The sequence below is a fragment of the Heptranchias perlo genome, chromosome 13, assembly GCF_035084215.1.
Source record: "Heptranchias perlo isolate sHepPer1 chromosome 13, sHepPer1.hap1, whole genome shotgun sequence".
Classification (NCBI taxonomy): domain Eukaryota; kingdom Metazoa; phylum Chordata; class Chondrichthyes; order Hexanchiformes; family Hexanchidae; genus Heptranchias; species Heptranchias perlo.
In genome coordinates this window covers 46,523,284-46,667,462 of record NC_090337.1, presented here as the reverse complement: position 1 = coordinate 46,667,462, position 144,179 = coordinate 46,523,284, and the positions used below count along the sequence as shown (strand labels likewise).

At 39.7% G+C, this 144,179-nt stretch overlaps 1 protein-coding gene and 1 non-coding gene across 4 annotated transcripts; one reads left to right on the top strand and one right to left on the bottom strand.

Annotated features, from left to right (window-relative positions):
* Nucleotides 1-38,521: 38,521 nt before the first annotated feature.
* On the bottom strand, nt 38,522-113,486 carry pax3b (paired box 3b). 3 transcript variants are annotated; one of them, XM_067994685.1, is made up of 10 exons: nt 113,399-113,486; nt 112,230-112,462; nt 110,483-110,612; nt 109,748-109,882; nt 92,212-92,220; nt 70,630-70,829; nt 66,030-66,195; nt 63,034-63,248; nt 40,406-40,652; nt 38,522-38,556 (listed from the first exon to the last, which is right to left on the bottom strand). In XM_067994685.1, the coding sequence occupies exons 1-10, from the start codon at nt 113,484-113,486 to the stop codon at nt 38,522-38,524; spliced, it is 1,458 nt and encodes a 485-aa protein (XP_067850786.1). The 3 variants fall into 3 exon arrangements, with proteins under 3 accessions (XP_067850786.1, XP_067850787.1, XP_067850785.1); XM_067994686.1 differs by lacking the exon at nt 92,212-92,220; XM_067994684.1 differs by lacking the exons at nt 38,522-38,556; nt 92,212-92,220 and having other exon boundaries at nt 40,299-40,652.
* Nucleotides 83,835-83,938, top strand: LOC137331765 (U6 spliceosomal RNA). Its single transcript, XR_010965538.1, has one exon. It is a non-coding gene; the product is annotated as a U6 spliceosomal RNA (small nuclear RNA).
* Nucleotides 113,487-144,179: the final 30,693 nt, after the last annotated feature.

Below are 144,179 nucleotides of genomic sequence, written 5' to 3'. Positions count from 1 at the left end.
CAACCTCAGGGCAGGGCAAGGGCAGCATTGCCTGTGGCTGTCAAGGTAACCGTGGTGCTTAATTTTTACGGCTCTGGCTCCTTTCAGGCTGCTGCTGGCGATATAAGCAGCTTCTCGCAGTTTGCAGTCTACTGCTGTATAAGGAGGTCACTGAGGCACTGTACACACTCAGAAACAGATTCATCTCATTCCCTCTTGCCAGAGACAAGCAGCAGCCGCGAGCTCGAGGGTTTGCTCGTAGTGCAGGCTTTCCCGTGCTGCAGGGTTTCATTGACTGCACACATATTGCCATGCATGCACCACATCAGAACTCGGCCATATTCATGAACAGAAAGGGATTCCACTCCCTCAGTGTGCAGCTGGTGTATGACCACATGCAGCGCATCATGCAGGCCAATGTCCGCTATCTTGGCAGCAAGTCATGACTCCTTCATTCTGCAGCAGTCCAACATGCCACCTACATTTCAACCAGCAAAACAAGTCAAAGGCTGGCTACTGGGCGACAAGGGTTATCCCCTCATGAAGTGGTTCAAAACTCCAGTCCTCAACGCACGCACACATGCAGAGCAGGTGTAGAACGAAAGCCATGCTGCCACACGGAACATCATAGAGCACACCATAGGCATCCTCAAGCAATGCTTCCACTGCCTGGACCGCTCTGGAGGAGCCCTGCAATACTCAGCTGAGCAGTTATCAGAATTGTTGTATGCTCCGTGCTGCACAACCTTGCTGTTATGAAGCCTTGCTACTGCCTATCCAGCGAGAACCTGAGCTAGAGGCAGAGGAAAAGGAAGAAGAGGCTGAGGAGGAGGAGGAGGAAGAAGAGATGGAAGAGGAAGTGGAGAAGGAGGTGGAGGAAGGGGAGCAGGAAGTGGAGGAAGAGGCAGGGAAGCAACAAGGTAGACAGGCCTTGTCTGCTAGGGCTCTGCCTGATCAGATTATGAATGAGAATTCCCAGTAACCGCAAGAACACCTCCCCATCAGCAACAGTCCCACAATCCTTACCTTTCCACTCCCACAGGACCATCCGATCGTCCTCCTTCTGATTACACATTGCTTCCTCCCTCAGCTCATCGCAGAAATGAAGGCCACACCAAATTCAAATCCAAATCCAAATTTATCAATTAACATATGCAATAAAGCAAACAAAATAAGACTATTCACCCTTGTTCATTCTCTTAGTGCCTGTCGTTCATGTGCCTTTACCTTTCCTAGTGTTCCTACGAGCTGTATCCCCAGTAGCTGGAATATGGGTTGTGGAAGTCTGCTGACCTTCAAGTGAGGAGCATGCAGATGGCCTTGGAGGATGACCTCGAGCAGTTCTGGATTGAGAGGGCCCGGCGTCTGACTGCACCATCTCAGCCTGGGTTGCAGCAGTCTGGGCTAGCTGGCTGATAGGCAACAGCAACTGGCGGAGTGGCAGGGCTGGGAGCAGGAATGCTGTCACCTGAGAGAGGACAGCAGGTTCGACTGCCATGGCACCACTGCCACTCTCCCAGCGTGGCACCTCAGCAATCCTAGTGATCTGCTGGAGAACAGTTTGCTGGATTGCTATGACGCCCTGGAAGCCCTGTTCCACAATGGTACCCAGATCCACGATAGCAGCAATCTGAGCCTTTAACACAGCAGTCTGAGCTTCCAAATGAAGCACGCAAACCTTGGATGACAGCTGTTTGTGCTGCAATGGAAGCCGTTTGTGCTGCCATGGAAGCTGAGACATCGGTCATCAGACACTGCATCATGGTGGGTTCCACAGGTATGCTGATGGAGGTGACCACCCATTCCATGTGGAAAAGGATGGGCTCCAAGCTCCGTACAAAGCCCTGTGGAACTCAAGTTGGTGCTGGACCCCTCCATGCCCCTTGACATTGTGCGCAGGCTTTCTGGCAGGCTTTCCAGTGCACCCAGCATTGGTTGTATACGCCGATTAGCTTTCTTCTGTAGCCTGGGCCATCGAAGTCCTCATTTGACTCCTCTGCAGCAGAACTAGTGAGCGACCTCTCCCTTCAGCGAGCTGGCACCTGTGGTATCCGTTCCCCCACCCCCGCCCCGGTTCCTGTGCACTTGTGCCCTGTGTCTCACCACGTGTAGATCCCTCTTTTATCCTAGCCTCTAAACTATGCATAGTATCAGTATCTGAGCTGGTGGCTACGAGTGTATCGAGTGATGGTGTGTCTGCATCATCACTATCATCTTTCTCTGCCTCCTCTGACGGTGCCGTTTCCAGGTCTTGGGTATCTGCACTGACAAAGGGACGCGGGTTGTGGTGAGGGGAGAGGAGAAAGTAAGATGTGTGTGCTGACACCATCTGCTGCACGTGAGTCAGAAAAGATTGTGGGTTGAGGGCGAAGTGGGAAGCAAGAAGGAGGATTAGGTATGCAGAGACCCTCATCATCAATACCGCCAGCACTGCCAGTGGCCATGGCCGCAGCAATGGACCGTCCAGTGATTGCCAGCACAGTGTCCTCCATGGGGGTGAGGACGTTTAGACTGGCCTGTCCACCCCAGATCTTTCCTGCTGCCTGTTGTAATACTGCACCTTCTCCTGCAAGAAAGAGGGAAGTGTGTCAGTGAGTGTCCTGCAAGATGTTTGGGTGATGTGGCTGTCATGGTTGAATAGCTGCCAGTGAGTGTGAGACCTGTGAGTTGTGGGTGTACAGCTTGCAAGTGTGGTAATGTGTGAGGGTGAGATGCAGCTTCTGATTCGCAAGGTTGCGTACTGTTTGAAAGAGTTTGTTGGTAGGTGGGTGTCGGGGGGGTGGGGGCGGTGTAGTGCATGGAGCAGTGGATGAGGCCAGTGGTGCAGATGGTAGGATATGTCACGTGACAGTTGAAGGCACTCACCTCGACCACTCATGTCAAATCATTGAATTACTTCCTGCACTGCACCCACGTACATGGAGTGATGCTCCTGGCATTGACTTTGTCTGCCAAGCCATCCACTGCCTCTTGAGAATGCGTCTGGAGGGCCTCCTGCCACCCTGCAGATATAGAATGTCCCTCCGTCTGTCCACCTCTTCCAACAAGGCCTCCAGTGCACCATCTGAGAGCCTTGGTACACGCTCTCTCACAGGTGCAACCATTCCTCCAACTATCACAGCCCAGGAATCACTTCTCACACCACTTCCTGCAGCCACAGTGCACCTCCCCTACAAGAGATGCAGGCTTCCTTTAAGTAGTGCAAGCTACTCCCAATATCGGGCCCCCCCCCCCCCCCCCGCTGGTGCGTACAGCCACTCACAGCGCAGGTAGCGCTGGCTGCACGTAGCAATCATGTAGATTAGCAGGCAGCACAAATGTTATCTGCTGCCTGCATCTCAACGCACATCGCAATCCCCCTGCCCGTTTTCGGGGGATAATCAATTTAACCCTTAGTATGTTTAAAAAATATTAATGTAGTAACTTAATTTTTTTTTATTGTTTTTGTCCTGCTGGTTATTTGAGGTGCTCTTGTGAACTCTGAAATATTAAGGAACAGCCTAGATTGTTTCTACAGTAAATCTGTCTTTATAACATCACTTACAGAACTGACAATGTCAGTCCCAGCCAGCAGTCTGGTCAGGTTTTAATGTCTGTGAAACAACATGGTGACCTGGTTTAATTGAGCAATAACCCAGTTAACATGCCAAGTGTACAAGGTAATAAAACCCTCCTGCGGTGGGATCTTTCCATTTCTACATTGTCATAGCAGCTTTCGCACTATACCTCAGGGTTAAGGGTAAGAATCAAACAGAGTTAACAGGGATAAATAATTGTATAGTAAAGATGCTGCAGTGAGTTTTACTCTCTAATTATCCCACCATTTGTTGAGTCACTATCACAGTCATTGCTATTTTTAAGAACTTAGTACTGTACGACTACACCAGTGTCTCTCTTTATATCCTTTTATAAATGTAAATAAGCCTGATAAAAACTATAAAATGTCACTCATTTTTGACCACAAAAATGCTAATAAATATGCATTTATTTCAGGTTTCCAGCATTTATAGTTGTTAACTTTTATTTTGCTGATAAGTATACATTGCTTTCACATCAAGAATATTGAAATCAGTTTTGAAACTCCACCACTGGAAGTATTACTATACTGAGGACAGAGAGGTCTGAGGTATAGACATACTTTATCAATGGGCAACACATGTACAGCCTGAGTGCTCAGAATCCTGAGGTCTGGAGGCTATGGTATCTTTCTTGGGCCTTATTACTTTCTGTCACTAATCCATTTTGCTCTTTTTTCCCCTCTAACTTTAAATTATTGCTGCATTGTAGAATCATAGAATGTTGCAGCACAGAAACAGACCATTCAGACCATCAAGTCACATTTGTGCAACTCACCAACCAGTAGAAACAATCTATCATTAATTACCTTATTGCAACCCTTTATAACCTTGAAGTCCTCTAGCAGGTCACCCCTTAACCTTCTCAGTTCTATTGAACAAAAACACAATTTCTGAAGTCTCTCTTTGTATAACTGTAACCCCTCATCCCTGGTAACATTCCAATGAATTTTTATTATATATCCTTCCTATGGGGTGCCCAAAACTACACACAATATTCCAACTGTGGCCAAAGAGAACTTGTATGGTACCTTATCAGCTGTTGGCAGAGGTAGTGTATGGCGCCCTGCTATTAGACTTTATGACGTCTCAACAGAGTTTTGCATGCAGAAATTGATGGAGGAAATTTTCTGCTTCTGCATTCATGAAGCACACCGGAAGAGCACATTAGGAAACTGTGCATGGGGAGCCACAATTTTGTGCCCATTAAAACTAGGAAGGGAAAATCATGCGCTACTGGCATCGAAGTGGCAAATCTTAGTTGAGTCTGGTACTGGAATGTGAATCAGAAGAAGTGTCATTTTTCCTCACTTGCCTCAACTCTGTCTTTAGTTGAGGCTCAGGTTCTGGCTCCGATGCAAAGTGGGGCTTTTGCTTTTGTATCTATAACAATCACTACCTTGCAAACAGAATCAAGATATAAGTGGAAATGCACAGCTGGAATGTACACAGGCTAGAGTGTTAATCTGATTGAGATGTTCTTACATTAATTAAAATTATACTTATAATGGTGATTGATGGTACAAGGTTTTGCTCATACCAGCACCAGGTGAATGGTGGCATTAACGTTGGAAAGATTATTGAGGATGCTGGGGTAGGTCAGACTGCACCAGAGAATCTCTATGCCCACTTTCCATGAGCTTTCACACCCACAACTGTCAACAGAGGTGGCCAGAGCTCATTTTGGGAGACAATTTGTGCTCACAGAGTTCATCTTCCCAAAGGGATCTGGGACATCAGATCATTGGCACAGAGTCTCAGAACATTGGGTGCAAACTTCCATTTGAATCTGTCTAAAAACTACACCAATAGAAGAAAATCTAGGCTTAAAAATCTGCTCCTTTTTTTAATAATTAAAAAAAACTAACACCAGAGTAGCAAATTAAGCAAATAGCAAATGGCCTTATCTCTGGTGATTCTTCCCTGTTTGTGAAAAGAGAAACAGTGGGCAGGATTTCCCCCTGGAGCTATGCTGATTCCCTGGCATAACTTGAGCAGGAAATCAGTGTGGGAGCCATTTGGCCAGCTCCCCATTATCTCCCACCACTTCCCAGAATTGTCGTCAGATTGCATTAGTGCGCCTATGACTCAAGGCTGGAAAAACTGGACACAATACTGTAGGTTCTCCTATGCAGAAACCACTCTATAGTAAATCAATTTTGTCTTTACTAAGGAGGTTGAGTAACAGACCACGCTAGATTTAATTGTAACAATTGATTTGTATCTTGAAAGAAATGCAAGAACTTGCATTTATATAGTACCTTTCACATCCTCAGGATTTCCCAAAGTGCTTCACAGCCAATGACTTATTTTTGAAGAGTGGTCACTATTTTTTTTGTCAACAAACTCATCAGCCAATTTGCATACATGAGATAAATGACCCAGATAATCGGTTTTCATGGTGTTGGTTGAGGGATAAATTTTGGCTAGGACATTCGGAGAACACTGCTGCTCTTCAAATAATGCCACAGGATCTTCTGCATCTACCTGAACAGGCAAACTGGGCCTTGGTTTAACATCAGAACCTTTGAACATCCAATAATGCAACACTCCCTCATTTAAGTGTCTGCCTGAATTGCACAGGCTGGGAGTGGAGCTTGAATCCATGACCATCCTGACTGAGAATGCTATCACTGAGACAAGCTAAAAGAAGACAAAATAAAATCTTAAAATGACCTTTTATATAATAAATATAAAGTACAATAATGACTTCAGTGGAGATTTTAAGTCTCCTGTTCTGCAGAAATGGGGCGGTATCCCCCAAAAACCATGGCAACAGCTTACTGCCCTCTGTCATTGTGGCTGTCACCATTTTGGTATAAAAAGTAATTTGGTGGGGTCCTTGGAATAGGTGGCCTGAAACAAGGGCGCAACTAATTTAGGTATTTAAATTGGCAGTCCAGCCAAAGAGGAGCTCAAAAGTAAGTACTTATTTATTTTTGTGGGGCCAGGAGAAGCAGGAATTACTCCTCTGGACTCCACAAAGATAACCTGCACCACTGCCACACCGGGACACCCTCCAGAGAATGTACGCCTCCCCTTAACCAACCTTTGTCAGGGCCTGAAGGCCAACCAAGCCGTCCAATAACATCTGACTGATGACATTCACTATCTAGACTCATAGATATAGAGAGACCGCTTGGCTGAGATACCAGTGGGTGGCCAGCACCTATACCCCAATATGGGTTTGTATTTTGGGGGGAGGGGTAGGATTTAATAAGTAGCTGCATTTTTGCATGGCTGACAACATTATTATATTCCGTAAATTGAAAGAGCGCACCAAATTATCTTGTATGTCAATTTAAAGAGATGAAAAATAATTTTCATAATTATTTTCGGAGTAGCTTTATCATTTTTAAATCGTTTAACACTTTTCTCATGAACACAATACTCCATCAAGGTTCTGAATCAGTTGCATTGCAGAGAAAACCAACACTGTTCACAACCAACAGGCTTACCATTGCTTCTCCTTTATGCATTGAGTGCCTGGCTTGTATCCTGCAGTTGTACTGTAAAACACTGAGTGTGTTTATAAGAGTTCTACAGTATTTTGACCTCCCCCCCCAAAGAAAAATCAAATATTTATTTTGTTTGTAAGCTAAATTTCTTTGAAAAGTTTTATCTTGTACCTACAGAACATAAGCTCAGTGAACATATTCAGTGTCACACACCACAACAGCACATGACAGAAAATTGTGCTTATGAGAAAACTATTGAATTTAAGTTTCCCTTTAGGATATACCACTGTTTAATTATACTGTTTCCAGATAGGTTATCCTTTTGTTGCTTCCATCCATAATCACTTCATGTTTAAGGTACACCTTTTATACTATACATACTGAGCATAAAGCAAATTTTGTCCTCTTAACTTTTTATTCATTTTATTTTTATTTAGTAGAAAATAATATAATAAACACTCTGGTGTCTTTCCTTTCCAGGTCTGTACGACACCCTTGGTGATTGATGCACTATTTTGCACAAAGGCAATCTCCCACTTAGTCCTTTTTACTGGTTAAATAGATTTTTCTTATACATTTTTCCTCTAATCTTTATTCTATGAAACATAAAAATATTGCTATGAAAAGTTTTTAAATAATTTGGTTATCATCATGTGTGTTTTTTACATTTTGATGATGTACTGTAGACAGAGGTGGCAATCTCACATGCACCTGAAAGAAGTGCGGAGAATTCAACCTCGGGACACTTAACAAAATCAGGAGATTTCAAAAGGTTATCTGAATTGTAAGGCTGCCACTTTTTCAGTAAAAATCAGTGAAAACCCATTGGGAACAATTTCAAAATTTAACTTACCTAGCATAGAAAATCAGTTTTAAAAAACCCTCAAGTAACCTAATTTAATGTTTATGTTAGAAGGGAGCAGACCCACTTCACAAATCACCCAATTCCCAGTTTGGGGTCTAATCTCTTCCTGTCGATAAATTTAACCAAAGTGTCCACATGAATACATAACAGGAAATCCCATTTAGTATTCATGCTGACTTTTACAATAAAACTATTGACAGAAATAGTTGTTAATGACACACTTGTGCTTTTGTGTGATTACTCAATAATATTAGCAATACAACTACTGACCACATAGTGGCATGATTTGGCAACATGACACAAAGATACTGGGACACCGCCAACAAAATAAAAGAACACATGAGCAACAGTGTGAATCCACAATATTTTGTACAGTATAGATCACTGCATAGTTTCCATTTACCATTAAAACATTATTACAATATCTGACAATATACCGAGCAGCAAAGATTTTAACTTATACCTGATTAATCAATGTAACTGCAGCAGCAGAACATAACAGCTTGGATACATTTGGGTACTTAAACTATTGCAACCATCTTTCTTGGCAGTTTCCCCTGATGATATCTTTGTGCATTATTAACCCTTCTTCACATAATCAGGGATAGTAAAGCACATTTGAACCTTGTTTGTTTTCTTAATCCTAATAGTGATTAGAAATATGACTTGTATTCAATTTACCATGTTTTGTGACCTTGTGACGATCATTTTAAAATTATTTTTTTCTTGTTCTGAGCATGAGCTTCTAAACTATACTACAATTGTTGGTCAGTCTGGAACGTATAAACTCTTGGATGGGATAGCCTGTGTCTCGTGGGGAAGCCTGCAAGAGACGTAAGCTGCTTTGTGTAAATCAGATGTGCTGTGTGTGTGCTCCAAAACGACCTCGTGGTCAATTTATGCAGTTAGACGCTGCAGCTGTGATCAGTTGTAGCCTGAAACATTGTCCGTGTTATAATTCTCGTTGTATTTTGTGCCCTGATGACACAGACGCTTAAGCTGTTCCTGAATACTCCATTTGAGCAATTTTCTTTTACTTCCACATTTCTCCCCACTTGAAGATATTAACTCTACTTGAGGTACAGTTCCACGGACACAGGTTGCTCTCCAGTAACTCACCCAAACAGCTATTCCTCATGCCTGAATCTAGCAGGTATACATCAGCAGGCTATTTGACGTAGGAAGGAGACATTACAGCCAAAGCCAATGCTACTCGCACCCAACATTCACACATGCACACTTTCCAAGATTCAAGAGTGGGACCAATGGCCTGGATGGCCTTTACCCACTTAGGGGACTTACTTGTACAGTTTAATGGAATAACAAATTAATATCTTGAAGTTTTTTTCCTGTGTTTCCTTTTTTAACTAAAAATGTCATTTTTATTGTGCAGTTATAGTGGGCGTGGTAATCTGACAGAGCTGACCACCTCGTTATAGAACCCACCCGATTTTTGTTCCACTGATATCAATGGGATAAAAATCAGGTGGGTTCTACAAGGAGCGGGCGATCCACTCCACCAGGTTACCATCCATCAGAGAAGTTAAATGTTACCCCCAGTGTTTCTGATATTTAAAAATCCTTCACACTTGCAAATGACATTGTAAATCTTTGTTATATTTGGGAACAAACATTATTAATCATCTTGTCTATTAATGCCCTGTATACTGTAAAAATTAAGTATAAATATGCCATAGTAATCTCACTATTTCCTGGATATAGCCCATAATGACTGCTTCATTAATAAAGTAACTAACCATATTAAATCTTTCTGTAACAGCACTTGCTGCTAAAATATACTTTTTGTGTGGCTGCTGTAGGGAGAATCACAGAAAGGGTTTATCATATTGTCACAAAGATTTAAGAAATTAACATATTTTTATTTCATTATTTAAAGAGATTATCCTGATCTGAGTGACCTGCCTTTAGGTTTGGGGATGTGGATGTGGTATTTTGTTTGCAATGCTGTATTTCTGTGAGTCTACATTTTTCCTGCAGTATAATAATACAATAATACTGGAAATGCTTTCCATTTAGTTTTTTTTAATATGAAGGGTTGATGAACTCTTATCCCAAATTAGTTCTAAAACACCCCGTGGCAAATATATACATGGCAACTTTGAAGTGCTGGAACTATGAAAACACAACATGAATTTCCTCACATTCTGTAGTTCTAGGCCCTAAAGCACTGTGCTGTGAATTATTTTGCTGATAACATTTCAGAGCCTGTATTAATTATCTGAGATTGATTCAGTGGATTTTTTTTTTACTTGCAGTAATCTGTGTTGGGCAAGCCTCAGGCAACTGTAACATATACTGAGGAGTAGCAGATATCAGTGAGAGATCCTCACTGGCTTACACTTAATTGAAAGGATGTGGATTATCATTGATTGAAGAAAATGAAGGCGATTGCAAACCAAATAAGAGGCATCTAATGTCCCAAGAGGAACATTTGGTCAACTGTAAGTATAGGTTTATACCAACCCACTTTCTCCCTGTTGTTACAATCAGCCCTGTGATATATTAATACCTATATTATAGCATGTTAACAAAATAAAATCATCTAAAATCATTCATCTCAAAACACTTATCATTTATTCATTTTTCATTAATTTTCTTCATAATTGACTCAATTGACAATTATTCATTTTTAACAATATCTTCTTCATTTTCCTTGAGGTGGCACTTTTGAAAGGGATTGAACTTTACAAATCATAATTACTGAGTCCTGAGTGTACTAAAAGTGTGGCTGGATATATTCATAGGTGAAGGAAGGAGACAGAGTTGTTTTTAAAAAATGCTGTTCACTAATGTGCATACAAAATCAGACTTATAAGTATAGTCAGAAGGAAGCTTATCCCTTTAAGAGACTTTTCAGTTGGAACTCAAATGATCTCCCTTCAATGTGTCTTTGTTTGGTTACTACTGGATAATAATCTCTTGACTTTGGAATCAGTCACAAGCATGTACTGTTTGCTCTATCACATGATAAATTAAATGAGAAAGGCCCTTCTGCCCATCCTAACGCATCTATCTGAAACAATCTGACTTTTCCTGCATTATAGCATCTAATTACTTCTTAAATGATTCCAGTGTTTTTCCTCCATTATTCTGTCTGGGAGTCTATCTCATGCATTGGTCACTTTTAGGGACAGATCTTGACTTTGGCAATAGTGTAAAATGGATGATAACGATTTAGCAGCCCATTTTACATCTCTCCCGATTTTTATTCAATGAATCAGGAGAGATGTAAAACGAGCTCCCGATTTGTTATCACCCATTTTACATTATGGCACAAAATCAAAGTTACCCCTTTGTGGCGAGGCAAAATTTCCTGATATCAGTCAAATTTGTAATTTTGTCATTTTGAAGTTGTCACCTTGTCCGACTGTTATAGTTTAACTCGAAGTCATTTACTTTCTGTACTAATGGAACCCTGATACAGCAGTAAAATGTTAATGGGGCTGTGGGGGAGCGAAGGGGGGTGGGTGGTGTTGGGGGTGAGAATGGAGATGGAGAGAGGTATAGTTCTACATTTCCTTTAGCCATGCCCAACAATCAAGCTCTACTGGGAGGTTGTGCTGTACAAAATTAAAAGAACGATGTCATCGACCCAGATCTATCATAGTGCCTTATTGATCTTCTCACGGAAACTGTTCTGAAGTCAAATGTAAGTGAGCTTTTGGCTTTTTTCACGGCAGCTAAGTGGAGGTACACGTGCCTCATTCAATCAGTGTGGGTAGAAACACGATCGAAAATTGAACAGTTTGATTTAACCAAGAAAAAACACCCAAAATCATGTTCCCATTTCTAGACGTCTAGCCAGTAACAGATGGGTGTGCCAACAACACTCCTCCCATGGGACAAATATTATGTTGGAAAGCAACACATTATCCCACCCAACTAATCAAGGAGAACTTTGAACAAGAAGCTCATGACAGTTCATATCTGGCAGAATGCCACTGTGCATGTTGCCTACCAGAGCCACCAACCTGCTACCTGTCATGTTGTACAATATATACAGTTCATCATGGAAGCAATATATGGCAGTGCATTGTAACTGAGCAATTACATGAACAAAAAATATTTTTAAATATATATTGAGCTCCACCAGTATTCAAAAATTTATGACCGGTATCCCCTTTGATGGAAAAAGGCACATTGAGAATAAAGCAAAGAAGGCACTTCATAAATACTAGGAAAACTAGTCAGTCATTAATACGCCCAGTCTGAGTCCAAAGACATGCTACCATAAACCTTAAGGTTGTACAGGCTGAAAGCCAAGAATGCAGCCCTTTTGCAGTGGAAGACTCAAACAAAGTCATGTTCAAGAAAGAATAACCTACCCTCATTCTTATCAATTCAGTCATTACACAACCGTTATACATAAGCCTCCATCATGATCAGTGGGAATATAGGCATTACTGATGTTGCAACCAAAATGAAGCCAAGTGAAGAAGGGGTAAGTTGCTCTTTTTAAAAATGATTACTGCACCCATTTGTTCAAATGGCCCTTCTAGAATCATATATCCTGCCAGACAGCCCCTCCTCCTCCATCACCATCATCAAGGCTGCATTCACCTGAGGAAGGAGGAAGCCTCCGAAAGCTTGTGGATTTTAAAATAAAATTGTTGGACTATAACTTGGTGTTGTAAAATTGTTTACCATCATCAAGTAGAGGTTGCTTACAAGGGAATAAAAATGTAAGGAAAAGAAAGTAATGTTAAAAAAATAAAACTCTCATGCCCTCACTATTCAGGATTAGTCTCTGTGGTAAACCAGTTATTCAAACCATATCTGAAGCTCCTTAAAGGCATTGAGTGCATGAATCTTTTTTACAATTGGTTGGTGATTCCTCAGCTCTGAATCAAATTGTAGGCCTGTTTCCAATTAAATCATCATCTAAAGTAAAAAAAAAGGCAACAAACTTAGCTAAGCTGAAACAGAACCTAAAGGAGCCATGGGAAGCCATTCCTGAGTTCTTCACATAGAGCTGGTGAGACCTATGAAGAAACAGCTGCAGAAGGTTATCTGAAACAGAAGTTGTACCACCAAGTATTGATTTGTGAAGGATATTTGGTCCAAATGCTTAACTGTAGGAAAAGGTATTTTGCTAATAAGGCAGAGTAATTTCCATACTTTTTTCCTAAAATCTCTTTGACAAATAACCTTCCAATCATTAAAAGGGAAATAATTATAGATCTATAAATATAATGATAACCACGGTATTTTGCACATGTAAACAAGATCCGCATGGTTTGTTAGTGATATGCAAAAAGTATATTTCATTTAACATACAGAACTGAAAATATCTTGTTGTATAATGTATTGGAGTATTTAATTTACTTAAATTGGGTCAATGTAGGAATATGTCTTTACATTTACTTTCCAAGTTTCCCAAAATGAGAAATTGAGTTTATAAGTTGCAAAAGAATGACAATTCTTGATGAGCCTAGTTTTGCATGTAAATTACATTTATGTCCTTAGTACAATGTCTTTGATGGCATGATGGTTATACTTGGCCAGGCTTCATAAAAATGTGACATTTATGCTGATCACAAGATAAATACAGAAGAGGAAGACTATTCAATCCATTTGGTGTCACCCAGTTTGGTCCTGTGCCACCTTGTCCTACTAACGCAGTTTAACTTGAAGTGACATTGCCATTTATCATCTTATGAGTTTCTCTCGTGGTTGCCTCCTTCTAAGTCCGACCAGCCCAAGTTTCTCTAATTGTCCCTCGTAACTCAGTCTTCGGATACTAGGGTTCAGCCTCAAGACTCTTCTCTACATTGCTTCCAGGGCTTGGCTGTCCCCTTATTTCTCGGCGACCAAAAATAGATGAGTATTAGCCTTGACCCTTCTTGGGCAAAATCAAATGAGGTTTCTATCCAGTGGCCCCTGAAGGAAAGTGTGCACATGTGGACATGGGGCAAGGAAAGATCAGGCTCTGATTTGATGCCACCACAGTTCCTGCTGAATCCTCACTGGATTACCATATGAAGAATTTTTATTTGAATGAGGAACTGGAGGGCAGCCAGCACCTATGGAACTGTACCCTAGCAACAGTCAGCATCTCTGGGCAAGGTGAAAATGGAAAAATAGAAGACAGATTATCTGAGAGAATCTGAGAGAAATTAGGGACATTTCTGGATGCAGAGAAACCAGAGGAAATTGTATCTCATAGTAAGGGATTTGTGAAAGAATTTAACAAAATTTATCTTGAAGCTGAGACTATTAAAAGGAAAATTTAAAGAGTGGAAAAATATTACATGTAATCTAGGGTGCCACAGTGGCCCTCCAGATATAAGCAACGTAACCACTATATCGAGCCAAGTTCAATCAGGATGTGAATAATCATGACAAATATACAGACACAATGATGGATGGTTAAGATCCGATTTTAACCCCCCTGTCTGACGAGAATGGGGCATACGGTGACTTCGCATCGCTCACCGCTTTAACAGGACCTCACCCCAGGCAGGCAAAAGCCTAATTGTAATGCAAAAGTTGGGGTCTGATGATGTCATTTAGGCCCCAATGCCATTTTAACAGGTTTCCATCGAGGTAAGCGCCTGGTGTAACTACGGTCCTCAAGACTGAGAAGGCCAAGGTTAGACCAGGAGACGAGCATTTGGGCTGTCTTCAGCTACAATCAAGGATGGCGGTAAGATTTTTAAAGGAACCTTTGAGCCATTTAGTGACTCCGTTTGCATTCTGGCAATAGAAAAGGGGATCTTATAATTCAGTGTCTAACATAGGATTTTAAATCTATATAGAATTAAAAGACACCGTGGATTTTTAAATTATGCAACTTCACTAATTTACCAATTGTTCTAGTATGAACGTTGCAGGATTTGACCTCATGTTAATATTGTATATTTTCTACAGATGATTCTGTTATTTGAGTTGTGATTGGAACTCTTTCCTCTGTGCTGTGATTTTCATAAAGTGACAATTAAGGTCCTGGCTACTGATTCTCCACAGTATTATACACAAGATTTAGTGTTTCTGTAAAGCAATATCTATCATAGTAACCATCTTTCTCTGGAACCTTCAACATCTTAAGCCTCTTGTCTGTAACAGCCATCCTGACTGTTCATTCAATGGGATAGATCCATTCATCCAACAAGAGCTGTAAAAGAATGATGGTTGTTCACAGCTGCGTTCTAAGTCAATGGCAGGGTCATCTACAGAGCCATGATATTCATCACCAGAGTGCCCAGTGGACCATGGCTGGAAGGTGACCCTGTGCACAGTCAAGAATGAGTATTCACTAGGTACACGCTTGGTCCAAATATCAGTTATAAAGTTCATAAATTCCCTTCTACTACTTTTATCAGTGAAAGCAATTTATTTTCTACAATTGGATCCATATTTGAAAAAATTGGAAGTGAACAGCCATAAATTTAATTCCCATCACAAGAATTGCCATCTATTTATTTCTCATCCAATTATCAACCCACATTGCTTTTCTTTGAAGGCTTCCTTACTCTAACTTGTTCTAGGTGCAGCCCTAGTGCACTTAGCAAAGCTGGTGGAAGGCTGATGTTTCTCAATTTGGGGCCCTTCAGATGTTCATAGTCGATAAGATCTGGGTGCTCAAACTGTGAAGGTTTGGCTGCAGACTGCTGCACCTCGGCGGCTGCCTAGGCAGTCTGGCCCAGCTGACTTGCTGGCACCATGACAGGTATTGGTTGAGGGGGTGATGAAGGAGTAGATGTGCTTACATATTGAGAGGCCAACACGCACCACTCCCACAGCACCACTGGGACTGGGACTCATCACTTCCGCTAATTTGCGGGAGAGCTGACTGCAGAACGTGAGTTGCTCCTTCAAAACCTCCTAACTATACAGTCCATTAATCTGTCCAAAGTGGGTACCACTCTGTCTAAGGTGGACACCTGTCTCTCCAAGGTGGAGCACAGAGCCTGCATGGGAGCCATTTGAGCTTCAGCCAAAGCTGCAAAGCGTGTGTATGTAGACTCCTGCTGTGAGGGTCTGGCTGTAGTGACCTCAAGCTAGCCACACTCTAAATGGTAGAATGCAGAGTGCTGATGCCATGCGAGATGACACCACACAGGCTAAAGGTGGACATCCTCCATACTATCAGCTATGGTGCTGAAACCCGTTGGCAGGCTAACCAATACATTATATAACTCCTTGTGTGACGTTTGATGTTTTCTTTGCATGGCTGTGCTCCTGAACTCCACATCTGTGTACTCCTCAGCAGAAATGGGAGGGGGCTTCGCCCTCCGGTGAACTTTCTCCTGAGCTGTCCCTTCCACCAGTACCTGCTGCTGCCCATTCATGCCCAGTATCTCCCCAAATGCAGACCCCTCTGTCTGACTGTCTAACCCACCCATATCTAAGCTGATACCTGGGAAGGATTGGGTGCTTGACGGGATGTACACTTTCGAGGTTTACAGTGGAGGAAGATCTTGCCACTCTGAAGGACCTGGAGGAAAAAGTGCAAGAGTGCAACGGGCTGCCCGATTCACACCTGGATGAGGGTAGCCCACCATGCATATTTAAATGAGACCCGGAAGTTAAAATGGCCCGGGCCTCACATTGGTGATCTGGGTCGAGTAATGCCAGCCCCTCGCCTCGACTGAAAATCAAGGCTTTTATTTACACAGTTTATCAATTCCCTGCTTCCCTGAATAGAGTCTCACACTTGCAGTGTGTAATATTAATGTACACTTACTTCCAGGCCTGATACACCTAAACTTGCAAACAAATTCTAACCCAGACAAGTCATAGAGCAAGGGGTAGCTACAATATGGAGCAGCTGTTGAAATCCAGCTCTTCTGCTAAAAGCTCCTTTTTTTTCTTCTCTGATATATCTTCGCTGTGCTCGGTTGGCCTGCAATTATCTCTCCTGCTGTCTTTGTACAATGGGGTGATTGCTGGACTGAGGGAGCAAGCTGATATATAATGCTACTTTAAGTCTTCCTAATACGCTTGGAAGAGCAGCTCTGTTACTATGGTGACTATATGGGGTCAGAAGTTTCCATTTTTTCCAGCTTTGGAAGACCACCATATCTGATTCATATTGGGGTATAGAATATTCCCCAAGAAGAAAGGGTAAACTGAGGAGCTCTGACTCTTATTGGTAACAATCATTCAGCTATCCAGATAACAGGGCATGTTTTACAGATTTATCTTTTCAGATGAAGAATGAAAAATGTTGTTTGGTGGCTGTGATTAGATGACATGTCATCAGCTCCCATCCACCTCCAAGTTATAATATTGGTCTAAGTACTGCTTAATTCAAATAGGAACATAGGAATATAGGAATGGGAGTAGGCCATTTAGCCCTTCAAGCCTATTCCACCATTCAATGAGATCATGGCTGATCTGTGACCTAACTCCATATGCCCGCCTTAGCCCCATATCCCTTAACACCTTTGGTTAACAAAAATCTATCAATGTCAGATTTAAAATTAACAATTGAGCTAGCATCAACTTCCATTTGCAGAAGAGAGTTCCAAACTTCTACCACCCTTTGCATGTAAAATGTTTCCTAACTTCACTCCTGACTCTAATTTTTAGGCTATGTCCCCTAGTCCTAGTCTCCCCAACCAGCGGAAATAGTTTCTCTCTATCTACCCTATCAGGTCCCCTTAATATTTTGAAAACTTCGATCAAACCACCCCTTAATCTTTTAAATTCCAGGGAATACAACCCTAGTTTGTGTAATCTCTCCTCATAATTTAACCCTTGGAGTCCACGTATTATTCTAGTAAAACTATGCTGCGCTCCCTCCAAGGCCAATATATTCTTCCTAAGGTGCGGTGCCCAGAACTGAACACAGTATTCCAGGTGTGGTCTAAGCAGGGCTTTGTAGAGCTGCAGTATAACTTCTACCCCCTTGCATTCTAGTCCTCTAGATAAAAAGGCCAGCATTCCATTAGCCTTTTTGATTATTTTCTGTACCTGTCCAAGACATTTTAATGATCCATATACACGGACACCTAAGTCTCTTTGGACCTCCGCTGTTTCGAGGTTTTCACCATTTAGAAAGTACTCTGATCTATCCTTTTTAGGTCCAAAGTGGATGACCTCACACTTGCCTACCTTGAAATTAATTTGCCACAGTTTTGCCCATTCACTTAACCTATTAATATCTCTCTGTAATTTTATGCTTCCAACTACACTGTTACAATGCTACCTATCTTTGTGTCATCGCAAATTTGGATATGTGGCTCTATACCCCGTCATCTAAGTCGTTAATAAATACAGTGAATAGTTGAGGTCCCTGTGGGACACCATTAGTCACATCCTGCCAATTTGAATACTTGCCCATTATCCCTACTCTGTCTCCTACTGCTCCGCCAATTTCCTAACCATGTCAATAATTTGCCCTCAATTTCATGAGCTTCAACTTTAGCTAGGTCTCTTAGGAGGGACTTTATCGAATGCATTCTGAAAGTCCATATAAACAACGTCCATGGACACTCCCCTGTCCACTACTTTAGTCACCTCTTCAACAAATTCAATTAGGTTCGTCAGGCATGACCTACCCATCACAAATCCATGCAGGCTCTCTCTGATCAGCTGAAAATTTTCAAGGTGTTCAGTCACTCTATCCTTAATTATAGACTCTAGTAATTTCCAGACAGCTGATGTTAGGTTAATTGGTCTATAATTCCCTGGTTTCCCACTTTCACCTTTCTTATAGCAGAATGACATGTGCAATTTTCCAATCTAAAGGAATGGTTCCTGAATCAAGAGAACTTTAGAAAATTATAGTTAGGGCTTCATAGGGAGTTGCACAAATAGAGTGGACACAGGATTATAGGAATTTAGCATCTAATTTTAAGGCACTAACACAAACGCTCTGGGTTGCTCCCATAGGAAGAGAATTTAGAACGATCTACCCAGTTAGACTGCTAAATGGAATGGATGTAGAATATAATTTATTCATAAGAAGAAGAAAAAAGTAGGCATGAGATCTGAGCATGACTGAAGAGTGTTTATAAAGCCAGAACAAAATACAGAACCTTAATTTTTATAGAACATATATTGGTGGAGGTAGAAAAGTTGTTTAAAGTCCATTGGTCATGCAGGTTCAGGAGGAAGCATGAGAACTATGGTAGATATGATCTAAGTAGGAAAAGGGTAGCTGCAATGGATAACTGTCATGAGGGATTAGGATAAGAAGAGGCAGCAATGGCCGATTAAACTGAGTATTGAACGAGTGTTTTCAGAACCTAGTAATGTGTTAGAATGAATGATAAGGCAGTATGGGATACCAGGCAGGGTTTGTCATGTCAATACAAGATAAGTAATACCAGCCATATTGTCATACAAGAAAGTAAGTTTCATTTGTTAGGTACCCCATCAAATGAAAAAGTTGCTAAATGAACCAAAATGTGGCATTAATCTATTGCAATTCGTGTATGTTTGTGAAAAGGGTGCGTGTTGTGTGATAAAGAAGCTTTTGCCTGAGATTCTTCCTCAATAGGAGAAGTATGATGATACTGATGCAAAAACATCTCCGGGGTTAAGTTGGGCCATGCAGCACCCATTTTTTAGGTGCTACACAGACACCTAAGACTGGAAAATGGGGTCCAAGATGCATGCGCACACTTCCGACGGGACGTGCACAGGACGTCATCTTGGTAAAGGCGTTTGCGCGCTCATGCATGACAACCGCTGGCAGCATGCAGAATAGGGAGATTATGACGTGAATCAGCATGCAACGCTGATTTGAAGCCACCGCTGCCATTTTGCGACTCTACACTCCACCCAACGCCCTGTCTTAACCTCGCAGAGCTGAACACGACATTAAATAGCATGAAGGACCCTCCTCCCACCACCAGCTCAATTTAAACGGATCATGAAGTACTTACAGGTTAGTTGCTGAGTTATTTCTTCTGGCTGCTGATGCAATTGTACGTGTTTTGGAGGTTTCCTATACTTGGATAAAGTTTAAGTGAGTGGTCTGGCTGGTCTTGCAGTACTTTTAGTGGCTTTTAAAATATAGTGCTGAAAAAAGTTGCTTCCAAACATGGGTGGTGTGGGAATTGAACATGACAAGGAGAACGAAGAGAGGCCACGCAGAGCAGGATAAGCTGCCAGAAGAAAGAGGAGGAGGAGGAGCTGGGGACTCAGCAGGAGGCCATATCCACGGAGGGCCTTCAGGAAGCAATTCTCTTGTCTCAAATTCAGCGACAACCAGTGCATCAGACGTCTTCGGTTCACAAAAGAGATTGTGACTGAAATTTGATGACAACCTCAAAGCAGGACAAGGACAGCGTTGCTTGTGGCTGTCAAGGTGACTGTGGGGCCTAATTTTTATGCCTCTGGCTCCTTTCAGGCTGGTGCTGGAGATATAAGCAACATTTCGCAGTTTGCAGTGCACTGCAGTATAAGAGAGGTCACTGAGGCTCTGTACACACTCAGAAACAGATTTATCTCATTCCCTCTTGCCAGAGACAAGCAGGAGGAGTAAGCACGAGGTTTTGCTCAGATTGCAGGCTTCCCCATGGTGCAGGGCGTCATTGACTGCACGCACATTGCCTTGCGTGCTCCTCATCTGAACTCAGACTTATTCATGAACAGAAAGGGATTCCATTCCCTCATTGAGCAGCTCGTGTGTGACCACAGGCAGCGCATCATGTAAGTGAATGCCCGCTGTCCTGGCAGCAGTCATGATTCATTCCACCTGTATCTGTTCCACCTGTATTTGAACCAGCACAGCAAGTGAAAGGCTGGCCACTGGGCAACAAGGGTTACCCCCTCATGACATGGCTCATGACTCCAGTCAGGAATCCATGCACATGTACACAACCCGGTCTGCAATGAGAGCCATGCTGCCACAAGGAACATAGAGCACACCATAGGCATTCTGAAGCAATGCTTCCGCTGCCTGAACCACTCTGGAGGAGACCTGCAGTACTCAGCTGAGCAGATATCACAATTTGTCATATGCTGCATGCTACATGTCCTGGCCATTATGAGGGTACAGCCCCTGCCAGCGTCTATCAGGCGAAAACCTGAGGAGCATGAGCAAGAGGAGGAGGAAGTGGAGAAGTGGAGGAAGAGGAAGGGAGGCTACAACATAGACAGGCCGTGTCTGCCAGGGCTCTACGTGATCAGGTTATTCATGAGCGATACCAGTGACCTCAACTGCACTCCCCATTCACCAACAGTCCAACACTCCTTACCTTTCATCTTTCACTGACCATTGCATTGTCCTCTATATGATCACACATTAGTTCCTCCCTCAGCTCACCACAGAAATAAAAACCATCACCAAATTCAAATCCACATTTATAAATTCACTCATTAAATAATGCATACAAAATGAAACTATTCATCCTTGTGCATTCCCTTAGTGCCTGTCTTTTTTGTGCCTTTACCTTTTCTAGTGCTCCTATGAGGTGCTTCCCCAGTGGCTGGAGCATGGGAGATGGAAGGCTGTTGACCTTCAACTGAGGAGCGTGCAGATGGCCTTGGAGGACGACCTCGAGCAGCTCTGGGTCTAGAGGACCCGGCTTCAGACTGCATCATTTGGGCCTGGGCTGCAGCAGTCTGGCCTGGCTGGCTGACAGGCAACAGCGAGGGCACTGGCGGAGTGGGAGGGGTGGGAACAGGAATGCTGTCATCCTGAGAGAGGACAGCAGGTTCCATGGTGCCACTGCCACTTTCCCAGGACAGCTCCTCAGCAACCCTGGTGATCTGTTGGAGAACAGATTGCTGGCCTGTTATGATGCCGTGGAAACCCCTTTCAACAGTGATACCCAGAGCCACGATGGCAGCAGTCTGAGCTTCCAAGGCAGCAGTCAGACCTTTGATGGAAGCTATTTGTGCCGCAATGGAAACTGTGACATCGGTCATCAGACACTGCATCATAATGGGTTCCACAGGTGTGCTGATGGAGGTGACCACCCGTTCCATGTGAAAAAGGATGGGCTACAAGCTCTGCGCAAAGTTCTGTGCCAAGTTGAAGCTGGACTTCTCCATGCTCCTTATCATTGTGTGTAGGCTTTCCAGTGCACCAAGCATTTGGTTGTGTACGCCCATCAGCCTTCTTCTGCAGCCTGGCCCATCAAAGTCCTCATCTGAATCCTCTGCAGCAGAATTATTGAGCGACCTTGCCCTCCGGCGAGCTGGCACCTGCGGTATCCGTTCTCCCCGCCCTGGCTCCTGCGCACTTGTGCCAGGTAACTCACCACGTGCATAGGTTTAAAGTGATTGGTGGAAGGATTAGAGGGGAGCTAAGGAAAAATGTTTTCACCCAGAGGGTGGTGGGGGTCTGAAACTCACTGATTGAGAGGGTGGTAGCAGGAGAAACACTCAACTCATTTAAAAAGTACCTGGATGTGCACCTGAAGTGCCGTGACCCCTACAAGACTGCGGACCAAGTGCTGGAAAGTGGGATTAGGCTGGGTGGCTCATTTTCGGCCGGCACGGATGCAATGGACCGAATGGCCTCCTTCTGTGCCGTAAATTTTCTATGAGTCTAAATCCCTCCTCTATCTTAGCCTCTAAAGTACGTACAGTGTCAGTCTCTGAGCTGGTGGCTGTGAGTGTAAGATCAAGTGACGGTGTCCCTTCCTCATCACTGTCCTCTTCCTCTGCCTCCTCTAACCGGGCAGGTTCCAGTTCTTGGGTATCTGAAATGAAAAAGGGACAAGGGTTGGGTTGTGGTGAGGGGAGAGGAGAAGGTAAGAAGTGAGTGTTGACACCATCTGCAGCTTGTGAGTCAGAAAAGATTGTGGATGAGGAAGAAGTGGGAAGAGAGAAGGAGGATTAGGTATGCAGAGACCCTCATCATCGATCCCTCCAGCACCGCCAGTGGCCACGTCCTCCGCGATGCCCCTTCCCATGATGGTCAACATTGTCTCTTCCATGGAAGTTAAAACATGTAGGCGTGCTTGTCCTCCTCCAGTTGTTTATTGTTGCCTCCTGTTATGTGCCACCTTCTCCTGCAAGAAAGGGGGAAGTGTCTCAGTGAGTGTCCTGTAAGATGTTTGGGTGATGTGGCTGTCATGGTTGAATAGCTGCCGATGTGTGTCAGCTGTGAGTTATGGGTGTGAGACTTGCAACAGCGCTAAATGTGTGAGGGTAAAGTAAATCATATGAATTGAAGCATTGAGCACTGATTGTTGGTAGGTGGGTGATGGGGGTGTAGTGAATTGGTGCAGTTGGCAGGGTATGCCATTTGAAGATTGAACTCACTCACCTTGACAACTCATGTCAGATCATTGAACTTCTTCCTGCATTACATCCATGTTCTTGGAGCTATGCTCCCGGCATTGACCTCCTCCACTACTTCCTCCTGAGCATATGTGTGGAGGGGCTCCAGCCCCCCTGGGGATACAGGGTGTCCCTCCTTCTCTCTACCTCTTGTACCAAGGCCTCCAATGCATTATCAAATAACCTTGGGGCACGCCCTCTCGAATGGTCAGCCATTCTTCAATATATTACAACACAGATTGACTTCCACCACTTCTTGCAGCCACAATGCACTTCCCCTTTAAGAGATGCGGGCTGTCTTTAAGTAGCGCTAGCCACTTGAGCTATCGGGACCCCTGCTGATGCGTGCAGCCAATGAACAGCACAGGTAGTGCTGGCTGTCCACGGCAATCATTTAAATCAGCAGACAGCACAAATTTAATGTGCTGCCTGTATCGCTATGAACATGCGCGAGTTAATCACTTACCATGATCCCCCACGCCCGTTTTCAGGGAACTGCTACAGTATCAGCATTGGTTTATGAGCGTGGTACCCCTAGTGTAGTCTGGGGATTGCTGTGCCCCACCTCCCTCACACATATACCTCCCCCAACAGATCTTCTACTCTCTGTCGCTGAGCCTTCATTTGCATCCCACAAGCACAGGGATGGAAAGAAAATGACCCTCTATGTAAAATAAGTGAGTAATCTTGTTTTATCTTCACAACAGAAATTAAATTTGCTTTGGATTCTAATTTGAAAACATGGTACGTGAGAGGTGAGGAGAATAAGTTTCAATCAAAACAATAATAATGTGCTGAACACATTGACCACACTTTGTGGGAAGAACTTCCTCATATCAATCTTCAATTTATCTTTTACAAGTTTGAACCTGTGTCTTCTTGTCCTCCACTTGCAGTTTAATTTAAAGTAATTTTCTGGATTTGCCTTCCCTATCTTATTTAGTTCTATAAGTTCACCTCTTGGGCACCTTCTTTCAAGGCTGAAAAGCCCTTTTTTCTCCAATCTTTCCTTGTAACGCAAATCTTTGACACTGGGGATCAGCCTTGTGGCTCTTCTCTTCGCTGCCTCCAACGCTGAACTGTTTCCTTTGTTTCTCGGTGACCAGAGGTAAACACAATACAAAAGGTGCAGTCTGACCAGAGCAATATAGAGTTTGATCATGATCTCCTCTAACTTATATTGTACTCCTTTAGTTCAATTGACTTTGTTAATTGCTGCTGTGCATTAGTAGGACATGTCGAGCATCGAGTCTCAAGTCTCCTTCAACTTCATCCTTTAGCATACATTACACAGTGACTGCACTTTAAAAGTACTCCATTGGCTGTAAAGCACTTTGAGAAGTCCTGAGGTTGAGAAAGGCACAACATAAATACGTCTTTTTTTCTTTATTTCAATATTCCAATACAGGGTACGTGTCTTGCCCTTTTTCTCTTTTTGTGTGCAGTACTTTATATTTGCCTGTATTAAATTTCTGCTGCCATTTTTGTGCCAGATACACATTGGGCTCGATATTCGGAGAGCTGCGGGTTCACGGCGGAGGGGCGACTGGGCGCATGGGTAACGCGCCCGGTGAAATCAGTCTGCCCCGCGCGCGATCGCAGCCAAATTGGATCCACTTACCTGGTCTTCCGGGTTCCCCGCTGCTGAGCAGTAAGGTCTGTCAGCTGGAGGAGCTCTATTTAAAGGGGCAGTCCTCCACTGACAGATGCTGCAACAAATAGGAAAAATTACAGCATGGAGCAGCCCAGGGGGAAGGCTGCTCCCAGGTTAATGATGCCTCACTCCAGGTATCATTGGATGGGGTGAGGAGGAGGGGGAGGACAGAGATCTTCCCCCCGGCGGGCAGGAGGAAACGGCCTGCCTCTGCCACCAAGGAGGCCTGGCTCGAGGTGGCAGAGGAGGTCACCTGCACCACCAACATATCACCCACCTGCATACAGTGCAGGAGGCGCTGCAATGACCTAAGTAGGTCAGCCAAAGTAAGTACACTTACTCATTCCCCTACACTCCGTCTGCCACATCACCGCCCCCACCCCACATCTCCTTCTGCACTGCCAACACTACTCTATCACATCACTCCTCACACCCACTCAAACCTCATCCTCATCTTACCTGCACTTACTCACCTCGCCAGTACTCATCCCGCCACTACCACTCAACCCAATCCCCATACAATCTCATGGCTCTATCTCATACTCACCCTCTCATGCATCTCTTTCACGGTCAGCCTCACTCAACCTGCCACTACCTGTGCTGCAGCGTAAGGCAAACGTGGGCGTGAGCATGAAGGGGATACACAAGGGTGTTTGAGGGTTTGTCATGGTTTTTACTTATATTTAATTTCTGACCAACTCATCACATATTATATTGGCACCACTACTGCCACGTCTTTGCAAATCTTGTCTGGTTTGTGCAATAATGCCCTTTCCTGAGGATCACTATGAAGACCCACACCTGATGCCACCCATTATGTCACTGCAGAGTGGGTGTAGGTTTATTTGCAGGTCTCTTTTGTGCAGACGACTGAGAGACGTCGTGATGTCCCCGGTGGCACCCTGGAAGGATGCAGAGGAGAAGTTGTTGAGGGCAGTGGTGACTTTGACAGCGACAGGTAAGAAGATGGTGCTCGGGCCAGCCGGGAGCAGCTCGGCATGAAGGAGGCTGCAGAAGTCCACGACTACATGTCGAGTGACTGCTGCTTAGAGAGGTCCAGGAAGCTGAGCCTCGGTCTGTGGACCCTGTGGCGAGGGTAGTGCCCTCTGCGAAGCATCTCTCTCTGCGGTTGCCCTCCCTCCTGCTGTACAGGTGGATGTGTCACAGCACTGTGTTGTGGAGCTCCACGTGTCAGAGGTGGACAGCGTGGCCGGCGAGGCTGGTGATGCTGTTCGCCCTCCGAGGAGGTCATGACTGCAGCTGCGGCGGCCCCCATCCGGAAGATGTACATCTGAGGGGGTCCGCAAGTTAGGTACATGTCTCTGGACCCCGGGGTAAGTGTACAAGTTGGTGAATTTGATTGTTAGGAGGAGGGTGGTGGAGGCCAAACTTTGTCCAAAGTGACAGAGTGGCCTCCTGCAATGAGTGAGGGTCTCCCCCCACCCCCCAATCCTGTCAAATGGACCTTTGCAGCTGCCACAGGCTGATAGCTGAAACACGTCCATTTCAACTGGGAATGTTTCCCCCAGTACGGGAAACAGTCCCAGTTGTTTCTAAAATCCCACCCCTCCTGAAATATTCCCTTAATCAGGTCTGTTAACGACCTGAAATAGCAACATAAATACTGTCAAGTGACACCCCGCCGGCTTTAATTGCCTGTGGGAGTCCCACATGCAGGGGCTGCACGCGCATGTCAGCGCTTCTGTGGGGAACCCGGGAGTGGGCGGGTTGGAGCCGGGCTCCCAACCCGCTCCAGGATTCCCCGATTTTCGGAGCCCCCCGCCAGGAACGCACCCGATAGCGGGTGCTAATATCGGGTAGTCCAATTCATTCTGTAATTTCTCAACTGCCTCTTTTAATTCCACTGCCCCTCCTAGTTCAGTATAATTTGTAAATTTAACTCATTTACATTTAGTTTCTGAATGTAAGTCATTGATATAAATTAGAAACAGTAGTGGTCGCAATACTGAGACATGTGGCACCTCACTCAGTACTTCCCCCCACCACCTTGACCTAACTCCTCTAACAAGTACCTGTTTTTTTCTACCTATCAGTCAATTCCTTATCCATTCCCAGGGTTTACCCTGAATTCCTAACACTGAGTTTAACTAATAGCCTTTCTTGTGGAGCTTTGTCAAATGCCTTTTGGAAATATAGATAAACTATGACGTAGAGTTTTCCAGTCCACTTGGGTTGGCACTTCCTCAAAGATGAAAAGGAGATTGATCATACAGGAGGTCCCCCTCCTGATGTCTTGCTGACTGCTGCTTACTAGATTATTGTTGCACAGATAATCCCCAAGTTTACTACTGATAATTAATTCCATTATTTTACATGGAATTGAAGTAAGACTAATGGATTTTTAGTTGCCTATGTCTGTTTTGTCACCCTGTTTCAATATGGACACCACATTAGCCTGTTTCCAATCTAATACTTCCCCAGTGTCCAGTGACTCCCTCATAATCATTATTAATGTTCCTGCCTTGTCTCTCTCAACACTTGGATAAATACCATCTGTCCCTGGTAATTTATTTGTTTTGTGCCCTTTTAGCCTGTCTAGAACTTCCATTTCATTTATATCAAGGCTATTAATTTTGCATTGGATATCACTTGTTAGGGAAGGCGTGTTTGGGTCTTCCCTAGTGAATACTGGGAGGCAGTAATTATTCAGAATATTTGCTATTTTGTGCTTATCCTCACTTTTGAGCCCATTTGTGTTTTCTATTGTTCACACCTCCAGTTCCGACTGCCCTCTTAGTATCGTGTTACTGAAAGGAATTTTTACCGTTTTTTTTTGCCTCTTCAGTTTTTGTTTCTAGGTTTTCCTTTGCTCCTCTGATCACTCTTTTAATGGAGCCAATTTTGGTTTGTTGTGGTAATCGGTGGGCGGCAGGCGTTGCAATCGTGCCGCCCACCCGATTGCAGCAGCGAGAGGCCCAGAACATCTTGGTGGTCAGGCCTCATTAGCATGCAACCGGTGAGCTGCGAGCGTCAAACGGGTGCTCCGAGTAAGCTCACCGGTCGGGGAGGGCGGGAAATCATCAGGCTCCTATTCTGACAGTACAGACCTGGGGGGGAGACGATCTCATAGTGGGGGCTGGCAGTGGGCCAAAGAATTCTTGTGGGATCAAGAGGGGCACTCCTGCTCCTTCTGACCCCAGAAAAATGAAAGAAAAAGAAATTGCCCATTTTTGGTGTGGCCTGCAGTGGTCCCTTTTAAGGATTGTTGGTTCGGCCATTCCATGCCAGGGAGCAATGGGCAAGGCATGCATGGTGAATTTTGCACCCATTTCGGGGCAGAAGTTAAAGATCAGCCCACCTGCTTCCTTCTACACTGTTGGACAGTGCCTGGTTTGTTGTTGTAATCTCTTGGGTAGTGTCGCAAGTTTTTGTCCCCTTCTTACTCCATTTACCAACCTTAATCCATCTGTTATCACCATTTCCTTGCCTTTTTTAGTACTTCTCTCCATATCTTGATCACCTTGTCCCTGGTTGTACTGATTTCCAGCTGTAATACTGATGGTTAGCTCTCGATCTAATGTTACCAATATTTGGCTTGACTCTGGTAGTTTCCCTTTGTCATCTAATCGTCACAGGTGTTCCCTTTTACTTTAGCTTTTCTTCACCGCTCCCTTTTAACATTAAATGCTCTTCCTTTAAATCTACTTCTGCCTATTCTGCCCTTTTGGAAATATGCAGTGCTGTTGATCCCTTTCTGGTGCCTGAACCCGCACACCATGTTTGACGTTTTGAATTTTTTCGTGGTGAGGTCAAACTGGTGTGAGATGGCCTCCTGGACTCCCAAATCACTTGGCTTTAATGCATTTGGGAGACAGTTTGGAACCTGACTCAAGTTATAGAGCCACTTTTGCATCCAGGATACTTTTTGTATCAACATGAAAGTGACAGATAATTGAGCCCTTTATGGGTATGAGGAGCAGTGCAATGGCACAGCATGTTGAAGCACCAAGTGACATCATAGGGTGGTAGAACCTAGATTGGCACTCATGATTCCCATGGCTTTGAATTACTGATCTCTTTTATGTTGCGTGAGGAAGCCCCAACTGACGGCTTGGTGCTTTCCCACAGAAGGGAGGGAAAATTGGAAGAGAGTCAATTGTTGGCTGTTCAATGCAAATTTTAGCAGTCAGTTTCAAAGCATCAATGATAGAAGGATTACTTTCCTTTGACATCAGTGCCTGCTTGCAGAGATGGAGAGGCAGCAGCACTGAGTTATAGGGGGAAATTTTAACCCAACTCGCCTAGTGTCAAATCAACGGGATCGGGTGGAATTCTGGATTTACACCGCGCCCAATATTACACTCCATTGATTGGGGTGGGGGGGGGCGCAAAGGGATAACGATTGTTAATGATAATCTGCTGATTTTTGAAAAGACAGATCTCTAGTTTTATAAATTTAATTCACTGGTTTAAAAATGTAATTCTGGAAACTGGAAATTACTGGATAATTGTAAGAGAAACTGAAGGCTGAGATAGCAATAGTGATCTGGAAGAAATCCTAATACTATCCTGAGGGAAAGGTGTGCCACAATATTGACTGATGAATTAACTTAGAATGATTTGGTTTGATCTCTGTGAAACTTGAATAGTCTGGTTTGATCTGAGACTTGACCCAGTGTGAGGTTAAAACTCGTTCAATAAAGATAATATAAAGACACTTAACAGTAAAGAGCATCAAGAAACTGAAAAAATCAGCAGACATGCACTGAAGATGTAAATATAGAAAGGAATCATTTGATTCAGATGTGAAACTGTTACATTATATCTCTATATTGGGAAGAAGTTTATGCAACCAGTGCTGTGTAAGATTTTACACGACCTACAACTGGGCCTTAATGGATTATCATGAAAATGTTGTAAATTTATAAAAATGGTCTTGCCAATAACAAAAGATTACTGAATTGATTTTGAGTTAGTAAAACACAATTCCCAGGCCAAAGGCTATTAATTCAAAATACAAGGTACTCGATGGAATTGCGCTGACCACCCTGCAGCTTCCTTAAATGCCAAACAACCAATGGTGGGGGGCTGTAACACTACAAGTAACCAAGTGAATTCAGTGCCAAAATATCACTTGGTGATATAGGTACATCATGATTCTCAAGCAGATAATGAGCCACTTAACCAATACAAATATTGAAAAGTTTGACAATCCAGCTGTGGAATAGGCAATTGTTGGAGAAATTGTCCCAATGCCTGCAACGATAGTCAACTTGTCAATGAGGCCCAGTGAATGCTAGTAAACGCAGTAATGTAATGATAACAGCATAACTGGCTCCACTACCGCAAAAGGGAATTTCCATGTGCGAATGACCATATCTCAATTTCCAGTTTTGTTGTGCTTAAAGGCAAAACTGGTACAGCATGCTAAAAAGTGAAAACAAAGGGCACAGCATGCAACAGGCAGTGGACCCCAGACATTAAAAAAAATCTATATGAGAAATAAATAGTTAATTTGTTCAATAGGAAGCATTTATAGACAGCATTGGGAGGAAGGAGAAAACTAAAGGTATGTAGCAAGTTAATGATACATTATATGATTTGCAAGTTATGGCATATCAATGTTTTATATACACCTTGATTGTGCACAAGCGTAACATAGTGCATGTAATGACAATATAGTACCTGAATGTATGTGTGCTTATGTAGATGTGGCCATATCTCTGACAGTCTACTGCAGTGGATACAGATATGGCCATTCGACAGGTTCCCTCAGGTTATTATTTTTTTCTCTATAAGGTAATTTTTTTTTTAAATCAATATATTTAAAAAGTCACTGTCCTCTTCCCCAGAGAACAAGTCTAGTGATGTTAAAGGAGAAAATAAAAAATCTTTTTTGCAGGGGCTATTTAGGTATAATAAAGCATGAGGCTTTTGCTAAAATTCCCAGTACATGTTCCTTTACTTAGCAGCACAAATTCCTTTACTTAGCAGTCTGCTTAATCCCAGATCACCCTATCTACCCAGAAGTTAACTATCCAGTGATCCCATTTGTGGTTCAACTATAATAAAAGAAATGTTTTGAATTATAGAAACAAGAACACATACTTAAAGAGCAGGTAGTGTATTACTGTGCAATACATTTTAATAAGTCTTACCATTCCATCCTGTGTCCTAAATAACATTTGTTATTTTGGACACACTAAATGCAGATAATCACAAAGTCTACATACAGAGTTTTGTGAATAAATTGGCATTTCTCACTTTGCATTGAGCCATTACAATCTCCACAACTAGATTACCAAACTTTCCATTATTTACATGGTTAAGTATCTCATCAGTTCCTTGAGAAGTGTTAAAAAGATTGGCCTCGAATTTGCACTGAGCAGCACCCGCCACTCATTAGATTTAAACTTGCCCACAAATGATCCATGGACTTTAGTGTGGGAATTTCCTCCAAAGGTGAGCTGTAAAAAGTGCAGCGTCCTCTCCTGGGGATCTGTGAGCTGTGTGAGAGGGGACCATAATAAGAGATAGGAGCAGGAGTAGGCCATTCGGCCCCTCGAGCCTGCTCCACCATTTAGTGAGATCATGGCTGATCTGATTTTTACCTCAACTCCACTTTCCCGCCCTTTCCCCAAAACGTTTGACTCCCTTGCTGATCAAAAATTTGTCTAACTCAGCCTTGAATGTATTCAATGACTCAGCTTCCACAGCTTTTTGGGGTAAAGAATTCCAAAGATTCACGACCCTCTAGGAGAAGAAATTCCTCCTCATTTCCATCTTAAACGGGCGACCCCTTACTCTGAGACTATGTCTCCTAGTTTTAGATTCCCCATGAGGGGTAACATCCTCTCAGCATCTACCCTATCGAGTCCCCTTAGAATCTTATATGTTTCAATAAGATCACCTCTCATTCTTCTAAACTCCAATGAGTATAGACCCAATCTGTTCAATCTTTCTTCATAAGACAACCTTTCCATACCCAGAATCAACCTTGTGAACCTTCTCTGAACTGAAAGGATCTCTCTGTCCCCTCAACCAATCAGATTGAAACATCCTTGACAAGCCATGCAGCATCAGAACCAGGAAGTGAAAGCTACAACAGTTAATTCAATGTAAAATCAGTTAGAGAAAGCTAAATAAAGAGAGGCTAAGAAATATTGAATTAAAAGACAGAGATAAAAGAAGCAGAAATAAAATGAGAAAAAATATTTTTTTTAATCTCCAACAACAATTAAAATCAGAAGGAATGAGACTCCACATTTTTAAAAATTAATTTTCAGTACCAAAGATGTTGTTTGACAATCATTAAGACTTAACGTCGTTAAAAATTAGTTTAGACCTAAAAAACTCGACGTACCTTTTTCTGTGTTGATTAATTCATTTCCAGCTGGGGAGTGCAGCAATTTCACGCTGGTCCATTCATTTTACCGGTGAGCTGTCCTTTCCGTGCAGCTTTCAAACCGGTAGGGGATCTCATAGAGCAACTTCCGGATTTGCGCATTTGACTGTGCATGCTGCTCGCCGGAAGTTGCTCTTCTATTTGCCCTTAAATAACGGTGAGCCCAGTTCGGCTCCGCGTTATTATTACACTAATTTTATTTGCCATTTCTGCTATAAAAATCATGTATGAAATTGTCTGTTTACAAACTGTGCATTCATCATTTTGTTATGAATTACAAATAACGGTTTAAAAAAGGGCTATTAATCTGTTTCCAAACAAAGAAAAAAAAGTCCCTTATGAGGAAAATAAAAGCTGAATTGGTGGCGGAGGTGGCAGACAGGAGGGCGATCATGAACATGAAGAGACTTGGAGATGAGAATGCGGATTTTGAAATAGATGTGCTGAAGGATGGAGAACTAATGAAGGTCGTCAAGGATACAGGTAATAAGTGTGAGAGATAGGATGCAGGTGTGGAATTCTGGATGAATTAGAGTTTAGGTAGAATGGACCTCAGGAACCCAATAAACAGAGTATTGAAATAGTTAAGTTTAAAAATGACAAAAATATAAATGAGGATTTCAATGGGGTGACAGTGACAGGTGATATTTTAGAGATGAAAGTAGGCAGCCTTGGTTACTGGTTTGATGTGGGACTTGAGGCTCAGTGCGGAGTCAAGCAAGACAAAGAGGTTGCACACTGTTGCATTCAGTTTTAGCAGGCATTCAAGAAAAGGGATCATATGAGTTGGTAGCTGAGGAGTTTCTGGTGAATGCTGAATAGGATGGCTTTGGTCTTGCCATTGTCGAGCTGCAGAAAGTTCTGCTTCATCCATGACTTGATATCAGGCAGGCAGTTGGACAGCACACTGACGGTTGTGGAATCAGCAAGATGCTGGAGAATTAAAGCTGGGTTTTTATTGATATCCATGTCAAAGCTGATGCCATGCCAACTGATAATGTTGCTAAAGGATAGCCTATAGATGAAGAGTAAAAGGGGACCAAGGATCAAATCTTTGGCACACTAGAGGTGGCTTGTGAAGGAAGTAGGAATGGAAGCATAGATCCACAAAGGGAAGGTACTAGAAGACAATTCAATGCTCAATGCAGCAGAGAGGTCAGGAGGATGAAGAGGAACACAGAATGTCATTTGTGACTTTGACCAGGGTGTTCTCATTGCTGTGGGGTGGGTGGGCGGGTGGGGGGGGGGGGGGTTGGCGGTGGAAGCTAGACTGAAGGGATTCAAACAAAGAATGGCTGAAGAAGTAGGCATGGAGTTGGACGGTCATGACACATTCCAGAACCTTAGAGAGGAAGGGGAAATTGGAAATGGGACCGTGGTTGACAAGGACAGAGAGGTTAAGAGTAGACTTTTTAAGAAGCAGGGTGATTACAGTAATTTTGGAAGGGGGAATGGGTGTCTGAAGAAAGGAAATTGTCAACAGCATCAATCAATTGTGGCTCAGGGAGGGGAAGTTAAGTTGTCAGGAGTTGAATTGTCAGAGAGTCAAGGGAGCATCAAGTGGGTCTCTTGTTGGAGATGAGTCTGGTGATAGAGATAAGGAAGAAGCCATTGAGTATTATGAGGTCTGATCTGTGGAAGGAGGTGAATTAAGAGTAGTTGAGGAGATTGTGGCAAGTGAACAGATAGTTGCAATTTGGAGACAAAGAAAACCAAAAGCTCCTTGCATCTGACGTAAGGACAGAGCGGGCAGGGGAGAGAGCTCAAAGGAAGTGGTTCATAGTGGAAAAGAGGAATTTGGGATTGTAGCATATAACACAATCTGCAGGCAGTGATAATTAGAGTCTAACTAGTTATAATAGTTTCTATAATGGCTTGGAAAGGCTACTTCAGGACAAGACATTATTTGGTGGGGAGAGAAAGGCGTTTTATTTTGTAAAACATTTACCTACAATTCCTTCCAATTCATTGATGACCGTTTGTTTCTGTTTAATATTATGGGGTAGATTTTCAACTTGCCCTTCAGGCATAAAACTAGTGTTACAGATCGGATTCCCATTATAGAAACCATCTGATTTTCATCCACAATGTCAGTTTTACACCCGGGCAGCAAGTTGAAACCTACCCCTATTTCTCTTACTAATATATTGCTTTGTCCATAGTATTATGACTATTGTACTGGGACAACTCAGGTTATTGCTTTCTAAGTCAAAGTTTTAGTTGTACTTTCATTGCATTTTATGTCAAACCCATTACATTTTAAAATTGGGAGATTAACATATCGAATAAGCAATCATCACTGGGTCATCTTGATCACCTTCCAGCAGTTGACTGAAGAGCAGAATACCAGAGGGCTGAGAACCAGTTTTAGAGCCTCTCAGCCACAACAGGGGTACACCCAGAAAGTGGAGAAAAATGGAGGGGTGTTATCATAGTAACACGTCCTCAATACAAGGAATAAAAAGTAGCGATATAGAGGCTCAGCATATGGCAGATTGCACTAAGTAATTGATAACTATTTTTAAAAAGTAAATCATTTTCAAAAACTATGATGAATTATATATAATGTTATTCAGATTGATCCCTACAATTGTCCATAGTATTATGCCAAAATATCGGGGGGGATTTTATCTGCCAGCAGGTTTCTGGCGGACACCTGACAAGATTACCACTTGCCTGTGGCAGAATGAAGTGCCACAGCGCCTTTAACCACACGGCCTCATTAACATACCGCTGGCCAACTTCCTGCCTGGAACGGACAGGAAGTGGGTGGGAAGCTATTGTCCGCCAACACTCAGGTAAGTGTTGGGGCTGGGGTTTGGGAGGTGGAGACTCGCGGTAGAGAAGAGGTAGAGTCTGGGGTAGGGGAGACCTAAACTTTTCTTGTGGGGCCCAAAGGAGCAAAGTTAAAATAACGGTTGGGATCGATTACTTCATCGACCCCGATTTGCATATTTAAAGAAGGACTCCGTCGGCTTCAGGCGGGTTTTTTTTGTCCCCTGCTCATAAGAGCATAAACAGCAGGATCCAGGCAGGACATCGGCAGTTCGGTCACCTGGTCGATTTTAACTGTCTACCTGCTCAGTTTCCCGGCAGGTAGGGTTAAAATTACCAGTTTAGTTTTAAGCAATCAAGAGCAATCAGGAGTACTGAGGTGAATTGTAGTGCTCTGTCATAACCCCTAGTTGAGTTTAGCTCACTCAGCACAACAGGGATAGAACCTCAGATCTTCCTGGTCTGTTTGCTCAGTTCAACAGTACACAATGAACTTACCTAATTAGTCATTGAGGAATTCCAATTTCCTATTTTATGTTTAAGTGGCTGCATCCCTCTAAATTTTCCCAACAGCACATCAAATTCCCTATCCCTGTCCCCCATCAGTGCATTCACTGCATCTGGGCAAATGCACAACGGGGATGCATTCTAATTATTCAAATGATCTGCCCTAATGAACTTCAGGTCAGTGAGGTAGTATGCATACAGTATACTTAAGGAGCAGCAGTCCCACAAAATGAATTGCTTTGAAGTGTAGTGATTGTCGTTATGTAGGCAAACTTATGAACCATTTTGCACACAGGAAGATCCCATAAATAGCAATAATGAAAGAATTTGCATTTATCTAGCACCGTTCACGACTTCAGGATTGATTCCCGGGATGAGAGGGTTGTCCTATGAGGAAAGATTGAGTAGATTGGGCCTATACTCTCTGGAGCTTAGAAGAATGAGAGGTGATCTCAATGAAGAGGACTTGTCAGCATAGATGCTGAGAGGATGTTTCCCCTGGCTGGAGAATCTAGAACTATTAGACATAGTCTCAATAGTCTCAGGATAAGGGGGTCAGACATTTAGGACCGAGATAAGGTGGAATTTCTTCACTCAAACGGTTGTGAATATTTGGAATTCTCTACCCCAGAGGGCTGTGGATACTCAGTCGTTGAATATATTCAAAACTGAGATTGATAGATTTTTAGACTCTCGGGGAACCAAGGGACATGGGGATCGGGTGGGAAAGTGGAGTTGAGGTCTAAGGTCAGCTATGATCTTATTGAATGGCAGAGTAGGCTCAAGGGGCCGTATGGCCTACTCCTGCTCCTATTTCTTATGCTCTTATCTTCCTATTAGGATGTTCCAAAGCACTTCATAGCCAACAAAGTACTATTTGAAATGTAGTCACTAATGTAGGGAAATGCGGCAGCAAATTTTTGCAGAACAAGGTCCGGCAGACAGCAATGAGATAAATAACCAGTTAATCTGTTTTGGTGGTGTTGGTTGAGGGATAAATGTTGACTGGGACACCAAGGGAACGCCCCACTCTTCTTCAAATAGCGCCAGTCTTGTTCTATTCCATTTATTGTTAGGTTAAGTTTTCCAGCCAGAAAAACAATATTATTAGGAATCCATTGCACTATGTATAGTCATACATGATAAATGGGACTCGTATTCAGTTGGTTGATTTTCTTAGCTGTTTATTTTTTATTATAAATAGTAAATATTCACTGTGTTTGTACAGGAAAGAGAATCTTTACATCAAGGCTGTATTTTGCAGTCAAATGACAAACAGAAGGTTGGATGACAGACACTACAAAACGTTCAGTTCCATTCAGCTTCATCACCCTTTAAAACCAGTATGTGATAGAAGAGGTCACATCATCTACATCATTGTACTTAATGGCAGTAATTATCTAACTTGCTTCTACATGCTAAGCAAAAATGTACATATCATGAGATACATGCTAAATTCTAAAATAGTTGAATATATAGGAATAAATAATAGCCTGTCTATGAATGCCTATGCTGCAATGCAACTTAACAGGTTGATATCATAAACATAATTAAGTTTATGGACAAAGTCGTGGGAAATGTTACCACAGACTCCTACAAGTATATAAACATCAAGCTACCAAAACTTTCTGTGTGATTCCGGAACCATATTTGTGAAAAGTTGTATGGTAATGTCCATATTCCCACTATACTTTAAGCATTTAGCAGAAAGATAGTAACAGTCCATCATGAACGATTCCTGAAATTCCTGCTATCTACACATACCATTCCTCTAGTCTTACTAAAATAAGATATGGTTTTCAGTCTGTGATATAAACATTACACGTGTTGTTTTTCTACATATCAGATTTTAATGAGAATTTTATGTACAATATCAATGGAATGTATATTTTGCTCAGCTCTTGTATATTCTTAACAATGCCTGAAACACCTGTCAGTAAACATCTTATATAGTCAACCAATTAAATTACAATGATGTCAAGAAAAAATAGAATACAGTACAATACTTTCAAGAAATACCATGGTAGACACAGAAGTACATAATATTGCACATTGCTGTTTCATCACTAAAGCTGGAGTTAGTGTGTTGCTTTTGTTCTTTTTGCACTGAATACACTTTGATAATGTACCTAATTATGGAACTTTAAACAGCTCCATTTATTTCTGACTAAAGGATACCCTTCCTTCGTATTACTTGGTCCTTTATTTGGGTAATTTTAATCTATTCATTGGCAGAGACTGAAATCAGAGTGGCTCTTGTGGTAAACATTTAGATATTTTAAAAAAGGAAATGCTGGTTGTTTACATATTATCTTGCCATTGATTACTACTTGAAAATACTTCAATTGTAATAGTTTAATCTATTGACATGACGAACAACCCTTCAAATGATCAGTGAAGTTTGCCCTCGAAGTTAATTTTGGGGTGTCACAATTTAATGAGAATCAATGAGCCATTGGTGACTAAATGAGTATTGTTTGGTACATTGGTAACCAGACCAGTGGTAAATAGGGGTTAATGCAGTAGATGGCTACCGTGTAGTGGATATGATTCCACTAGGCAGGATCTGCAAGCCAAGAAAACCATGGCAAAATATTCTACAGGTCATTCACAATTAAATGGACAGGATGTTTTGAAGTAGAATTGTTTTTCTTTTGTGAGAGTGGTCCATTTGAAGACTTACTTGAATTAACAGTCATCAGTATATATGGTTCAAAATCAGTTTATCACTATAATCCTGATCAAATTACACAGATGCAATTAATATTGAATGCTTGAGGCATGCACAAGATTTCATTATTATGGCAATAACTTGGAAAGAGTTCTCGCTCATCATTTACTGAATGCTTGCCACAAATCCTTAATCGTATGTGTGGACCACAAATGGGAATTAATTTTCTCCATCTTCTTCTCTAAACAGAAGAGCCAACGTCTAAGGCAACAGAAGTAATGTTTAAACCAAAACTTAGAACAAGGGACTCTTCCTTTGATCACAAATGAAAACCATTATCAGAGAAAGACAAGAGTTGGCTTGTTTCGGGGGAACAGATCCAACCGTTGTGGGCACCATAGTCCCATTATGTTTGTGGGTCCAGAACAAAGGTCGTTTCAACTTTTTATGGACATTTTCACTCATGCTATATCTGGCTTCAGATAATGAAAGGCACCTGTAATGGAAGTAAAAGAAACTTAGGAATGCTTCTTGTGACAACATCGTTGCAAGGGGCCATGTCAAATGCAGGTACAATGTTGTCAGGGCTAATCATGACCTGCCAAAACTACGAGGGTTACTTTGTTTATATTAGGACAAGTTTGACAGTACCACACGGATCCAGGAATATTGTCCAAGATGATGCCTGATTTGGCCTTTTTCGGAACATGTGTTTTTAATAGCGACATTCCAGTGGCTGTTTTATTTTTTGACAGACCTTGGCCTTAGGTTCTACATAAATGGCAAGCATATATTAGGTCTCGGCAATTAATCATATCAAGATGCTGCTGACAGCACTGAAGATAATTATATATAGTGCTTTAACTCAGCCGGTCAACAAAATTATTTTATTAGAAATAGGCAGAACTTTTAAGTGCATGGCAATGTTCTTCTTTTTGTGGATATTTTGTACCCATTATCTGAGTGATCTAACCCAATTTGTTAACTTTCCAGTGAACTCATCATGACGAAGACTGTTCTTGCCAAAATGAACTTTTATTCCATTTGTGCTAACTTCTTTTTTTGAACCAACAGTAGCACTGTAATCACAACCACAGATTTGTTTAGCTTCTCAGTTGTGGAGGAAGTGAAGCTCACGAGGAAAGATTTACCAATTAATGTTAACATATCATTTGCAACATCTTTAAACCTTCACAAGTATAAAATAAGTGTAGTGTGCAAAAAAACATTAACAGGTTGAAATTCCACTCTCTGCACTGGTTAATGTGTTCACATCAAATTCTTCTGTATACTTTTTTTAATGGGGTTGTTAACCTGTCTATCTTAAATGAGTTAATGACTGTTCAAATAGCATACACAGAATTTGACTTAACGCGTTAACCAGTGCATTAAAAAGAGTATTGAAAAGAGATTTAAATCCCTGCATTATCACTGAATAAAACTTGTATTTCTGAAGTAAAATATGATGCAATTCACAAAACCTCCATTCCCGTGAAAATTAAGATTAAAAAGTAACGAACTAAAGTTTTGGATTGCATGCCAACTAAAAACAGATACTGTGTCACTTAGTTAGAAAGGAACAAAGGAGAGATGTTGACTAAGCTTTAGTTAGTATTGTTCAAAGCAAACATTTCTTTGAAAAAAAACCTGTGTTAAAACTATAATAGGACAGCCTATAAATAATTAAACAGTTAGTGTTCTTTATTCGTTAATTAAAACTACAGCCCAGCTAATATAAGAAATAAGGTATCAGCTGGCTGCATGCTATAAGGACAGATGTTTACAGCCATGAGATTAAATATTTTCATGGTAACAGATTTTTGGCAGCCTAATAGAACTAGAGGGGGGAAAACCTGAATATAATTAGGCCAGACTGTGGTAACTTTCAATGTGTAAAGTGTTATCCAAATACAAGGCATGACATTACATTTTCAGATATCAGAACAGCGCAGTATAGAAAAATGTCAACCTTTCTTTCGTTTCTCAAATGTAATATAATTTTAATCCTGAAAAGTCTGTACCGTGGTATTGGCCCCTCCCCTCATCATGGTTCCTCTGAATCAAATAAAAATGTTGACCAAATACCAACTTTTCTTTTTATCAACTTTTGTATGCTCTGCTTGTGCATATGGCTGGGATGTTGCACTATGTGCCAAAACATAGCAATATTTTTTGCAATTATTTCAAAACATGTTTGTACACAAGACTAATAAATCGTACTGAATTTCACATTCATCATCAAAGTTTGTACACTGTGTCACACATTTTGATACAAATCGATGAAGGATGGGGTGGGTAGGCATTTTTATAGCTAAATGTATTGCTTAGATTTACATGGCACTTACTTTGCCCATATTGTCCATACTGGTATCCTGCCACTGGATCCATGCTGTAACCTGAGGAGCTGTAAGTTGATGGGCAATATGACTGGGACGTGGGCAAGCTGTCGAGAGGTTTCATAGGGTCCAGCCGCTGACTACAGCTGGCAGAAACTGAAGTGGATGGTTCCAGACCCCCAGTTAGTGGTGACAGGGCATAGTCAGTTTGTGGTTGGTGCGGAACACCACCAGGATTTGCCAGGAGTCCCATAACCTGCAGAAATGTAAAATTGCACCATTAATAATATATCAATACCAAGGATATATTTGATTTACATTTCCATGACTTTTTATTATAATTTTTCAGTATTTTTAATGCATTTCGCGCACATCATTGTGCAGTGGGGTTGTGATCCCTAATGTTAAATGTTGCAATCTTGCCCAGCACTCTTTGTGGATCCCAAAATAAGAGCACAACAAAAGTTACAGAACAGACTGCAGAAATCCAAAGGTAGGTTTTTCATTCTACGCTTCATTTTGAAGTCAAACCAGCAGAAAAGAACAATGAGACATGTTTTATGAACTGATGAAACTGTGAGGTAAACATGACCTGTGGCATCATTTCTTTATAATTAGGACTGCAAAGCTATAGAATAAACCCCCAAGAAGTGTGGCAGATTCCGTTAAATAAGTTAAAACATAAAGTTGGTGAGTTCCTGGTTCAGCAAGAAACCCGATGAACACTGATTTGATTCTGGGGCAGGATGAGGCTGACACTGTGGCCTGGATTTTCTTCTGCTATCCCACCTCAAATCAGGCAGGACAGTGGTACAAATAGTGAGGAAAAATCAGGTGGTAAGCCCTACCACTGCCTTCCTGCCCCAACCATGATTTTCCTGTCCCGCCAACCCCCACCAGGACCACTGCTGCCTGCCCTTTCCCTGCACATTGCATGTAAATGCCAACAGGGAGGCAGGCACCGGGTTCCAGATGCATTTTCCTCCTGCCCACCATTCATGCCGCTGGTCCCCAGCACCAAAATGTGAAGCCTGGCAGGAGTCCCAGGGGTACTGGCAGGAAGGCCAGTATCCTGATGGAGGGAGAGTGCCTAGTAGCAGCCTCCCATCCCTCCTTTTCGGCCTAATCCCTTACCTGCTGAAGGTCTCAACCAAGGCCTTCAGTAAGTGAGTTGCTGCAGTCTTCAGAGCCTTGTGGTCCATTTAAAAAGGCCTCCCACCTCTTCCGGTGCTGCAATGCAGCATTGCCTGCATTTTCCTGGTGGCCACAGCTGGACTTCCCCTTGCTGGTGGGGATCCTGCTAGGAGGCTGCCATTAGTACATTGTGACCCCTGACCCATGAAACTAGGCCATAGTCATGATGGGATTGGGACAGCAAGTCTTGCCCCAATCCTATCAAGGCAGATTAAGGAAAATTCAGCCCAGTTTATTTTATCAGTACCAGAAACTGAATCAATACAAAAAGAATGAGCTGAATAGGCCAAATGGCCTTTTTCTTTCCCGGTTTTCTTTATATTCTCATGTGGTATATGTAGAAAAATGAGAATAGTTGCTGTTGAGTGACTTGGAGTTTTGGCAGGTATCCAAGTCACAGTGGGAGCAATGTGGGAGCAAGGAGTACACACAAACACACAGAAGTGAAGGACATGAAAAGACCAGCTGACCACCAAACTTGTCCTATACTGACATGGTTTGACTTCTACACACCATCACCACTATCCCCCCGACCCTCCCCACCGCCCCCCCCCCCCCTCCACCTTCAACAATAGCAAGAGAGAATCTCCACTCCAACCAAACTAATGTTCCTATATTATCCAGATGTTGAAGATTTAACAAAGACTGCTGGATAATATTAGATGATATGATTGGTTTGTATCCAAAGGTCGGCTTCTGTGATTCAAATTGCTAACTTTAGAAAAGATGTATTTTTTCATAAATTACATTTTTAAGTATTCTCTTAGTTTCAGATACAACTTTAGACACAAATGTAAAATAATACTGTCATTATACAGATTTCACTCAGTCAATTTTTGAAAGGTTACAATGGAATGCATTTCTTTGCTTTAAATTTGTGCAGTATCATCTTCCACAAACATAAAAAGCAGCACTCAAAACTAAAATTGCTGCCAGTTTATAAACAGGTACAGGACAGTCTATTGAAGAGTAATTTCTTGTCAAAGGCAATTTACATCTATGGACCAATTTTGGGATCAAATAACAGTGAAAAGGTGAAGTCCTCATAATTTTAATTAAGAGTAAGGTTTTTTTTGGTTGGAAGGGACAATCCTACATTTTCCTAAGAGGAACTCGATACACTCTATTTAATATTTCTATAACCTAAGGCGTTGTAGTATTTCTTCAATTGTATGAACCTACCTATAGGCAAAATCTTAATATGTTTGGAGGAATGCCAGTGAAAGGATTAAATATTTTAAAGTTTCCTGTTGCTGACAAAAGTCAGTTTATGACCCTGAATGTCGACCAATGCAATTTATTTTTGGCAAAGTTGGAAATGGGAAAACTTGCAAGGAAAATAAGATAACTTGAAATTTTGCAACACAATGTCCATTTCTGTGTAAGTTGTTCCTAAATGCTGCAGTATAAACAACCAACCTTGTGGCCTGAACATTTAAATGGCGTATTGTAAATCAATGTGTTCAGTTTGAATTATCCGTCTGACTCCCAATAAATGCAATTAGCCCAAAAAATTTACACATGGCTTTCCATAAATTACAGATTTTGTTTTTTAAAAAATTGCTAAATCTTTATACCAGTACCAGATCATTCAATTGAAACAAATGCAACAAAGAATGTAGAACAAAAATATATATATTTACACAAAATTGATTGAACTTCTAAATTGCACTGTTCCCTCTAGGCGTAGTTTTGATAGTGGATTAACCATATTTAGTTTGCTGAGGATTAAAATTGGATAAAATGGGGAAACTTTGATGCTCAGAGGAGGATTGTGTATTTAAGTGTTCACGTTTGGATTCTAGATACCAAAACAGCGGTCAATGGGAGGTGATTTTGCATGTTGAAATTCTATACCTGGATCAGGATTTTACTCATAAGGTGGGATCAATTTCCCTGGAGCTGATCTGCACTCTTAAATTTTAATACTTTAGCTCTTGATGTTTTAGCACCCCCACAGGCTCAATTGGTAAATTCACTGTCCAGTGTAGAACTCAGCCATACAGATCAGGAAGATCTCTGGTTTGATCTTTGGTCTGTGTTGTGTTAGCTGATCTCAGTGGAGCAGCTGTGCATTACAAATGTCCTCTGTGCCACTGGACGAGGCAGGAGAGTGGGGTGGGGTGGGGGTGGGAGAGGGGAGGGCTGGAAATATCAACCAGGTATCTTGATCCCTATCACTATTCAGTGATTCCCACTGGAAAATGTGTGTCCATGAGTGTAGGGTAGAGCACAGGATCTAACTCGGCTGTGATGCTACCAAAAGTCAAATAATTTGACTTACTCATGAAGAATTTGAATGAGGTGCTGAAGGGTAATGAGTGCCTGTAGAACTATAGTCTAGTTTGAGTCAGCACCTTCAGGAACAGAACAGAGAAAGTTAGAGGGAAGGTGGAAAAAACACTTTAAAAGAAGTTCTGGAAATGAATAGTATCTTTTATGTATGACTTGTATGAATGAATTTTGGAAACTTCACTCTTTCAATTTGTCACAAGATTTTATTTGCTGCAAACATAACTCGAGATTTATTTTGAAAATTCATTTCCATGATTTCATGCAGAATTTTATACAATTGGACCATAAAAATTATTAGGATTAAACTCACCTTTTGTGTGTTTTTAGTTAGTAGTCCTGCCAATACAGTATTATCACAAGTTAGCCATCTACCAGTGATAGCTATTTCAAATGCATGTTGACTATGGAATCCATTAACTGCTTACATTGATTTCCAATAATATTTTACCATAAAAATTCAGAAAATCTATTTTTTTTAGAACTGTTTGTGATAAACCCTTACATGTCTATTGAGTAATGTTTTCTGCCCTGAGTGGTTTTCTGCTGATAAGAATGCTCCAGGAATCAACCTGCAGTTGATTAACAGCAAAATAATTAGATTTTAGTAATTTCTGCATGGTTCTTTGAGAACAAGAAAAAGAAAGTAGCCTGGAGGCACAGAGTGTCAGTTAAGGTATTTCAATGTGACCTTCTCACTTAAAGCATGGAGTTACAGGAAGGGCAGAACTAGTCTGCACCAAATCATACTGCAAGTACTGAATGAAAGCAGGACTAGTCTAGAGCATCCACCCCCTGCCTGTAGGTACCAGGGTGTTTCCATCAATAAAGAGATGATTCTCTGAATGCCCACGAGTAAAAGATGAATTTGTTGGAGAATTGACAATTTTCAGTTTTTAATTTTGCAAAGCTCATAGTTTAGGCAGAGGACAGGCAAAATAAGCAAATAAGTAAGTATGTTGGCGTTCAATCGACAGTGCAGTCATTACTACTTCTCTCTGAAAAAGAACCTTTCCAACATTTTCAACCCCTGGCCTCTCTCAGATGAGATTACTAAAAAAGCACCGTTTTATTCCATAGACTAATGTCCACTGGGAAGTAAGTTAAGACAACAAAAACTCATTGGTATTAAGCATTGAGATTAGATGAATTCATGAATTCATGGTGACATTTATAGTGAATGGAAAATAAACTAAAATCGTTTCAATAGTCTAAAGGCTGTATTGGTTTTCAATTTTATGGCAATTTAACCTCAGATTTTTTAAAAATCCTAATAATGTTTATGATCTGATTGTATAAAATTCTGAATGCATTCATGGAATTGTATTATGAACTTTATTAAATCATATTAATAAACAATGAATGCGATAGGTATCATTATTGTGATTTATTGTGAGATGAATTGCACAGATCTTTGAAACACTATGGGGGGAGAAAAAAAATTGGACAGGGCCTATTATTGGGCGGGGGTAGCGCGATCCGCTATTACCCCGCGCCCAATGGCCCCTGCACAGGCAGGATGAGACTTTCGTCAGGCCTGAGGACTTACCTGCGAGCAGCGTTCTGAGTCAGCGTTGACATGAGGATTCAATGTAATTTGCACTTTCGACCAGCAGGGGGAGCTCCAATCTCTTACAGGCAGGCTGACTCTTAAAAATCTCTTAAAGGTAGCTGGTACCTGTTAATTGCTGAAAGTAACAGTCTGCTGTCTGAACGGAGATCAGACATCACACACATAAAACACAGATGCCGCTCCCGTCCCTATGTTTACAAACTGATGAGTTATGTTAAAACATTGAATAAAAGTTGCACTACTAAATCCCACATCCTCCAATCTGCATTCCAGACCTCACCAATCTGCTGATCTGAATTTGTAACAGGCCTGCGAGAGAGCATGCATCAAGGTTCTCTGCTGATGCAAGAGGTGGACAGAAGGAGGGAGGCGGGGGCAAGAGGCCCTCCAGAAATATATCCAAAAGGCAGTGGGAGGCAGCGGGGGACGAAGTCAATGCCAGGTGTACAGCATCATGAACATCAATGCAGTGCAGGAAGAAATTCAATGCTTTGACATGAGTGGTCAAGGTGAGTGAGGTCAACTGTCAAGTGGCGCCTCCTACCAACTACACCACTAGCCACATCCACTGCTCCATGCACTACACTCCCCATCACCCACATACCAACAAACTCTTTCCATCAGTACTCAACCTTTCCAACTAGGTGCTTCCTCTCACCCTTACACATTACCAATGTTGCAAGCCGCCCACCCACAACTCACAGGCCACACACACTGCCAGCTATTCAACCATGACAAGCACATCACCCATACACAAGTCCCGCTTTCTTGCAGAAGGTGGCGCATATCAGGAGGCAGCAAGTGGCAGTGGCATTTAGCCCCTTGAGTCTGTTCTGCCATTCAATGAGATCAGGTGGACCTGTGACCTAACTCCATATCCCCACCTTAGCCGCATATCCGTTAATACCCTTGGTTCACAGAAATCTATCAATCTCAGATTTAGGATTCGCAATTGAGCTAGCATCAACTGACATTTGCAGAAGAATGTTCCAAACTTCTCCCACCCTTTGCTTGTAGAAGCATTTCCTAACTTCGCTCCTGCACGTTCTGGCTCTAAATGTTAGGCTATGTCTCCTAGTCCTAGTATTCAAGTATAGGAGACCTCCAAAAACAGTTACAAATGTCTCGGCAGCCAGAAGCAATAATCCAGCCACTAACCTGTAAATCCTGCATGGTCCCATTAAATAGCACTGGTGGGGGGTCCTCCAAGCACTCTTAAGACACGTTCAGGTGGTCAGGGTTAAGACTGTGAGTTGAGTTGAGCGTTAAGTCCCAAAATGGTGTCTATCACTTTAAATCAGTGTTGCGCACTGATTGTATCCATTTCCTCCTTACTTTACATGCTTCCGGCATTCGGTATTTGCGCATGCGCTAACTCCTATACCAAGATGGCGTCCGGCGCACGTCAGGCTGGAAACGTGCATGCGCAGCCAAGACGCCATCTTGGATATTGGAGAGGCCATGTAGCGCCAAAACAATGGGCGCTACACGGCCCAATTTAGCACCCTATAAAACAGCAACCACACTCTCTCAACAACACTCATCTAATTGCAAAAACGGTTCACTTTTCTGGCAAAAATAGCCTCTGTGTGCTTTTTCTAAAATTTGATTTGTAACTTGCTTTTGAGCCTGTTTTTTGTTGTTTACCTGTGACTACAAGATAAATATGAACTGTGCACTGGAAAGCATTAGTAAAAAATAATCTTTCCATTTTGTAAGTGCTCTAACTCATATGAATGGGAAATACTGTTGGAATCAGATGAAACCCTTCTGCAAAAGCTAAGAGCCAAGAATTAGTATCTTATTTATGTCACGTTAAATGTATCTTCTACAGGTAGGCTAGGGGTTTGGTTCCAAGGAGCCCTTGTTTACATGAATCAATACAGCATTTCATATCAGGAAGTGACTGAGCACTGCTTACTGACCTTTAACAAACTGAAGGCAGTAACAAATTCATGTTCACTTACAGTTAACAGCTCAGCTTGAGATTGATCTACACTGCTTTTATGCTGTAACTTTGGCACCGGTACCATGCCTAGAATTTTGGTGTGCTAAGGAAAAAAGTTAACACGAAGGCAGCCTCCTGTCTATTATAATTTTATTAATCCAAAGAGCTGACTACCTGGTCAACTCAATAAGTAAAAATCTCACGGGCAATCAGAGGCCAGTCTAATCATGGAACCTTCCTCATGTCACTCCACAATTGTCATAAATATATAAACACAGCATCAAAAAACATTGGCCCCAAAAATACACAGGCCTTCTGGTGCTATTCCTCCAAAACTTCAACTTGAGTTCAGCAGAAGGCCCTGAAAATAGGCCGTAACTCGGAGATGCTAGGTCCTGGCCTTCCCTGGAGGTTTTCAGAGGGCCTTGTCAGGGGTGGAACCTCTTTCCCCAAATATGGTCCCCTGCATCAAAAGGGGGAAGGGCTAGGACAGGGAGTTCCTGCTTCTCCTGCCTGCCAGCCCAATGTTAATTAGGTTCCTCCTACCTGTGATATAGGTGCCTGCCAGCCCAATATTCAATCGGTGCTCTTCCACTGACCTTGCAACTCTGGTGGGGTTGGGACTGGTGGGTACCTTGAGTGCAATCACAACGCAACTGCTGGGATTGTGGCCTGTGACAATTCAGAGCCATTGTCTACTTTAGGTTTTAAGCTTGACCTGAAATTGACTGTATCTATAGCACATATGAGTATTGTGAAACTGTTTCCTGTGGCTGAACTGGAATGAATGCATTTAAAATGTGTAACCAAAACCCTAATTATACTTTGCATCACAGTATCTCATGCCACTCTGCTGCAGATCTGCAGCACAATTCCACCAATCTGGAGTTCTAGTGGCGTTTAGTACTTGGTGCTCGTAAAAGATGGTCCCACGTCACAGTATGCTTTTAAAAGATCTTACCCAACTTCCTACAGTTATTTTTATTTCTAATGATTGAAAAGGGCTCACTATCTTGTCAGCTTTTTCTAATCATTTCAAATCTTACTGGTAGCCAGAGGTCAATACCTAGGAATCTGTGCATGTGATTGAGTGTGCATTCAGAGTTTGGCGTTTCCTCTACTCCACAACAGTAAAACTGGGCAACATAACTTCATCTGCCTGTTCGCATTGCTGTTCAAAATGCAGCAGATTGTATATCACTTGCTACAGTATATCTTAGACATATGAGATTCAGTGAATGTACAGATTATATGCTTTAAGATTGGAGGCACCAATTTCCATTGATCTGAAAGATACATCCCACTGCTCTTTATGGGCTAACAATGGAGGATTATCTCTACTACAGCAGGTAGTCACTTCATTATAATAGGAGCTGCATTTCCAAATTCATTTAAATGGTAAGTGAATTGGGAGACTGGAATTGTTTCACTCTAAATGGAAATTCACTATATCGAGTTCACTTTAAACAAGTTCCACTGTATAAGCCTTAATGCTATATCGGTACTGATTTCTGGAAGGTAAAGTAGTAAAAGCTAAAATTATATGAGTATTAAATTTAATCATTTGACTTAATTATATTCAAACCTCCATGATAACAAGTGAAAGCACCTGAACACTGAGCTGAGGAACTCTTCAAACAAGCATTGTACGTTATTCCTACTTACATTTGACCCAAAACTGCATGGATACTGATAACAATAAAGAAAAAGTTTACAGTTTCTCATTTCTTGGCCAATTTTTTCAACTGGCCATACAGCTGGCTTAAAATAAATAAGCAGATAAACTTGAAAACATCACAAACAGCTCTCAGTGCATGAACTGTAATATTTGTTGTCATGGTTCACAAAACTGATCATCCATGCAAACGCATTCCAGCTGCGACTGGCTAGGAGAATGACCAGAAAAAAATCCACATTTAAATTATATAGATCATACAAAGATCGCCATACTAAATTTAAACAATCCTAGTCTATATAACAAATGCACAGCTTTAAAGCGCAGGTGAATAACAAGGATCAACTGTTACTGTATCTGGACCCCTGGTATCATTCTGATGATCCCCGGTGGAGCAATAAAATACTTTTATGCTAACACCATCTTAGGTGCATTTATGATACACTCACGGGGCATACATTTCTTTGCAATTCCGTGAAACAGTGAAATTCTGTGAAACAGTGCTTTTGGCAACTATAAGGTTTATCTGAATTTTTTTAAGTACCTGATACCATATTATTTTGTCTTCAGTTTGTAACAGAACTTCTAAGGACTTGAGTTATATGTAAATCTGGGGAATGAAATGAAATCTGTTTTGTGACCTTTGTAACTTTAAATTTAGAATGTACATATCTGATGGTGCACCAGTGCATCCAAATGAGTTACTGGCAAACTGAAGCTTTTTCGTTTTCTTATCAGTGGCGTTTTAAATATTTTGCTCTCTTATGCTCATATGGTCTTAATCATCAACTTTCATAATATTTTCATATGTAAAAAAAATTACAATGAACTATGACTACACAACACAGGAAAAGGTTTTTTTTCACCATTGTATCATTTTACATTTTTAATATATCCATTATGGCTGTTGCATAACTTGAATGTGTATCTGTTTAGAATAAGTCAAAATATGTCTACATAAAGAAATAAGCATACGTGTCAACTGTGACAAAGAAAGCTAAAAAGAGGAATTGTTAGCATGAAATTTAGATTAATGTAGGCATTGTATCCCATTTCAAAATTAGATGGAATTACATAAATAAAAATAAACACTACAATAGATGGTAATCACTGGGCTATAACTTTGAAAAGTAATGGTTAAACTCAATGATCTTACCAAAAAAAAAGTATATCACATATTGCAATTTATTTTGTGTATGCTTTTATTGCATATTATAGTTGTAGATTTATAGATGGAGTATAATGTGGGAAAATGTGAGGTTATTCACTTTGGTAAGGAGAATAGAAAGACTCAATATTTTTTAAATGGTGAAAAACTATTAAATGTTGGTGTTCAGAGAGTCTTGGGTGTCCTCATACAAGGAACACAAAAGTTAGCATACAGGTACAGCAGGCAATTAGGAAAGAAAATGGCATGTTGGCCTTTATTGCAAGGGGGTTGCAGTACAAGAGTAAGGAAGTCTTACAGTTGTACAGGGCTTTAGTGAGACCTCACCTGGAGTACTGCATACAGTTTTGGTCTCCTTATCTAGGGAAGGATATTCTTACCTTGGAAGTGGTACAACGAAAGTTCACTAGGTTAATTCCTGGGATGAAAGGATGTCCTGTGAGGAGAGGTTGAGTAGAATGGACCTATTCTCTCTGGAGTTTAGAAGAATGAGAAGTGATTTCATTGAAACATATAAGATTATTAGGGGGCTTGACAGGGTAGATGCTGAGAGATTGTTTCCTCTGGATAGAGAGTCTAGAACTAGAGGGCATAGTCTCTTCTTAAGGGGTTGGCCATTTGAGACTGAGATGAGGAGGAATTTCTTCACACAGAGGGTTGTGAATCTTTGGAATTCTCTACCCCAGAGGGCTGTGGATGCTGAGCCATTGAATATATTCAAGGCTGAGATGTATAGATTTTTGGACACCAAGGGAATCAAGGGATATGGGGATCGGGCGGGAAAGTGGAGTTAAGGTCGAAGATCAGCCATGATCTGATTGAATGGCGAAGCAGGCTCGAAAGGCAGTATGACCTATTCCTGCTCCTATTTCTTATTTTCTTATGTTCTAAAATATGTTTTTACTTTAAATAGTTTTCTAGTCCTTAGTTTTGTGCTCCCCATTACAGTATTTTAATTTAGTATGCTAACAAATTATCTGATTGTTAAATTTGTTGTATTGATAAATAAGTAAAACAGATATGACAGTTTGGATAAATTAGATTTTAATTATCCTAAGGCAGACTGGGATAAAACAAAAAAGTTTGTGGCCAAAATGGGGAGGTGCTCTTGGAAAAATTCAGGACTGTTACCTTAATCACTGTTGTAAGTTCATAAAGGAAGGATGTAGTCCTAGATCTGGTTCTAGGTAATGAAGCAGGTAATTTGAATGGAATGAAAATAAGGCAGGTTCTGTAATGGCGTGGGATCCGCTTTGCCTAGGCAATGCTTAAAGCCCAACGATAAAGACTAAAATCAACCCCATAGATTTTAAGAATGCACTTTCTAAAGTGTAACATAAGAAACGTGTTATGAAAATTGTATTAAAGGGAATAGAGCCACTGGGCTAGAGAAATGGCTGGGGCAAGAAAGCAGAGAGTAGGGATAAATGGATTTTTTTTTATTATGGATTGGTAGGATGTGAGTAGTGGTGTGCCACAGAGATTTGTGCTGGGATATCTTTTGTTTTCCATTTATCTAAATGATTTGGACAAAAAGAACAAGAGAAATGATATTGAAGTTTACTGCTGATACCAAAGTAGGAGCATGGCAAACTGGTAAATGTAGGATGTTATAGATGGGTTTGCAAAGTGGACAGAGAGGTAGCAGATCCAATTCAATGCATAGAAATGTAAAGAAGTACATCTTGGGAAAAGGAATAGTGAAAGAAAGTGTATCCTAAATGGTAACTCCTTAAAAGAGTGGAGGAACAGAGAAATATAGGAGTGCTGCTGCATTGATGTTTAAAGGTTAGAAGGCAGGTATAAAAGGCTATAAAAAGGCAAATGGGATTCTGGATTTTATACATATGAGCATTGAATATAAAAGCAAGGAAATTACGTTGAATTTTCCCATTCATTAATTAGGCCACAGTTGGTGTTCAGCTTTCAGAACTGGGCACCCCCATTATAGGAAGACGATTAGTGCTAGGGAAAAGATTCAACAAATATTCACAGAAAGGAGCCTAGGAATGAAAGGTTATAGTTACGAGGAAAGGCTTAAAAAATTAAGACTTTTTTCACTAGAACAGAGAACTTCCAAGGTGATCTAAAAGAGGTTTTCAAAATAATGGCAGAATTGGAGAGGGTAAACAGTGAATGATTGTTTTAACTGGCTGGTGAATTAGTGACAAGTGGGTATAGACTGGATAATTACCTGAAGAATGAAGGAAGAAGTTAGAAGAAACTTTTTCACAAAGGAAGTTATTTGAATATGATAATCTTTATCACATGTCACTATTAGGCAGCGACTATAACATCATTTAAAAATAAATTGTACAAGTATTTTAAAAGGATAGATGAAAAGAGTAGGGAAATGGAATTAGAGTAGATAGTTCCAGTTGAAGAGTTCATACTGGCAGAGCAAGATAGGTCAAATGGCCTCCTTCTGTGCTGTAATTTCTATGAAAATCAAATATCTTATTTTAAGTCACCACACACTGCAATAATTGCCCTGACACATTTTCCAATATTTAAAGTGTATGTTAAACATCATCAACAAACCTGCCTTGAATGACTTCAACTCCGTGGAAAATGTAATCAACAACTACACAACTTGCCACCAAGTATTAAAATTAATCTCGAATATGATGTGCCTATCAGATCTGTGTCATTCAACTTGACTATGATAAGTGGCTCAGTAATAGTTCAGTACTGTAATGAGACAGTTGTAGCTTTGAATGAGAACTATAATCTGGATGCACTCCATAGCTGCATTAATCCTTTTGGGCTATTATGAGAATACTGCACCATTAAAAAAAAATTAACGGGTGCAGAATATTTTAACTATTCAAACAACTTAAATGTCAGATTGGAATAGTTTATAATTATTGGAAAATTTTATTCTCTGAAAATTCCGTTTTCTTTACTGGAACCTTTTTTCTAGTGAAGGTAAATAATTAAAAGTTGTTGTAAATTGTTCTTATTTTTCAGTACATCCTTTTTAACATGATAAATAAAGTGTGTGAAACATTCGTTCCTGCTGGATTGAAGAAATCTATTGTAGAGTTTACAAGGTTTTGTTTGCCTATAAGTTTAAATAACTACATGCACAGTATTTGGCCAAATTACAGGAGGCATTTACGTTTGAGGAATGGGAAACTAAGTAAGAAAGCAATTATTTGTGTGCTTTTCTCCTTAGTTTTAACTGTATTTTACAAAGTGGACTTGAAACAAAGCAGCATAAATATTTTGTCATAATTCTCTTTTATTAAGTTATATTCTTTTTCACTTTGAACATTGATAGGAAATAAACAAAACAACTTTAGATCTTTTTAATCAATGATCTTTAAATTCTACATTGAAATAATATTAATATTAATCTAGGCAATGAAATAAAGGAAAATAAAGATGTTTCAATGACAAAAAAAATCTGAAAACAAAGCCCCTTAAATTATGCTGTGGGATACTGATACATGACCACTTAACACAATTCTCTGAAATTCTCCTTCTGCTATTTTAGCACAGGCACGAACCCAGTTAAAATAAATGGATTAAGTTCTTCACTAAAAGAGCAGAGTAGAGGAATTTCAGACAAATGCATTAAATGTATGGATACTCATATCCTACAGTATAATTTCAGAGCCAAAGTAAATTGTTAACTTGGCTACTTGAGTTATTTTTAGGTGAATGGCATTTAATAGATACAAACAGCAGCTGGAAAATGGTCAGTTACTTTAGGTAAGCAAAGATATTAAAAGTTTTTTTTAACACAACTACACAACTACACAAAAAGAAATCTAGAAAAGTGTGGCTCATTTTCTCCAACCCAGTTTAGTTTCCCTCACAATTGCATTTAAAAATTAGATTAAATTCAGATTTCTGCAAAAAAGTTGACATTGAGCAGGCATGAGAGACAAACGTACCCTCTTCCAAAACTTATTTAAAGGGAAATGCTTGGCTCTCGCTCTAGAAAACACACAAGGCATGGCTCACGCACATTTGTCGGTTTGCCATCACTTGATTTAAAAATAAAATCTAATAATGGGTGACTTAAATACCGTGTGCGTATTTCAGAATTAAAATTTTAGCATTCATGAAATGTCATGAATCAGAGAATTCTTCAGAAGTAACAAGAAATTATTGAAAAGATCTATGGGGTGAAATTGGTCTTCGGCGATAACGCGAAACAAGCAATTGAGAATCGGCAACCTGTTTTACACCTCGCCTGATTTTCTTTTCCATTGAAGCCAATTTCACCCCAATAGTTTTTTATATTGGCAATTATTAATGTACAATTATAACCAGCACTTGATAAGCAAATTAAAAACAATGGTAATAGGAAAACTGGAAGGTAATATGGAAACAGAAATGTAAATTAAAGAATCACCATGCTATTCAATTCTAAGTAAATAGTCCTTTGTTTTCTATTGCTATTATTTTGTGTGTGATTTATAGAAAAGTATTTTGAAGATTGTGAGTTTGAGGTACTTCCTTTATAGTTTAGTTTATATATAGGTATATATGTAAGTAAAATGTACGATGGTATCAAACATCACGTAATTCACTTCTGGTGGTGCTAATTTAACAATATTCAGGGCTGAGACTGAGCAGCATTTTAATAGTGATCTGAGAAACAAAGAGCTCTTAGCATAAAATTTGTGAAATCAAGTTCTAATTTGAAGTAAATGAAACAGTATTGCAATGCCCGCACAGATTCTGTGAGGAAGTGTTGAATTAAATTGCTCCTGACATCATTAAAATCACAGCCGTTAGGAGTAATTTGATGTGAATAAACAGTAAAATATTTCACAGCTAGATATCACACAGAAAGCCCATGGAAGTGCTAGAGCCAGTGAAGGAATGCCGCCTTTAATACCAAAGCCCATCTGTGAAAACCATGGACCATGTTAAGTGAATCAAATTTTCTGATGGCCGATTATATTTCATTTCTCTTTCCTCTGAACCAGAAAACTGCACTGTATTAAAAACAAAAGACATTTTATTCACAGAATAATAATCCATCTTTTGTCACTGTGGTGCATCGTCTAGAGAATCAAATTGCTAGCAAAAGCTATACCATATTTCATTATTTTCAACCTAAATAAGGTCTTCCTCATACATAATATATTTTCTTGCAGCGAATTAACATTCTTGTTTCAAACTCCACTGACAGTTTTTAGATTCAGAAATGTATTATACAGGAGCTGATGACATACTCCTTTCTGACCCTTACACATTTGCTTTCTGTCATTTACAGAACATGCTGTCAGTGGAATCCTGATAAATGCTCTTGAAGATGTCACAGCAAAGCTTGGCCTTAATGCGAAACACATGCGGGTCAGTAACCCTCCATTCATCATCAAGAGGAGGGTCAAGCTACTGCTGGATCATTGATGGTCAAAAGCAATTAACCCTTTCATTTACTATTTTTGACAAGAGTATTCGGGAGTGGGTTTCTCCATTTGCCCTGGATTAATCACCAATACCGGCAGTTTCATTTTTTATAGCTTTACAAGCTGTTAATGTCAGAGCAAACTTTGGCAGGTCAAAATAATAAAAAAAACTAAAATTAGTTTCCGAAATTGTCAAAGTATTTTGCATAAGTTTGAGGCTAGGCCCTCTTGCAGAGCCTGTAACTTATGTTAAATATTTTGACATTTATCTTGCCTATACCTTTTACAATCTGAATACTTCCACTGAAGTCAATGGAAAGTAAAATCGGGCGGGGTGTAAAACTGGTGGCTGATCTGATCCGGTCAGTTTCTAACCGAGCAGGTTAGGTTAAAATTGCTCCCGGAGAGTTTTCTTTCTGTCAATGTCCTTGTGGACTTATCACCTATGTGGCACTTTATCAAAAGCTTTGCTGCAAACTGATTAAACAACATTCACTGTGTTCCCCCATCCACTAGGTTTGTTATCTCCTCAAAGAACTCCCAGAGATTTGTCAGGCATGATCTCCCACCTATAAAGCCATGCTGGCTCTCTCGTATAGCTCTGTGTTTCTCTGGGTTCCTTCAGGACACCATCCAGTACATTCCTTATCTTACTCTTCTCAACTTTTTTGTTATAGATTTTGTGATTACATCAACAATATTATTTGGGTTTAATTTTCCTATGCCCTTCAGAATGTTGAATGCCTCAGTGAGGTCTCAAGTGTAAACATTTCCACTTTCCACAGCTTTTCCACATAGCTGCAGTGCCTAATCCGAAGTGTCAATTTAGTTTCCCTTTTCTGTACACTCTTCAATGCCAAAATGTTCAGTTAATACAGTGATCAGAACTGTACACAGTTTTCTGTACACGGAGGGGAATAGACCATGCTTTGAACAAGTTAATTTTTGCATTTTTTTTTTCCACCGCCACACACTATGCTGATAGTTTCAGTGAGTTATCCATGAGTATCCCCAGATCATTCTTCTGTGTTCTATCTTGTAGATTAATCCCGTTTACCTTGTAGGGTAAATTCACTGCTCCCATTTTTTTGGATAAATTCATTGAGCAGCAGCATGTAGCATTAATTCTCTGACCAGTGCTCCCTTTCAGGCTCCCTGCTGAGAGCACAGGACCAGTGAATTTACCCTCATGTTCCCACTGCTTATTCCCCTTCCCCAGTCTGATCATTTGTATTATTCCACCACATTAAATGACATCTGCCACTTGCCAGGCCAGCTGCCTAATCCAATAAAAGAAATTATCCTTAGCATTACTTGCATGAAGCTTCAGAAACATTCTGATTTTCAATGTTGCATTGATGACGTTTGAACGTTCTTTCACCTTTTGCAGTTACCTGCCTTGGTGATTTTATTTGCAATTTAAGTACAGTATTGCATCCAATAATTTTAGAGACTAAAATGAAACATTATAAAAAAGCAAATCAGATCGCAGCAATGTCAGAAACTGAAACAAGAAACAGGAAGCTAGGACTGAAAACTGATTCAAGTTTGGGTTCAGTTTTCAAATGTTTGCAGTTTGCTAAAGTTACTTGTGCAAATTCAGACTGTGTGGCATTTTGCTTTCGACAGACATGCAAATTTTATTCTCGAATGTCCATGACTCCCTTCCTTAGCCACTAAAATGTGGCTAAATAATATGTAAATTAGAATTAAATTGCATGAAATGGTTGTTTGTGTCTCAATTACATCATTACTCAATCATCAGTGAAAAATTGGATTTGCCCCAGGTACTTGGAACAACCTATATGCATGAAAAAAAATCAGAACTCAATATTGAACCTGGAATTGAAATGTACAAAATGTTTCACAAAAGTAAGGAACAGGAAATATTCAAGCCAGAATCCTGCAACAGCATGGATCAAATTTGTTATCTCTATCAGTTGAAAAATTCTCTATTTGAATACAGAATGTAAGAATTACACACATTTTGTGGTGTTATACCCCATCCCGCTCATTCCACTGCAATTTTTTTGTTGCTACCTCATTGAATTTTTTTAAATTTAAGGAATGTCTCTCACATATAAATAAACGGCAACCAGAAAAGGAGAAAAAAGTGCAACCTGGTAATGTTTTGAAAATGTAGACCTGAACAATTGCAATTTTGCCGAACAGCAAAATCAGGTAACAAAGGTAGCATGCAGCAAGTTGATGCTTCACATTGTGGCACAGAATGGCAGGATAAGGTTTTTCAATAATGGCTGCACCTTCAGGAGAGGTACAAGTTGAAGAATATTTGCAGCATCATTGGGAGAGGAGAACCAATGGGAAAATCATCCCAGGCTGGTTTTATTTATCTATAACAGCCAATTATAAAGGAGGTTTTACGCTACAGTGAGGAGATGTGTCAGATGCATTTCAGTGTGCTAGCTGATCACCTGTAACGTTGCTCACAGATAATCTTCAGTCTAGCTTTGATACTTAATCGATAAGATGGAGCTGTATTTAACCTAACCTGTCCCTTTAAGACCGCTTCTCGGGTACTCCCTGTGGTGTAGTCTAAATAGGCACATCTTGAGGTCAATTTGAGGCATCTGCATGTAAATTTCCCGCTCCTGCCATTGGGAAGAGGCCAGGTTATCAGGTCAGAAAGAACTGGTAGGAAATGACTGGCTTTCTTTCTCTTTGATTTATGCTATTGATGGATAGAAACTAGATGTAAGAATTTTAATATTTATATATAAACCACTTTCACAAAGGCACTACTGAGATTTTCCATTATGTATTAGCCTTGTAGCAAGTTCTGGATAATTAAGTATATAACTGTGACTCACTACAAAAGAAAATGTGTAACATTCTTTTACCAAGTATTGCAATTTGGTATCATGCGTTGTGATATTTTTGTCACAATGGCTTGAAATATGCATTCATTCACACCACAAATCAGAAGGCACACATCAGCAACAACAAACTCAAGGGACTCTAAGACTGGGAAGTCACTGAGAGTCTTAACCTTTCGCACATAAAAACTGCATTCACATGACACACTCAGTAAGGCTGTCTTTGGAAGCTACACAAAAAGTATGTTAGTCAGGGATGAAGTACAAAGAAGTTATTTTACTTTTTTTTCTATTAAGAGTCATAAGCAATATGTTATAGCAGAGGCAATTTGAGTTTATGGTAAGTATATAGTAATGTATATTAAATATTTTTAAGATGCCTAGAATGAAGCTAAAGGCATTAACATAACTTTGAGTTTCAGATGATGCATATAAATTGTTCCAGCTTCGGTCTTGTGGTTTATGACATGATCTGAACGCCTTGATACTGTGCGTGCTTTGTAACTCATCCTGTGTTTCCATGATTCTCTATGTATCACATGGAGTTGAGCTAGATCTTATTACCTATAATATCACTGCTTAGAAGTGAAAGGGCACTTAGTTCCCACACCAATGTAGACATAAATTTTAGATTCCTTCATGGTTTCAAAACAGTAAAAGACATTTAATCCATACAGTAATAAAACTAAACTTGATGGATTACATACCAGAAGAGGATTCTGATCAAAGAGTTATGCGATATTACTGCTTTTACCTTTTAACAACTGCTTATATTACTATCAATGAAGAAATGCAGTTTGTAGAACTATACTCAAAAGTAAAACTAACTTTGAAAAGTGGATGCATTGCAGCATCTTGTAAAAAGACTAAGTAAAATATTTTTTAAAAAGTCATCGAAATGCTGGAAGTATCGGAGAAATGAAAATTATTGGAAAACATTAAGACATTTTTTATGTTCTAAGATAGGCATAGACTGGTACTTATATATATATTTGTTCAACAATTCTGTTACACTGCTTCTAGTAATCTTATTCCAAAAAAACTACACTTGAAAAATAAATGGTATATTAAAATGAAGAATGGGGCCTACTACGAAACCCACAATTTATGTACCATATTCGTCCCATGAGTCCCTGATGACATAACAACCCCGGTTCAACTCATCCTTCCTGTCTTCTAACGCCCAGGGTCATAAAAACAAAGGTCCTCCCTCAGATGCTATAACGATGAAAACAGATCAGAGACTTTCAGCCTGTCACCTTTGAGCAGACACTGGCTGATAACATCTACAGATGTGGAACTGCAAATTAATTCTTTCTTTATTTATTTTCTAACTGAAAGCACAATAACATTTATTGACTTTGACACAAACGCTGTGATAAATGGTGAATAAAATTTTGGAAGAAAAGATGTTTCAGATGCCTGATATTTTGAATGTGGAGATGACATGCCAAATGGCCTTTTCTCAATTTAAACTTTCTTATGTTCTTATGAGATTAGCAAGAGTTGAAAGGGCAGATTGTTTGCCGAAGTGTGTTTTTTTAAACAACTCCATGGTGATATTTGTGATGACTGAGGAGTTCCTTTGAAATTCAATGACATGGGTTCACAGTACTTATGGAACTACCAGCATCATACTGGCATATCAGGTCCAGTGGCCCAGAAAGTCTCCCAAATTTGAAACTGGTATCATTTGGTGGCTCAATATGGTCCAGTGTGTTATTGTATGACTCAATGTGCCCACCACACTTGATAGAACATTAGAATGGCCATGTAATTCACATGCGGTGAATTCCTGATCTTGGTTATCTGTACCCCCTCTTGTACTCTCAGCTGATTAAATGTGTGGGAGGCCTAAAGAGGCTGAAAAATATGAAATAAATTATAAAAAATTAGAAGTAGTTATGACTGGAATATCACAAGCTTCTTTTTTTAAAAATCAACTTTGGGCTTTTTCTCAAGGGTGCTGGAATACAAAGGGGAGGAGGTTATGCTTCAGTTGTATAGACACTTGGTCAGACCCCATCTAGAGTGCTGTGTCCAGTTCTGGGCATCACACCTCAGAAAGGATGTATTGGCCTTGGAGGGGACGCAGTGTAGATTCACCAGAATTATACCAAGGATTAAAGGGTTAAATTATGAGGATAGGTTGCATAAACTAGGCTTTTATTCCCTTGAGCATAGAAGATTGAGGGGTAATCTAATCGAGGTGTTTAAAATGATAAAAGGATTTAATAGTGTAGATAAATATAATCTATTTCCTCTGGTGGGGGAATCCAGAACAAGAGGGCATAATCTTAAAATTAGATAGATTTTTGATTATCGAGTGACATGTGTCAAAGGCGGGTAAATGGGGTTAAGATACAGATCAGCCCTGATCTAAATGAATGGCGCAACATAATTGAGGGGCTGAATGGCCTACTCCTGTTCCTATGTTCTGTGGTTTTACACACCTTGTGAGGGCACTTATTAAGTAAGATTTTCACAAACCTGGATGGTGAAGAGTCAAGATAGTCATATAGCAAAAGTACACAAATGTAAATCATTTGTGATTAATGGACCATATTTCATAAAGCATTCTTCTTCACTCCAACCCAAAGTGTCCTCAGCGGAAATAAAAGGCTGCACGCCATGATAGTGCACGCACTCATTATTTCACTTGCGAGGCGATTTTCATATCATAGCTCAGGAAATGACAGTATCAAAGCATCTCCATTGCAATGACACATTTATCACATACAGAGATCACAATATTCATGAGAGCAAAACCAGTAAATGAGGTGGCAATGTGAGGAGCATTTGAGTATTTTGAACAAAAGACACTTAGAATTTCTAATATCGTTCCAAAAGCAATGTGTTTGATACTGCTACACTCTTAATCAATTTCTTGTGGAAAAGAAAAATAAGATGTCAATTAATCGCAAGCTCAATGTGAAAGAAACCAGGAAGGTTCTTATTTGCCCAACGGGGGAATTCGTTTATTCACTCTTTATAGTTTTTAAAATACTCTTAACTGTTGGGTCTGTGAGTTATCAGTGCGCTGCAGAAAGCAGAAACAACATTGCGCGATGCAACTGCACATTAAATAAAGAATAAAAAGCCACAGATGCAAGCAGTCATTTTGACCACCCTTTGTGCCATTAGAATCTCATTTTCTGCCTATTAAAATGTTCCTTACTGTTCAGGCGGTAGCAGTAGCCAATGATTGGTGTGTAATTGACTATAATTGTCTTTTCACTTTTCATTTATATCATTCCGTGCTTCCTTCTGTTCTTCAATTTATAGAAAGCTTTTCAAGAAAATGGCACCTTTAGCTCTCTATCTCTTAGCTCTGAAATGACTCACTTTTAATTATAGGTTCCACTCCCTTGTGACCTATATTAAAAATTAACTGGTGTACATATCAGATGACACCTGTGTCCAACCTATGCTAACAAATGGATACAGTATATTTTAATAAAATGATAATGTTAACTTTCCACCAGCTATTAATATATTTAAAAAGTTTAAGTCTCCTACAATACTATCTGTGATAATTTCATCTGAGGATAATTTACTGACCCTATGGTAGCAATATGTATGTTCTGCAGAGTAGTAACATTATGATATTAAAATGTTAAAATTGCTTAACAAAGCATTGAAAGATAAAGCATACATTTTAATCAATAAGGGTAACTGATATTGTCAATTCCTGTTTGTACACCTAATATCACTTCATGAGGTACTTACAACAAAAAGAGTTGCTATGCATTAAAAAATGATCATGTAGAATCGTTTCAATCCTACACCTAAAGAGGTTCTTGTAGTAATGCCCCACTTAGAGTACTGTTTGTGATGTATTGTTCAGTTTTTAGCATTTCCCTCTTGAATTCTCTGTTCAGCTTGTAGAGTTACAATGTATAAAGCACTACTGAATTATATCTTAAACATAGTATGCTGCATATATCAGGAAGTGCTTGGATTGAAATGATGAAAGTACGCTAAAATATACCTGCTAGAAACAATAGCAGAAAAAAATTAAAGCATGCATTAAACAACTGAAAAAAAATAAGTTAGTGAAAGGAATTGTAATGTACATTGATGAACTTTGATGTTAGTAACCTATACATCATGAGCTAGTAGTCCTATTGCTAGAACAACGCATTAATGTTTCATTGGAATGCTGACCACTGCTGACTACTACTTAAAAATTGCCATTGAATTTCACATTAGAAACTGGTTTTAGTTACATTTCAAATGTTTCTTTGTAAATGCTGTAATTAATTCTTAGTAACTATTGTTAATATTCTGTTCTCAATACTTATCCACTTGTGTGATTGTCTGCATTTTATTTTTTCCAATATTCTAAAAGATGATAGAAGTAGCAAAAAATTCATCTTATAAAGTGTAAAGGAAATCCAGTATCTTGAACATTAATATGACAAACGAATGGCTACAAATTAGCACAGTTACATGAGCTGCACAGACAGATTTGTGCAATGATTTAAATTTGGAAATACTTCTTTAGTTTTGCCTTGGGTAGTAAACTATTTGGTTCACATATACAGTAGACACTCTGTTTTGAATCACAAAACTGACCTGAGGTGAGAGGCCATTGCTAACCGTTGGGTTCATGGGATTGGTAGACCCTGCAGGAGACACAAAGCTGTCTGTGTACCCTGAAAATCCATGCCTGCTGGTGGATAGGCAGTAAGCTGAACTGCTGTCTGGAGTAGAAGGGAGGCTGCTCTGGTGAACTGATGTCGGAGGCAGAGGCTGTGGCCTGTGAACTGTGTTGCTTGGATCTGAGATTGCTGAAAGCACAATAACATTTATTGTATCATTAATGCTGTATCATTTTCACTTAAGAAATCATTCAACTAGGTCCAAGGGCAATAAGCTCATGGATCTGTTAACATTTAAAATATTTTTCTACAATTTTTCATATTCATCATTTTCTTTTTTCTGCATTCACCATAATATAGCTTAAAGGTTCTGAGCCTTCAGGAAAAAGTGACTGGCAAGCCTTTTTGCATTTGTTTATAAACTCACACTGCAGTGATGTAAATTCCATCAAAATGTACCGTTGTGTCCCTTGTATGTGATGTTATGGTGAAGAAAATGATGGGAAGGCAAATTTTATGAGGCTGCAGTGCTGGTGCGAAGCCTTGCTAGACAGGAGCATGGATCAGAGAATCAGGCACGGAGATCAGCGCACCTGATAGCAGCCCTCCAATTTTCCAGTGGTTGACTTTAACTGCTAGAAAATCAGGAGTGCTATGAATTGGATGCACTGTCTTCCATGCCCAAATCTTCAATCCGTGTTCCATCAAGCAAGGCTCCATATAGGAAGCCCAGCCTCGCAAAATTTATCCTATAGTCTTCTGGCTGTTCCTCTCGAGCAAAAAAAGTATTTGCCAAATGCTTTTTCATGAAGACATTGCCTTTATAAACACAATTCCATCCTACTTACATTACAGTAGCAATTTCACTTCATTTAAATACCAAAAAACAAGTTATCTGAAAAGTAACCACAGTGTGGTTGACTGAGGATGCCTTGATAATGTCTTGTACTATATATAATTGGATTGAATACACCACAGTAAAAGCAGCATAGTATTTAGCACAATAAATGTATATTTGGATGTCTTCTTATCACATAACATAATCTTTACACAATGACTGAATAATATTGGACATTAGCTGTACTGAAAAATATCATTTTGTATCTGTGTGAAGGGTGCAAGTGTAGAAAACTGCATATCTGCTTGGGGATTTTGAAGGCAACTTTATTCTTTTCCACAGTCATGCCAAGGCATTTCTTCCTATTTTAGTATCAGTTCACCTAAAGTGTGTTAGCACTCTATCCTTTCAACTCTGGGGCCTGGTTAAAATCCTGCCCACACTGATAGGATGAAAGTCTCCAATGTCTGCTGGCTGCAAGGTTCCCATACAAAATGAGTTTTGTCTTTCTGAACTCAGTTTCTAGTGAATGCAGGTCCATAGCGCGAAACTAGCACTAATTTGTGCTAAATTGGACATCTCAGGTGATTAAACTGGTCCTTGGCAGTAGCACGAAATGGGCGACTTCAATGGAAAAGAAAATTGGCACAATGTAAAACAGGCTGCCGATTCGCTATCGCCCATTTTGAATACGGCTGAAGACCAATTTCACCCCCACCCCCCAACTCAAAACATCATTTAAGAAGGCTGATATAGGAAACCTCGCACTAGAGCAGTAGAGAGGTGAAATTAGGTAAGGCATCTCGGGGAAAGAGTTCCCTCCATGAGCTACGTATAGTAAAATTGTTAGCGTTTTCTTTAAAAGCAAGTTTTTGATTATGTTACACATAGAGCGCAGAGGAAATCTTCCACCCATTGTGGGGCAGTGTAAAGGGAGTTTTAATCTATATCTAACTTGCAAATTAACTAGAAGTAATTGATAGTGATACTGGGTCCCAAAATGGTAAGTGTTCCATTTCCCAATGCCAACATCTTGAGGACAAAAATTCACCCAAGAATTTTTTCTTAAATGTACACATTAAATTGTTTGATAGCTATTTAGCATAACTAAAGGTTATTTCAATGCCATGTAACATCTGGAAGAAATGACTGCAGCAAAAACTTCTAACTGCTTTTAGGAATCATGCAGAGAAGCCACGTAAGCACAGAGATCAAGACAAATGGGAAAACTTTGTAATATTGGGGCTCAAAAACAAATTAATGACAATGGTTGGAACCCTTTTTAATTCTCCCAAAATTTTAAGAATGATTGAGTTATTCTCAATAATTTTGTTGAATAACCACTTTACCACCAGAACCGGGAACCTCCAATATTTAAAAAGTACGGGATAGAAATTAGCCTTGGGCGGTTACGCTAAACAGACATTATCACACCAGCCACCTGTTGTACTCCCCATCTGATATTCAGTCCTATTGAAGTCAATGGGCTGAATATTGGGTGGGGAGTATAACAGGCGGCCAATACCATACCGCCTGTTTTGCACTACTGCTGAAAATGGATTTCTACCCCTATATCTTTACTCTCCCAAGTACTACATTCTTCAATACTTCATTCACAATACTACATTCTTCTGGTATGTTAACCTCAAATGTAATTTTTCAATAAAAGATATATAATATGCAAGCATCTGAGTACAAATAGCACTGCAATGTGGAGCTACGATAATCGGCAGGACACCATGATCAATGATTTTCTTCCGAATTAGAATTAAAACTCTACTTTCGTTTGTTTACAAAAGAAAAAGAGCAAATGTGGCACAGAATGCAGCTGAAGGAAGTGTCAGTCAAAGGTGGCAAACTTAATACTTGTTTTTTTTCTTTCTGGAGGATTTCACTTTTATTATTAATACTCCAGCATTATAATCGTAAGCATTCATTAAAAATAAGCCAAAACTTAAATTCTGGTCCTTTTTTTTGATAGCTTCTTGGCTTATTCTGAATAATTCCAGAGCACAGCTCTAGTCAGATGCTTTCAATTGATAATTCTGAGTTTTTACGCTGTTACAATGTTCTTTATCAGAATACAGACATCAAATATTCAGATAGCTTAAATATCAGGATTTTTTTTTTACCCTGTGGTATGGATGTAGGTGGATAACTGGCATCAGACAATTGGTAAGGAGACAGTGCTGGCATTGCTGTGGGTGGGAATCCTCCAGGGATCAGGTGATTAAATGCCAATAGTTGATTGGCTCCTGCTTGTTTCCTCCAACGAGCTCGGCGGTTGCTGAACCAAACCTAATAAATTAAACAGGATCACTTCCAGGACAATTTTAATTAAATTGAATTACTTTTAGTACAATTATCACCATAATTAATGTATGAATAATGAAATGAAATTAAACAAGGATGAATAAAGTAATGCACAGTTCGTGTACAAAAAACAATAACCTAACAGCTCAATAGATATAAAGATATATATTGCAATAAGCTGATTAAATTTTGAATTATATTTGCTTAAAACTATATTGGTGCTATTGAAAATTGGCCTCTAAGTGCTCTAATTGAACCAAATATTTTATATGCCAGTTTAATAATGCATCATTTAAAGATATATTTCATTAGATAATTACTTGCTGCTATCCTGGCAGCAATCAGACTATTCAAATAAAGCTGTAAAAAATAAAATGACCTAGATAAACTATATACCTTTCCAGGATCATACCTTTAGCAGATACCAAATGGTTTCGGCAAAGAGTAGTCTCCTCTAACTCTCTATCTAAACTTTGCAATTCTAAGTCTGTGCTGTCACTGAAACCAGTGACCTTTGGCTTATTCAATAGAGCATGCTCAGATAAAATGCCAAACTCACTAGGATTCCGGACTTTCAGAGGAGGGAAAACCTTCAGTAATCAGGCACAATTCTATGAGCGTGTTCCAGTTTATGTGCAGGTGCCTGTGTCAATGCAGAATCTGAACGCTTTGTGATACAGTCCAAAATCTAGTCTTTTTATAAGCAATGTGTTTTTCAAAAAGATGTAACGCTCCTGATTTATTTCTGTACATATGACAATTGTGTGGAATTAAACCCGTTGAAGTTCTTCAGCAGTTAACTGTTTTACTGTGGTACAGATGTTTTGTGAGCACATTCTAGATTTAAAAGGAGTAAAGAATGGTAGTATAGCTGTCATTTAAAAATGTTAAAATTTATGACAAGAAATAGCTCAATAAAAGTTAGCAGATTCAGTATTCCTACTGTCTGAGAAAAGTTAAATTCCCAACACTGAACCATCGTGAAGAAGTCACTGATTGACTTAAATCTGTCATTCATGCTGGGTTTAGTAAAAGATCCATATGTTAGTTGTTCTGGGGAATTTAGCAGGGAAGTAGATCACAGCAAGCCACATAAGAGATGATAGGCCTCATGAGACCAGATGAAGCTGTGAGGAATGCAGAGAAGTCACAGGGTTAAAGCTACACTGTGGCAGCTGCTGCATTAATGTGGCTTCTGCATGCACTGAGGGGCAAGTACTTAGAAAGTGTTAGTGCTCGTACTTCACTCATGATTATTCTTTGAGCTCTGAAAGTGGAATGTATGTGTAGATATTACAGATTTTGATGGTGAATGACAATTACATTACATATTGCTGCTTTGTTATTTTCCAGCACTCTTCTGTGATGTTAGACAAGTGATCCTATACTGCATGGGATAATACATATATAGAGAGAAGTAACTAGTGTTGCAAAATTATTTCCCACAACTTTCTTCCTTCCTCTTCGTCTGAAGGAGTTGAAACATGCTGGGATGTGGTCCCATAGGTGTCTGCAGTCCTCTAGCACCTCAGCAAAGCAGCCATTTCCTTATGTGTGCACCTTGACTATAGAGTGCTGGGACTGGCAGACTATTCGACATGGGGGCATCGCAGCTGAGTCTGATCATGTTCTTACCTGACGTTCATTCATGTACACTTTCTAGCTGAGTGCCTGGATAGTGATCAAGAGTGAAAACCTGGCTAAATTTTCCCCACTAGACCAGAGGCATTAAGACCAATTTATAGTGTTTTTTTATTCATTCATGGGATGTGGGCGTCACTGGCAAGGCCAGCATTTATTGTGCATCGCTAATTGCCCTTGAGAAGGTGGTGGTGAGCCGCCTTCTTGAACCGCTGCATTCCGTGTGGTGAAGGTTCTCCCACAGTGCTGTTAGCTAGGGAGTTCCTGGATTTTGACCCAGCGACGATGTATATTACATATTGTTCCTAACCGAGATCAGCTGACTCAACACAGTACGGGGATCAAACCCGACACCTTTCTGGTCCATATGACTCAGGACCATACCAGGCAGTACATGATAAACTAAGCCATCAGGGCAGCTGTGCAAAATGATTAATGAATCAATAATCTGCTTAATGTCATAGTGATGTTGATGTGCTGTCCTGTGGAGAAGCAAACCATTTTCCTGCTCATTATTACTAACATGCTTAGTTCTCGATATTGACCATGCCATCATTAAGAGATAAGGTGGCCTATTTTGATGTGTAGCATACATCGGGCAGGTGGTGAGTTATACAATTGAGATGCCAACCCAATGACACCTGTGGGAGACCTAAACCATTTTGATGGTTGGGCTTCACTTAAAATTGACAGGCGAACTGTCCGCGTGTTTCCAGTGCTTATAGGCAGCTCATCGATCGGGAGGATGGGTGAGAAATCTGATGGCCCATTCATCGAGTCGAGCCAGAAATCCTGATTTAAAGGGGAGGTCCAGGCTGTTCGGTGGGGGAGAGGAGTGATGAAAGGTGAGTAAGCGAATGGGAGTTTTATTTGACATACAGGAAATGCTAATATGCTCACCCTGGACTCGAAAAATGCTCCAAACAGCATACAACAGCCATTTTTTCAGTGGCCTCCAGCAATCCCTTTAAGGGACACTAGTTTGGCTGCATTCTGCTAATGTTGTAGGGATTGCGCAGCGTAGGTGCCACGTGTTTACCCATCAAATTGCAGCAGGGTCTTATGTATGTCATAGGACCCCAATTTACATATAGTAATAAGGGTCCTGCGTGTTTCTGGTGGGAATCTTGGCCCCCTATTTAAAGGCCTGGACCAAAATGGGAACGGGTATGAAAAGAGCGGTAATTTTTCCATTGAGATTTTGGTCTCGAAAAACAGGGCGGTTACCAGGTACCAAAATCGCCCCCTAATGGAGAACAGGAGCCAGATGGCTCTGAGGCCTTAAATTCATGCTGAGGGTTGGGGAAATATACTTACATGCTGTCTCCATGCTTCTTTGACGTGCTCCTGGAGCCCCTACAGACACATTGCTGTGAGGAGAGTTCCAGCACAAGCCCCACTTTTAGCTTTCTTGAGGCACCCCTCCATTCATACATCACACAGAAGAAAATAAAGCGAGAGGCCAGAAACGCCCTTCCCATCTCATTTATATGCTAACGCTGGGTCTGTGCTTAATGCAGTGCAAGGGCAGTTATGCTGAATTTGGGTAACCTTATAAATCCCGGAGAAGCACAGTGGGAACAGAGACCTGACACAAGGGGTGTCTGGCCCCATTTTCTCTTCCCCAGGCACAATGAAGAGGAAAATCTTTGATACTTTCAGGGAAAGAGCAGGGAAATGGGAATAGAGCAAATGGCTCCAGAGGAGGAAGCTTGCACTGACACTGGCTAGATATCTTCCTTCTGCACTGAAATTCTGATTGTATGGAGCAAATTTTCATCTCACTGCCAGAGTATTGCGGAAAGAAAAATCAGGTGGTTTCTATAATCGGTGCCCAACCCACAACGCCAGTTTTACGCTCCAGCAGTAACTTAAAAATTACCCCTAATGAGTTTGAGGTTAGTGAGTGTACTTGTTCCCTTCTATAATAATACATTGTGATATAATGCTCCTACCATTATAAATCACTGTCTCCCCTGACTCACCGTGAACAACACCACAGCAGATCCACTACTTAACTCTTAAAATGGTCAATTCATTGGTTCTTCAAAACTTTCCCACCATACAAATGGATAGTTAAGGACAGTAATGCCTCAACATAATATATTATGTGTAAGCAGGTAAAATCTGTGTTCTAATGATTATACATTAATATGCAATTATTTCCCCAGTCTAGGTCATAACCCATATCCTTATCACAGATAAAACTCTTCAGTTATAGAGCAGATTAATTTACATAGTTTATGGTAGATAAGGCCTAATGATAATATTCTTAACTACATTCATTAGAATAGAAGAAGCCACTCTAAGACTACACGGAGCTCTCATCTACACTCAGTAGCATGCGAAATATCATTTGGTCTTGGGTGATATATGCGACTTAGCATAACCCCTGTATAAGATAGCAGATCAACCCGCTTAAAGATGCTTGAGAACTCCAAAATACTACATTGTATCCAAAGATCTCAATAAACAGGAGATTGGTTTATCAAAGGACACTGTATTTAGAGTGTAATGAATTGGATAGTACTTATTCAAGTCACTATTTGAGCACTAGAAATTTGGGAGCCCACGAAGGTACTTCAAAATATACTCAAAAATCTAAACTGCCTAACCTAGGTTTTTCACATAAGATGTAACTTAGTGATTTAATGAACAAATCAAATTATTTTTGAATAATATGCCTTTTGTGAAATTTCAGCAATTATTATATTGTTGAGTGTACTTAAAACATAATACATACAATATACAATTTCAGCTAACAAACCATGGTGTTACCTGTACTCGTGCCTCTGTGAGCTTAGCTCTCTGTGCAAGTTCCTCACGTGTGTAGATATCCGGATAGTGAGTTCTCTCAAATGCTCTCTCTAATTCCTCTAGCTGTTCTGCTGTAAATGTTGTCCGACTACGACGCTGTTTCCTCTTTAGAGGCAGGTCTGGCTCTGAGTCAATATCTGATGCCTCATCTGAATTATTTGCTGTAGGAAGCAGATTAAATTCATGATCTGTATTACAGAACCGTGCAACAGCAACTTCACATTTGGGTTATCCCACAAAAGCAAACTCGTGAAACCCGCTTTGCGTTTACATGTAAACCCCTCACAGGACATCCATTCTCAAATGAATTTGTATAAAGTGCACTATCCAAGTTATACACCAGAAAGGAAATGTGCCAAGACTGGTAAAACTTCAGTCAGCAAGAAAAATCTTTTGGGTATCATTTGATTGCTTTATGTACAGTTAAAAAGGAAGAAAGGGAGAAAGGAGGACTTGCATTTATATAGTGACTTTCACAATCTTAAGGCCCCATCCCAATGAAGTACTTTTGAAATGTAGTCACTGCTGTAACGTAGGTAATGTGGCAGCCAATTTGCACATTGCAAGGGCCCACAAACGGCAATGAGATAATGACCAGATAATCTGTCATTATTAACCAGGAATAAATATTGGCCAGGGTACCAGGGAGAACTCCCCTGTGCTTCTTCAAATAGTGCCAAGGGATCTTTTACATCCACCTGAGAGTGCAGACGGGGCTTTGGTTTAAAGTCTCATCCGAAAGACGGCATCTCCGACAGCGCAGCACTCCCTCAGTACAGCACTGGAATGTCAGCCTAGATTTTATGATCAAGTTTCTGCAGTGGGACTTGAACCGACAACTTTCTGATTCGGTTACCCACTGAGCCAAGTCTGACATTTTATATATTGTGCAAATAATGGAAAATACTGATTCCAGACTTGCAGAAGCTGAAGCAGTCTGATACAGGCAGAAGCTTCTGTGAAATGAGAAGCAAACGTTATGTGAGGGTTGAAAGGTTAAGGTATTAACAACAATTTTACACCAACAAGCTTTAGGAAACTTACTTTACAAAAAAAGCAGATTATTTTTGGTTTCTCTAAGCTGTAAAATCCTCAGGGTAGAAATCCTCCCCAATGTATAGAAAGGAGCTGAGCAGTCTGACGCTAGTGCCACCTGTTATGAGGATATTCAAGTTTAAACAGCGCTGGTCCATTTCAGGAAGGCACAGTATGTGACTTCCATCACTGACTTCTGCTCTTTGACCTTGGGCTTTGGAGCTGGGATAGTTTTAGTGGAGTAAGAACACAAACCAAGTCTTCTTACAATTGACCTCCACTGTGAAATTTGAATAGTTTCATAATTTACAGCACAAGGAACTAACACGTATCACCAGTCAGTTACTTCTATCTCCTGTCTGTACATTAGGACTTTTTACAACACTTCAACTTTATGTATGAACAATGAAAGAAGTTGTGATTTTATTCAGTTAAATGAGGACCATCCTTCTTAGCTGATGGCAATTCCAATCAGATTTAATAGATTTATCTTCCACTTCAATAGATAAAATACAAAGTACTATTTGTGTGAATAGTGCAAAAGTGGAAACACATAATTCTAAACAAAATTTTAAAGTAACCTGCAAAAGATTAAGTTGAAGCACTCAACAGTAACTTTAACTATGGCTCCAACACAACAGCTTCATTTTAACTGATGCTGAAGGGACGTTGTACAATCGTATCCGTCCCACAAATTCAATTTCACTCAAGCTGAGTGAACTCATAAACGCTCTTTGCAGGTGCATACTAATCTGTTTGCACAGATTTACGCCAGAGAAAGCAACAAGGCCTTTTGGAGGCAATTCAGCAGAAGAGCTCCTAAATTGGAATCTATAAGCTTCTCAAGCTGCCTCACTAGTATAGCAGGGGTCCCCCAGGCCACAGGAACTTGGCTGGAAATGTCATTAAACTCAATGGGCCTGAATTTGCTCACCGTTTTTGGCAAATTTTCTGCCTTAAAGTAAGCGTACCAACATTTTTGTAAGTGGATTCTTGTTTCTGCCGAGTTTCTGCCCCGTAATGGCTGCACTATAGTTTGCAACATGATCTGGGGCCTTCCATGTGTGCGTTCCATGCATGACTAACTGAGCACGATATAAGTATACATTTCTTTAACACAAGGAACTCAAAAATGAACATAAGCCAACCTATTGTTTCTTCACCACCATGTCTCCCCTGGGTGTCCATGTGTGCCCTTCTTTCCTAATTTGGTGTTTCTCCTGAGTGCAACATGAGGGCCAATATTACAAAAGATGGTTGGCTGCTCACCCCTGTGCTATAAAAGGCTCGTGGGACTGAGCTGGCCCTCTTCTCGTGGCAGCTTGGTGCTGGGAGGGAGCCACTGCTGGCTGCATCTCTGAATCTAGTGCCTGTGCACCATGATGTTGACTTCTATGTGCCACTTGCATGGTGTAATGAGGAGGAAGGCTGGTCGCTTGGCATGTGCCGCTTCCCTGAGAAATGGCAGCGTCATGCAACGTCTTTTCCACTGGATCTGTGCCCCCATGGATTAGCAGCTTGGCTGGTCTAATGGCACCTATCAGATCCTGAAAGCCCCAAGTCACAGCAGCCTGCATCCCGGCCACAGGATCTAAAAGCCAATAGGAAGGTTGCTGTCGAATCCTTCCCCTACTGCCACCAGGGCAGCAGTCTCTGCTTCTGTGAAATAATAGATCATAGAATCATAGAATGATAGAATGGTTACAGCACAGAAGGGGGACATTCAGCCCATCGAGCCTGTGCCAGCTCTTTGTAAGAGCAATCCAGTTAGTCCTATTCTCCCTCTCTTTCCCTGTAGCCCTACAATTATTTTCCCTTCAAGTATTTATACAATTCCTTTTTGAAAGCCACGATTGAATCTGTTTCCACCACTCTTTCAGGCAATGCATTCCAGATCATAACTACTCGCTGCATAAAAAAGCTTTTCCCCATGTCGCCTTTGGTTCTTTTGCCATTCACCTTAAATCTGTGTCCTCTGGTTCTCGACCCTTCTGCCAATGGGAACAGTTTCTCTTTATTTACTTAATCTAAACCCATCTTGTTTTGAACACTTCTATCAAATCTCCTCTTAACCTCTTAATCTCTGCTCTAAGGAGAACAAACCCAGCTTCTCCAGTCTATCCACGTAACTGAAGTCCCTCATCCCTTGAACCATTCTTGTAAATCTTTTCTGCACCCTCTATAAGGCCTTCACATACTTCCGAAAGTGTGATGCCTAAAACTGGACATCTGTGGCTGAACCAGTATTTTATAGAGGTTCAACATAACTTCCTTGCTTTTGTATTCTATGCCTCAATTTATAAAGCCGAGGATCTCATATGCTTTTTAAGGCATCCTCAACTTGTCCTGCCACCTTCAAAGAGTTGTGCACATATACCACTACGGGCCCGATATTACCATGGCGGCGGGTTCGCGGCAGGGGGGTCAATTGGGTGCGTGGGTAACGCGCCAGGTGAAATCAGTCTGCCCCGCTCGCAATCGCAGGCTGATTGGAGCCACTTACCCGTTCTTCCGGGTTCCCCGCTGCTAAGCTGCGCGGCGGGCGGACTGCGCATGCGCAGTAAGGTCTGTCAGCTGGAGGAGCTCTATTTAAAGGGGCAGTCCTCCACTGACTGATGCTGCAACAAATAGGAAAAATTACAGCATGGAGCAGCCCAGGGGGAAGGCTGCTCCCAGTTTAATGATGCCTCACTCCAGCTCTTATTGGATAGGGTGAGGAGGAGGGGGAGGATAGAGATCTTCCTCCCGGCGGGCAGGAGGAAGCGGCCTGCCTCCACCACCAAGAAGGCCTGGCTCGAGGTGGCAGAGGAGGTCACCTGCACCACCAACATATCACCCACCTGCATACAGTGCAGAAGGCGCTGCAATGACCTAAGTAGGTCAGCCAAAGTGAGTACACTTACTCATTCCCCTACACTCCGTCTGCCACATCACCGCCCCCACCCCACATCTCCTTCTGCACTGCCAACACTACTCTGTCACATCACTCCTCATACCCTCTCAAAGCTCATCCTCATCTTACCTGCACTTACTCACCTCGCCAGTACTCATCCCGCCACTACCACTCAACCCAATTCTCATACAATCTCATGGCTCTATCTCATACTCACCCTCTCATGAATCTCTTTCACAGTCAACCTCACTCAACTTGCCACTACCTGTGCTGCAGCCACAGGGCATGCATCACATATGTGCAGTAGGAAGCGTAAGGCAAATGTGTCGTGAGCATGAAGGGGATGCACAAGGGTGTTTGAGGGTTTGTCATGGTTTTTACTTATATTGAATTTCTGACCAACTCACATTACATATTATATTGGCACCACTACTGCCACGTCTTTGCGAATCTTGTCTGGTTTTTGCAATAATGCCCTTTCCTGAGGATCACTATGAAGACCCACAACTGATGCCACCCATTGTGTTACTGCAGAGTGGGTGTAGGTGTATTTGCAGGGCTCTTTTGTGCAGACGACTGAGAGACGTCGGCGATGTCCCCGGTGGCACCCTGGAAGGATGCGGAGGAGAAGTTGTTGAGGGCAGTGGTGACTTTGACCGCGACAGGTAAGAAGATGGTGCTTGGGCCAGCCGGGAGCAGCTCGGCATGAAGGAGGCTGCAGAGGTCCACGACTACATGTCGAGTGACTCTGAGCCTCTGTGTGCACTGCTGCTCAGAGAAGTCCAGGAAGCTGAGCCTCGCTCTGTGGACCCTGTGGCGAGGGTAGTGCCCTCTGCGACGCATCTCTCTCTGCGGTTGCCCTCCCTCCCGCTGTGCAGGTTGATGTGTCACAGCACTGTGTTGTGGAGCTCCATGTGTCAGAGGTGGACGGCGTGGCCGGCGAGGCTGGTGATGTTGTTCACCCTCTGAGGAGGTCATGACTGCAGCTTCGGCGGCCCCCATCCGGAAGATGTACATCTGAGGGGGTCCACAAGGTAGGTACATGTGTCTGGACACCGGGGTAAGTGTGCAAGTTGGTGAATTTGATTGTTAGGAGGAGGGTGGTGGAGGCCAAACCTTGTCCAAGGTGACAGGGTGGCCTCCTGCAATGAGTGAGGGTCTCCCCCCCCCAGCTGTCAAATGGACCTTTGCAGCTGCCACAGGCTGATGGCTGCAACACGTCCATTTCAACTGGGAATGTTTCCCCCGGTACGAAACAGTCCCAGTTGTTTGCAAAATCCCACCCCTCCTAAAACATCATGTTAATCAGATCTCTAAACGAACTGAAATACCTAAATAAATACCTTAAGTGGCACCCCGCCGGCTTTAATTGCCGGCAGGAGTCCCAAATGCGGGGGCTGCGCGCGCATGTCAGCGCGTCAGTGGGGAACCCGGAAATGGGGCGGGTTGGAGCCGGGCTCCCAACCCGCCCCGGGAATCCCCGATTTTCGTAGCCCCCCCGCCACGAACGCACCCGATCGCGGGTGCTAAAATCGAGTGCTAGGTCTCTGTTCCTGCATTCCCCTTTAGAATTATTTATATTGCCTCTCCTCATTCTTCCTGCCAAAATGTATCACTTCACATTTCTCTGTGTTAAATTTCATCTGCCATGTGTCCGCCCATTCCACCAACCTGTCTGTGTCCTCTTGAAGTCTATTACTATCCTCCTCACTGTTTGTTACACTTACAAGTTTTGTGTCATCTGCAAATTTTGAAATTGTACCCTGTACACCCAAGTCCAAGTCATTAATATATATCAAGAAAAAGCAGTGGTTCTAGTACTGACCCCTATGAAACACCACTGTATACCTTCCTCCAGTCTGAAAAACAACCATTCACCACTACTCTCTGTTTCCTGTCACTTAGCCAATTTCATATCCATGCTGCCACTGGCCCTTTTATTCCATGGGCTTCAATTTTGCTGTCAAGCCTATTACGTGGCACTTTATCAAACGCCTTTTGAAAGTCCATATACACAACATCAACCACATTGCCTTCATCAACCCTCTCTGTTACCTCATCAAAAAACTCAATCAAGCTAGTTAAATACGATTTGCCTTTAACAAATCCGTGCTGGCTTTCCTTTATTAATCTACACTTGTTCAAGTGACTATTAATTTTGTCCCGGATTATCATTTCTAAAAGCTTCCCCGCCACTGGAGTTAAACTGAGTGGCCTGGAGTTACTGGGTTTATCCTTGCACCCTTTTTTGAACAAGGGTGTAACATTTGCAATTCTCCAGTCCTCTGGCACCACCCCCATATCTAAGGAGGATTGGAAGATTATGGCCAGCACCTCTGCAATTTCCACCCTTACTTCCCTCAGCAACCTTTATCAATTTTTAGCCCATCCAGTATCTCAACTACCTCCTCTTTTACTGTGACTTTGGCAGCATCTTCTTCCTTGGTAAAGATGGAGACTCCAGAGTTTCAGTTGTCAACTGTTGCATGTCCTTGGACACTGACCTCAAAGCTTGCAGATAGGTGTGATGTTCCTTTATTATCCTTTTCACGCAATTAACAATTAGTTCCAGGTCCCACAACTCCAAGGCCAGGGGCAATCTTTTCCTTGGCCTCCGCTGGGAAAGTGGCACATCCTCATCCCATTCTTCCACCTCCCTTGTGCTCTGTGAATCACCCGGTGTCACATCCTCACTGACACTGTTAAATTCCCCCCCGGGTGAAAGTTACTGAGTTGGTGCATGGAAGTAAGAAAGTCCGTGATAAAGGTATGAAACGGAATGGTTGGGGCAGAGCGACATGAGGTCGGATCTAACACATGGGACTCCTGTGTGGCCTTGTTCTCAACATCCTCTTCCTCATTGTCAACATCAAAGTCCCCAGCAAGAATTTTCTTCCCTCCTGTTCCTCATCCTCCTCCTCCTCCTCATCATCAAATTCCTTTGGTTCTTCATCCTCTGCCCCATGTTGCTGTGATGCATCTACAGGTAAGGAGGGCATAAGCTAAGAATGAATGAGCATAACCGCCTTGGGAATAAGAAGGCAGAAAAGAGTATGGAAGCTGCCTCCTGTCTGCTGCTTCATAGGAATGCCATGGCTACTCTGTACGTGTCCACCCACTTACCTGACACCTGCACTGCAACACCAATCTCATCATCTCTTACAGCTAGAGCAGAATGCTCATAGAATGAAAATCTTACGATTTATGACCTCAGGACATTGCAAAGTGCTTCACAGCCAATGAAGTACTATTGAAATCTTATCACTGTTCTAATGTAGGGAAACATGGCAACCATTTTGCACACAGCAAGGTCCCACAAACAGCCAAAAGATAAATGACCAATAATCTGTTTTAGTGATGGTAGTTGAGGATAAATATTGGCCAGGACGCTGCTCCCTCAATACCATACTGAAGTATGAGCGTAATTATGTACTCAAGTCTCTGGTGTGGACTTGAACCCACAAACTTCTGACTTAGCGGCGGGAGTACTACCACTGAGCCAAGGCTGACACCATCCTTTTCTGCCTCTTAACAATGACCTGCTCCCTTCTTTGTGTGCCTCTGCCACATCCTCCACTTGAAGACATGCTTCAGAAGTATCATAGAATTTCATATGAGCCATCCATTACAGCTACCTGAAAATCAACTCACTGTGCCAAACACTTTCCTACTTAGCTGCTGCTCCTCCAGCCTACTGCTAAAATCTTCAGCCATTCTTGCCTTTTTAAAGGCTGCACTCTTAATTTCCAAGCTCCCTCCCCACAGCGCACTACTCAGGATTACACTACTGAACTGCAACTGGATATTTAAATGAACTGACCCCGTAATTTATGGCAGGGTCAGTGCTGTGGAGGATCAGTGAGCAACATTTCTGCCCCCAGGCGCAACATAACTATAAATGGCCCTGTGGATTTTCAGGGCCTGTAGCTTTACTGAATATGAAGCAAACTCAGGGTGTGCAATTTTAAAACAGAGCAAATATTTTTTCTCCTCCTAAATACATTTGCTGCAGAGGAAATTTTATATAGAAGAATTCACTGTAAATGGACACATCATACAGAGGAATTCACTGTGAATGGACAATTTATAAGGGGAAACTCACTGGAAATGGACATTTAATACAGCAGAATGATTCACTGTGAACAGACAGCTTAAATTTTGAGAGTATTGATAAATAGACACTTAATGTAGCAGGGAGATTCACTGTAAATGGTAACTTTACACGGGGGGATAGCCACCATAACTGTACACTTCATTTACAGTTTCTATCTCTGCCTAAAGTGTACATTTATTGTAAACCTCCCTTGTATGAAATGTTCATTTACTGTGAATGACCCCCTACATAAAGTGTCTGTTTACAGCGAATCTTTTGGCATAGACACTTCATACAGCAGAAGGACTTATTTTAAATGGACAAGTTGTACAGCGAATTTACTATAAATTGACAATTTCTGCAGGAGGCTCACTGTAAATAAACCACTTATACAAGGGAGATTCACTTTAATGGCGGGGGGGGGGGAGGTTCACTGCAAATAGACATTTAATACAAAATGAACTCACTGTGAATGGACACTTTATATAGTAGGGAGATTCACTGATTCAACATGTTATATAGGGGATACACTATCAAAGGACATTTTATTGAAGGGAGATTCACAGTAAATAGATATTTTTTACAGGGAGACTCATTGTAAACATTCAAGTTATGCAGGGAGACCCACTAAATATACCATTTATGCCGGGAGATACATTGTAAATTGACCACTTATGTAGGAGAAGATTTATTTTAATAGGATGTTTAATGGAGGGGAGGTTCACTGTAAATGAACAGTCAATACATAGCAAACTGACTGGTAAGTGGACACTTCATACAACAGGGAGGTTCACTGATTCAACACTTTTTACAGGGGATTCACAGTAAGTGAACACTCTACACAGGAAATTCAAAGTAAACTGACACTTTATACAGATATTCACTATAAACAGACATTCTATGCAGGGGAGTTCACTGTAAACAGATAATTAATACAGCTGGGAGAGTCACTGTAAATGAAATTACGCAGGGGATTTATTGCAAATTGACACTTTATTGCCAGGAGATTCAATGTGAATCACACTTTATGCAGTGGGATTCAATGTACTTAGACACTGCAGAGAAATTCACTGTAAATGGACTGCTTGTACAACAGATTTCTTTAATTAGCTACATAGGGAAAGGGGAAGAGGTTTGCTGTATATGGGCTGCCAATACAAAAGCAAACTCACTGTAAATGGACTCTTTATATAGCAGGGAGATTCACTGAATTGACACTTCATGCAAGGGGGATTCACTGTGGACAGACTTTATACAATGAATTCATTGTAAATGGACACTTTATGCAAAGACAATCATTGAAAATCCACCATTTATATAGGAGATTCACTTTAACAGAATATTTTATAGGGGGTGTGGATCACTGTAAACATACACACAATATGAAGGGGACTTACTGTAAATAGACACTTTATGTAGGGGGATTTACCAGTAGGTCCGGAGTGTTCAAACTATGGCCCACGGCCCAGCTGAGCCTGTGAACCATGGCAAACCAAACTGTGACAACCCATTGACTTGCTCTCCTCTAGCACAGGTATCCACCCCATTTCCGTTTCCAGTTATAATTTGTAAGCTGCTGTGTGAATTTGGTGAGACTGGAGATTCGGAAAGATTTGTTCTCAGATCTGCCAGGTTCAAACGAGTGAATCTTTCAGTATTAAAAAATACAAACAAAACAATGAATTTAGCAGTCCCACCAAATTCAACAGTTTGTGACTTAAATTGATATGGGATGGTTTTGTACATTTTAACATACAAAATGTAATTAAATTTAAGCCTGTGTCTTAATTTGAAGCATGCATCTGTGTGTCTATTTAATGACACAAGATTTTAATTTAGTAGAGACGGTCAGTTAGGACAATGGCTTTGCATCAGCCAAAAAACCTCAAAAGTGATAATGATGCCATTTTTATAAATGGTTGAAAGAAACTAAGTATTCCACTAAGACAGAAAGTTTAGATTCCACTGTTTTAATGAAAGGAGAGCTCATTGTAAAAGGATGTATTTTATACAGAGGGAGATTCACTGAAAATGAGGACTTTATACAAGGAGTTCACTCTAGATGGTCTATTTATAGAAGAAGATTCATTATAAATGGAAACTTTATATTGGACATTCACTCTTAATGGATACTTTATATTTAGGGAAATTAACTGTAGGTGGACATTTTATGCAAGGGAATTCACTATAAATGTACACTTTATGCAAGGAGAAACTATTATAGATGCATGCTTTATACTGGTTAAGTTACTGTAGAATTACATTTGCTTTCATCAACAAAAGCACCTGAAAATCCTTACTTTTTCCGGTATTATATGTCTGAGCCCTGTATGTTACTGAAATTAATCTGTGTTCAAACTGTCAACTTCTGTTGTTCACTATAATAACTAACCCATCTGTTATTTCACCATAGTGTGTGTATACTAATATCTTGCTGTAAATCCCTATAAATTGAATTCCCTCACAGAACCCAGAATATCCAAACATCTTTCTGAGCTAATCAAAAACCAGTATACAGATTGTTTTACTGGGCATAATCCACTTGATACACAATGCCAGTTTTTAATGCTAGAGACACTTGGGCAATCAATAATGACATATAGCCTGACTTTTTTCATAAGTAAATAAAAATTGAAAACACAAAGCTCTTCCTCAGCTTTACCATGTAAACTCACTACTATTACAGCACTTCTAAAAACTGGGGCCATTTGATTTTGAATCCTTGCTTGCTATGAAATCATTTCACGCTGTCAGTAGTTTCAATGTATCAAGATTATCAGATTGATCATTATTTACTGATGAGACGAAGAAGTTCAGAATTCATTTACAGTAAACACACAAATCAGTTTTAAGTACATGAATTCGAATCTAAAGAACTTATTGGATTCATCAGATTATGACTGTCCTTAAATTATCTGCGTGCTTCACAAAAAACATTTCCCTTCTATAGTTATAAGAGTATATTTGAGGAGAACATGTATATCTTGGTCCCCAGTGTATTCAGAAATCCATTCTAGCTTCTTGTCTATTATGACTTATCAACAATATAATTAAAATATTGTAATCACAGAGTGGACACACCAGTAAGTAAGAGGCTGTCCTATAATAGATTGTTTTAAAAACCGTGGAGACTCATTAATGACCAAGTTTCCTTTGGGGCAAGTCTCAATGTAGGCAAGACTCAAAAATCTAGCCACTGGTTCTGTTTCAAACTGTTTAATCTGAAATTCCTAGTCCTAAACTGCATTTGTTTAATAATTCAGGTTAAGTGCAAAAGTATGTGAAAATGGTGATGGGTTATTTGTATTGCCTATGCATAGAGGCATATCTTTGATACATCTGAATCATACCACAAAGTACACAAACAAAACATGGAAAACATACAATCGCATCACGGGTAAAAACATGGGAGTACCTAGACAAATCATTCATCTGACATATGCATTTCTGATTGCCATTGTAGGAACAAAGGCTTTTAAAAAGTATAATTAAGCGAGTCAGCCAGTATGCAAAGTTTAAGCAGTTTATAACTGGAAGTACTAGTTATTTTAAACACATTCCACTGCCTCTAATAGTCTAAATAATGCTCATGTAATAGTACCAATTTGCTACTGGCAGTTTTCCTCCCCCGCCGGAGTTAAAAATGATCCCCAATATATTTGAGATTGCCACAAACTCTAAAACCAGGGACTGAAGCTGAAGCTTGGAAGAGGGGAATAGTTTACATTTAACGGATTTATGCAGAAGATGGTGAACATGTGGTGGGGAGTGCCAAGGGAGGTTGTGGAGGCAAATAATGTGGCAATATTTAAGGGGGAATTGGATAGATATTTGAGGAAATGGATAATTGGGAGGTATTCATTTTTGGGACCAGTCAGATGGACTGCATATTTGTTTTAAATGGTGAGAAACTATTAAATGTTGGTGTCCAGAAAGACTTGGGTGTCCTAGTACAAGAAACACAAAAAGTTAGCATACAGGTACAGCAGGCAATTAGGAAAGCAAAGTTGGCCTTTATTGCAAGGGGGTTGGAGTACAAGATTAAGGAAGTTTTATTACAATTGTACAGGGCTTTAGTGAGACCTCACCTTGAGTACTGTGTGCAGTTTTGTTCTCCTTATCTAAGGAAGGATATACGTGTCTTAGAGGCGGTGCAACACAGGTTCACTAGATTCATTCCTGGGGTGAGAGTGTTGTCCTATGAGGAGAGGTTGAGTAGAATGGGCCTATACTCTCTGGAGTTTAGAAGAATGAGAGGAGATCTCTTTGAAAAATAAGATTCTGAGGGGGCTTGACAGGGTGGATGCTGAGAGATTGTTTCCCCTGGCTGGAGAGTCGAGAACTAGAGGGCATGGTCGCAGGATAAGGGGTCGGCCATTTAAGACTGAGATGAGGAGGAATTTCTCCACTCAGGGAGTTGTGAATCTGTGGAATTCTCTACCCCAGAGGGCTGTGGATGCTGAGTCGTTGAGTATATTCAAGGCTGAGATAGATAGATTTCTGGACTCTAGGGAAATCAAGGGATACGGGGATCGGGCAGGAAAGTGGAGATGAAGTTGAAGATCAGCCATGATCTGATTGAATGGCGGAGCAGGCTCAAGGGGCCGTAGGCCTACTCCTGCTCCTATTTCTTATGTTCTTATGTTCTTTCAAATCCTATACTTTCCTATATTCCTACATTGTTGCAATAATTATTTGTGAAGTGACCCCCTTTAATATCAATTCCCATTTGCCAGAAGAAATAATTAGTCTTAAGTGGGATCTCTATCCTAACAGATCTCCCTCTGATTTTGTCACAGTTATGAAAATAAAGTCAAATTTGAACTATAATCTTTCTGCAACTGCATGTTGCTAGTTCCCACAGCAACTGCTATGGTTGCAGAACATTTTCAAAGTGTTCTTAAGGTGTTACGTGTTAGTAAAAGGGTCCTTCGAATCACTTACAATTTTGATTTACAATCATCAAGACCCTATTCCGTGATTTGATAAGTAATTTATTGTGGTGTGGGAAAAATGTCATGGAATTTGACATAAATTATCATTAAACCATGATACAGAATTGATCTTAATGAAGATGTTTTACAATGAATGGAAATAGCTTTGTTCTTAAAAGGTTATAAGAGTTAATTATAAATTGAAAGCATGGTGCTTTTTTCGGCAGCACATATCCTAAAATTGAAATGATGCAGAGATTGGCTTGGCCTCTGTGCAAGGATTACATGTAAATTTGTGAAGCATTTCATATTTTTATAAGTGGTGTTTGGCTTTCGTCTGGAACTGGAAAAATGTCTTGCAGTGTGGGCCCATTCTTGGAGACTCATTCAGCACAAACTGCAGCCCCCCCACCCCAACCACCCCCCACCCAGCCTAGCAACCCACCTTCTAATCCACCCTCCCCACCCCTGTCCCCAAGCCTAACTAATCACAAAAACCCAAGACCAAATAAGCTGCCTGAACCCCTGACCCACTTTGCTCCAGAGCAAGCACTGTCATAGCAAGAAACCTGAATATATCAAAGCATTCCTCCCGCTGCAGCATGCAATCAAAATGTGCAACAAATTCACAAAATATATATGTGTATGAATGTACATTTTTGAGAATTCAATAAAAAAAGATGAAGCAATATTCTTTGGAGTTCTTTTAAAAATCATGCAGCTACAAGGGCTTTTTTAAACATCCTTGTGCTTTTTACCTAATAGTGTTTAAATGATAATTGCTGATTGCATGATTTGGCAAATTAGCTGTGAGAAATGTAAGGGTGTTCAATTCACACTCACAGTTAAAATGACAGGGTTGCTGAAAAAAAATGATTATATTCACAGATATTAACACAGCTCCCTCGCACTGCCAAGTTCAGTTCCTCCAATTTAGCACTCCTAATGTTGTACCAACACTTCAGAACAAAAAAAATTAGAAATATCAGGAGAAATTGATATATAAAAATGTTACATTCAACAATTGGATTAAGAGAAGCCCTGATCATGGGATTTCTTTCTTTTTACATGATCCTCACTGCATTTAGCTTTTTTCCAAAATATAACAATTTAAAACTAAAACAAATTATAAACAGTTTAGATGATCTCATTTTCACTACAGTGACTACTTTATCAATCATTTACCATAACATGTATGCACTATTTTACTGTCAGTTCTTGGTAATTGGATCCTCCCAAAATGAGCCAGCATTAATTCTGATCAAATTGAAATCCAACATACTTAGATGATGAATACCCCAGTTACATTGATTCTAGAATTACTTTACTGGAGTTGTTCTACTTGAGGCTATGAATTAGTAGATTTCAGAAGTTCCGACCACTGGTACTGGCCCTGTGAAATCTTATACAAATTTACAGCAACAGTGTGGATCGGTACAGAATACACCAACAAACTACAGAATGATATCATGTGCATCCCTACATTATGCATTCTTAGATGCACACAGTCTAGAATCCAAACTGATTTGCATTTATACTGCACCCAGACACTCGGAATATCAGGCAGCAACAAGCATACTGTGTCAGTTTCACTCATTCAACACCTATCCTGCTCAGAAACAAATAATTGTCATTGCACTTTACTTATGGATGTGCATTTTGGCCAATTTTATTGCTGCTCTGGTTCCCAAGTGCAGTATAATCATATTGTAACTTACAATAGCTTGTACTCTGTACAGTCCTGTATAAACATATTAGTCTACAAATTAGAAAATGAACATATTACTCCGAATGATAATTTTATTGAATGGTGTAGCCAGTTGTTAAATATAAATATAGCAGTCATTTCTACTCAGTGAAAGAAAGTAAATTAAGCCCATTAAATATAAACTGGAAAATGCCTATGGAAATATATTCACTTTTATGAGTTATTACTGAATATTATTAACAAGAATATTATAAATATGAAGTGCCGACAGCAACTCAAGATCAGTTCAAATTTAAGAAAAGACACCATCAAAAGAACACTAACAAGCCTGTTTATGTATCCATGACATTCTTGCTTAGCGAGGTTTGGTGCAGCTGAGGCTGCTTTTGTCTGGGGAGAACCCTGCCTCGGAGTAATAAAACTGGGAGAAAGTAGGAAAGACAGCAATTAGCAAAGGGATCAAGAACAGGGAAGCAATAATACTCCATGGGATTACAAATTCTTCACTATAGGAACAAATAAAAAAGGGAGGGAAACCATAAGTACCACCACCGGACAAACCGTGAAGTTTAATTAAACAAGGAATTATGGAATTAGAAGCAGTTCTTTCTACTCTGACCTTTACTGTGACTTCAGGAAATATTTGGCTTTGTTAAGGCTGTGATATATGAACACTTCAGGCCAATTTCATAGGGAACTGAACACAGCGTGGCATTCTGGTACATGGCATTTTATCGAGATTTCTTTCACTTCACGCCAATTGTCTGATTATGGAAGTGCTGTTGTTGACATGAACACAAGTATGAGTCGAGAAATGCATAAACAGTGGAGATTAAAATTAAAAATTAAAATTTATGGGTTGCCTCATATTTAAAATAAAATATTTAAAATTTAAAATAAAAAACAAAGCACTGAATTATATTTGTTGCACCTTTTCCACTGTTAAAGACAGAATAAATAAAACAAGGGATGCACGGCTGAGTTGTATTGTATTATGATTTAGCTACAATATCCCACTATTAAACTGTCTCAATAAAGTACATTAATCCAGTGGTAGGGATAGCAGTGATAAATTACTAATTAGACAATTATGCGCGTTATGCCATTATTCACACTGCGCCATAATTTCCTGGGACTTTTGTGTCACTATGCCGATACACTTGCCAAAACTGTTAAGAGTTGATGATCATAGCTTCACCCCCATTCAAGTCAATGGTGATTACGAATTTCCTGGATTTACACTAGTTTTCCCACCACAGCCACTTAGACTGATAAAATAATGGCGGAGGTGGGTCCTTGGTCTCCTGGTATCGCTGTGATTTATGGCTCTCACATGATTCTCAGCCTGGGAGGACCATAGAAGCTATGAGACTTCATCGCCGCGGTCTGGAATCGTGTGAATGGACCAAAATATGTTTTGACATTTCACCATCAAAAATAAAATGCCACCGTGTTCATTCTGAAGTAGAGTTCTAAAACTAAGTGCAAAATCATACATTTACAGATCAAATAAATTGATTGAATTTAAATTCAGTGTTCAAAATAATTGATTAAAGTAAAATAAAATCTCTGCTCTTTCCTGAAATATTTAATTGTGAGCTAAAACCTATCAAAACCCTTCTTCTTTGTCATTGTGTGTTAGGTTTAGTGTATATCGTGTGCACAGTGTAGGTCACTATCGTGCCTGCACATGCCATTGATGAAAGTAATTGTTTTTTTTAAAGAGACTTTTTAGGTAGCTTAAATTACTAATGCCATCTTCTAACTAGTAAAAAAAATCTCTAATTTAGAATGTTCCTGAAAACTGAACACAGCAGCTGAGTGTTTCCGTAACTCAAACCATTTTCTGCAAGAGATCAAGTTCAGCATAATGAAAGGATTTGAAATTCAGAATTCTATGACTCAAGCCATGCCAATATTGATCTGCTGAATTAGCTCATTGACTCAGATGGGGTAAGCAATTGGCTGAGCCGCTTCTGAGGTCTCTGATTCACCATTATGCTCGTGGCGGTGTATTCACATTACTATGGAAATTTAAGCAGAGATTCATGACGGGAAGATAGACGCACAAAACGTTGGCATTTACATCATACATTGTCGATTGAGGAAATTCTGGGCCATTATATTTCAAATATTTTGACCACATTCACAGGTGTTGAAGCTGTAGAAACGTTTCCCACATGGAGCCAAACCACTTTGGCTGAGTGGTAGCATTCCTGCTTCTGAGTCAAAACATGCAGGGTTCAAACCCTACTCCAGACAGCAAGTGGAGCACTGGCTCTGAATTCTGGGTTGACACCCAGCAGGAGTACTTGTGTCCCCTCTTCATATGGGTTGTGTGAGCCCATATAACCCTCCTACCGTAAAGGAATAACCACCCTACGTGCTAGTGTAAAGATGGCGAGGGCCATAGAAGGAACATTCATATCATTGCCTGAGACAGGCTGTTATTCAGCCTGCAAATCCTTCCACTACTTCACACTATTGTCCAAGTGAAAAATTTGAAGATAAAATAACAGCAACATCTTCCATATTTCCACAGCTGCTGTGGCTTTCAGCAGTTTGTAGCTTTCTCAAAAAAACTTTTAAAAATATAATGCTTGAAACACACAGTGAAAAATGATCTTTAAATTCACTTGTGGGTCTGTTGTTTTCACTTTCAAGTTTGATACTCAAGAGTTACCCAGTCAGCCATGCTGTGGAACTAAAGATTGCATATTGTGGAGATCCATTGACCGTCTGCTTTATCACATTGATTGTGCTTTGTGGGTCTTCTTTTTTGTCCTATTTTGTTACTTGTGAATGATTATCAAAAAAAGATTAAATAGAAGGTTTTGCTAACCAATAATAAATTTCATTCAAATTAATCCTTAAAAAAATTCCAACAAATACAAGGTAGTATAATCTTTCCAGCTGAAAATACTGCAAAAAAATTGCAGTCTGCAACAGCCACCTGTTCCCTAAACTAAACCAAACTTCTCATTCTAAAGAACCAGAACTATCATTTTTACTTGCCTGAAAACTAGGCATGCTTTCGTAACTCTGATACCCCATCACTGGATCAGAGTTAATGACAAATGACACTTTCCTCTTTGTGGTTCTCAGGATTTTTGTTGACATATTTGGCTCCTTTTGTTGGGGCCTAAGAAGTGGCCTATGGCAGAAGCCTATTCTGCCAATTTCCACGCTCCATCTGTGGTATACATCAACAGGCCCTTCCTCACAGTTAGCATTCTGACACCTGCCTGGCACAAAGAGACACTTAAGAGGAATGGAGTAGTGCAGTTGAGGTCTGGAGAAGGAAACTCGGCAGGGGTTAATCCAGCTCTCTCTGTTTTAGGAGCCTGTAGCACCTGGAGGTACTCATGTCATACAATGTTTCTTTACATCAGTTTTTATACAAAAAGTTGCTTGATCTGCAATAAATGTTGGTTTAGTATGTTATTGCAAACAAAATATATGCATCGCAAAAGGTTTTTTTTTTAGGAATTTGGGATAATCTTGATAACTTGTGATATAGCAGAGGTTTAGATTTTCTATCACCTATAGTTTAGTCTTATTTTTTGGGGGGGGGATGGAGAGTAGCAGAGCGGTAGCTTGATAAAATCTATTGGTGCTCTTTCTAGCTTTTTTAGGCTAGTTTCTCTTCCATGAAGATGCATTTAATTCCTGCCATCCCCCCAACCAACTTTCCCCTCCTCCATTTTCCTGACTCTCAGCTCCACAGCAAGGGGTCATTAATAACAAAATAAGCCCCTGACAGCTCTGTACTAACCAAAATGGTACAAATAAACTCTGACATGCAACAACTCCCACAGTGGTTTTGCTGTGGGTGGAGAATACAGATTAAATATGAATATAGTAAACAGCAGGAGACAGGTTCAGAAGGTCTAAAGTCAGCCAAGAGCTCCCCTCAAGCTTTTCGCATTATTACTGCATACAGGTTGATGGTTAACTCAGAACAAACATTGTTTAAACCAATTTCAATGATTAAATCCAAGTGCATGTTACTAAAAGAGTACCTTCATCTTTAACCTAAGTTCATGAAAGACCTTTTTTGTGCTGTCTGTTTCAGTTTGACTATTATTTGGAAACGTATGTGATTAAAAGCAACCACACATTTTATTTAGGAGTTATCATTTCAAATAGAAAAACTTTAATGAATGACTTTACAGCATTTCTTTGTGGAAACTCAAAAGTATTAATGTGCTTAATGTTTTTGCTACTGTATTTTGACTGATGTGCAGTTTGTTTTAAAGTGCGCTGAGGTCCATCCAATTGCCCATATGTAAGAAGACAGCAGTCAAACAAGAACATAGGATCACACTATTCAGCAAATATTCTGTTCAAACCTAAATATCTTTCTGTGCTATTGAATTAAGGTGTGTAAGATGTAAGGATTTTTCAGAAGAAAATTTAAGAGGAAAGAAAATTACTACTTCAAAGTTTGTGATATGTCAAATAAAAAGGTTTCTAATTAGATCTTCATTTATCTATGTGGAACACATCACAAAGCAAACTTTTAAAATCTCTTTAACCAGAGATAGCAACACTAGCAAACAGATAATCTAGTTAAACAAGTATGCTTAGAATATGGCACTGTATGCAAGAGTATCTTTGTGAAGGAAATCCAATCCAATCAATACAATTAGAAACAGTTGCTTGCATTGTGAGAAGTAGTCCTGGCAAAGGAAACACTGAAGATAAAGGCAGCAGTCATTTTCGTTTATATAACTATCAAGAGAAGGGCCTTTACAGACCATATGTGCTCCAAGCACAGTTCCTATCATAGGCCGGCCACAGAGTCTTTTGGGAGCTGTTAATGAACTGGGTAATTGAGCTGTCGACATGTGTTACCAAAACAAAACAAAAGGGAAAAAAGACAAATGAACAATTTATTTGCAGATCAGACCAGTTTAGCTTCTCAGCAAATGGGACAAAGTGATTGACTGAGTACATATAACAGTACATTGAAGTAAAGCAGATGTACTCACGGCAATGATGGGATGACAGCTTCTGGCCCATCTGTGCCTATCGTTCTGCTGCTGTGACTATGTGATCTACTAAAGAGATTAATTTTACACCTGCCTAAATGGTCTATAAAATAGATAAATCATTAGCAAAACTACTTTATATAGATCATGGCAAAAAGCCATATTTACTGAAGATCTATTGTCTCCACTGTCCAATACACATAAAATTATTAAAATAGAACATGATGGGATCATTTCACTTTATCTAATGCCATGCATCCAGAAACTAATAATATGTTTAGTTTAGAATTAAACTCATTAAGATTAATTAAAATGTAGACAAACATCTGGAGAAGAACAACTGAGCATATTGGCTAGGGATGAACCTTGTCACTTCTTAACCCCTCCGCCACTGAAAGAAACTCTATACAGTATTCTCCACCATAGTGAGAATAATACGTTTTTTAAAAATAGCCAGTAGAAGTACAAATACCAAACTCCAGCTTTAAGTTATTGAATATAATGCTTTTTAACAAATCGGTTCTAACATAAAGCATTTGTTTAAATGCATCCTTAATTACATTTAAATTTAAATTATTTCTGTAGGAAGTTCCAAAAATGTGTTGGGTTTCAGAATTTATAAGATATAAATATGTAAGTAAGTTAATGGCTGTAGTGCACAGAAAGGAATTGATTATCAGCCCTTTACCCTTACCAAGTTACTCCTCTCCATTAAGAACAGATTTGCTTTTGAAACCATTTAGCCTTTGTTGCCAAAATGTTAAAAGACAAGCAGGCAACAATGTTTTAAATTAATGTAGTAGTATAAAGTTTATTCAACTGAATCTAATGGTTACCGTCCACCATCACTCTTTATTTTTGAAAAAAAATAAGCATTTAATAAGCATGATACCTAATGAATACGATCACAGCAACAATCATAGTCACATGTGGAGTTGGGACACATGTTTCACTGGTGTGAAACCAGGAACAAATTTCCAATTGGCACCACCCCAGGAAAGTTTGTTTTTGTCATGCCAGAAAGCAGGACAATTAGAAAAGCCATGTTGAAAAGCATAAAATGAACATTTTTATGGCCACTAGGGGCCATATGAAAGTTGAATTTTAATTACTTAAAACTAGCAAAACGGATCCCTCTAATGACACCATAGAATTCTGTTTCATTATGACACTGATGTCAACCTTTTCCCCTTGTTCTTTGATTTTGTATTCTGATGTGAATTAATGAACCGTGAAAACGTTTACTTTTTAAACATAGGAACACTGAATATTTCTCTTGCTGTAGAAACTGCAAATCTACCATGAAAGTTCTGTATGCTGACCTGGGGTGCTAACATCAAAAACAGCCTCCCCACAGTTTGTATGCCATAACTATGAAAATAATTGTGTTGTTATCCACACTCTTTTCTCACACAGAATCCAGCTATTAGGGTGTTATAACTGTTGATTGTAATTACAGAAATCTCGTAGAGTACATTTCAGGACTGAAATTTTGCCAAGCCCCTATTTTTACTGTCAGTTAAAAGTAAATGATCAGTTAATTAAAATTCAAACAGGGAAACACTAGTAGACATTGACCTTATGATAAACTTTGACCTGGCAGTATGTTACAAACATGCCTTCAAAAGTTGTGCTGATAGATTTCCTGCTTTCAATTTGGATGAGCAACTTGCTTCTACTTGAACCCAGGATTAAAACCCAAGAACATTTCACTTTCATTTTGATATTATAATGCTATTTTATCTCTTTTGTAAGGCTTCAGTGCAATAGTGTTGGAAGCTTGATTCTTAGTGGATGTGAGAGTCAAAAGATAAATGTTAAATGAATATGAGTTTCATTATATGTTGGGTTAATATGAAACCGTTTAAAATTTAGCATTAATAGACTAAGGGGTGCTGAAAATGTATCTTTAAAGATTTGAAGGTGTCTAAGACACCTATGTTGTCTTTTCTTTTTATCTCCTCCCTATTTCTTTTTGCTTTTGTTTACTTTACTTGAAAGGAAAAATAAACAGGGGAAACAGTTGACCCTTTAACCCAATTTCTTCACCTTTGACTTCTGAGCAATAAACATTTCAGATTCCAAATTCTCACTTTCAGACAGAGTTTTTATTTGGAAGGTTTTTATAATCCACTGTCTATCTAGACACTGATATATATGTTGCAGGACCTGCTTCCAAGTTATTCTCAAAGGTGAACAGCCTGAAGTAACCATGTCACATGACCACAAGAGGGCAATGGTCAAGAACCTCTTTTCACTGACTCAGTCAGTGCTTCTTTTCTCATATACTTGAACAGGTCAACAATCGCTGACTATAAACAGAGAGCTCATTCAGTCCTTTAGGTTCACAGTTTATGTTACAGCACTCCTACAACCCTTCATAGTTCATTTAATATCCATATTTCAGTAATGGGGGGAAAAGAACAGGTCACAACTATAGGGATTCCTTACACAACAAATTGATGTGGAAATTAACATATACACCAAACATCAGGCAAGGACCTGACATCTGGACAGTGATGTCCTGTTGTAACACTGCATCTTTCACTCATTAATTACCCATTACTGTATAATACGAAATGATATAATTGTTGAAATTCTGATCCGTGTGGATGCGTGATCAAAAATGAGAATCATCTTGCTGGAGTCATGTGTATTTTTCCTAGAAGCCAAATATAACAAGTAAATCCTTTGGCTAACACACATGTTGTAAAAATAGATCAGACAGTGGAAATGTTAATGAAACACACAGAAAAACTGGTGCTTTCCATCATCAACTATGGCTAATCACAAAGACTTAGCAACTCTTGACTATCTCCTTGAAATATTAACAGACACATTAGCTCTGACCACAATAATGCCATCGGTGTTTTACAGACAAAGGTTCTAATAATAAATGATGTCGAAAAATATTATAAATATCTTCTACTCCATTTGCTGTGCTCTTGAGATCAGCATAGCCTGTTTACATTGTACTCAAAACAGGCGAGCTCTTGATAGTAATAAATTCCATAATCACAGCCTTTCCATCCATTCATCCATCTATCCTATTTTTTTACTGGGGAAGAGTTAACTACGTCTTTCTAAATCTAATACAAACAGGCCCAAGTCAGATCAATTTGAATCTTTCAATGTTAATCCAGTTAAAAACAGTTCAATGTTCAGATGCCATTTCTACCCACTCAACTGGTGCTACATCGGAGAGCACCAGAAGCAGCCTGTGAACATTAATGCATTGCTAAGAAATCCAAATCTAGGCTTTGCTGTCAGAGATCAAATACTCCAGCTCCTGGTACAAACGTAAACGTTCATATTCTTGAACTGTTCGTACATGTGTATATTTGTTTAGAGCATATGGAAACCTCTTTATGCACTGATCACTTCAGTGGTATTAATGTTTTTCTTGTCTTTGCTGAAGCATGATCACAAGATTCAATCCATTATCTTGAACATTCATTGGTTTATAGTGGAAGAAGGTCCAAGTTAACAAACCAAAATATTATGAACTAATTGTGCCTTATATGTTTATATACAACCAGCTTTTTTGATGGTACGGCACAATTAATGCATAAACACACACACACACGTATATATATATATATATATATATATATGTGTGTATTTCTATGCAAATAGATATAATTTTACTTTATTGTATGGTTGCCAGGGAAACCGCAAAGGCTGGTGGGATCCAATAGCAGTTTCTCACTGAGTATTTTACGCCCAAGAGATAATGGTGTGAAGGCCGTATGAAGCCCATAAACCTGGCAGTGAGCTTTAATCCTGTTCTCTGCTAGTATTGTTACATTAGTAAGGCTTAAATTAATCAGCTTCATAGAAAACAGGATCCGTGCCACTTTCATAATCATAAATGAGATTAAAACTCACAAAACATGATTTATTTTATCATATGAAAAAGTTATGTGCTTTTCAAAGTTGAACTTTTTTTGCTACTTCACTTAAACATTAAAATTTTGTTAATGTGGAGAAAGCAATGAATATGAGAAGAAAATGTTTATATATATAGGTAGTAAGACGTCAATAGCTCACTGGATATTATCTTTGTAATTAATTAACAAACTCAGCAATCTGGAATGAGCACATTATCATCACAGATGCTGAGTTTACCAAGCTAATTGGATAAAACAGTGGGCTACAGTCTATTGCTTTCTAAGATTAGTGATTGACATGCCTCTGTCTGGCTTGTCTATTAACTGTGGTCATATTGTTGCTATTTGGAGTTTTGCTTGGCTAATACTTCTAACAAATAGAGTGCTTCTTTAGCCCTTTCTCCTTGACCTTCTCTTGTCCATTTTCTTTTAGTCAATTCAAACTGCCTTATGAAGGATTTGGTCACAGTAGAGTGAATCCCAATTCAGTGCATATAGTTAACTGAGTGCAGCCAAATTAGCACTTAGCCAACTCAGTACAACACCAATTCAACAACTCCCGATGCTTAATGCAATTGAACACAATCAATTCAGTGCAATAAGTTACAAAATATAAATAAACCACTTCCCAATCTGAACTCTAAACCTAGAAATAGGCAGAAACATTTTTTAAAAACCTCTAGGTGTAACTGGCTACAAGCAACACTGCCAGTACTCAACTCCAATATAACGCAATTAACAAACACTGAATCAGCTGCGCTACATTAACCACAAGCTGAAACAAAACTCCCTGAACTGGATGTACCCCTTATGAAGGGATACTGAATGAATATAGTCCATTGCAGCCTCAGGTTCATCCTATTCCCTGCCCTGAATACCTCACTTCAAAGACAAGCCGCATTCATTAATTGCCCTTTGAATTAATATCAAAGGGTCACAATGCGAGTGCCAAAAGAGAAAGAAGCTTTAATGAAGCATAGAGCTGCCATTCATTTGCAGATAAGCATGTTTTTATGCTTGGATGGTCACCATGCTGAAGGCCTCATGAAGGGGGAGGCAGAAAGAGTTGAAGAAGCTTTGCTCTAATGGTAATTTGTACTGTAAACAAACAAGAGAAAACCAACATAAATATACTACTACGAAATAGTGCTATTCAGTTCAAGCCACAATGGCACAACATCTTTCTATCACTGCGAGGTGCAGGAAAACAATGGAATTGCTTAAGTTAGATGTTTCTTAGTTCTGTATCTTATTTTAATTAAAATGTTATCTTAACAAATGTGATAGTACAGTACTATCTTCATTGTCTCAGTATTTAAGTGCAATGCAGGATCCTTACCATAAACGAAATTAACTAAATATTGCTGCTTCTATCAATAAAATGGTAGTGGCTACATTTTAAATTACTAGATCCTTCCTACAACTTCAAATGCACTTAGTTTTAAAATTCCTTTTCCTTATACTCCCTGGTGTTTCTTTTTCATTTCCAATTCTATTCATCCTTTCTATTCATATTTTGATTTTTTTTTTGTAATTGATTTTCCTTAATATTAATTCTGTACTTGTCATGAAACAGTTGCTCATCAGTTTACAATGTTATTTCTTACTTATGACTCTGAAATTATTTTTCATTTCTCATGTCTATCACAAATATTTTGACTTGGAAACTTTTAACAGTAAGTAAGCTCAGTCAAGCACCTATAGATACAGTGCAGTTCATTTTATAGCATCATACAAATACTGCCTTACACCCTGTGATCTGATAAGTTAAAGTTATAAACTTGCTACATTGTTTGTACTGATCTGCTTATTGGTCTAATATTTTCTTAAGAAACAAAAAGTTGATAAGTATTACAAAAAGCTTTCAAAGTACCACTTTTTATGTGTCAACGGTATATTATATTGAAAAACAGCAATTGCTGAAATATTGACGGCAAGTTATTCACTTTATTTACACAAAGTCCTTCTCAGTTTCTTTGATAAAAGCAGTTAAATCTTTTTACTCTTTCATGTTTTGTCAGAACTTGATTCCTTTTGTCCTCTGGCTATTTGCCTAGCTGCGGACAATGATGCAGGAAGAATAGAAGCAGATTGTTGGAATGGTCTTCAGTGAAACTAATTATGACATGTTGACTGCACTCACCATGACATATTTCAGAGATCCAAGCTTATTCAATTACCCTTTCCAGATTTCCCTTTGAGAAATATTTTATCCTTTTGAGTGTTTGTATTTCTGAAGTGCATTTATGTTCAATCTGCGAGCACAATCCTCTGATCTGTGAGGGACCGTATTGTTACCGTTATTATACCCATTTCCAAATTAAGTAAACACCAATGGGATATTGAAGACATAATTTCGTTTGAAAGGCTTAGTGGTGAAGAAAAAGATTTTTTTTCTCCTTGTATTTTTTTAGCAACTGTGATATTTTGTAGTTCCCTCCTTATGATGTGGTGCAAATCAAGGGCCATGACGCTATGAGCTGATTTTTTGAGAGTTCACTTCTTGTTGAAATAAAACACATTACGTTTCATGTTGCTAATCACAACAGGCATTGACAGTTTGGTGAACACTGGACTTGTAATGCCTGACGATCATGGTGTGGGTTTTGCAGATGCCAACTAACGGCAGCTGCTCAGCGAGAGTACGTTAGAATAGGGGAAATGAAAGAAAGCTAAAACATCTCCGTTATTTATGTCCTGAAAATATGAGTGCTTAACAACTTGGAAAACAAATTGAGACAATTTTAATGATTTGCATATAAAATCTTAATGTTGTTTGAAATTTCCATGTGGTCTTACAGTTTTAAATGAATGTTTTATTTATTATTATACTTATTTTGTCATATTCCCTCCTCCTTAAGTCCCTATGCACCAGGCACCCACTACCCAACTTAGAGGATGGAGCTGATTTGTTCCCAGATCTCTGCTAATGCTGCTCTTTTACTGGCTGGTAAGAAGTACATGAAATTGACTTAGGTTAACTCACCCTCTGATTCTCTTCACTGCACTGTGAGGCAGTGCCTCACATCCACTCATCACCCCCTGCCCTACCACCACCGCCCTCCCCGCAACCCCGCCCTCCACCGGGGGTCCAAATGTGGTGGAAAGCTTACAGTGTGGGGAATGACAGACTCCAACATTCATCCTACCACTCAGAGATGCAGTTTGTTTGTGTATGTTATTTCTAAGTTTGTACCAGCATTTAGTAATTACTAAGGCTTTTCTGCATGGGCATTTGCAGACTGTGTCAAAAAGAAACACAATGTAGGAAATATTGTGCTTGAGAAATCTGCAATTGAAAACAACTCAACATACTTTTCCAGTTTATAAAATGGAATACAGCAGCTGACATGAAAGATGAGATAGCCAGCGATACTTCCCCTATGATAGCTAAGGCATACCATCAAAATATTTTTTCCGTTACAGCTCTCAGGTTTCTTTTATTTAAAATTGTATTTATTTTAAACATGACATCCTTGGGATTTTTGGGGGGGCTCAAAATTTTAAATTAGTTCTTCTAATAAATTAAGGGTTATGGGGAGACGGGAACAGCATAAAATTATTCCGTGGTTAGTCCAACAGTCCCCACCCAATAAGTTCTTGACCTCAGCTTGGCTACTGGCAGGGGGGTGCCTGCCAGAGCTGGAACAAATCGCCACAAGAAATTTGATGGTAAGTCAATCTAGGCCACTCTAATACACAGCCTGGGACTGGTTAAATAGTGGCATAGGCCTGACAGAAGGACACCTGCTCACCTTCTCACCACATTGTATTTGGGGGATTTGGGGAGGAATTTAAAGAGGGAATGTTTTAATAAGATAACTAATAGTGGGGAAAAAAGTAATAATACATTGACTTTAAAGTTATGCTTTGCAAATATTATCATAAGTACAATTCAATATAATTATATAAAGTTCATTTATCTGCTATTTTAATGGAGCCTTGTTAATTTTAAATGGCTTACCACCTTTGTTAAAGTAACGGGCAGAGGTATTTCATATGAACCTGCTGACTGTACGCTGATATTCCTACAATTTAATTTCAAGGCCTTAAAGGTTCTGATGCACACAGCTTCAAACCATTCAGCTTTGTGTGTTTAACTGTCCCACCAAGCATTTCAATGCTAATTTTCTATGGAGTCTCAACTTCAAAATTGGTCATAAAATTCTGTCTCAGGGTACGTAAAAAAATGACAGTTTGACCAAGATTGATGTTCTTCTCATTCACTGGGAACCGTTAATCCCTTTTACTTCTCTGAATTTTGCCTGGGAATAGCCAAGTTTCTAGGTGAAGGGTTAACCTATAACAGTCTACATCAAGCAGAAGCACCATGCACTTGGTATTTATGCGAAGCACCTGTGCCCTACAACAGTGATCTGGCTCATTGTACAATAGCACATGGTGCAGAACTGTTACACCACTCTTGTGTGCCTCTGCCTTCAGCAGTTATTTAATTAGGATCTGTAAACCATCTTTTAGTGCTTCATCTCCAAAATATGGAGCGAGTCAATATGAAGTAGGCAATTACTATAAAGTTAATTAAAGTATATGAGCCATTGAAAATCAAGTGCATTTCCCATTCAAATTGCACGGTCCTGCTTTAAAAAGTTGGCCTCTCTATTCACAATTTGGACTGACTTTTATAGGTGTTTTCAAAATCTCACACTTCGCTATTGGACTAATTATCCGTGTTATGTACATTATATTTTTCTATTTGCTGCAGTTAGATCCTAAAGTATCTTGTGTAGCTATAACTATCACACAAAAGGGGAAAAGTGCACATTTTAACCTTGACATAGAAAAGATGGAAGCCAGCAGCAACCCTGCACCCATCCCAATTCATAGCGTCAGGAACGGTTGCTGTATTACTCCTTCAGGGAAAAATTGAATCTTCTGCAAGATGATCTGTTTACTAGAACATATACCGTAACATATATAAAATATTCTATCAGTTGGAACTATTTTATTTAGCCACATCACTACTGAACATCTGCTAATATCTTGCTTTTTACATTTGCTTTGTAAAATATTTTGTTCACGGTATATTCTTGACTCATGTGCTTTAAATATGTTTTTGTGATACTCTGTAGCATAACATTTCCCCAGATCAATCGAATGTAAAACACAAGGAAATATTTATAAAAAGATAGCAGGATGTATGTAGTTCATCATGGAGTTTCTGCTGTCTTCCTGAACTAAATCTACATGAATATCAAATCTCAATGAACAATATGTTCCACTGCACGATGAATCAAAGAACAGGCTTTAAACACAGAGATCAAGAACATGCAGTGAATGACATCTTCTTTACAAGAAAGACAACAAATCTGAAGAATTAGTAAATGTTCAGCACTCAGGTAGTTAAATATACATCCCTTGTTTCCCAATAAATTCATGGTAAGTTAAAACTAGTGGAACTCATTTTCTCACAAATTGATGATCTGCAACAGTTCATGGTTTTGAAAATCACTCACAAGTGCAGATGTTTCACCGGATTACTTCCAGAAGTTGTGGAGGGCCTTTATTTTATGCAACTACAATGCCTGTATTTAACTTGAAGTTCTAAAAATATTGTGTACTGCAGAAAAATAAACTTTTGTAAGCATAATTTTCATGGCAACAAAAACACTGTAAACAACACTGTGGAGCAGCAAGCATTCCAAAACTAGAATTGTGAAAGTTTGAATGATTGTGGCAGTGGTTTTATTTGTCATAAAATAAATCACACAAGTAATGTTCTGTGAGAAAATAATCAAAGCGTACCAGGAAAGAATTAATTTGAGGCAAAATTAAACTACTGTATTGTTTAATGTGTAATCTAAAGTTGAGCTGATTACATATTGTATCAGCATAATTGGCACATTGTTGGGTCATTTTTATCTGAATTTACAGAACAGTTGGTTGTGACATTACTAAAGAAGGTAAAATATGGAGTAATAGTCAAAAAGTCCTGAAGAAGTCATCTGCTATAGTGTGAAGTTATTCAAACTAGAACACAACAATCTACCTTTAGGTTAAATTGATGATTTATCCCAATCATACATCTAACTTGTTATTAGTGTACAGTGTACTTAAGTATGTTGATCTTTAGTTCCCTGTACCCTTTTACCATATCATTTTACAAGGGGAATGATGAGAATAATTAAAGCTGAAAAGGCTTCTTGCTCCTTTATAATTATTTTCTGGATTTTTGCTTGGTTCAAAGACAGTTCAGGAATGGTTTAAATGCATGGTAGTGAAAACCTTCTTAGTAATTTCCCAAATCTGGTGTTGATTTTAGGTAGAAGGTTTAGAAAAAGGAAAGAAAGAGGAAAGTGTCCTACAGATGGGATTTATAACAAACTATTTAGATCACAATGATTTTGGTGAGAACTAGTTCTGATCAGAAGTTTACATTAAATCATAAATAAATCATTTCTATTATGAATTTAAATTAACCAAAATTATATGAAACTGTACATTATATTACTGAAGTTACCTTTCAAATACAACCTGATGGTCAAATTAATTCAATACTATATAAATTAAATAGGTCGGGCAAACCTTATATTCAGTTTCCACATTTTTACTCAACTATTTCACTACTATGCAAAAAAAACAATTAAGTTAATAATTAAATTGAGAAGGCCTATGTTAATGAAGTTGCCATTTACAATATCCTACATTAAGACACAATAAAGATTCCCTCTCTCTAATCAGTGTAAGCCAAAAAGATAGAGCTTTGATCCCTGTTGTTAAAAGGCAATGACAATAGAAGTTGAGCAACTAGGGGCAGAGCTATTGGCCCCTCTTCACACAACAATAGCATCAACAAACAAGTACTTGATCAATATTTGGCCAGGGTAACTGAAAAGTTTCTTTTCAGATTTTAATTCCAGGTTGTAAAACAGCTGTAGGGCAAAGAGGGACATAAAACTCTAATGAATTCACTTGTGAAGTACCTTTCCTGCCTGCTTAGCTGTAAATATCCGCATGTAGTAGCTGCATGACCACAGCCATCATCAGCAGATTCGGCTCTGCAGGACTTCTCTGAGGCACAACCAGTGGCCATTCATAAACATTTTTAATGCACTTTGTGCCGATTCATACAGATTTAATGAATATGGTACGGATTGACGAAGAAGTCAATATTGTTCGATTGACTCACTTGATCAAAACCATACTATGTGCTACAAGTACTCTGAATACAAGAGACAAGAACTTCATGTCACAATCATTAGCTGGATTCATATATGTGCAAAAGAGTTGTCTTTAAATAAAATCTTACCTCTTAATATTGTTGTTCACTTCTTTACCTCAGCTAAAGTGAACTTTTGGTTGGTAGAATAAACATAACTAAGCAAAATTAATATTTTTATACAGTGGCTAAACATCAGCATTTAACAAATCAGTGTAATCCAAGGCATTCATTCGATACCCACGTGCCAGTGCATTTTCTGGGGCAATCAAGGTACATTGTAAAACTGAGAAATATTCAAACTTTTAGGTCCTTGTTCCTTTCTAATCAATGCTTGTCCTTTTGTTAGTGCATCTCATTAAAACTGGCTCAGTGTAAATCTCTGTGCCTTTTAAATGTTTCAATTTACTGCACATTTCAGTGTGCAACTCATAGACCTATACAAAAAATATTTGTTGTCTTAGGCATGTATGTATTGATGTAACAGCTGTATGTCCTTTGGAATCGATCCCATTGAGGCTGTTTAATATTGATCATATTGCTAAAATATGTCAAGAATTAAAAATTAAGAAAACAATATGATTAATGGTTTATCTATCAACAATGCAACATTTAATGGCAGCAAAAGCCAACAACTAACATAATTTCTCCTCTGTCCCTTAAGATAATCTAAATCCTTTCACCTTTGCATTTGTGTCCAGTTATAACACTAAAGATTAAATCCAGTAAAATCACTTTTCTTGTAATATTTTAATTCCTAAACAGATGCTGTTCTGTATATCTTTATATCCAATTTATACTAGTACCTGAAGTAAAATTGTTTGATTTACACTGCTTCTCACAGTAGCACAGCAACTATTAGTGATAAGGCTTGCTGCAGGTGCATTGGATCAATTCTTGCTGTGCATATGAGACAGCCATTCACCTCAGTAATCTATGCAATGCAGTTTATTTTTGTTGCATTTAACATTTATGAAATTAAAAGGAATACTCTGTATCCTCCTTTGTTCCAGTTGAAGAAACTTAATATTAACTCTGTGTTGCATGTTACATGATGATTTTTTTGTGGTTAATTACTAGCAAGTAATTATCTAGCAAAATGTTGCTACCGAAGGAAATCCTTGCAAATGGCAATGTGGTAAAGTTTATTTTAAAACACATAATGTGGCTGTAACTCTTGTGCTAAAGTTCTTTACTGCAACAAATAAAGCAGAAAAGGGAATATAAACTCCTTTTGTTATAAATTTTTTGCATTCAAAATATGAGACCTGCAAAACATCTGATTTGAAAAATATTGTGTTGTGAACTATTGACACAGATACACAAAGCCTTGCTAATGTTCCCTAGCAGTCAAATGCCTGCTGGCATAAATTTACTGATGCCATCACCATGTGGCATTACACTGCAGTGCCTCTTGAGTGATAGCAGCATGAAATCTACCTCTGGAGGGGTGAGATTTCACACTGGTAATTAGACAGGGTTATGTGACCAATTTTGCTCCAGAATGGAATCCACACCAGGTTCCATCCTAATTAATGTGAACAATAAAAACAATTACTACAGGTTTTCTTTGCCCCCAGAATTTCAGAATATTTATAACTTCTCATCATGTCAGAATCTTTATTGAGAATTGCTTGTTTCTTCCGTTCATGAATTAACAGCCAAAATTCAATTAATTGTATTTGTAAAACCCAAAGTGTGGAGGAGGAATGCTTCAGAGCACTTAAGCTAGGGCCCAAATCACCTTAGTATGCATGTACACCCATACTTAAATACATTTTCCTTTCCTCTTCCTCCTCCTCCACCTCTCCTTAAGGTGTTAACTTCTATTGAGTTCTGATCCCCAACCGTGCCTCACTCACATGGCCATTTGTCACGTGTGATCCTAGACAGTGAGCGTTGACAGCCTATTCAACTGTGTAGAGCACTACAGCCAAGCCTGGTCCTGTCGTCTCCTGGCTTCCACACATACACATTCTAGTAAGTGCTACTGGATAACCATCAAGGGTGGGAACCCTTGCTAATTTTCCTCTGTATAACCTAGAGGCGCTGAACCAATTGTTACATCCCTACCACCACCCCGGCTGAGATCAGTTAGCACAGACCAGGAATCAAGCTTGGGACTTTCTGGTGTGTATGGCTTAGTTACACATTGGCTTTACAAGGGAGTCATCAGTAAAGATTAAATATATTCTTAGTGGGTAGGTTAGTACTGGATGATTTTGTAATTCAAGTGACATATCTAGCACATTATATTTCTAATTATTTTCCATAATTCTGGTGTTACAAAACACAGTTGCCTCATTCTTTCCGGTAAAGGTACAATAATCCTGCAACTAGCTGATGTATTGAACTTCTCTTGGTTAAAATTACCTCTCATTTTTTACCTAAAAAGAACTTGCATTTATATAGCATCTTTCACATTTGTTGCTATGTAGATAAAGCACATTAGCTAACTTGCAAAGGCCAATGAGAGAAATATCCAGCTACTCTGGTGTTGGTTGAGGACGCCAATGCCAGGAATTTCCTCGGGGATTCCGCCGGCCGATCAGCCCAACCTCCGAGAAAATTCCCAGCGCAAGAGAACGCCCCTGCTCTGGGATCTTTTGCAACCATCTCATCGGGAAGACAGCACCTGCAACAATGCAGCACTCCCTCAGTACTGCAACGAAGTTCTAGTCTACAATTAAGCCACGTCTTCGGCCACTCGCTTCCTGAAATGATATAAATGCTTTGGTTTTACAGCATTCTTAAAAAAATATCTTATTAAAGTGGAAAGTTTATTTAATCAGTACCAGTTTCCTAATATCCCAAAATAGGCTTTTGATTTCAGGAAAAAAATATTTGATGCATATTAACTTCAAATTTCACACTAAGTCTCATACATTCTAAGAAATTGTAGTCATTGTTAGACTGTGCGAAACATATTGCGCCGCAGAACTAAATGAGAACATGTGCTGGGGCCATTGTTTTTAATTTTTTATCTTACCACCACAGATATGATTCGTTTGTTTTGCTGTGATTTTTGTGATTAACTGATTAGCAACCTCGTGTGATTGACTCGACGGGAAACTGCCCGAGGAGTGGTAACAAGCTTGTCATTTTTGTATCTACGAAATATATTTTATTTTAAATCACTTATTTTGAAAGAATTGCATATGAAAGGTAGAATTGTGTACATCTGGAGAGCAGAATCAGCGAAGGGCTTCTATTTACTGCAAACCGATTTACATGGCTCCTCCAATTAGCCATAGACCGATTTGCAGCTATGGCCCATTTCCTCGTGTTTCACTGTTTGTCCTAAGGGAGTCATCATAACGGCGCATTTTGTATCTTGTTGTACGTGAAGCAAGATCCTTGTGATTAGCTCCCCTCCTCCCCGTCCAACATAAGTACAAATCACCCGTCATCTACTCTCAAACTTGGAGCTCCCAACACTTAGCTTGTCTCGTCATCTAGTGTATATTTTTACAAGAAAAAAAACCCTTATCTGCATGGAATCACATTTTCAATCTAATTGCCTTCTCTCATTCGCCCTTACAGTCCCTATCTCTGTTACTCCGCAAGCCACTCGCACACACCCAATTTAAGGAACACAACTGTAATTGTAACTTTACATCTAAATATTAAGATAGGGGCCAGGAGTCGCGTGTCTGCAGTACACAGTTATCAGCTGTCAGGAATTCCATTACTACATGAACCAAAAATGCTTCGGCTCGTTCAAAACTTCCCACATTCCGCAAAACTTATTTCATCTTGTCCCCTCTCACAGCTTTACTTGTTAGCTCGATCGAACAGCAGCCCCTGCGAGAGAGAAAAAAAAGGGGACAGAAATTTCACGAATTTGTGCCCCGGGCGAATTGGGGGCGGGTCGGGGAAAGATGAAAGTGAGAAGAAATAAAAGGCTCGATTTTAATCAGCTTTAAGAGGCTTCGGTCCGGGTTTCTGATTGAAATTTGGACCTGCGCATGATTGCGGATAAATCGAGCCTGACCACGCCTGGAGCTCCGCGAAAACACTGTGTCCCATTCAAACAGGAGCTGGCAACCTCAGTCACTTCAATACACTCTTAAATCATTAAATATAACCCCGAGAACCAACAGAAACATTTATAGCACCCCATCCATGTTTAAAAAAAGGCTAGCAGGAAGAATTAACAAGCACGAGGCGATCTCAGCAAGAGGGTCCTGTATTTAATAATTCTTAATTGATCCATTTCAATTAAAATCTTCAAAGATGCAATATTATAGATCTCACGTAAAACTGGCAAGATCACGGCTTCCGATATTTTTAAAGTTCGCCTAAAGTTACCTCCCGTAAATATAGACAAGTTTTCACAACTTTTTAAACATTTCTTTAATAAATTACAAATATCTTTTGAGAGGTGTTCTGATCTTGTGAGTAATGTGCGTCAGTCACTTTAGATCTGTACAAGATGTTGCGCATAAATGCAAAGAGAGAGGCCTCCTCGAACTATTTAGAAGTTAGAAGCAGCAAATTGGCGCACCCCATGGTCGAGTGCCTAGTATCATGGTGTGTAATCATGTCACTCGGTGAAGCTATGAAATGTTACCGAGGCGTTGGCGAGGGGCAGAAATCTCCAGTGGATGGACAGTTTGTTTACTTATGGACTTTAGGTTAATTACAACCTAAACTGTTTGCTGAAAAGATTAGAATGTAAAGCAGGCATTTTTTTTCTCTGCCAACACGTTTTTTCCCTTTAAACTGATGACGCTGAAATGACGAGACGGTCCTAGAATAAAAGCTCTAATCTTTTACATATCCCGAACAGCAATCTTTTGCATAAAAAATAATACAGTAATATGCAACGGCTGAGCTTTAACCTATTTGCTATAGGAAATCATCGCCATTCTTAGCAGTTTTCTTTCCTCGCCTTCCAACCTAACGCCAGCCCCTAAATCAAAGCCTTAGCTCAATCGAATGGTGCCAATTGTATTTTTTTGAATGACAGTCGGCATCTTACACGTCTAAAAAGATGCCAAAAGAAACATTTTGTAGGTGAAAATGGCTAGTTTTCCACGGTGGAGAGAGAGTCCATAAAACTGCAAGGACTGGCTGCTACTGGCGATCACTGAATAATTCATCCCTCATTGCAAGCCCATAATGTCTTTTCTCAGCCTTTTGTTTGGACGGTTTCTGTTCTTTTTTTCCCTGAATTACAAAAAGGTTGCCTTCTTTTGTTGCGACCAAGCTGTCACTGGCATAGGCTTTGTCCCTCCAAGCCTAAAGTGTAACTTTCAATGGACTCACGCTTCTTTGTTTTCCAAGTTCATCTCCAAGTGTGGATTGTGTATTCAAGGACCTCTTTGTATAGCTGGAAAAGTTGTACAAATGTTTGACCAGCTCATTTGGTCGTTTTTGTCTACTCAAGATCCTATTTGCAGCGAAATTCGGGCAGGTCTATGGACTCCAGCAACAAGCGACACTTTGTGTCAAAGCTTGTGCGCAAGGCTAATGTTAAAAAGGAATTAAATTTATACACTCTTTCCAAGAGTTTTCTAGTCTCTCTTTTTTTTATATAAATTCGATGTTTTGATTAACAAAACATGTCTTTGCGAAAAGGTACTTTGTTAGCGAAAAAAAAGATAATCAAATCGCAACAATGCCCAACAAGTTAAAATGAGGCGCTATGATACCTTTTTTTTCTTATGATGATCCATAAAGGAGCTCGTTAAATACACATCCAGGACCATTCAAATGGCAAATATGGTATATTAATCAGATCAATAAACACTGCGGACTACAAACGAGCTCTCACGCTTCATGAACCTGGTCACAGGCAGCTTCACCGTCGCCTTCAGTTCCGTACCAGTCCCATGGAGACTGCGCCACTCATTCGGAGCCACTTTTCTGATGTGATTTAACAAATACTCAGGGAATGATCATTTTCGCATTGCACATAGATATTATCAAAACTGCTGTAGAGTAGATAGCCAGCTTTTAGCAAGTAATTTAAGGTACACTTTATTTTACTAAATAGTAGTTAATATCTTGTAGCTGAAGTCTACATACCTCTCATCAAAGTATGTTACAAAATATAATTGAAGGATATATGGGGTATGTCGGAGTTCTGTTTAATTTCAGCAACTTAATCTTGCACTATTGGTTATGCAAGAACTCCACAACCAAGTATGCGATATGCCATTTACATTCAAACGTTGAACATCGTTTGACAACCCTTCAATCACAATTAAAGTCTTATTTGAAGCCGTTAAAAAGGATAATTGCGATTTTTAAACGTAACTAAAATCAAAGCGCATAACGTGTATAAATGTCCCCGAAGTATCTTCGCTAATCCTACGAAAACTGAACAACATTCCCGTTTTTTTGAAAAACAGTCTCGTTTAATAACCATAAATAAAGCATGACTTTGCGTATAGCATCTTCTAAAAAAAACCGGGAGTTGCTGATAGATAGGGTGAAGAAATTAAAGTGCAGTTAGTTCGCAAAGGGTTAACTCGAGTCATCCCCTAACTCCCAAGAAAGAAAGCAATCTGCGGAGTTTCGTTAATTATGCCTGTCCCTTGTTTCTAAAGTGTTACGGCGTACTTTTCAGTGACAGCGATGTTCTATGTGTCCAAAGATACAGAAGGGAAATGTTGAGTGGGTTTCACCGATACTTCCTGAAATTCAATCTATGGAAACTAAACAAATACTGTGAATTTCCAATTTCAATGCAATGTTAGTGACCATCAAACATTTATGTAACGGACACTACAACTGATTTCTTTTAAATTACAACTTTGAGTTGATTTAAAAGATTTATATAACGGTATAAGAAGATTTCTTTCATTTTGCTGTTTGTACCAGATGTATCTAGGACAAATTCACATTAAATTGTTTTTAGCTCGATTTTTTAAAAATCTCGTTTCTCATAATTTATAATTTAATGTTTTCTTAGTATTAGAAAATTAAGGACTTCACTCGAATCAAATCAGCACTGGACTATCTTAAATTGTCAGGTCTGATTGAAACGGAATCAGTTAATTTAGCCTAGTTCTGATCAAAAACCGTGCTAAAAAGGAGTGATAAAATTTAGTCCGGGTATGCGCACATTACAGAAAGTATTTATTTGTCTCCTTATGTAACGCATTTATCGTTACGTTTTCAAACTATACAGCAACTTTATATCGGTATACTTGTCCGTTTAAAAGAATAACATCTGATGTTAGTTAATTTAAATTTTGTTGAAGGTTTTGGCAATGATTTTTATTTGAATATTTGAAATGGTGTGTTCATTATCAGTCCGGATTTCATCTTTGAAAACGGGCTATTAGATATTTAACGGGAATAAAGATAATGGAAATTACAGGTCTTGTAAAATACTTTAGCTACAAAAGTTTAAGGAATGGCTGTAAAAACCAGTTTAATTAATGATTGGGATTTGAAATCGACACTAAAATCGCTTTCTAGTTCTCGAAATTACAGAAGGTTATTAGTAATGTGATTTGACTGAGTGTATTTCCACATGCTCCTAACACTAAGGGAAATGTACTTACATGTTTACATATATTACCTGCGGTCTGTGTTTGATTTCTGTGTCTTTGAATTTAACAGGAAATTAGTAATAATGAACTAAAATGCTGCAAACAGACGCAAACTGTTGATTTTCCTGGTGGAGCTGACTCACTGTAAATGGTACTATCGCTTTGTAATAATCATTGAAAACGGTCTATACTGATAACCTTTGCAACAATATTAAACCTATTCCTCTGAACAACATTCCCGGGAAGTAAATGAAATTGCAGTCAGATGGTAAACGTTGAAAAGCATCTCTTTATCTTTGTCTGCGCACAGTGAAGCGGCAAACTAGCAACAGGTTGCTGTGCTGATAAGGGTTGTCCAGGCTGGATATCCAACTTTGATATCGCCGCCCTTTGCTAAACTTTTTGAATTGTTTTAACACCTTGGCGTAAACTTTACCACCTGAACAAGCTCAATAAAACTCACAGGGCAAAACAAAAGCAGCACTTCCGTCCACTTTCCCTCACTTCGGGAAATACCAGAACCACAAAACAAAGCTAAGGACACCAAAGCATTTACAGCTTGAGGCAACTGTGCTCGTGGTCATTCTGTTGAATCCGTCTAAGGGGGAGCGTGATTGTTGCTATCCCCAGTGTGGGGTATATGAACTTCCATCCACATACTCCACATTAAAGTCGGTTTTTTTGTTTAACTCTGTACGAAAACCTGTCCTTTTCCATCTAAACAGGTAAGTCATACAATATTTAATAGCTCTGGGATTCCCTAATACATATCCATAAAAATAAAAATAAACCGTTGACACAAATATTTAATTAACACGTTTTAATCGCTAAAAAATATACATCTTACCCTTGTCTGCCAGAATCCCGTCTATACTGTGTTTGGTCTTTTTATCGCCATCTTCATATTCCTTTCTTTCACACTCTTCCTCTTCGTCTTCTTTCTTTCCGAATCTACTCCTTAGAATGCGACTTATTGAACTCACTTGTTTGAAAGAATTTGTTTTTAAAAAAATTGAACAAAATGTATTACTTGTTTTAAATTAAATTTTTACCTTCGTACAACAAAACATCAAAGAGTATATAATTCAATCTTTCGTTTCGAATTTCGAGTAAAGCTGTTGTATTTTACTTTTCTCGATACCTTAAAAAATCAAATGAATGTATTCATTCAAGGTGAACCTTACATTTCATGATCAACATCTTCACAAAAAGCACGTTCAAATTCCTGCAATTACTTATTTTCTCTGTGAAATATATGGGGTATGATTTCAGTTTGCAAAATTGTATTCACCAGTACCATATTAAATTGTTCCCTGATGTTCCTAATGAATAATAGCATTTAATTTTAAAATACTATTTAAATATGAGGCACTGAAGTCAGGAATCTACTTGAAATAATTTGTTAACACCATGAGGTATTTTTGCTTTGTTATTAGTTTGTGCAGCTGAACATATATTACATTTACAGACAATTCCAGGCTTGGATGAAACAAGGGTAGTTATTTCTACATGTTAATTACAGTGTTATTAGAATTCATGCACTTTTTTTTCAATTCACACAAATCACAAATATTATACCAACCTGAGGGAATGGTATTTCGATCACACATGCCGTCTTTCAACAACTTATCCCGGATTTCCCAGCTAAACATTCCAGGATTCTCTTTCTTGTATTCTTCGATCTTTTTTTCCACGTCTGGTATTGCCATTTGCTTTATTTAATATGTTTTGACAGGAGAGAAAAAAAGGAGGTTATTTACAACATTGTTTCATTACGACTGGAAAACTAATCTGACGTGTTTCTTATTTGCAGTCATATTCGGATATGCAAATCTGAAATAAGCTGCGATTTCTTTTCAATTTCCAATTATTCCAGATATAGCAGTGCTGCTCTAACAATTCCTTATACATGTCCTGGAAAAATCCAGTTGCATATACATATAACATTACATAAAGCAAAACTAAACTCGTGATGAACTTTTCAGATTTAATATGTAATTTGCTTTTATTTGACCATATTCCCCCTCTCTCAGACACACACAAGTTGTTACTGATCTAGACTTTTTATTTTGTGAAGTTGACTTACAGTGAACGAAAAGTCAAATTGGACAAAAAATCTGGTGCATACGCTTTAATGATTGGTAACTTTACTGTAGATCAGTACTTGAACTTTGCAGCCACGTTTACTGAAAATGTGGTGTAACTGTAGTACAATTTCTGTGTTTAATGATCTATATTACGATAATCGCTGGTCATTACAACCTGCGTGTTTAATTGTCTGTGACAAAACCATCGACATTACAGATTAAACCGCGAATCAAGTAATAACGTGCGTTTTCTCCATTGTAAACGAGCTTTGTACAAGGTTGACCATCTTTCTCAACTGCAGTATAGCAAAGTGGAGTTTACTCTAAAAGGAACCCCCCCTTTTATATTAGTTTTGCTGAACTGCATTTAAATTGGTCAAGATTTCTCTTCACCTCAGACGTCCTAACATGAAACATCTTCCACCAAAAAGTTCATTAAAATTATAAGTTTATGGATCTACATAATGAAAATATCAAACAATGTTCAAGTTTTTAAATATATATATCAAGTGAAATATGGAAACTAAACTGATTATAATTCTGATACTTAATAAATCCAGTTTAAACACGTTACTAAATTGAAAATTATTTTTAATTTTGTTCTTTTTGTAATATATAAATTGTGAATCCAATATATAAATATGCTACCCCTTTGTAAACTCAGGTCTTTTCAGTTAACGAAATCTCATTGTTACAGTATCTTCATTATTTTTTTAGAGATTATGTTATACTGGGTTTTGGGCCCCTTAAAATACCTAACATGCTCCCAATTTCAGATGATCTAATTTTAATACCCTTTTCCACAAAGCATATTGAATAAACGGAATTAAACAATATAACCATAAAATACGAATCTGTCAAATTATATGTTCTAGAAACTTTTAACCACATTTAAATGGCAATGAATTAATGAATAAAACTCCAATTACTTGCAATATCTTAATTATGACAAGTATTTGTGATTATTAATCTTGTTTGTGTAGGCACGAATATAGATGGGGCACATTCTGCAAATTCGGAGGTTGGTTTAGTTTTTAAAATGATACTGCAATCCTCAGGTGGTTTTAGTCGATCTAACGTGCTTGTATTTGAAGTGCCTATGAAAAACACGCACATATAGTACCACACACTTTTTGTAGATGAATCTTAACAAAGTCTTTCATGACACTGTTGGCAAGCATCAGCTAAGTTGTAATACATAAAGCATTTTATCAAATGACTGAAGGCTTTAGTCCGACTTACCCTAGGTTTGCTCCCAGTGGCCCCAGGTCTGATGGAGCCCGTCTCCTGGTATCTGCAGAGGATTTTAGAGACACAACCGTGGGAGACCCTCAGCTGCCGGGAGATGACACACGGTCTGATGCCGTGATGGGCCATTTCCACTATCTTGTGCCTGATGTGATTTGGCAGAGGCCGGCCGTTTATAAAAACTCCTCCGAGCTGGTTCACTCTCCCTTGACCTAAAGGCGTTGACACTATTTGCAGTAAAAATGGCAGCATTAATAAACCCGTTACAATTTACCCTAGCACATAGACAAGTGAAGAGGAAATCAGCAGATATCGCATCAATCCTAAGAACACATCAGTCAACGGAGGTGTTTATATATTTTAAGGGATTCATTTGCAGGAAATATACTCAAATGAGACTTGCTTGTTTCAGAACTAAAAAGTAAAGACCTGTTCTTGCCTGTCACTTTACAATAATATTTTAAATTGTACAATAAAGTTTGGACTAAATAGTTCGGAGTTCTTGATTCATATCGTTTTAACAAACGCCACTTGAGCCCTGTCATCACAATACTTAAATATACATTCAGCTTCCCCCTTCACAAACACTTTGTGCAAGCAGAAAATTCCACCGTTACATAAAAAAGATGCAATTTAAAACAGCAATTCATTAAGCCGGACGCAGCCTCCGTTTACAGTAGGTTATTGAGGAACTGATCACATAGCGTTCTGCATGTAGTTAAAGAGTAACACACACGATTGTAAAGACAAACTAAACTCAAGATATTGAAACCAACAAAGGGGATTTGTTTCTGTTTGATTTCGCAGTTTGTCTCCACCAACTTTAACGTGTCTCTATTACATGTCATGTACCAACAAAAGTTCAAATTGTAGTAGAATCTACTTACTGGATATACTGAACATGATACTTGGAGAACGTACGTTATTGATTTAATAGAAACTTTAAAAAGGCCCGCTCCCCAAAAAGGCCAATACAGCCCCAGTCACATAAAAGCCATTATTGAGAAAGTGCAATGGCTCACAATGTATTGTCGTTGCCTCGCACAGGGGAGTTAAGGTTCTGCGTGTGCGCGTTTAAACGGTTTATTTTCTCTCTTTAAAAAAAAAAGTACCATACTAGAAAACGAAAGAGTACTCCGTCAGTTAAAGCATGTGAAACTCACCTTCTAGTGCGAATCCGCTGCTGCGAGGGTAATTCTGTCCCGGGGCTGGCCGCATCATTCTTGGGACGGGTCCAGCCAACGTGCTCATTTTTAGACACGTTCAGTCCCAGATTTCCCTGTGGGTTGTCGAAGGGGAGGAGGGGGTGGGGAGAAAAGAAATGACCACTTTTAGGTAAATCCACTTAGGCCAGACGACTTCGGGGAAGCTGAATAGTAGTTTCAATTCTTCTTAGCAGATGTGATACCCCAAACGCTTAACCGACGGGGAAAAGAAAGTTGGCTGAGATTTTTTTGTTGTTGAAGTTTCTGAAGTTGGTGTTGATGTTGTTTCGTGTGTTGTTCTGGTATGTGTGACAGGTACAACTGTGGTCCAAGGGCTAGGAGTTGTTGTGGTCACAGCCAGGAGTCGATGGGACGGTGACCTGGAGAATTTATCAGTTCTTCCACCCCTGGCTCCATCGAGACCCTTGCCTTCTGATTGGCGAACAGGCGAGATTCTGCTCTATGGAAACGTATGCTCTGATTGGCCAATCCCTGCAATCTTCCTTTCCCATCACTGGAAATATGATTTTTAAATTAAAAAAAAGTGAACGTGCGGTTGCTGCAGTAATAGCAACCTGTCCTATTGCCTTTCTAACATACGACAGCTTTCACTCATTATCTATCACAGATCTAAAAATATGCACCATTTTTTGAGCAGATTGCCTACAGGGCAATCTCTGTGTTTGGACTCAAATCAAGAGCGTCTCTGAAGGCAACACATCATTCTTAGATATGCCAAACTATTACTAGTAATACAACTCATCAACAATTAGCCAATCTCCCTCTAAAACCAAGTTCTTCTTTGGCAAAGTGAAGTATTTGGGGAGATTGATATAAAGGACAGTCCTACAGGAGCAGACCTGAAAAACATATGGCTCACAGGTAAAAGCCAGGGCACTGTGATGATCACAGACTAATCAAGCCTTCGCATATTCTGGGGTTTATATATGTAGTATTAAGAACCAAGGAAGAACCAAAAAAGAAAGAAATGGTCTGGCTGAGAGCTGAAGCGCCACAGCAGGATATGACGCCAGGACTGTTGTAAAGCCCGTCTGTCCTCAGAGAAGGTACTATTGTCTGAGTCCTCTATTTATAACTTGGTAACTGCCGGTAAACTCATCCTTTACACTCTGATCTTCAAGCACAGCCATCCGAGTGGGCTTTATTTGGAAGTGCCTATTCAAAAAACCCTGTCAGTCTGGCGCGGAACTTTATTCAAAGCCTTAATCAATCAAACGATGAGATAGTTAAGACTACGCTTTGTTTGAAAGACGGTTGCAAAAGAGAAACAACCTCCTTTTGGCAAAAAGTCATCGCTTTCACTTACTGATTCTTAATCTCAACAATTGTTCTCTTATACCAGAACACAATGATTATCCAATGACGTAACAAAAAGAAAGATTAAAAGGAGTCATTCGCTATTATATTAATTCTCCCTTTTAAGTTGTTTAAAAACAGCACTTAAAACAGCATCATCCTATTTACAGTGATCATCCTGTTCATGACCAGAATTAACCCATATTACAGATAAAGAATGGTCCCTGCATTTTGGGATTGAATCAGAGACGGATTACTGTAACCAAATTCCTCTAAACAAATCTCAGTAATTTTTCAAACACTTTATTTCACCTCTGATCAGGAGAATTTTGATTTTTCCCTCTTCCTAAATAGAGGATTAGTTGGTTTTTGAGCGTGGAAATGTATAAATCGTACACGGGCACAGGCCATCCTTCCCTTTTCATTTACTTTATAAAACTGTTTCAGAACTGTACAGATTTTGATTGTGTCCATTTATAGAGTGGATCTTTTTATAGCACGGATTTGAAAAATATCCAAGAAAGGAAAATTGCATTAGTAATGGATGTGACAGTTATTACATATAATAAAAAAATCCTAATTTTAAAGGATTAAATAAATTATTTTAAAAGGCATAGGGATAAAAACAAATACCAGAACTGTCATTAAAGCAACCAAGGGAAATATGGATTATAAAATGGACAATCGAATGTGCCCCAATAATTAAAGGGATCTTCCAGACCAGGTGCACTTTAATTGGATCAGGATTTAGGATGGCTACGACCAGTGACTGTGAGCTACACCAAGCAAGCGTGTACCGTACAACAAAAGTAGATTTTGAAATAACAATATGTCGTTTGTTTCACCTAGGAGAATTTTTGCAAATATGCATCGATTGGATTTTTTTTTAAAACTGGAATATTTTTAAACAAGGCTACTATCGGTCCTACTTAAATAAAATAATTGGAATTTTAAGAGTTGTGCAGTACGTTAATAAAAACTTCGGTGTTTACTGTATTTTTTCACGTCGTTTAATTTTTGTGTGAACGTCTTGGGTTTTGGAGAGAGCACCGTTCACAAATAAGATGTCTTATTCGTAAAACGTCTGCTGTTTCCAATAGAGGGTTAACAAAGAGACAATTAAATCGTTACACTAGCAATGTCTCGTTTTATTATCCATCCGTTCTAAACTGGGATTATATTGTCAATAATAATAATATTAATAATAAACGATGTCTGCACTGTTACATTTCAGCTTTTTATCTTATCCCTTGCAAATATTGGCATTCAGATTGTTCCTTCAGTGAAATATTTACAAACCCAGTTGCTTTGTTTTCGTTTAACATAGCATTTGCCTCAGTAACTCATTAACAATTAATTTCGAACATAATTATAATTATTCGCTGTTTATCCGTTTACGGTTCAAACTATTATTATGCAAAATGCACTGTGATCTTTTAAAACTCTACTAGTCACATAGTTTCATTGTATTGTTTTCTTGCAATCTCTTATCTATCTCAAAAAGAGTTAGGAAACCATTCATTAAACAATGCTACGAATAATTAAAATAAAATTACTAATATGACCGATTAACACATGATGCTTCAAATTAATATATATATCTGGAATAATTGCATTTAAGGAATAATTATGCTGGAAATAACAGACTCAAAAATAATAGCAATTTTGTAGAATTCATTAAATTAATTCATAATAATACATTAGCAAATAGTATAAAAGAAATTCAAAATAAATACTTCAGTTCAAAATAATAAATAATAGTAACAACAATGTTATAGTCTTAGCATATCAGGTATTTTAAGACACAAGATTAACGTCTTCTGTTATTAAATTATTTGATTTATAATAAAAGGAAAATAATTATCACTATTGATATTTAAGAGTTACTTATCAATAACACAACCAATGTGTTCTAATGATGCTGTCAGCTGGACCCCAAGACTGCATTGTTTTATTGCTTCTAACACTATTTTTATCACTATTTATTTCTCCCCACCCCCAACAGATCCCTAACTGCTTCCCCCCAGCCAGAATGATAGACAATATAGGCTGAAAACTTCACCCTATCATTGTAACTGGTATGTTTCTGTTTGGAAGGGATGGGAACAGTTTATCTTGGTGTTCTTCCTACCAGAGATGGAACAATCTGACAAAGTGATGTGTTTTATCCACCTATATGCCCAACAGCTGTCAAAATTCACCCCTTGAATGACACAGATATTCAAACATGTTGCATTTGAATGAAAGTCTCAGGCTCCAATTTTGGTTCTGTATATATATTCAATTTTGAAGATTATTAACAATTCTTTTTTTGCACTCACCAAGGTAAGGAATTTTGGTGCTGGCAATGGAACTTTTTCCATTCAGAAACCCAGTGTCAGCAACACGCACTCCCAGGACACATATAGCACAGCTAGATGCAGAGTAAAACTCTCTCTATTCTGCCGTACCAATGCACTTCAGCCCCAACCACAGAACAGCACTTCCTACTGCACCAGGACAGCATTGTTTTTATTTGCCACTCAATTGTCCTTAGCCCTCTCTCACTGGGATTGTCAATTAGTGTTAAATTAGGGATAGTTTTGTATCAAGAGGCTCGTGCTCTTTAGGAACTAGATTTGAACCCAAATCCCACAAATGAAAGGTCGATATCTATTTAACTGCACTACCCAGTTCTCTATAGAGAGGGTTTTTAAAAATGTGATAGTGTGGACATGTGAGGATCAGAACTAGTTTCTGAAAATGGCTCTACAAATTACAAAACCAAATGGACTGAAGCCTTTGTAGGGGGATATACTAAGAATATAATAATGCATAAAACAAGAAAGGGCAATTTAGTTCATCATACCCATTGTTTCTACAGACCACATACAATTCTCTCTATCAGAATTTCTATCGAACTCACATAATCTTTTATGGAAATATTCTGCAAGTGTGATCTGACTCCTCATGCACCCACCCCCCCCCCCCCCCACCCACCTACCTGCACACTCGCCAAGGTAAATCAAGTGAACCTCTAGGTTTATTCAAGGAAACAATGAAGACATAGAATCAAGAATTTCAATATCTTACCAAGGTACGTTAAGAGTTTGTTATACTATCTCTTTAGTATCATTGTTAAGCAATTGTAGTGACACTAAAGTTGCAGTATAAATCCAGAATCAAGGCCCAAACTGACTCCAGAGATTGGCAATGTGAGAATCTCTGGTGGAGATATTCTTGCATCATTAGAGTTGACACCACATGGAATGCAACTCCAATGTGGTGTCAAACCTGGTTCTTGGACCCCTGGACACTTTATTATCCTAGCAAGAGTTAATTAAAGTGTTTAAGCAGTGAAGTTGCTTTTGCCTATGCTCTCTAAATGTTTAAATTTTAATTGCTGGGAGAGGAGCTCTATTTATGCATGCATGGGGTACTGCATGTCTGTAACCCATTCTGCAGCAATGGTCAGCACTGATTTCAAAAAAGTGGTCAACTGCTGGATTCAATAACAGCAAATCCCACATTGTACCATCATCCAACTGGCTTGACGATTTATCCAAACATAAGAAGGCATTTTTTCATAGTATATTACTGTCCATAAGAAATCTTTGAATGCTTGGTTGCATTTATGTGTATGTAAAACTATCAATGAGCTGTGAAAAAAAATCATACAAAATTATTAATCACGTGACTGGTTATTTATATACTACATTTAGTACTATACATGTGTATGTTTTCAGTCCAATATCAGTAGGTTTCTAATACAACAAGAAAGCAAATATTGATATAGTGCTGGGAAATGAAGTAGAGAAAATAACTGACCTGACAAAAGGAGAACAATTGGGAAATAGTGACCACAACATAGTTAGGTTCAATGTGAAAAAAGAAAAGGATAATGAAAGATAAGGGCACTGGACTGGAATAAGGCAATCGGTGAAATAAGAAAGGATATGGTCCAATTAACTGAACAGTGAAGTTAGCAAACAGATCAGCAGTGGAAAATCTTCAAATATGAGGTGATTAGAGAACAAAATAGATATACAATGAGGGACACTGGGGAGACCAAATACAGATTGGGTGATCACTTTGCTGAACAGCACCATTCAGTCTGCAAGCGTAACCCTGAGCTTCCGGTCGCTTGCCATTTTAATTCTCCATCCCACTCCCGATCTGACCTCTGTCCTCGGCCTCTTATTCTGTTCCAATAATGCTCAAGGAACAGCACCTCATCTTCCAATTAGGCACTTTACAACCTTCTGGACTCAACATTGATTTCAACAACTTCAGATCATAAACACAGCTTCCATTTTTTCGGACAGCAGGTGCTGGTAACAGTTCTGCTGTTACCATTTATAGCTCCTCTAGACCCATCTTTTGTTTCTTTACTTGCCCCATTAACACCCCCTTTTGCCTTGCACCATCATCCCTTTTGTCATTTAATCTCTGCTGCCCTCCATGAAAGACCACAGATCTTCCCCTTTGCTCTCTCTCCCCCATTCCCACTTTCCCTGGCTCTGTACTTGCTTGGAAACTATTAAATCTCTAACTTCTTCCAGTCCTGTCGAAAGGTCCTCGACCTGAAACATTAACTCTTTTTCTCTCTCCACGGATGCCGCCTGACTTGCTGAGTATTTCCAGCATTTTCTGTTTTTATTACAAAATAGATATATGTTGAAAAGGGATATATCAAACGATAGAGTATTGTAGATAAATAAAGAGATTAAAACTAAACTAAAACTTAAAAAGGAGGCATCTGATAAATCGAGGACTAACAATACTAAAGGAAATCATGAGGACTATAAATGACTAGCTGGTAATATAAAAGGAAATAGTTAGGACTTTTATAAACATAGTATAAGTAAAAGAATGGTTAAAGAGAGGGTAGAACTATTCAAGGATGAAGGGGAAATGTAGCTATGGTGGATGAAAATATTAAATAAATATGGTGGAGTTACTAAATAATTGTTGAGTCAATTTTTACAAACGATGAAAAGAGAATGTAGGTGTACTAGAGAAAGATGTGGAATAATTATCAGAGATAACTGCGGAAAAATAATTGGTTCTGAAAAAAAATTAGCAGAACTCAAAATGGTTAAGTCACTGAGCCCTAATGATATGGACTTGAGTCTGTTAAAAGAAGTTTGAGAGGGGATAGCAGGGTGATGACCACAAATTTTCAATCATCCTTAGATATGCAAATTGTGCAGAGGGCCTGAAGGGTGGACAGAGTTCAAGAAGGTAGAAAATGATAAATTGTGTAACTAAAGAACAGTGACTGTAATGTCATTTGTGGGCAAACTCTTAGAATTCATAATATGATATCAAATTACATTTGGAGACGCATGGGATAATCAAAGATAGCCAGCAGAAGGGTCAATTTTTTTTAACTGACTGATTTTATTAGATAAAGGAACTGCGCTACATTTTATATATATGTATTTTCTGAAGGCTTTCGATAAGGTGTCTGAAGGGAAGCTTATCACAAAACTTCAGGCATATGGTATAAGAGGAGATGAGCAGCACAGATAGAAAGTTATTTGATGGACAGGAAACAAAGAGTTAGGGTTAATGGATGTTACTTGTGTTTGGAAAGAACTGGAAGAGGTGCACCCCAAGGTTCAGTGCTGGGTCCACTTTCATCTCGATATATTTAGATCATTTGGACTTAGACACAGGGAGCGTGATTTCAAAATTTGCCAATGACACAAAAATAGAGGTTTGGCAAACAGCGAGGAGGACTGTGACAAGCTTCAAAAGGAAATAGGCAGGTGAGCAAAATGGGCAGAGAGGTGGCAAATGCAATTTATTGTGGAGAAGTGTCAGATCATACATTTTGGGAGGAAAAACAAGGAATGAGAGTATGGATGAACAAAAAGACTTAGGGGTTCAAATACATAATGCAAGTGCAAGTAGATAAAGCCATAAAAGGGGCTAATTGCATTTTATAAGTAAGTACATAGGGTACAAGAGTAAAGAAGTAATGATAAATTTGTGCAAGGTTATAGTTAGGGCACAGTTCCAGTACTTTGTGTAGTTTTAAGCACTCCATTTAGAAAGGACATTAAAGCCGTAGAGGGAGTACAGCATAGACTGATAAATATGATACTGGGAATAGGAAACTAGTTATGAGGAGAGACTTGAGATACTAGCACTATTTCCACTGGTAAAGAGAAGGCTAAGAGGAGATTTAATAAAGGTTTTTAAAATTTTGAAAGATTTGGATAGAGTGGTTAGGGAAAGACCTTCCTCTGGTTGAAAAATCAATGATGACTTTTTTTTATTCGTTCATGGGATGTGGGTGTCGCTGGCAAGGCCGGCATTTATTGCCCATATCTAATTGTCGTTGAGAAGGTGGTGGTGAGCCGCCTTCTTGAACCGCTGCAGTCCGTGTGGTGAAGGTTCTCCCACAGTGCTGTTAGGAAGGGAGTTCCAGGATTTTGACCCAGCAACGATGAAGGAACGGCGATATATTTCCAAGTCGGGATGGTGTGTGACATGGAGGGGAACGTGCAGGTGGTGTTGTTCCCATGTACCTGCTGCTCTTGTCCTTCTAGATGGTAGAGGTCGCGGGTTTGGGAGGTGCTGTCGAAGAAGCCTTAGCGAGTTGCTGCAGTGCATCTAAAAGAGTGACAACAGAGGTTAGGAGAAATTTCTTTACTCACAGGGTTGTTGGAGCATGGAATTCTCTGCCATAGTGAGTGGTTGAAGCAGATTACATCTTTTAAGAGGTAAGTAGATACATATTTGAAGCAGAGGAAGATACAGGACTGCAGAGAGATAGCAAGGCAATAGGATTAGTATTGGATTGCTCCAGTAAAGAGCTGTCACAGATACAATGGGCCAAATGGCCTCCTCTGTGCTGTAAATTTATGTGTCTCTAAGAATATAAAAATCAAGAAAGGGTATTGAGCCCAACTAGGCTACTCCTTTACTTAGGTCAATGCTCAAGACCAGAAAGACAGTTTTCATTTCTGCCCTGCCCTACTGTCAAGTCCACTCCCTATTAATTAAAATAATTTTGTTTAATTCTTCAACCAAGATTGATAACTGTACGAGGTGGCAGTCTAGTGCATAAGATTCTGATTAAAGGCTTAAGTTGTATTTAGTTCACAATTTTCTTTGCTTATTATCTTGGACCTTAGTTCACTTCTGGTTCTGCATAAAGAACTTCTCCAGACCTATGCACTGCCTTTCCATGCATAATATTAACCATTGGACCATGTATCCCTTTAATATTTTTCCAATGAGGCACCGGAGTGGAATCCTGAGTAGTGCATCTGCAAAGAAGGTTGCAGAAAATCATGTAAATAGTACATATAACATGATAACTGTAGTGCATAGAAAAATATACTACTTATCACATGAGCAATATAATTCACTGATTCCATCAGCTTTCATGAATTATTTAGTCCAAAGCCACATGACACTGAAAGTTCCATTTACCACTATCTCTTTTAAGTTCTCAATTTACATAGCCCATTTCTACTTTCCCAAAGCTCTGATCTCATGCCCTCCCTCCTCCCAACCCTAGGCTTTAATCCTTCTTGCATTTCTGCACCAGTCACCCGAAGGTGAGTATAATAGAGCATAGCCTTAAAATAATGTGGTAGCAACTTTAGTTTATGAACATTGGATGCATTTCTATGAAATTCCTTTGTACAATGGACCAGATTTTGCTGTCAAAATAACGGTGAGGCTAATGGCACTCGCCGTTATTTATGCATAAACGGTACAGCAACTTCAGGTGAGGGGCAGATGCACAGTTAAATGTGAATATCCAAAAGTTGCTGAGCGATTTGCGCTGCTCTGGTGTTAGATTTGCGAAAACGGCATTTCACTGTCTGCCTCACCATTGACATGCATTGAATGTCGTCAAGTTGTAGTATTTGCACGATAGATACAGACTAAACCCACCGCAGATATTTAGGGCTAGTAATTACAAGCATAAGTACCCTTTTAATGATGTGATAAGTGTTAATGACTGCCAGTCAACCTGTCTGGCATCGAAAATTAACTATTATAAGTGTGGAGTCTCATTCCTTAAAGTTGTGAATTGTTATAGGAGATTTAAAAAATGTTAAATTATAAAAAAAAAATTTTCTTACTGTTCCTTTCTGTCTCTTTTTTCTCTCTTTCTTAATCCAATCTTTCTTTCCCTTTCTTTATTTCTCTTTATGTACCAGATTTGACATTGAATTCACCCCTTTTAATTCACCCTCCTTCCCAGTCCTTCTGCTGTTTATTTTCCAATCCTTAAATCTCATTGGTTAAGAAGATACCCTGTTGGTTGCTCTGTTCACTCAGGTCCCAGATGTCCTGTTTCCCTCGCTGCGATATTGTCAGCTCGCACTTTCAGCAACTTAGTGGGCAAAAAATGTTTGAGCTGAAGGGTGCAGGGGCAAGTCTAACTAATGGCAGACGCCGTTAGATGCCCTGATACAGCAAAATCTGGCCTGTTATTTTAAGGGAGACATTAATCTGTTTACTTTAAATGGCTTAACATTTCTGTTAAAATAGTGGACAAAGTAATTTCATATAAATGTGTTAAACATTATTGCACTAATATTGCACAGCATAATTTAAAAGCTTGCATCACCACATTTATATTGCTCAGACATAATTCCAAAAAGATAGGAAATGGGCAAGCGAGACAAAAATATGGGTATAAATTTAGCATAAGCTGGAAAAATAATATCGAGTTGACCAAAAATAATTTAATATTAGAGAAAATTGCACGATAAAAGTTAAACCATTAAACAATGACTAATCCAAGGAGGCTGCTAGACCGAAGACATCCGGGAAGGGATACTGCAAACAGAGACCCAGAAAGATATTTACTGCTTAGATCGTCCATCTGAAACAGTATCATTATCAAATAAAGGCAATCAACTGGCGGGTGTACCTGTACAATCCAAGAAACCAGTTTGAAACACAATAGAGGATTTCAAAATTAGGACCAACTTTGGAAACAATAGTCGGAATGGTTATTTGCCATTGCGTGTAAGAGAAACAGTTTGATCTTCTTAATTTCATGACCAATTCTGTTTTTTTTATGAAGTAAAGAGTGAGTTCTAATGACTGTTAGAATAGATATCTTAAATATGGGTATCCCACTATGACATTGAATAAGAATTTTCAACAACCTCAGTGACTGAAGTGTAAATTTATTTTAACCCCATTTTATTTTTGAACTGCTTTCCCAAACCAGTACTGTCCTCCTCCGGTCAGGAAGGCACTGTCATTATTGCCCAAAGATATACAATTAGTGAGATGGGATGGGATCCCTGCAAATTGGTCCTCCCCTGAAAACGGATGGTCTGCAATTGTAAATCAGTCCATTCAGTAGCTAAGCACCAGTGAACTCACATAATGCACTACTTTGAGGATGGAATTGAAGCCAGGGTTATCTTGATGTAACTCCCAAGTTTTTTTGACACTGCAGCTGATTTGTTTTATTTAATTAACAGAAGGCTAGGTGCCTGATATGCCAATTACTGCCAGCAGGTGGCATATGTGCAGTGGGAATATGTTTTTTTGGACTACTTGGACTACTATCAGTAAGAGGAATCCTGGTCAATCTCAGCAAACCAATTTAGCATGGGACGGGCTGTGCCCAATCTGCACAGGCGTTAGTCCCACTGCTAAATTTGTGGGGCCCTTTTTATAGTCGTCCCAGGCAGACATCAAAAGCAGGTTTTAGGCTCCTTAAATATGTAAATTAGGGGCCTAACACCTGTTGAAAAACCCCATTGAGAAATTAGTCAGTGATGAATGGGGCAGAGTCGGGCCTGCACCGCTCAGCCCCCGTGGCCGCCAACTCTAGATATGTTTAAAAAAATGTTGTTAAAAAACTATCCTATGGAGTTGCAATCGGCCTCCCTCCATAGCCCACTCCAATCCTCTCCTCCTGAAACTTACATGAGGGCTGTTGCCGACAAAGCAGGCAGGCCAGCGTTAATGTGCCCGTTCGGGCGAGCTGCCTCCACAGGCACGACCAGTGCCGGCAGATTGCAGCGAATATGTTGATGAGGCCCGAGGATCAATTTCCATCGATCCTCGCTGTACTCGGCTTGGGCACGCACTGGTCGTGCAGCACCAGGTCTGAGCCCAACTAATTTCTAGGCTCAAGCTTCTAATTTTTTTTGCATTTGCAGTCATACTTAGTAATGTTTCGGTCTACCACATTATCTTATGTCAATGAAATTCCAGTGGAGCAAAATTTTAGAATTCCTTTGGTAGCCTTTATTTTTATAAATGTTCATGTCAGGTAATAAACTTTCTTATTTCAGTTTTTGCCTTAATTTATTCTTTCATGAGTAACTAAAGAATAAAATAATTCAGTATGTAATTTGTGTGCCTGTGTTAAGGACTGTATGCATTTCTGTAAACACAAAGTTATTATTCCAGATTACTAATAAGAAGAGTGCAAATAAATAAGACCTTAGTAAATTTGAATGAATTTAACGTGAATTGCAGGCAAAGTGGAACTCAGCTCATACATGTCTAAACAAATGTCCTGTGGCTCCTCACTGATATTAAGGGATAAAGAGTGCCCACTGGACCACCTGAAATGAGCTTGTACCATTTACAGTTAAACTTCTATGCAGTGTAAGATTACCTCCTCAAAGTACTCTCACACCACTTGCCAAAATTCATGTAGCACTTCAAATCAGCGACTTTGAGCCACAATTTATTTTACTGAGATATGTAAGTGAAGGGTCAAGGCCCATAGTGTAGGACACCAGCAGAAAGCATATTGTACTATGCAAAAACTGTAATATAACTGACTTATTATTACAATAGGTTGCAGTCTAAAGTTTTAAGTGCAGTCCTCGAAGACAGCCGTTGACAGGGGGTTTGATCTTTGAAAAGCTCTTGTCTGCTTTCTCTGTGGAAATTCCCTGACTTGTCCCTACCCTCTGAAAATCCTTCCTGAGGGTTTTAACCCTCTGCTTGCCTTTAAGCATTTTCTCAAAACCTATTCATTTTATTATGCCTTTACTACCTATAGTTACACTTGGCATTTATTTTTCTCATCTGTGAAGCATCTTGAAATGGATTTCTATGTTGGAGGTGCTATATAAATGTTATTCTTGTTGAATACATAGGCCCCATGGACCAATATATATTATTGTTACAATAAAATGGAGACAGATATCAACACCAATAACCTGTTCTATGGATCAGAAGCTTAAATTCCCATAACTTCCCAAATAGTTCTTATGCCATCATTAGAATATTCTAAACTAACTAGGCAAAATTGTTAAAATGCAGCTTATTGTAGATATTTAATCTGTAAGTTGTATCATATAATTACTGCATTTATAAACAGGAGATAATCTGGGAAAGCAAAGTAAAGTCAATGCTAATGTAATTAGAAACTTGACCAAATTGATGCACTAAATTAGTTAGCATTGGTTAATTTATTCCTGCACATGAACGATCATTTCAATGGAAACTCATTCTTGTGCTTAAATTCCTCCATGGTCCTGCCCTATCTCCTTACTCCTGTAAGTTCAACCAGCACTCCCCCCACCCCGAACTCTATGTTTTGCTGACATTGGCTTCTTGTGCATTCCCACCTCCATTCACCCACCATTGGCAGCCACACTTTCAGTTACCTGGACCCCATGCTCTGCAATTCTCTCTCTGAACCTCCACCTCTCTGCCTCCCTCTTCTCCTTTAAAACCACTTCTTAGACCAAGCTTTTGGTCCCAGTCCCCAATATCTCTTTATTCGGCTTGGCATCCATTTTGTTCTAATGCCTTGGGACAGTTTTCTGCATCAAAGGTGCTATATAAATGCAAGTAGTTGTTGTTGGTGAAACAGTATTTCCTATGTTAATACATTGATCAATCTTGAATCATGCAAAAATATTTCAATCTATACAAAATTCATCAAAAAAAAGTTGAGATATCTGTGGCATATGGACACAGGGATTGATATGAATACAGGACATTGGCTGGGGAGCAATGAAAACCTGAAGATCATATTAAATCGAACTTTCCCATATTTAATAAGACTAGGAATGACTAGTGACTAGTTGGAATGCTATGATCAGCCTCAACATCCTGGCCAAGGGAGGGGAAAATTAGCCAAGATTGTGATTTCTGATTACATCGAGTTACATCACAAATACAGCACAGAAACAGGCCATTTGGCCCAACAGGTCCATGCCAGCGTTTATGCTCCACACGAGCCTCCTCCCTCCCTACTTCATCTAACCCTATCAGGACACCCTTCTATTCCTTTCTCCCTCATGTGGTTATCTAGCTTCCCATTAAATGATTACTATAAAGTAATTTCTGTTGGAAAATCCACATGTAGATGTTAGATGGAAAAAGGATCAAGCTTGACTATGATGCTCCCCATGAACAAATAGCTTCCAACTCCTGCTTTCTAGGCTCATTCATGAAGAATGATCGCTTGGGTAAGGGACCAGAGGGTGGGCAGTGATAATGGAACCATACCTCAGCAAAATTCAGTGTCTTCAGAAGAGAGGACAAACGTGTAGCAGAAAAATCCATCTATTATACATTAAAATGATAAATGTGTCACAACATTCCATGTCAAAATACATTGAAAACTCCTATGTCAATCTGGTCCTCCGGATAATCCCTTTATAAGAGTGTCCTCGTTTACTTGCAATACCGATTATGCTTGTAGGTGGTGCTATGATAGGGGTTTCAATGTTATGCTTTGCTAATGTTAGCAACATCACATGCCATAACATCTTATCTCAGGAATAAATCTGAAGAAATCAGTGCCTGCTCAGAACTAAAGAAATCTTGCAGGAAATCTCTTGTTTTTTTTGTAAATTGGGATTTGTTCAAACTTGAAATAGTGGAACCTATTCATTGAAAAATTAGGGCCCGTTTTTTAAGAAATCGTGGCTTATGAAAAGTAATAAAATGGGACCTGTGTAATTTGAAAATATCAGAACATTTACAATGTTAAACTGGGTCTTCCTCATCTGCGATGCACCCACCCCTAACTGAGGTATTTTCCAACCCCTCCACTGAGATAGTTTCCCTTTCCGCTGAGGTATTTTTCTAATAATTCCATCCCAACTAAGAAACATTTTCAACCTCCCCCCCTCCCCACCCGCTGAGGGACTGTTCCGAGCGTCCTCACATTGCGCTACTCTTCTAACCTCCACTCTGAGGGTCTTTTCTACCCCTTCCCCCACACTGGGATAGTGTCTCATATGCCCTCCCTGTCTCTGCCCACTTCCCTTTCCCCATCCCCTCACCTCATTTCTACCTCCCCATTCCTCTTCCTCCTGCCCACCCCCTCTTCTCCTATCCTCCTTGCAATCCCTTCCCCCACATCTCATCCCCTCTCTCCTTCCTCTGCTTTGATGAAATTATCCCCCACCCTCTCATCCGCTTGACCTGAAGACAGCACCTGGGTTTGACCACCCATGTGTAATGCCACAAGAGATTGACTAGGAGGGATGGTGAAGCCTTTGTGGAGACACAATGCTATTGTGATTTGAAGCAACATGTAATCTCATTAGTTCTCTCCCCTGTCACACTCTATGATGCTTAATGGGTGAGCACAAACTGAGACTTTATGATATGAAAACATTTGTAATTTAAACAATGTGATCTTATCAGGCTTTGAATGTGCAACATGTCTCCTGCAAGGAGTTGTAGATGTTATCCTCACAGGTGAGGTGTGTTCGTGAACTCATTAGGCAAATTTATGCTTCGAACAGGTGTTTCTGTGGGTATTTTTAACAATCAAAATATTGGGGTCAATAGTAACCCCCCACGACAGGCGGGAGAGAGTCGGGGGTGGGGAGGAGTTTTAAAAATTTAAAATTGCGAAATGCGACCACAAACTGCTGCGTACGCAACCTGCTGCCATTTTTACGCAGCAGGTTGCGTGATGTGCATGTGTCCCGTCATGGAGAGGCGAAACGCTTCATTATAATATTTAAGCCAGGCTCCCACAGTGCAGCTGGGAGCCTGATTTAAATTTAACGGTTGCCGGCCAGGTTTCCCAGGGCTCGCTGCTGCGATCAGCTGATCCCCACCTCCCACCAAGCCCCGATCTTTCCCTCCCTCCCTCCTGAATGCCGGGCTCTGACCCCCATCACCAAGCCCCGATCTTTCCACAAGACCATAAGAGGTAGGAGCAGGAGTAGGCCATTCAGCCCCTCGAGCCTGCTCCGCCATTCAATGAGATCATGGCTGATCTGATTTTTACCTCAACTCCACTTTCCCGCCTTTTCCCCAAATCCTTTGACTCCCTTGCTGATCAAAAATTTGTCTAACTCAGCCTTGAATGTATACAATGACTCAGCCTTCACAGCTTTTTGGGGTAAAGAATTCTAAAGATTCATGACCCTCTGGGAGAAGAAATTCCTCTTCATTTCAGTCTTAAACGGGCGACCCCTTATTCTGAGACTATGCCCCTAGTTTTAGATTCCCCCATGAGGGGTAACATCCTCTCAGCATCTACCCTATTGAGTCCCCTCAGAATCTTGTATGTTTCAATAAGATCTCCTCTCATTCTTCTAAACTCCAATGAGTATAGACCAACCTGTTCAATCTTTCCCCATAAGACAACCCTTCCATACCCGGAATCAACCCAGTGAACCTTCTCTGAACTGTCTCCAATGCAAGTATGTTCTTCCTTAAATAAGGGCACCAGAACTGTACTCCGGGTGTGGTCTCACCAGCACCCTGAACAGTTGAAGCATGACTTCCCTGCTTTTATACTCTATCCCCCTAGAAATAAAGGCCAATATTCCGTTTGCCTTCCGGATTACCTGCTGCACCTGAATGTTGACTTTCCCTCCCTCCCTCCTGATTGCCGGGCTCTGACCCCCATCACCAAGCTCCGATCTTTCTCGATTGCCAAGGACCATCCCCAACAGTCTTCTGCCACTGGCTTTCCTGCCCGGCAGCCAGCCAGCCTGTCAATCTGGCTGGCTACCTGGTGGGAAAGAGAATAAAAAATGATAATGAGGTCCTCCCGTTAGTTTTGCACTCCCTCCCCATAAATATCAGGGCCATAATCATTCAATGGTGCTAAGACTTTCTAATAATCACTACTGTTTTCATACCAGAAGGGGCAAGTCTGAAGTATAATGGTAAACACTAAAGATTGAACAGTGGCTGGCAGCAAATGGTGGGGAGAAGAGGAAAATAAACAGAGAAGACAGGGAGGAGACTGGACTGTTTTTTTCATTGGTGTTGCCAGTAGGAATAAAGAAACTGGACTTGAGTTAGATTCAAATATCTGCACTAATCGCTTCAGCGAGTGAAGTTATTGCAGATTAAATAGAATAATAAGAGGAAGAGACAGAACAATTTTACTGTTTGAATTATGTCCTGCCCCTCTTCATTTCCTGTAAGAGAAATGTTATGTCTTTAAACTTAAATACATCCAGATAAGTTCATTTTTTAAAAATACAGTCATGTGGAATCTCAAGTGGGAGAATTTCATTTTTCACATCTGACAACATAATTATGGTGCAGTATGGTCTCCAATTATTGAGCAGCTTAGACACGTCCTACGACAAATTAGACAGCTTCTTTCAGTTTTGTGGAAATTATTTTGTTGCACATGATCCCTTTGTGCTCATTAGAGTATAACCAGCAGAAGAGTAGTTGTTATTTGCAGACCTGAGAGAGGAGCTGCTACAGTCTCTGAGCCCCATTGGTGAATTACAAACATTGAAACTTAGCCCATCTATGGCAGATGTGCCCAAATCTTTGTCTTCATGTTGTCAACTTAGTTGTGTACAAATAATCCCTGCAAGTCACATTTAAAGAATTACAAACAGTGAATTTAATGATTACAGATAAAAGTAACCCGCACCTCACGAGTATGCTACAGACTTGAATTCGATACTCATAAAAGCACTGAACAACCCCCCAAGTTATGTTACAAACTTTGAATTTGCCAGCCTGTTTTTATTTCCTGTTGTATTTTCTTTTTCATCAGTTGCAGGATTGGCCTGTTTCACTTTGGTAGCTGGAAAGCACTGCTCCCTTCTTAGTGGATGAGGATTTATCTACCAATGATGGACAAGCACTGAGAACAAACCTTTTCAAATTGTCAGGCTTGCCAAATTGAAAGAGATGAAGTCAATGGCATAACCAGAAATAGAACCAGGGCCGGCAGCAAGAGAGGATTGCAGGAGGATAAGTCACCAGGGTTTATAAGTCGGATAGACAAGGTACATGGGCTACAAATGGCCTGAAGGCCATAGTATGGATTTCTCTGACCTAAGGAATGATGTTTGTCAGATCTCTTACACTCCTGATAAACACCCTCCATAGACAGATAGGCCTCAAATATCCACAAACCCCCTTGGCCACTGTAACTGTTTTGGAGCAAGAATCTGCCAGACACTGAAATGTGAGCTTGACACTGCCGGAGTTCCCAGGATTAGGCAGGCACCTACTAGGTAGGGTCAGGAGGTTGCAGGGAATGCAGCTCTGACCAGCCACTCTCATGAGAAGCAGTAAATTCGACTGAATCAGCAGTCAAAAGTTGAAGTCAGCCCACTTTATAAGAGGGATGATATCAGTAGGGCCAAAATTTGTATTTTGAAGAGTCCTAGGCCATTAGCCTGAGGCCCATTTCTACTGCTCCAGGCAACTGGATGCTGGTATCTTGTTGGCACCCACCTCACTTAGGACACAAGAGGCAGGAGCAGCGGGGATTCTGGCAGATGATGATATTTCACTAGTCCCGCCTCCTTTTCAAACGCTAGATCTGGGGGCGGGGGAAGGACAAAATTTCCACCTACCCTCACCCCTAGAGAAAACTCCCATAAGCTGCTCATTGGGGCAGAGACCCAGTGCTGCCAGGGCATGCCGCATTCCCCCCTCCCCCCTTCCATCCCCTGCCGGTCTCCGCTTACCAGGACATCGCCTCAGATACGCTACAGGTCCTGAGAAAATTCAGGGACTGAAGCTATTGTGTTGTGGCTACAACATTCAAGTGCAGGGAAATTATTTGAAGTGATCAAAAATGGTAATTGTGTAACACATGTTTTGACCAGAATCATAGTCATACTCCCAATGTGTGATCAATTGATGGATGTACAACTCAAATGCCAGAAATAGGTAGAAATGCTATGAAGAAGTACTAAGAAGGTATGAAAATGATGAAACAGGCATGCGCAGCTAGAAAACTCTACCATTCAAAGGAAGAGAGGAAAACAATCAAATCATGGGAAATAATTTTTGATAAACCTTTTGACTGCCATCTTGCTTAATTCATGAAGCTGTGGATCTAAAACTGGAAATACATTTTGTGACACAATAAAGACATAAAAAGTTATAAAATTTACAAAAAATTCTAGTATGCATTTGTGCCTGTAATTCCCAGATGTTTTATGATTGACAACAACACTGGCCATTCACAGAGTGTGCCACCCCTCCACAACTCTGTGTTACGAGGAACAGATGATGGCGCGTACAAACAGCAAATCCTGGCACACTTTGTGAATGCCAGTCTTGTTGTCAATCATTAAAACAAAATTCGGGCAGTTTTGTCAAAGATTACTATGAACAAAACAAGAAAACATTTTAAACTGGAATTTGTATTTTTGTACAAAACATCAAAACAAGGTAAAGCACCTAAAGAACACTTTAACATTTTCTGAGGTACCTTTCCTGAAAAAAAGTAGGTTACTTTATTAAAGGGGTGGTTTATTTAGTGAATATAGTATATTACACATGTAGTCAATGGAACTTTGCACTTTGAAATTTGATATTGACTAATCTTTCTGTTTTATATTGCATTCTAAATTTTCCACCTACTGCATTTCTTTTATTTGTGTTTACCTCAGAACTCAAAACCAAACAGAAAAATAAATGATTAATGTAAAGAATTAAAATTCTGCAAGGACTATATCGCTAATCAAGTTTGGAAAAAAGTTATGAATAAAAATACGAATATGTTTAAGACTTTCAGTGATATTATTCTTAAGCATGGAGATTAACTTTCATACGTACATGATGATATCCAGCTTTAACTTTTCACCATTCCTTTGATTCCATGACTATTATTGTGATGTCTAACTGCTTTGCCAGCACCAAGTGATGGAGGAGCAAGAACTTTTTGCAGCTTAACATTGGTGAGAATTAAGCTATCCAGTTTGGCTCCTGCCAGAAACTTTGCACCTTGGCCCCTGATTTCACTCCTGTTCCTGCCAGCTCAGTTGGCTGAACACACAGTGGTGCACTGGCTCAGTATCCTACTCAACTGTGGGCTGAGCTTCAAACCCCACATCCAATTCATCATCAAGGCCACCTACATCCACCTCTGAAACATGGCCTGTCTCAGTCCCTACCTTGCTTCCATTATCACCTTCCATTCCCTCCTCATCAGCCTCTCAAACTCCACATTACATAACTTCTCATTCAGAATTCTGTCACCTCATTTTGCCTGCACTAGGCCCTGCTCAGCTATCACCCTTATCCTCACAAACCTCCACTTAATCTCTTTCCTGAAAAGCAGAGGCTTCAAAATACTTATCTTTGCCAACAAGTTCTTCCATGGTCCTGCTGCAAATATCTCTGCAATCTTTTCCAACCCTACATCTTAACTTCAGAAGCCATGCATTCCTGATCCCTCTGCTCCATCATTAGTGACAAAACCTTCAGCTATCTCACCACAAACTCTGGAATCCTTATCTTCAAAAGCCTTTGTCTTTGTCACATCCATGCTTTTGTCACCTCCAATGACGAAACCAACGTTCTCCTGGCCAGCCTCTCATCCTCCACGCTCTGTAAACTCCAGCTCATCCAAAATCTGCAGCCCATATCCTATCCCTCATCAAGCCCTACTTACCAATCACCCCTGTGCTCGCTGACCTACATTGGCTCCCGGTCCCCAACCCTTCCAATTTAAAATTTTCATCATCATATTCTAGATCCCTTCTTGGCCTTCACCCCTCCCTATTTCTGTAACCTCTTCCAGCCCTAAAACCTTCACCCCCAACTCTCTCTTCCTTCAACTCTGATCTCTTGTGTATGCCTCCTTCCCTTCGTCCCACCATTGACAGCCGTGCCTTCATCTGCCTAAGCTGACACTCTGGAGTTTTCTCCCCAAACTCCTCCTCCTCTAAACCTCCTTCTCTTCCTTTAACCATTTCTTTGACTAAGCTATTGGTCACCCCTCATAATATCTCTTTTTTTGGCTTGGCAGCCGCTTTTTGATTATACTTCTATGAAGCACTTTGGGGCATTTCTCTAAAGAGCGCTATATAAATGCATGTTGTTGATACTGTTGTTAAATGTCTATTTTGTTTTTCAACATTAAAAGATTGGCTTTGAGAGATTACAGTGCTTGCCTGTTTCAGAGAATTAAATTCACACACAGTTTAAATGACAAGATCACAAAAGCACTCCAATATTAAGTCAGCATTCTCACATTGCTCAGCTTGGTGCCGACTTTAAATCAGTTTCTTCTGATTATGTCAAAAAGAAAACGGACACAGGAGGATAAAGGATATTAAAGATAATTAGAATTCATCAGAACTGGTTCTTTTTTGAAAGAGTACTAATAGTAAGGCTGTCTCTTTAATCACACCTATGGATTAATTCTGTAATATTGTGTGCTCTTACTGACCGTTGTCATTTTACCAATGTAAAATATCCTTTTGGATTTTCACTCATACAAAATATATCTATTATGTATTGGGGTGGGTAGCTTAGTAGCTGTAACATTTGAACGTTCAATTCTAAAGCAGGAGCTCTAGCTTTAGGCACTCCCTGTACAGGGTAACTTCTGGCTAGGTCAACTAAAACAGCAAAGTAGCACTGACCAGGGAATAGGGTTCCTTCCTGCTGTGCTCTAATATATTTCCTGGTGGATCGACATTGTGAGAGGTAATGTGTTACCCTGTCCTTCCTTCCTCATGAAGGAGACTAGTACAACTATGGATAACTAACAGTCATTTTTAAAAATATATATATTTGCATTGTTTCTGTAGGTAGGAATGTCCCATTATGTACACAGAGTAAAGAGTATTATTATACAGTTTGGTGAGACACCCTGCAGGAACTACTCACAAATGTAACTAATCATATTTAATGGTTCCAAAGTATGCTCCCATGTATGGCATGGATTATTTGTTTGCTGCATTGATTGCTACCAAAGGTTTGATTGATATTTCAACATTATACACAACTAACTGTTCACATTTTATCTAGTCAATGACTTGCAAGAAAGCAAAGATGTTTCACTGAAATTGAAAAACTGAACGACTTTGACAATGTGCTAAACTAGAGCTTAGCTTTAGTAATCACATTTTACTGAGTTGGATCCAGTTCAGCAATCATCTGGGTGGCTTCTGAAGTAACAAAGTTTCAATTGAATCAGCCTTGGCTCAGTAATAGCAGTCTCACCTCTGAGTCAGGAGGTTTCAGGTTCAAGTCCCACTCCAGAGACTTGAGCACATAATCTAAGTGCTACTTCCATGCAGTACTGAAGGAGGTGCCGTCTTTCAGGTGAGATGTTAAACTGAGGCCTGGTCTATTCTCTCAGGTGGATGTAAAAGATTCCATGGCACTGATTCAAAGACGAGCAGGTGAGTTCTCCTGGTGTCCTGGCCAATATTTATTCCTCATCCAATACCTAAAACAGATAATCTGGTCATTTATTTCATTGATGTTTGTGGGACCTTGCTGTGCACAAATTGGCTGCCGTGTTTCCTACATTACAACAGTGACTACACTTCAAAAGTACTTCATTGGTTGTAAAGCGCTTTGGGACATCCTGAGGTCATGAAAGGCGCTATGTATAATGCAAGTCTTTCTTTCTTTATTTAATTGCACTTTGCCTTCTTCAGATCTGTCTGGGCAGTTATCAAGGTTGATGTAGACAGAAAAGGCTATGCTAAGTCCTATTCATTTTAATCCCACCAACAGTTCCAAATACAGTCAATACCTGTTCAAAATTATTTATCCACAACATTTTATCCATTTATCATCAGCATCAAAATGTCAGGAAATTACTGTGAATACTTGTGTGCATATTTGGTTGCATAATTTCTACCCTATTTTAATTTTAATGGAAGTTTCTCATGTGTTTTTTATTTTTAATATCCTGTAGTCTTGATAAATAATGATACCAGTAAAATAAATGCTGATAATGATTCCAAATAAATTGGGGTATGGACACAGTAAATTGTATGATCTGGATTGAAAGGTACTCAGTGAGCAATTAACACTATTCAATTAATAAGAATCAATTCAATGGGTGCAGCCTTTACATTTTATTATCTTCAAAAATATTGCTCACCCTCCCCCAGGTTGAAATAATACACTGATCTCTAGGGAGAAAGAGAGGAAGAAACCAAGAAGAAAACAAAGGTTACAATAATCAATAAGCATCTGACAGATTACATTTCTGTTTGTCTAGGGTTCTGTAGTGTAATGTATAATTTAACACAAAATATTAGCAGTCCTTCATTTAGAATAAAGGCTTATTACTCCCTCATTGGAGTGTATAGTTGAGTTTGATGACATATCACAATGGGGAACTCTTTCAGAATTATGATATACCAGAAAGGGGAATCACAACTTCTATGGGCTGTCATTTCTGCTTGTACATAAGAACATAAGAAATAGGAGCAGGAGCAGGCCATATGGCCCCTTGAGCCTGCTCTGCCATTCAATCAGATCATGGTTGATCTTCGACCTCAAATACACTTTGCCGCCCGATCCCCATATCCCTTGATTCCCTTAGAGTCCAAAAATCTATCGATCTCAGTCTTGAATATACTCAACGACTCAGCCCTTTGGGGTAGAGAATTCCAAAGATTCACAACCCTCAGTGAAAAATTCATCCTCATCTCAGTCGTAAATGGCCTCCCCCTTATCCTGAGACTATGCCCCTAGTTCTAGACTTTCTAGCCAGGACTTTTATTAGTATTCTTTGGCAAAAAAACATATTTTCTACCAACAGTGCTAACCACTTTTGGGCAGACCAGGATAGAATGCCAGTAACCTCCTCCAGTCCTACAACCCTCCGAGATCTCTGCGCTCCTCCAATTCTGGCCTGTGCACATCCCCTATTTTCATCACTCCACCATTGGTGGCCGTGCCTTCAGCTGCCTAGGCCCAAAGCTCTGGAATTCCCTCCCAACCCTCTCCACATCTCTACCTCTCTCTCCCCCTTTGACCAAGGTCACCTGTCCTAATATCACCTTCGACAGCTTGGTGTCAAATTTTGTTTGATAACGCTCCTGTGAAGCGCCTTGGGATGTTTCACTACTTTAAAGGCAATATATAAATGCAAGTTGTTGTTGTGCATTTGGTGTGTTTAATGGAGACATTGCACAGGGATCAGAAATTTGGACCTCTTAGAAATCGATTATGATTTTTGTCATAAAGATTGCACTTATAGATAGAGTTCAAATCCAAGTTGCACTAGAAAATGCAGTAGGCTTGTGTACAACTATAGGTGTGTAGCACAGTAATTTAAACCACAAGCACAAGCATTCCATATACCCTGGCAGAGGTCATTGATCTCCATGTGGAGAATATCAGAGGATGAATTGGTAGCCAAAAGAAAAACACCGATAAAATTAATAACATTGTCCTACAAATAGAAACTACTGTGAAAAATCTGTAGTATGGTCACAGTATTCTTCTATTTTGTGTGTGAGACAGTGGGGTAAATTTTAACTTGAGCCATCAGAGTAAATGGGCCAGCAGCGGCGTTAAAATAGCTGTGCAGCACCTAGCGCACCCGCTGCCACCATCCTGAAAGGGGCCTACTGCTGGGCGGATAGAGCGCCTGCCTCGTCCAGGCAGCAGGCCCTTTTAATAAGAAGGTCGGGGTTCTATGACATGCGTGGGACGTTTTGGGAGACAACTGGGTGAAGTGAGCCCACCCATCTACAAATTGTGAATCAACAACCCTCACAAGCCCAACCAATCAAATTGCTTAAATTTTGCTCCAAGTTTCCAATCAGGAACCAGCAGTTGCCATAAACCAAATCAATTGAATCCCTCAAACAACTTTTTCCTACTTCTTCAGCCTCCATTTTCTTTCTTCGTTCATGTCAGTATAAATAAATTAAAATAACATTTATCACAAATATACAAAAGAACATAACTTAGAAAAACAAAACTAATTCGGTCCATAAAATGTTGGAAAATACAATGCAAGAAATTTCCCCAGCTCTGACCTAACTCTCTCAGGCTTGAATTCTGCTTCATTCCCAGCATTAGAAATTTCACCTGGGTTTTGAATGGGGATTTTCAGTACCTGTAGGCAAATGTACTCTGTATAACAGAGAGAAATGCATCATGGCAGTTGTAACTTTCACATTTCTCCTGTAGAACAGTAACACCCAATGTGCACCACAACAATCTGAGTCACATGACAACCAGGTGAAAAAAAAAATTAGAAGCAACAACCATGAGGCATGAGCAGCAAAACAAAGTTTTAACATAATTCAATTTTACATCATTTTATACAGATTAAACCATTAAATAAAAAATTGAACTGATATTATTTGGAATTAGTGTTTTTTGTGCTGCTGAAGGGTAATGATGATTGGGTCCGGAGGGAAGTGCTTACTGTGATACTGAGTTCAGCAATTACAGCCAGTCAGATAATTATCATGGCAATGACCATCTGCTTAAGGTGCTGGCCATGGGAGATTTGATAGTGGGAAAAAGCCCCCTGGTTAGCACGACACCAACAACAGCTTGAGTAAGAATTACAAACTGTGGGAAATAAGGAGAGGGAGAAAAAGTACCTTTTATGATGATAAAAATTAAGAAAGATTTTGGAGAGGGAGGAAAGAAGAATAAGGTACTTAAGCAAATACTGCAAATCCACCATGGGATGTAGAGCAAAATAAATTTGTAAATGTTAATAACTGAGAAAGAGAGATTTGGGAAGGTAAGAACAAACAAAGTTATTTGTATCTTAAGCAAGTTTTGTAGAGTAAATAGTATTAGAAACATTATATGTTTGAGGCTGCATCTTTCAGAATCAGTAAGGTGTATAATATTTTTACATGGTGTCAGTCACATGGTTCATTAAATTTGTTGTATTACAGTAATGGAGAAACAACTGTTGCATTCACACAGAACTGCGATAAATATCATAAAATAAACTCCAGGTCCTGGATTACCCATGAGGAACACCGTGGGTCACCAACTACTATATAGAAATCACCATTGTTTAGCTATATAACATTAGAGCCACTAACAAATGAGTGTACAAATTAAAGTTTTCCTTAATGAATTTATGTACAGAATATTTTCAAATATCAATATTTTACCTTGCTTCTAGAGTGGACAACACATTTTCTATGTGATTCCCATCTATCTTTGAGGGTGATGCATGCTATCCACAGTACATTTCTAAAAAACAAACTTGCATTTCAAGGGATGCTGGCTTCTGACATTGTTCTGCATAGCTCACTAAGCTCCTGGCAACACCAGCACTCCCATTCACTGGGCATACAACCACACAATGGGCATTGGTGTCAGGCTTTATTCTCCAGCCATGTAACTGCAGTTTCTGGAATCTCATTCCAACTTGCATTTTTCTTCTGAAATTATTGGATGTTCAACCTACAGGTCATTTAGTAATAGCTCAGCATCAAATGGCTCTTGGCCAGGTCTTTAGAGAGAAGAAAATAACAAAAATGGTAAATTCTATTTTCCAATAGTTATTTGTCTGAAAAGAAGAGGGACACGAATCTAAGTTCCCCCATTGGCCTGGTGGGTAAAGGTACTGCCGAGTGTAGCACTAAACCATAGAGATCAGTAGAATCAGGGATTGATTCCTGATTGGGCTGAGTCAGTTCTCTCAGTTGGGGTGTTATAATTGGCCCAGCACCTTGAGGCTGACTGCTATTCTGATTGCTATCTACATGGAAAACGCACATGTGTGGAAGTCAGGTGAGAATAAGGTGGGGTGCAGCCTTCCACTGTTTGGGCTCAAACATGAAAAATGAAGAATATCTGTTGAATATATCCCAGCAGGAGTCGATGCCATCAAGAGAGAATGGCAGGGGAAAAAACAATCCATTCTTGCAATATAAATGTGATTGAACGTGTTTAAATTTAACATGAAATCATGTATGAATATCAGCAGATTTTAACTGGGGAGGGGGAAGAAAGAAATATTATGAAAAAAATCAAACAACTATATTAATAAAAGAAGCTGGCCTTGGTTAAAAGCATCACTCCTGAGAAAAGGAAACTAAGGATAAACATTGATTTGCTGAATACCAAAGAATAAAGAAAATTCCGATGAAGGGTCTCAACTGAAATATTAACCTATCTTTCAGATGCTGACCAAACAATATTCACGGCTTTTCTTTTTCACTCTAATAAAACTTTTTATTTTGCTTTTAACCCCAATCCCCTGGTCGCTCTGGGCCATATGAATGTTATGATTCAGAGACCCTTTTCCGAGACTTCAGTGAGTGCTGCTCAACAGGGACCAGCCCTTCCCCACAACAGCAGCCAATTAGTCTGTTTTAAAAACATTAAAGATATATGAATTGATGGATATGCATACATACTTTCCTAGACAGCGAACAAAATGCTGATCAATGGCTCCACAAACGCTGACACAGCAAGGGCTATTACGCATGTGCAAACTGGACAAACTCAATCGGAAAAGTGAGTTGAAATAACAGGGACAGAAACTGCTGCCTAGAAGAGGCAGGAGCTTCATTTAAATATTAAAATATGGCACACTACTTCCTGATGTGAGCAAGATATCCATTCAGAATTATGTCCATTTGAAATGAGTGTCCAGGGTTACAGGATAATGATAAATATACAGGAGTTCATTTAAAGGACATGGTAATGGTATGGTAAGTGTATTTTCAACATTTCTTGACTGTTTTACTTCACTTTTTCTTACTTTTTTCTGCTGACACTTATGTTTTCATCAGCCTTTCTGTCAATTGTTCTTCTACATCCTTTTTTGCCACCAGTACCATTCCCACTGAATTTCCCAATGGGAAGCACGTATCTGAGCTTTCCAGAAGAAGAAGATGAGGACCAGCAAAGGGTTGCCAGGATAGGTCAGGCTACGCCAGAGGCAGTCAGTGCCCACTGCTGGCATCCGTACATCTGCATCGACACAGGTGCATACACCTTGCTTTACCAGGGAATTAATGTACATGGAAGAACTGAGACAGCACCTAATAGCGCAAAGATATGTGAATATCTAACTAGCAGTAATGCTAAATGCTTCTGTAAAGAGATATGGGTTAACATTACACTGAATACAGCACACAGACACATAGGAGGGAATGTTAACCCCCCTAGGGTGGGCGGGAGAGTGGTGGGGGGGGGGGGGGGGGTTAGTGTTAAATTGTTAAAAATGGGAAACCCGACCCCAACCCATCGTAAACGTGCCTACTTCCGGTTTAACTGGGGTGAGTTGAGGGTCAGGCGAGTAACCCGCTCTTGAGAGGCGGGTCGGTAATTATAATATGTTAATGAGGCTACATGCCTCAGATTTTGTTAGCAATTTGAATATAACACCTCCAGCAGGGGTTTTCCGGGGCTTGGGAAACCTGGCAGCTAAAGGGAGGCGAGAACTGCTGGATCCAGCAAGTAAGAGCTATACCAGCACTGCTTCTGGGCCAGAAGGAGCAAGACTGCTTCCCCCTGGCCCCTCAAGCAAACCTGTCGCAATTTCCAGATCCCCCCACGGTCTCTAGACTCTTCCCTCCTCGATCACCAGACCCCCCGCAATCTTCAGAGTTCTCCACCATCCAATCTCCCCCGCCCCACGATCTCCAGACCCTCCGCAATCCGACCTCTTCCCCTGCAATCTTCAGACCCCACCCCCCCCGCAATCCAATCTCTCCCCCTCATGGTCCGATCTCTACCCCCGCAATCCGATTTCTCCCCCCCACTATCTCTCCCTCCCTCCCTCCTCTCTGGTCCCCAGCTGTAACCTTGTACACCAGGTTTACCCGCCCAGCAGCCAAACAACCTCTCAATCTGGCTGACAACGGGGAAAAATTCTAATGAGGTCCTACGAGTAAATTCGATAGGACTTCCACCTTCTCAGCATTTCTGGGTTTCCCAGTCACTGACAGGCGTTCCCGCTCCCTCCCTAATTCCCTGTAAATATCGGGGCCATAATAACAGGTGGAAAAGTTTTCTCTCTACCAAAGCACGAGAGAGAGATATATAGATCACTTGAAATAATACCTGCATCATGGACCATGTGCAAAAATGATATGGTTGGCACTACTTAATTAAAGAATGTTCTGGTGACCTCGAGATGGAGAAATAAGGGGCTGAGAAAATTCAAAAGAAGATGATTGAAGGTTGAGCCATCTTCACCCATTCCAATCAATAATATATTTGACCCATTGTTCATATATTGTATAGCTTAGAAATGTAAAATAGAACATGTGAATGAGGAGTGACCAGACTTTGCTCAGCATGCCTTATAAGAGCATTTAGAGTAGTAATTTGTAGTCAAGGAAAGATATCAAAGTAGCGAATTGTAACATCAATAGGGAGACATTCAAGCACTGAAGGCAGTGTAGAGAAGAGCCACAAGGTTCGTCCCTACTGTTAAAGGTCTGTGTTATGAAGAAAAACTGGAGGAAGGATGCATCGGAGAGGTGATCTTCTGGAGGTATATAAGATAGTTAAGAGAATGAATAAGGCCATTTTGGAATAGTGCCTAAAATTTCTTTGTGAGAGTACTACAAGGGGATATAGGTTCAAACAAGGAAAAGGTAAATTTAGGACTGATGTCAAGAAACTCTTAACAAAATGAGTGATCAACATATGGAATATGCTTCGACAAAGACCCTGGAATTTTTCAAGATACAATTAGATGTTGTAATGGGAGGACTTTAGGACTCTTATGAATGGACGGATGGATGAACTGAATAGCCTTCCTCATTCATAAGTATCTTGTGATCTTGCAACGCTGTAGTCTCTCCATTGCTGCAAGAAGATGATATAAGTGATGTATTAAGGGCATATGAATTGTTAACAAAGCATTAAAGGTAGGTCATTAGTTTTATTTCACAAGTAGGTCCAATGTACAGTGCGGATTATTGGTATAGTAATTTTTTTTTGGTGCTTTGGACCTCACATACCTGAAGCATATTTAGATGAAAATTTAAAATATCATTCAAAATTCAGGAGAGTAGTTACAGAGAACTGGTGAAAAAAAGTGAAGGATATATTGAAATCATAGTTGGAAGGAGAAAATGTAACAATTCCTGATACAGTGGCATCGATTTTAACCCTAACCTCTGATGGAAACCAGGCAGGTGGGCAGTTAAAACTACCCAGGTTACTTACCAGCCCTGGAGACACCAGGAACTGATGATTGCTGATTTTAACCAACTCAACTGAGCAGACGGCAAAGACACCCGCCCAAAGCCAACAGTGTCCTTTTTTACCTGTGCATATTGGGTCCCGATGATGTCATCGGGATCTGACTGCAATTTTAATTCAGCGGCTTGAGCAGGAAACCACAGTGAGTTTCCTGCCAAGTGAAGACATCAGGGAAGCAGGTCAGAACCAGAAGAGACCCAAAAAGGTATTTAAAAAAAAACTTTCTTCATAGGGGCAGGAGGAACAGGAGTGCTGTTCCAAACCCCATAAGGAAAGTATAGGCCTCCAATGCTGCGGACTCATCCCCCTCTTCCCCATCACAAGACCCCTGTAGGATGGCCCCGGCAACCAATCCCGCCACCTATCTGGTCTCAGTGGTGGCCTCCGGGCCGCATGATTTTCCATTGCTTCCTGCCGACTTCCCATCTAGAATGGGTGAGAAGTCGGCCAGTGAGATTTAAATGAGGACCGGGAGTTAACATACCCTATGTTTCATTTCACGAGTGCTGCAACCCGATGAGCAGGTAGGAAGTTCCACACCTATTCGAGTGGTCAGTAACTCACTGGGCCAACAGATCAGCTGATGTCCCAAAGTCAGAGACGTATAGCCCAACAGATCACAGAGGAAATGCAACAGGGTAGAACACAGACCAAGCAATTGCAGGCTGAAAGGGGAGTTTGGGGCCCAGTCTGAAAGACCAGGTGGTGTCATGAGATATGAGATTGTCAAGAGCTGTGTGACAATATGAGACGCATGCAACACTCCTTACACCTGATCTCTGTGAAGGAGCAGTCCACATCCAAGTTGTTTTGGCTCAAATCCACACCTCATCAGGATGAGGTTGTCTTGTGTATTGCCTGCTCAAGGGGAGGATGCATAATTGGTGCATTAGTTGAAAGCAGAACAAATTCCATGGTGAGGGAAATTTCTCCAGTTAAACAATGATCATATAAACAGAGACAGCGGACTGCAGAAGCAATGCAAAGCTTTCAGCTACTGTTTCAGCTAGGTATGCGAGACAGTTTGACCATAGGGCAGATGCATGCCACCCATTACCAGTCAAGTAATGCCCACAACCTGTGCTTCATGGTGAATGGA

Bases quoted from the DNA above. Each gene is read 5' to 3' on its own strand.
- pax3b (XM_067994684.1), bottom strand. From the start codon at position 113,486: ATGAGCACGTTGGCTGGACCCGTCCCAAGAATGATGCGGCCAGCCCCG. The intron at 70,830-109,747 runs GTAAGATGTATA...TGCTTCCTACAG, and splicing joins CGGGATTCTGGCAGACAAGG to CAAATAATTCAGATGAGGCA. The intron at 66,196-70,629 runs GTAACACCATGG...TTAATTTATTAG, and splicing joins TCACAGAGGCACGAGTACAG to GTTTGGTTCAGCAACCGCCG.